Here is a 144,179-nt window from a genome sequence, read left to right on the forward strand (position 1 = left end):
CTCCTCTTACCAAGGTTGTTTTTCTCCATTGTAGGAAAACTGCCAGTCCTACGATGGAAACCTCGTATCTGTATTTGAAAACAAACACTTTAATGGCATTCAAGAACTGATGCAGAAGGCTGGTCACAAGTCTGGACAAATATGGGTTGGAGGATCTAAAGCAACAGAGGTATATCACTTACCATTACACCAGTTCTGACAGTATTTAACAGTATTTTTATTAATAATAATAATTTCAACAAATGCTCTATTTTGCCTCACAGGATTCTTCTTGGTCCTGGAGTGATGGTATGTCTCCCAGCACATTTCCCAACTGGTGCTCTGGAGAGCCTTCCAAGGAAAACTGCCTGAAATCAAACTTTGAAGGTAAATCAATCAACCTGAACATGATGTATGAGTGGTGTCATTTTCCCTGGAATATTTACTTTATTTATTTTATCAGAGAGAGGATGACATGCAGCAAAGGGCCACAGGTTGTTATCAAACTCGACATTAGTCAGGTTTCCATCCACCTAGTTTTTATTCGCATTTTCAACAATTGTGAAAAAAAAAACTTGAATGGAAACGCCAGAAATTCAAAAAAAAGGGCCGAAATATCGCAATAAAGTTTTTACGCTTGGAAGGGGGTGGAAAAGTCAGCGTATCGACATTAGGAAAATGCGACTTTTGGCAATATAAACAGATTTAGCGAATAAATAATGATGTAGGCTACCGAATCCTACTTCTACTTCACACACACACCTGTGTGAACTTAGAGAGAGGTAATTACTCCAGTCATGGATGTGCCGGTAATCTTTTACATCAGTTGTGGACATGAGATGCTCTCACTGACGTCATCTCGTGGCGCCCTCTTCTTCTACGGGTGTTCTTTTGCATTTTTATTTTTCATGAGAAGCGCCACCTTCTGCTCGACCTGCTGACTCCCAATACTCGCAAAACAACAATGAATGGAAACGTGCATAAATTCACATTTTCTTTTGCGCATTTTTGGATGGACCCAGTTATTGCCTTCTTTATCTGCTAAGCTAATGGACACCTCAGAATAAATATTTTAAAGAAAATTATATTCCATTGTATGTTTTTAGTTTGAATTGTTACCTGGTGCCTGAAAAAGACATTCCTGCCACAAACATGTGCATTAAATTCATCAGAATGCAGGAAGTGAAGTGTTTGACACTCAACGCCCACTTCATATGTGTATAGAATGGCCTGCATATCCTTCTGGTTTTCTTCCAGTAGTCTCAAACCTTTACCTTGGTAGACTGCTCTTGTTTTTCATTGGAATAATTCATAAGAAGGTTTCATATTTAGCATCAACACAAAATAACTGCTTACAGATTGTCTGCTGTGTGTCATTGATAATGAGACCTAATTTAAGTTTAGATGTCAAATTTCTAACTGTTGCAACTGTTGAACACTCATAACTATTATTTCTGATCATAATTTTTTCTTGTTGAGAAGTAATGATAATAATGTTGACATCAACCAGTTTAATTTAATCTGTTATTTACCATTCAGTGACGAAATTATATAGCACACAAAACAATACTCAGGGCAGACAAGCTGCCAACCTTTTAACTGACTGGGGATAGTATGGGACCTGTATAATAGACAGGGGGGCACTGGCCCAAAAAAGGTTGAGAACCACTGTTTACATTGTGATGCATCATTAGACAGGTGACGTGCTCTGACTCCTGTGTGTTTGGTACTTACAGAGGATGCGTCAGGATGCTTGGAAGGCTCGGTGTGTGATGCTGAGCTCCCATCTGTCTGCAGCAAGATCATGTGATTCCTGAGCTGACAGAGTCACAATCCATCTGTAAAAAGTACAAACAGTCTCATATATAACCCGTAGGATCTGTGTCTCATGTTACGTCATGTTTATTTCTTCTCTATCACTGTAACGCTTCTTAACAAATGAAATGACGAGTGACGTAAACAAGAGCTGGATTGTCTCTTAGGTCTAAATGCTTTTAGCACATCTATTCTGCAGAGTTAACTGTTCTTTCCTGGCAAATTAAAAGCGTGAGCTGTGAAAATCTCTGATGGTCTGTGAGCCTTAATTTGATACTTAATGTGATAATGATACTTGATGTTTAAACTGGTAAACTCTATTGATTTTGGTAAATATACACTAATTTTGAATTTGATGCCTGTAACATATTTCAAAAAAGTTGGGACAGGAGCAACAAAAGACTGGGAAAGTTGTTAAATGCTCAAAAAAACACCTGTTCAAAACATTCCACAGGTGAACTGGTGAATTAGTAGATTAGTGTCATTACTGGGTATGAAAGGAGCATCCTCAAAAGGCCCAGTCGTTCACAAGCAAGAATGGTCACTTGATTAAATCTGCATGGGCAAATAGGCCATTAAGAAAAACTTGATGCATACATACATACATACATACATACATACATACATATATATATATATGTATGTATGTATATACACACACACACACACACACACACACATATATATATATATATATATATATATATACACATACATACACACACACACACACACACATATACACACAGTACTGTGTAAAAGTTTAAGGCAGGCATGAAGAAATGCTCTAAAGTAAGAATGCTTTCAAAAATATAAGGTTAAATTGTTTATTTTTTGATCAATTTACAAGATGTAAAGTGAGCGAACAGTGGGAAAATCTAAATAAAATCAATATTTGATGTGACCACCTTTTGCCTTCAAAACAACATCAATTCTAGGTACACTTGCACACAGTCAGAGATTTTGTAGGATCATAGTCTGGTGTATGATTAATCAATTATACCAAAGAGGTGCTAATGATCATCATTTTCATGTGTAGGCTGAAACGCAGTCATTAATTGAAACAGAAACAGCTGTGTCAGAGGCTTAAAACTTGGTGAGGAACAACCAAGGTCTGCTACCAAGGTGAGGTTGTGGATGACAGTTTCATGTCACAGGTCATACACCATGACAAGACTGAGCACAGTAACAAGACACAACGTAGTTATACTGCATCAGCAAGGTCTCTCCCAGGCAAAGATTTCAAAACAGACTGGGGTTTCAACATGTGCTGTTCAAGCTCTTTTGAAAAAGCACAAAGAAACAGACAATGTTGAGGAGCATTGACGCAGCGGTCAGCCGAGGAAACTTTGTGCAGTAGATGAAAGACACACTATGCTTACTTCCTTTCGAAGTTGGAGGATGTCCAGCAGTGCCAGTGGTCTTCATGGAAGAATTGTGGCCAAAAAGCAAAACCTCCGATGTGGATACAATGCTAAGTGACTCAACTATGCACGAACACCCAGGAGCAGAGGTGCAGTGAAACATCTGGCTGTAGCAGAAGGCAGTTTGTGCACCGAAAGGCTGGAGAACGTCATAATAATGTCAGTCTGGAGGCAACAGTGAAGCATGCTGGAGGTTCCATGCGAGTTTGGGGCTGCATTACTGCAAATGGCGTTGGGGGTTTGGTCAGGATTAATGGTGTCCTCAGGGCTGAGAAATACAGGCACATATTTATCCATCATGCAGTACCATCAGGGAGGCGCCTGATTGGCCCCAAATTTATTCTGTAAGAGGACAATGACCCCAAACATACAGTCAATGTCTTGAGGAAATATCCTCAGCGTAAAGAGAAACAAGAAGTCCTGGAAGTGATGGTATGGCCCCCAGAGAGCCCTGATCTCAACATCATGAAGTGTGCCTGGGATAACATGAGGGGACAGAATTATTTGAGGCAGCCTACATCCACAGAAGATCTGTGGTTAGTTCTCCAAGATGTTTGGAACAGCCTACCTGCCAAGTTCCTTCAAAAAACTGTGTGTAAGTGTTCCTAGAAGAACTGATGCCATTTTGAAGGCAAAGGGTCGTCACACCAACTACTGATGTGACTTGTGACTTGATGTGCGATCAGCTCTTGTGGATGTCATAGCAGGTGTTATGGTCTTTCTCACACTTCTACAGAAAGGATTTATGATCTTATATTTGTACAGCACTGAGCAAATGTTTTCGAGGCATTCAAGCTTGATCTGACTGTGTTTGTATTGAGCAACTGTCAGATGAGCCTTTGGGCATCAGGTGACATTAACTTTGACATCATCAAAGATAAGTACTGGCAAACATAATAAATGTGTAATTTTTTCTGACCTTATCAAAAGAGTATATCAAAGACAGATCCAGAAAGGTTGACTTATTACAGTATGAGTAGTAATAAAAATCACGATTCCCAGCAATGAGATCTATAACAGATTACTAATTAAGTTTGCCTTCATAATGTCACGTCATATCTCAGGAACAGAAGGGGAGACATTTGGTCAGATACTGAATTGGTGACTCTAATCTTGAAACTGTGCCGATTGTATAGATCTTCTGTGTGTGAAGCATCCATGTTTTCACTGACATGGATGGAAATTGACGGACAAACTTAACAGGTTAACGGAGGTATACAACCATGAGGCGATAATTCTACTTAGTTTCTCTTTTAGCCCTATGGGCCCTAGGCGTTTTTGTGGTATTTTTACTGCCTTTACTTTTAAGCTCATATCACAGTCATTATAAAGGCTACATACACATGCTATATCTTGGGTTTTTTTTTTCAGGACAATGTGGGCTAACCAGATTTGCATGTATGTGCATTTCATGTCCTTCTATGTGCCTGTATTTTATATTCATTTTTATATCAAGGGGCGGCTGTGGCGGCTGTGAGGTAGAGCGGGTCGTCCACCAATCGAAAGATCAGTGGTTCGATCCCCGGCTCCTCCAGGCTGCATGTTAAAGTATCCTTGAGCAAGATACTGAACCCCAAATTGCTCCCAATGGCTGTTCCATCGGTGTGTGAGTGTGTTAAAACTGAGTAGCAGGTGGCACCTTGTATGGTAGCCTCGGCCACCAGTGTATGAATGTGTGTGTGAATGGGTGAACGTGACTCGTTGTGTAAAAAAAGCGCTTTGAGTGGTCACTAGATGACTAGAAAGGCGCTATACAAATGCAGGTCCATTTACCATATCAATGAAAAAAACAAATCTGTGTGACTAAATTCTTACAGTTTTACATGTATCTCAGCATAGCAAGTTGGAAGAATACATATTCTGCCATATATGAAGAGGGGAGAGTCTCTGGAGTCTGGCAATATAAGAACCATGATGCTGGGACATTCTGTCACTTCACAGTTGTCCAAAACATGTGGTTTGTGCCAGGCGGACATGATTGCCAGTATTTTTTCATTATTGCAAGAAATTCCATTGACTCATTCACAAGTCAAAAATGTGTTTTATCTGAAAGAAACGTGCAATATTTACATCTAAGATCATAGAAAAATAGTCAACCAAGTGCAATGATGTCCTCCAAGATAATATTTGCCACGTTATTTGGGGGGCTGTTACAGTCCATAGATGAGTGTTTATTTATTGTATGTGAGTGTTCAATAGTCTTACAGCCAGGGGAAAGAAACTGTTTCTGAATCTGGACGTCCTGCTACGGATGCTGCAGAACCTCCTGCCAGAGGTCAGCATGGAGAACAGTCCATAGTGGGGGTGGGTAGGGTCAGAGGAGATGCGTTGGGCTCTGGTCAGGCAGCGCTTATGCCCAATGTGCCGGATAGAGGGGAGCGGGAACCCAATGATTTTCTCCGCTGTCCTCACCACCTGAGGGACCAGGTTAGTTTGTTGGTGATTTGCACTACCCGGAACTTTGTGCTACTGACGACCTCCACTGCAGTGTCATTGATGAGGAGTGGTGTATGACTGGGCCGCGATTTCCTAAAGTCAACAATGATCTCCTTTGTCTTGTCAACACTGAGGATCAGGTTGTTGACTTTACACCAGTTCACCAGGTGTTTCACCTCTTCCCTGTAGGCCAGTTCGTTGTTCCCCTGGATGAGGCCCACAGCGGTTGTGTCGTCGGCAAACTTCAGGAAGTGGTTGGTACTGAATCTGGGACGACAGTCGTGTGTCATCAGGGTGAACAGCAGGGGACTGAGAACACAGCCCTGGGGGGATCCGGTGTTGAGGGAGATGACGCTGGAGATGTCATTGTTCACACGTACAGACTGGGTTCTGCTGGTGAGGAAGTCCAGTAGCCAGTTGCATAGGGGGGTGCCGAGCCCCAAGTGACCCAGTTTGCACACCAGGTGCTGAGGGATGACTGTATTGAACGCTGAGCTGAAATCCAGAAACAGCATCCGCACATGGGTGTTTTTATCCTCCAGGTGTTCCAGGCTCAGATGGAAGGCAGAGGAGATGGCATCCTCCGTGGAACGGTTCGGGTGGTACGCAAACTGGAATGGGTCAAGTGATGGTGGGAGTTTGGAGATGATGTGGTCCTTCAGTACCCTCTCGAAGCACTTCATAATGATGGGGTCAGTGCTACAGGGCAGAGGTCGTTCAGGTTGGTGATGTTGGATTTCTTAGGCACTGGAATGATGGTGGCAGCCTTGAAACATGATGGTACAACAGCCTGCATCAACGAGGTGTTAAAGATGTCAGTGAGGATGTAGGCCAGCTGGACGGCACATTCTCTGATGACCCGTCCTGGAATGTTATCAGGGCCTGCTGCCTTCCTTGCATTGACTTTTCTCAGGGTCCTCCGCACATCCACTGTTTCAAGTCTGAGTGCCTGCTCATCGGGGTGAGGGACAGCTTTCCTTGCGGGGGTGGTATTTAATTCCTCAAACCGTCCGAAGAACTGATTCAGTTCGTTGAGGAAGCTGATGTTGTCCTGACAGGGGGAGGGGGTGGCCTTGTAACCTGTGATGGACTGTATGCCCTGCCACAAATGTCTGGTGTTACCTGAGTCCTGGAAAAAACCATGGATCCGCTGGCCTTGGGTGCGCTTTGCTGCCTTGATGGAGCGGTTCAGGTTGGCTCTTGTTTCACTGAGAGCCCCCGCGTCGCCAGATCTAAAGGCGACATCTCGCTCCCTCAGCGCTGCTCTTACCTCCTTGGTCATCTATGGTTTGTCATTGGCTCTGGTTATGACAGTCTTGGTGACAGCAACATCTTCTACGGACTTCAGGATGTATGCACACACAGCTGACACATACTCCTCCACGTCTATATGATCACTGTCAGTTGCTGGCTCTTTGAACATGTCCCAGTCAGTACTTTCAAAGCAGTCCTGCAGCGCCGACATAGCTCCTTCAGGCCACACTTTCACTTGCTTCAGGGTGGGCTTACTACTGGTGAGCAGGGGCTTGTATGCTGGTATCAACATAACAGAGAGGTGGTCTGAGGAGCCAAGGTGGGGGCGGGGGGCTGCTCTGAAAGCCTTCTTTATGTTGGCGTATACCAAGTCCAATGTGTTCGCCCCCCTGGTAGCAAAGTCCACATGCTGGTAGAAATTAGGGAGGACAGTCTTCATGTTGGCCTGATTGAAGTCTCCTGCCACGACAAAAACACCCTCCAGGTGAGTAGTTTGCAGGTTGCTGATGGCATTGTAGAGAACACACAGGGACTCCTTGGTATTTGCACTGGGAGGTATGTACACTGCTGTGATGATTAATGTTGAGAATTCCCGGGGGAGGTGGAATGGTCTGCATTTAATAATCATAAACTCAATGTCTGATGTCAGTGTATGGTGACTACGGCCCTGTCAGCATGCATAATTAGGCTGCAGTTGTCTGGGTGCGCAAAGGTGAAGTGGCTGGTCTTGTCATACAAAGTTTGATGGAGTGTCAACTGGACAATATGGAGATATTTGCATCTTGAAAGCCGGACTACAAATGTGGATAGACAGGGAGAAAGACACGCAAGATGTGGTAAGATACGATATTCCTCACTATATGAAGTGACTGATAACAAGATCTGTATAATGGATTGTAAAGAAATTCATCAGGTTTTTATTTTGTAGACAATTGATCTGCATTTACAGCGTGATGGGATGACAGCACAATGATGTGTGTAGTATCACTGGAAAGCTCTGCTCCTGCGCTTTCATGTGATATACGTATAAGTAATCCATCCAAGAGTAATGTATGTGCAGAGCTGCATGAAAGCTCTGTTATTCATGATTTTAGTGTAACTTTATCAATTTTTTTCGCTATGAAAACACTGGACTACCGACAAGTGCTTGGCCTTGTCGGAAAGCTACAATTTCGCTGTTTCACGTGATATGCGTGGCTTCTCGCTATGACGCACGGTTGCGGAAAAAAAATCAATAGAGAAAACAGGTGTGAATTTGGACGCACTATGCGTCGTTCGGGCCCATAGGGTTAACTACATATATGAAGCCATCATGGATGTCATGGCTGGTTTGGTGTTCTGTGTCAACACTTCCACAGCAATGTGTGGATAACGTTTTGTTTTTATAACACTGAGCAGCTGCTTCACTTCACTTCACTTCACTTCAACTTTATTATGTCCCAATATGGGCAAATTGGGTTGCAGCAGGCACAGGCATTATAAACAAATTGCAGAAAGTACCTTTGCAAAAAGTACATTTGCATGAGAAACAAAACACACAGATAAATAAAAATAAAAACCTAAGAGCATACGTCAGTCAGACAAGTATTTTTGCATGGGGGTGGGGATGGGGGACAGAGTTCATAAAGTGCGATTTAAAGTGCTTCTGTGCCTTCTGTGGTGGTGGTGGTGGCGGCTCTCAGAAATCATCTCTGTCCTTTTAGGGGAGTTTGTCATAGCTACACATGATGGGAGGCTACTGTGGCAAGACATCACACAGCCCGCTACAGCAGCGCTTTGAGTCAGATAATTAAATGCTTTGTGTCGCTGGACGTTATGGCTCACCTATGTTTGTATTAGGCCACTGTCTAAACTGGTGAGCCAGGGCGTTCTTGGCCCAGCATCATCACTAGATAAATTCAAGTGAGTCAGTTCTTCCTGAGCTAAGTAAATTGTTGTCATTGCGAGTGGCCTCTGTTCCTGGTTTTATAAGCGTGTGTTTATGAGGTCTTTATCCTGTTCAACACTTCCACACAGGAAGGCTGAAGGTACACACCAACACTGGGAAGGACAAAGATAAGATCATCCTGCAGCAGGTTTGCTATAAACTATATTATCGTTTGCTGTCCTTTATTTGATTTATTAAATATTTATTTATTTATCTGAAAGGATGCCAGATAGCTGATGCCAGTGTCACCAGACAGTCTTGCTGGCATCCAAAATTTAGTATCATACTGTATACAACCTCGCATTTGTGTTGCTCTGTGTTATCACATGTGCACCTCTAATTGTGTTCTTTAAAAAAGTGGTTGTTCAGATTTTTTCAAGAATCGATTCTGATGTACTTTTAATTACAATGTCTTGAATTCATTTGCCTCAGAATTAGTCTATAAATTAGCCTCAGGAAACAAAAACAAGACAGTACATGACCAACACTGGACTATTGATGAGTTGCTTCAGTAATGCATTTTTCAGTTCTATCTGAATGAGGATTGCTGTAGGATTGACGTATATAATGGGGGATGGTATTCTAATAATCCATATGATCATTCAACAATTAACTGCTAAAGGCGGTCATAAAACCAAGGAAAACAACTGCCTGTGGGTATAATCAAAAGAGGACTCTTAAAAATACGAATAACAAGTAATCTTATCGAAATAAAACCAAAATGGAGCTAAAACCTCACCAACTGACCTTACTTGCTGAAAAACAAAAACAGTGAAAACAGCACGCCTGTTCGTAGTATTTCACACAAAGAAAATGCCTCTCACTTCCACTGAAACGATCTATGATCTTATATTTGTACAGCACTGAGCAAATAATTTTGAGGCATTCAAGCTTGATTTGACTGTGTTTGTACAAAGCAACTGTCAGATGAGCCTTTGGGCATCAGGTGGCATTGACTTTGAACGTAGTTGGCCCAACACCATCAAAGATAAGCACTTAATAAATGTGTAATTTTTCCTGACCACAAGGCATATCAAAGACAGGACTGGATAGGCTGACTGATTAACATATAAGGCAGTAATAATATTACTTTTCCCAGTAACGAGCGGTATAACAAATCACTATTAAAGTTCAAGTAATAATATCATAGTCACCCCAAAAACAAATAACTTGTTGCAGCCTTACTTTTGTTGTCAGCTCCCCATTCGGATTTGAAATCCAACAATATCCGGATGAATCAGTGAGCGTGCACAAAACAAAGCAGGAAGCTAGTTTGGAAAATGGAAACACTTCCATTCGCCAGCTGGAAATATTCCCATTACTTTGATTTCATTGAGAGAAAAGATGAAAAAGAACATCATTGTTCCACAAAGTTACACTAAGACTCTTTCTACTGTGGAAAACACAACCTCAGACCTCCTGAAACACTAACCATGACCTACAGCACAATGATGTGAGGCTCGTGGAAATATACCCCTCCAGATCTGAGCCCTCCTCGGCTGTGGAGGAAGGCTGTAGCACTACACTGGCTAAACCAAAACTAGATTTGACTTTTGGACAGCTGCAGGCTACAAGCCACCAGGAGGTTTGAGGCTGGATATGTGATGGATGAACTGTTGCACTTACACTTAGTTTTTCAGACACATCCTTCGAAAAATACCAGGCAAGCAACAGAAGAGCCTCAGGTAGGAGGCACACATGCAAAGTCTGAATTTTGAGGAGAAAGGATTCAATAACCGATTTTGTGTGCTATAAAAGTGATACAACAACTAGTGTGATGAATTACTGTTGACAGAGGTATAACTTTTTAAAAGCGTGAAAGTAATTAGTAATAAATTGTATTTTTGAGCAACAAGCCCAACACTGGCCTTCCATCACACATCTTTCATCCTGTGTGTTTTTTATTTGATTAAAATGTTGACTTATGAAAGTTAAAGCCTCCATGGAACTGCCCATTCTACAGTTGTAATGCAGATCAAATTTTTATTTGCGTTTCCATCAGTGTGCATGGCCTCAGGTCCTGGCTTTGTAAATGCAAGTGTATAAAACAGCTGGTTCTTCTCTTGTTCAGTTCACAGGAAGGCTGAAGCTGCTGCCATTCAGAGGGTCAGAGGGAAATTAATTCTGCAGCAGGTTTGCTACAAACTCTATTATCATCCTTTTGTTTAAGAACCAATCTAAGTCGTCTTTACCCTGCTGAAGTATTATTACTTATTAACAAGCCTGTCTCTCTTTATGAAAGATTATCACCTTTAACATCATCACCACCATGAAGATGCTGACTGTGTCTGCACTTCTTTGTGCATTGCTGGTTCTGACCAGAGCTACTTGTGAGTATTTCCTGGCAGCGGTGGAGCATAATTTAGTCCTGTACATGAGAACAGTTCTTGAGGTAAATGTATTTTACTGGAGTATATCCATTTTCTGCTACTTGACTACATTTCAGAGTGGAATACTGTACTTGTGACTGCACTTATCTGATAGACACCCAGCTACAAGATTAAACTATTGCTTACACATGAATGCATCAATAATTATTCATCTATTCATAAAAATACTATATAGAGGACAATTCTGGATTTTAACACTACCTTTGGTACTTTATGTTTATTTTGCCAATAATTCTTATCTACTTTTACTTAAATAAAAATTCAAATGCATTATTTTTACTTGTCACAAAGTCTAGATTTTGTGACTTTTACTTAATGTTTCCTCGTTGATGAGAGGACTGAATTCATTCATTCCATGACTGTATGCTAAATGAGAAGCTACAGCCAGACACTAACAGCTTCAAAGTTAACAAAAATTGTGTTTTAGTAAAGAATCAGACTACTTCCTTCACCCCTGCTCACTGATGTGTCAAACTGTCCATCCAGCTCCTGCAGAAGGAGAGAATGTCGCTGAGACAGAGGAGCCTACTGAATCAGATCCAGCACCATCAGGTTGGTAGACGTATACACACACACACACACACACACACACAGTGTTGGTAAGGGTCAATACATTGTCATTCCAACTCAGCAATAACCACTGCTTTGTCAGTGGACCTACATGGCAAAGTGTGATGCACTGGGTACCTTCCTGCTTCTGTTTTTTAAGGTCTGGAACGGAGTGTTCTTTTACACTTCTTACATGTTTTGTGTCTTTTCAAAGTAATCTTACGACGTACCTAAAAGCCCTCATTTTTACTTTTTGTAAGTTAAGGGAACAACAGCACATGGTTATGTTTAGAAAAAAACGAAAACATCAAGGCTTGTTGTAAAATCAGTATGTTTGTTACTAACGTGATGCAATGTCATGTGACAGGTATGTCCCTAGTATGACAAAAGTTGTTAGCATCGTTACAATCTGCCGCCTTGCCGCCAAACTTGATGTAGTACTTTAATTTGAAACTGAGTATTTATTGATCGTTACTTTTACTAAAAGGAATGGTTCAACATTTGCATGAATAAGCTCATATTTGCTCCCTTGCTGTGACTGATGAGAAGATTGATATGTGTCAGTAAAAGATCACAGTACATCTTCCACAACTGCTTACTGATGAGTTAAACCGTCTGTCTTGCTCTTTCAAAAGCAGAGGAGGGACCTAGGGCAGAGGACCTGCATGTAGGTACGATACCTCCAACTGCAGTTCCAACAGCAATATACGGTTGGTAGAAGTACACACACGCACACACACACACACACACACATTACAGTGTTGGGAAGAATCAATGCGTTCTCATCCCAACTTGTCAAATAGCACTGCTTTGTCAGTGAACCTCAAAAGCAAAGTATCATTCACTAGGTTCCCTTTCTGTTTCTGTTTTTGTCAATTTACAGTAGTCACAAGCATTATAACTTTTCAAAAATATTTTTTCAATATTTTAATAATATAATAGCACATCACCACTGTAGCATGAGACACATCTGAGTACACTACGTTAGTATTAAGATAACTTCATTGACTTTTGGTTTCACACAGGAAACATTCCACTCTTTGTTTGACCCATCATAAATAAGCTTGTATTTGCTTCCTTCAGTTTAAATCAGTCTCATGTTTGTATGAAGCTACAATATATAAATATATATATAAATATATATATACACACGTATGACATTAACACACACTTTGACATAGCTGATTACTACCTTCTCTTCTGTTTGTCTTTAGATGACTTTGGCTTTCATCACTTTGGCTTCAGCTGTCCTGATGGTTGGACAATGTTCGATACTCGTTGTCTCCTCTACGTTCCAGAAAACATGACTTGGGCTGAGGCTGAGGTAATAAGGAGAATTTCTTATTTAGTGTCAGAAGAAGTATTCATGTCTATTACTGAAGTAAAAGTATTAATATCATACTGTGATAATGCTCCACTACGAATAAAAGTCCTGAGTTCAAAATCTTACTAAAGTAAAAATTTATAGTTTTAGTTTTAAAGAGGAAAACCACCCAAATTTAGAATTCTGATAAGTTATTCCCATGGCCTGAGAGAGTTCACTCAGTGTTAGTGAACATGAGCTACTCTCTCTTAAAGCCAGAAACCAGAGAGGAAAGTCTCAAACTTTTGACATCATAAAGTATAATGTCTGGAGCTGCTTATTTTGGGCCCACAACATGTTTGTTTTTCTTTTTACACCCAAATGAGCTTTATGCTGTTGCAGTATTCTCAGTTCCGAATCAGAAAATGTCCCCATAAACTCAGAGCTTTCCCCTGCCTGCCCTCAACATCATTTACAAGATCACCATTCATTGTCTGCAGAGCAGTTCCAGACTTCATACGTGATGACATCACACGTTTGAGTTAAAGCACTCCAGCTTTTGGATTTAGGAGAAAGGGACTCATGTTTACTGATATTTTTGATTTTAGCAATCATATAAGTTTAGTGCAGCTACACTGTGCGACACTGATGTAATAAACTTGGGTACAACATCAAGTTTGATGTCTGCAGACTGTACAATGACAGCGCCTACTGAATCACAGGCTACAACATAGTGAATTTTTAGTGGAATCAGCCAGTCAACACCTCACTGGTACAGTCTGGGTTTATCACTGTCAGTCAACAGATAGTAAAGTAGAAAAATCAGAAATGTACACAATATAAATAGAAATAGACTACTGTCGTAAAGTGTACGTATCTGGGATTTGTACTTATGTATAGTAAATGTATTTAGTAACATTCCACCACTGCTGTTACTCAGAGTACAAAGTATCTGCACTTCATAAAATCTACTTACACAGTTAGTTAACTGGCATCTTGCAGAAGGAGTTGCTATTTGTTCTTGTGAATTATTTAACCTCTAGAAACATGTTTTATATAGCCATATTATGTTGTGTTATTTATTGTGGTGTCTTTTGTGCTGTACTGACCAGAGCAGAATAATGCTGAGGACAGTAAAGGACATCTAATCTAAAATCTAATCTGGTCTTCTTTCAGCGCTCTCTTACTAAGGTTGTTTTTCTTCACTGTAGAAAAACTGCCAGTCAGGCAATGGAGACTTCAATGTCTACGGAAACCTCGCATCTGTATTTCAAGAGTATTACTTTGATGAGATTCAAGAGGTGATGCAGAAGGCTGGTCACAAGTCTGGACAAGTGTGGGTTGGAGGCTCCAAAGCATCAGGGGTATATCACTTACCATTACACAAGTTCTGACAGTACATTTTAACAGTATTTTATTAATAATAATAATTCCAACAAATGTTCTGTTCTATTTTGCCTCACAGGATTCTTCTTGGTCCTGGAGTGATTATGTGTCTCCCAACATATTTCGCAACTGGTGCTCTGGAGAACCTTCCAAGGAAAACTGCCTGAAATCAAACTTTGAAGGTAAATCGATTAACCTGAACATGATGTATGAGTGGTGTCATTTTCCCTGGAATATTTACGTAGTGTCTGTCTACAGTAACACAGGGGTAGCACAGAGAATGCTGAGGGTGCTGGAAGCAGTATTTTCCTAAGGGGTTTCCTATAGTTGGGGTGTTCTTTGGGGTTGTTTGTGTGCGTTTGCTTTTAAATAGCAGTCTAGTCCTACATGCACATCTTCCCAATTTTATCATTCGACTTGTTTTCACCACCATCATCTGAAGCTTTTTTTGACAAGGCTGTAGGTTTCAAATCAGTGAAGCCTTAGCCTGACGCTCTAATAATTCCCTTTGTCATGATCCACTGGACCACAGATTACAGTTTACAGTTTAATTCAATATACAAAAAAATGGTACAGAAACAATTTTCCAGTTCCAAAATCCAAAATTATATAACTTGTCTGACTGCAATTAACTCTCCCAAATCTCCCCCGACTGGCGAGAATGTAAAAATGGCAATTTAAGGTATGCAGCACCAATAATAGTTCCTAATTTTAAAGGTTGCAAATGTAAATACACATGAGATTTTATGCATTTTAAATAATCTTCACATATTTTAAGTGCAAGAAATGAGATTATGAACTCATTGCATTACTGTGAATATGAATTGCATCTACCTACACCTGCAGATACTGTAAATATTGTTGTTCTGCATATGATTTTGATTATTGCACATCAGTTGGAACTGGCCCTCAAAAAGTTGAAAACCACTGGTCTACAGAGTGATGCATCATTCGACAGGTGACGTACTCTGACTCTTGTGTGTTTGGTACAGAGAATGCGTCTGGATGCTTGGAGGGCTCGCCATGTGATGCTGAGCTCCCATCTGTCTGCAGCATAATCCTCATGTGATTCCTGAGCTGACAGAGAGCCACAATCCATCTGTGAAAGCACAAACATGTGTCACTGTGTCATCAGTGTCCTATTTAACTTGTGGGATATACTGTATCTATCTAATGTTACATCTTTATTTCTTCTCTATCGCTGTAACGCTACTAAGTAACAAGTGAAATAAACAGGGGCTGGATTGTCTCTTAGGTCTTAATGCTTTTAACACAGCTGTATTCTGCAGAGTGAACTGTTCTTTCCTGGCAAATTAAAAAGCATTGGAAATCTGTGATGGTCTGTGAGTCTGTGTTTAACCTCCTGTTGTATGTGTAAATGTTTGTTGAATCTCAAAAAATCCCAACTATAATAATAAGTAACACTGAACACCATCATTCTGCAGCACTAAATCTGAATCCCACAAAATATGACAGAACTGGTGATGCACACTTCTCAGGTCAAACTGTATTTCATTTTGACAGACTTGCAATTATTCAAGTGGAAATAAGTCAGGCACTATTTCACCTGTAGTTACAGTTCTGGGACAGAAGTGTTCTGCAGTTAAAAACAAAAATATCCTGAATTTTATACAAGACAAAAACAAGAAGGCTTTTCCAAAAGGCAAAATTTCACATTTGATTTGAAAGAGTGAACTCTCATAAAAGCATGGATGGATTAATGAATGGGCCAATCAGGCAGAGGCTCCAGGGCCCAAAGCGTCACTTGAAAAATTGCAGATGTCATATTAACACATACAGTACCAGCCAGGGAGAGACTCAAAATGACCACAAAGAGACACAAAAAAGATCACAAAGAGATGCAAAGGAACTGGAAAGGGAAACAAAATACCTAGAAAAACAGGCAAAACAACCACAAAGAGACACAAACAACTACTGAGAGACAATACATCCAAAAAAAGACATAAAATTACCTTGAAGAGCTACAAAATTGCCTCAAAGAGACCCAAATGACTACAAAGAGACAAAAAAGACACTAAATTACCTTAAAGAGATGCAAAATTACCTCAGAGAGACCCAAACAATTACAAAAACACACAAAACAATCTCAAAGAGACCCAGATGACTACAGAGACATAAAACCACAAAAGGGGACCCAATACTCTGGGCAAACTTTGAAGCTTTACCATCTGAAGCAATCTTAAGAACGTCCTTCTTTTCTACATTTAATTGTAAAAAGCGGTTGGACATTTGCTCCTTGACGGCTATCAAAGAGTTGCGCAGAGCAGAAAGTTTGTCATTGTTATCAGGCTTAAATGAGACATACAGCTGAATGTCATCAGCAGCATAACCATTACTACGGTATCAGCTAATGGGGATCCTTAATAGATTAAATGAAAAAAAAACAAAAAACAACGTGACCTAGTAGACGTGTAAATATATAAAGCAAATAATATAGGACCCAAGACAGAGCCCTGAGGTACACCACAGGAAAGAGCAGCAGTAACGGACATGACACAAAGTAATTGGATTAATTGTTAATGTAAAAATCTTGATTCATGAAAACTAAAACTAATTCTGTGTCATACTGGTGTGCCTGGAGGTCTCGACAACTGGAGCAGTTATTAATCATTGTTTGGAAATATAGATCAGACCCATGCTTGGTACACTTTACTTGGCAAACACCATCACCATCAGGAAAGTGGATGTCATGGCTGATGTTGTGGTCTCTCTCACACCGCTACAGAAACATAAATTATGTTTTTATTTGTGCAGCCTGAGCAAATGTTTGACTGCGTTTGTAATGACATTGTCAGGTGAGCCTTAGAGCAACATGTGACCCTGAACTTGCACGTTGTTATAGTGTTGGACAGTAATAAAATTACTTTTCACAGCATGAGTAGTGTAACAAATTGCTAACAAAATGTAAGTAATAATATTGCAGTTACCCTAAAATCAAATAAGTCGTTACAACCTTACTTACATTGTCAACCCTTAATGATTTGAAATCTAACATAAATCACATCCCCAGATTAAATTTTCTTAATCAGCTTGTAAAATGGAAACGCTTACATTCACCAGCTGAAAATATTCCCATTACTTCATAACCACAGTCGTTCCAGTTTGCCTCCTTCAAACAATCCGTCTGGATAGTTTGAAAGAGGCCTGAAACGACCATCGTAAACAGTGGAGGTAACCTATTACATCACTTATCACCCACCTACAACGCAGTCTTGAGATCTCTCCCCAGGCGACCTAACACTCATTCACACCTGGACCTATCTAACGTTAATAACCCCCACGATGACCTCAACGACTCTATGAGGGTTCACATCCACAGTGTTGAAAGCCTGTGACTCTGCACCAGTCTCTTAGAATGGAAGACACCTTTTAGATGAGAGGTGACATGTCTTCAAGAAACTTAAGTTAGTCCAGTTGTCTCTCATATAGCACTTTGGCTCTAAAAAAGAGGATTAGCATACCGTTACGTACCATTACCATTGGAAAAAGCCAGATCTGGTTTGGCCCCAGAAGATACCCCCATAATTCATGTAAGGTATCATGGGGACTGGGAATAAGATGGATGATTAAATGTTAACATATGAAGCTAAAGCTGCCCTGGAACGGCCTCTGTGACATTTAGAGGGCAGATTGAAAGTTTTATTTGCATGTCCATCAGCGTGCATGGCCTCAGGTCCTGGTTTTGCAAATTTACGTGTATATAACAGCTGGTTTTTCTCTTGTTCAGCACTCAAAGGCTGAAGCTGCACGCTATCACTGAGAGGGTTGAAGACAAATTAATTCTGCTGCAGGTTTGTGACAAACTATTTTCATCCCTTTTTTTTTTTTTAAGCACCAGTCTGAGTTTCTTCTCTCTGGCGAAACATCATTAACATGTCTGTCTCTCTTTATGAAAGATTATCACCTTTAACATCATCACCACCATGAAGATGCTGGCTGTGTCTGCACTTCTTTGTGCAATACTGGCTCTGACCAGAGCTTTCCGTGAGTATTTCCTGGCAGTGGTGGAGCGAAATTTATTAAAATACTGTACATGAGAACAGGTCTTGAAGATGATGTATTTTACTGGAGTATTTCAGTTTTCTGCTCTTTTCTACTTGACTACATTTCAGAGTGGAATACTCTACTTTTGACTGCACTTATCTGCCAGACACCCAGCTACACGATTAAACTATTGCTTACACATGAACGCATCGTGATTATCCATCTATCTACACTCTAAAAAGTTATTTGTTGGGTCAGTGGATAATGGTCAAAATAAAGAAGTTATTCAGCATAAAAAAAAATTAACATTTGTCAGCTGGCAACCAGTTATAAGAAGTTGGTCAAAATCTGGACCATTTTTTTTTACATTTTTTAGTAGGATGGAATTAAAATAAATAAGTTAGAATATGCTTAATAAACAATTTGACTGCTAAATATCAAAAAAACTTTTTGATAAATATTTAGTTGGTTCAGCTTAATTATGTTTTTCAAGGTCAAAGCAAATCAGGTCGGTTGTACAAAAGTGAGTTTGTCAGATTATAAAAGACTGATAGGACTGTCTTAATAATGCCAGAATTGGAAGTACTCAAAAAGATGCATGCAATTTTTTACCTTATTTTTTTTTTATTTAAACCAGTGGATTATTTTTTAGAGTGTATAATGACGCTGTGTCGAGGGCCATTCTGGGTTTTTACACTACAGTTGATACTTGATGTGAATTTTGCCAATAATACTTTACTTTCATTTAACCACAAATTTGATGCAGGACTTGACCTTGTTAACAAGTGAGATGGAGACGGCCATAATGCTAAACTTGAGAATGGGTGACATCACAGTAATTGTGACACTGTCGCCTCACAGCAAGAGGGTTCCAGGTGCGAACCTCCCAGTCGGCTGGAGTCCTTCTGTGTGCAGTTTGCATGTTGCGTGATTGAATGAACTTAATTACTTGTATTCTGTTACTCCCCAACCCTGTATGTATAGACACACATATACAGTACATCACACTTCCTGAAAAAGAAAATCTCCCCTCAAACACACAAAAAACTGCACATCCATATTCCTTGCAGCTCATCATTATCTCCTCCTCTGTATTTGTCTTTAGCTGCGTACGGCTGGTGGGAACCATCTTGTCCTGATGGTTGGACTAATGTTGGATATCGTTGTCTCCTCTACATTCCAGAAAAGATGACCTGGGCTGAAGCTGAGGTAATGCGAATGATTTCTCAGTCAGTGGTGGAAGAAGTATTCAGATCCTTTACTCAAGTAAAAGTTCTACTAGAGGAAACTGGAGATAGTTGTAACATCACCACTTTCACAAAGAAGGGATGACTTATGATGATATCATGATACATTTTATAGGATGATCACTTCTTTCTTGACCATGTTTGGAAATGTCATAGTTGTGTGCGGATTTTACAGCCAAAACACTGAAGTCTATATTTTGATTTATGCTGATGGTGCCATCTTATAGTTATGTAACTTGTATTAGATCACAAAGTAGTTTCTTGTACACTGATGTAGTTGAATAAACCAACTTCAGGGCTACAGTTCGCTTCAAGTCTGCGGTGCGGTTCACTTAACCTGTGCCTTGGGAACACAAAGCGCTCCAGGTTCGCTTTGCTTTTTGCTGCTGTGTTTAGCCCTCTAGATCACATGCTGTTGACCTGGGATGCTTGAAAAAACAGACCAAACAAGGTGGACCTGTAACGTTTGCAAGGATTTAAGACAAGGGGGAGTTTACTCCACAGAAGATACTGCACGTCTCTAGATGTCGAATGTAGAATACATCTAATGGCAACAGTCTACAGCACAGAGACACACTGTGATGCTGCATTTGGCGTTGTTGGCCCTCTGCTCTGAAACAGCCTTCCAAAAATCTTTTTTAGACTTGCATTTAAATAGTTTTTATTTAATTAATTGGTACCAAACCTAAGTATTATTTTTATGTGTGTGTCTGTGTGAGTGTGTGGTTGTGTATTTGTATCTTTGAGTTGCACTTGCTGTATGAACTATGCTACACAAATAAAGTTATTGGTAACACTTTATATTAAGGTACTGTAATAAGCGTTAATTAATGCTTAATAAGCAACAATTAACAGTTAATGAGCACTTACAAGACGTATAAGATGCTTATTAACATTAATAAGACTATATAAATAATTTATTACAGCATTGTGCTAAAATTAACATTTATATAGTCTTATTAATGGTAATAAACATCTTATTATGTCTTATAAGTCCTCATTACCTGTTAATTGGTGCTTATTAAGCATTAATTAACGTTTATTACAGTACCTTTATATAAAGTGTTACCTTCACTTATTAATATTATTTTTACATACCACCTCTATTTTTATTCAGAGCAGAATGTATCTGCAATAAGTTAAATCTGTATTTACTTGCACATTTGATTCATCTTCTGTCAGTGTTGTGTTACTAAGGTTGTTTTTCTCCACTGTAGGAAAACTGCCGGTTGGACGGTGGAAGCCTTGCAGCTGTATTTGAATTTGAACAATTTGCTGAGATGCGAGAACTGATACAGAAGGCTGGTCACAAGTCAGGACAAGTGTGGGTTGGAGGCCATAAAGCACCAGAGGTATATCATTTACCATTACACAAAGTCCTACAGTATTTTTTAAACCATATTTTATAATTATATAAATCACAAAATTCTGTTTTCCTCACAGGATTCTTCTTGGTCTTGGAGTGATCATATGTCTCCCGTCATGTTTCCCAACAAGTGTCCTGGAGGACCTACTAAGGAAAACTGTCTGAAAATAGTCATTAAAGGTAAATAAATCAACCTGAACATGCTGTATGAGTGGTGTCATTTTCCCTGGAATATTCACACACTGACTCCTGTGTGTTTGGTACTTACAGATGATGCAACTGGATGTTGGAAAGACATGCGGTGTGATGCTAAGCTCCCATCTGTCTGCAGCATGTTCATCATGTGATTCCTGAGCTGGTAGAGAGCCACAATCCACCTGTAAAAAGCCCATATGTCATTGTGCCACCAGTCTCGTATATAACCTGTGGGATCTCTATCTTATGTTACTGTAATGATACTTAACCAATGAAGAGATGAATGACATAAACAGGGGCTGGATTGTCTCTTAGGTCGTAATGCTTTTAGCACAGCTGTATTCTGCAGAGTGAACTGTTCTTTCATGGCAAATTAAAAAGCATTGGAAATCTGTGATGGTCTGTGAGTCTGTGTTTAACCTCCTGTTGTATGTGTAAAAGTTTGTTGAATCTCAAAAAATCCCAACTATAATAATAAGTAACACTGTACACCATCATTCTGCAGCACGAAATATGATTCAGGCACTATTTCACCTGTAGTTACAGTTGTGGGACAGAAACGTCCTGCAGCTCAAAACAAATAATAATTCTCACAGAGACCTCGTCACATGTCCACGTTTGGTCATGGACTTTCCACGTCCACATATGATGTCCAAGGTACCCTGGGTGTGTTGGTTGTTGACGTCCTGGGACGCAGTGTCAACTTCAGCCTGTTACATGCATTGTCTGTTTTCAAAATACACTTCGGTTTTCACAGGAAATGTACAGTTTCTTTCAAAATAAAAGCACTATGTCAGTACAACACTGCAAATTGACATTTTTTTTCCTTCAACAACAAACACACCTGATTGGGTTCAGGAAAAAAGAACAGGGTTGTGTGCAGAAACACAACAAATCAGAGTCAGTGTGTAAAGTTTCAGTGTGTGACTTTGTTCTTTTGGATGACAGATTTAAAAAAAGCATACGAAAAAATACAGTTTTGGTGCAAAGGCCTTTACTACTGTGGTTTCTGACTTTGTTTGAGAGAGGAGCCCATGTTCACAAGTATTGATTGAACTTTCCAAGCCCATTAAAATAACATAGGAATTCTTAATTGAGGTGGTGTCCCTATATGAAGTCCTGAGGTCTATACATTCATTAAAATTGATTAACTTATTGTTATGTGAATATGTGCCACATGGAGACACAAACGAGGACTGAAAAATAAACACGTGGTTTCACCCATTTACTTGTGACTTCTGCCACATTACCAGCACTCTCTCTTGAGTGCAGTTTCTATTTTGCATCTCTTTTGCATCTCTCTCTCTGTCGACAAACTGCAGCTGATGAAAAAAAATAACTAATTAAGCGTTCGGCCTGCAGTGTGTTCACTGACCTGCAAAAACCTCTGAACTCAGAGAGGGGACACAGAATAATCAATAATCACAAAGGGACGGACACACACACAAAAGAAAACTTGTCCGTCTGCAGCAAACACCGTTGGCCAAAACTCAACTGAACTGGCAGGTGGGTTGCAAATTCTGTCCACTATTCAGGCACAAAAAAATGACCTCACTGACCTCAAGGTGGCGCTGTAACAATCAAGTTATGTTTTCACAGTTATCTCAGAAACGACCATATTAATCTCTCAGTTCATCTGCGTCTTTGCTCTGGTGGTCCTGGTCTTCTTGGTTTCTACAAATGTCAAATTTAGCCTCTTTTCTACATTTCCTCTGCATCCTAATTTCGCAGACTGTTGGTCCAATCTTCCTACAAGTGTGGCAGGTCTGTCTATCACTGATCTTATGTTATCATGGCAATATTGATATGGCCGTCTGCTTTGAAATTATACATTTTTAAACAAGTTCATTTTACATAAATACTGATAAACTGAAATTGGCTTCACCAATTGTGAGCAAACTTGGCGCACATGTTCAGATTCTAGGTCCAAGCTTCGCTATGCTGTCTAATCTGCCACCAGGGGGCGCCACAAATGCAAAAAGTCTGTACTTTGGAATCAGCTACAGGCATTTGTGTAAAATGTAGATGCATTTAGCATCATGACTCAGTCAATGAATGGAATCGGTAATGACTTGTTAAAGTGGGCGTGGTTTATTACAATAAATCTAAATTTGTAGGCATTACACATTGCAAACTTAAAGGGAGGCTAAAAACAGAGTTCATATGACGTTTTTTGAAACAACGTTTTATGTCGCGGCTGCAGCACACTTGGATCACTATGAGCAGTATGGAGATGCTTTGTGGATTCAATTTTGTGTTCTTGGACGTGAGTCTGGGGCGCTGTCTGCCATTAGGTGTGCTAGCCGCTCCCCCCGCCGATCTCCGCAAGTGATGTGAGGACTCTAAAACTTCACCAGGGCCTCCATCGGCATATGGGTGAAGAGATAATGTCTGAATTTTCATTTTTGGTGCACTATCCCTTTAAAGAAAACCAGGACATCCGACAGAGCTGACTTTTTCTTTGACATCCACTGAATTTTGCAACCCATTCTCAATCTGAAGGTGCAAAATACCTCCTCTTGGTCAGTGATTTCCCCCTCAGACAATGATGAGAAAAGCCATCCTGAGTCCTGTGTCCTGAGGCGAGGTGGATGGGTCCAACAAACATCTCACTCAATGTTAAGCCAGACTATGATGTTTTTTCTAAACCTAAACACGTGCTTTTGTTGCACAAGGAAATGAACGAAAATACGGGGTGTTGTACCTACATTGTAAGTTTATTTTGAAAAGACTGTATGCACCTAACAAGCAGAGACTGTACATTTCCTGTGAAAACAGAAGTGTATTTTGAAAAGACAAAACGCAGGATACCTGGCATGTCATATGTAGACATCCAAAGTGAACTGAATACGTGGCCATATGTGACGAGTTGGGAGTGAGAATAAGTTATGATATGACAAAATATTGCCTCACTGCAACCTGTGGTCAGTTCTAAAGTCTGTCACTCTATTTTTCTTTTAAAGTATGCAAAAACAATTATCATCCATTTCTTCAACTCTCCAAATGCGTAAACGCTACCAAACTCAACAGGGTCTTTGGATACCACATCTTGGGTGTTCAGCACCTAGCCATGCTACAACTGCTACTGACTTAGCAGCTACAGGCAAACCCAAACAGTAGAAGACCAAAACATATCCAGAGAGTAATCTCAAGTGCAACTCAGTTTTATATGATATATGTAGCAGGGTGTCCCTGCTCTGTTTCTGTTTGGGCTAAGGGGTCTTTGGCCTGAAAACTGTTGAAGACCCCTGTACTAGATATCACATGTTTCAAATGGTGTTCACAACGGTGAGCACACAGTGATGTTTGGTATCTTGTTGTAATTTGTACAGTATGCACATTTTCTATCTCATCTCATTTTCAACCAAATGTCACCAAAATATTTGACAGTACACCAGAAACCAGCAGAAAGATCCCCAACACTTTGACTGTTGTAAGAGTGTGAAGTTTGAACACACAAAAATACTTCTCACATGTGATATTATTGTGCCAGGTTGTAAGAAGGTGTGTAAGAAGCCAGGCCTCACCGGTGGTGCAGTGAGTAAATCACCTTCTCTGAGCAGACACGCGTCCAGGGTCTTGAATCCTGTGATAGTGGAGTGAACAGATTTCACCAACATCTTTGACAGCACATCAGAGAAAAGCAGCTGGATGTGTGATATTTTTTTTCAGAATTGTATCCTGAACAGTTTCATTGAGTGATTTGCGACATCTCTCTTTCTGCCCTCTGCTTGTGAAGCTGGTTTGGCTTCCTGGTTCAGGAGCTGGTGGGCGGGGTTAGAAAGGTCACTGAGAAATCACCTGCACCTGGGTAGATGCACACAAGGTGTGTGCTTCCTCCTGTTTCTGTGAACTCTGGTGGTTAAAAGTTGAAATGCCATATCCTGTGCTATTTCATCAGTTCCCAAACTGAACATGGTCTAACTTGTTTTTGCATGCCTCATTTTCCTTTACTCTGAAGTGAATGAACTTTGCCAGTTTGTCAGATTCAGTTTCTTTATGTTCAGAGTGAGGCAGGTGTCATGTAGAAAATAATTTGTGCACACAAAATAATAAATTGTGCTGTCAAATGATGAAAGCATGCTTTGAGCCAGTGCTGATAACATTTTAAAGAAAATCTGACATTGTTTGCAGGAAGAATCTGATCCAAAGATCTCTGTCCAGCATAAAACAAATCTACATTAAACCCTCGACTTTTATGTTTCACTGTATTTTGCATTTATATTGTCTTTTGACTGTTGCTTTTCATGTTGATTCAACTATGCAAGGCACTTTATTTTATTTTAAGCCCAGTCACAAGAAGAACATGTTGGTATGATACATTCCTGCAAAGCACAAATACATTACATTTATACGTTTCATACATATCGTATCAATGTTTCTAAAGTGACGTAGTGCCTGAGCTGACTATGTCACCCAAGGTGGAGGAGATGGTGGATCACTGAGGTGAGATGCCTGCCAAGCTGCAGACCAGGGCCATATGGGAGGGGGCCCCTGGCCAAGCCTGGAATGGAAGGTTTGGTTGTTTTGTTTGTAGTATTTTATCTCTAAGTCATTAGCGCCATAACTGAATTCAAAGTGACAGAATATATTTGTTAAAAGACTGAACTTTGGACAAGAAAACAAGGCACAAAATGTTTTAGTCCACCCCTGCACCAGGAGTCTTCTCTGAACGTAACTTAAGCCGAGTTCAATGTTGATGCTGCTGGAGCACAAAAGTACACTGTCATGTCTTTCCCAAAGAAAGGGAAATCCGGGTTACAAAACAGAAAAGAGAGAAGGAAATTGAAGGGAAGGAAAACAAACTAACTTTAAAAACTAAATTCAAAAGGTGTGTGAGAGAGACATGGATCAAGAGAGGAAGGATGTTAGGACCAAAGAGACTGCTAATGCACAGGCCCCAGAATTTGGTGCTGTGCCCCTGCTGCAGACCAACAAAGAACAAAATTCACTGCTGAGACATCATCATCAGCCACCAAACGTGTTTTTTAGTGACCCACTGATGTTTTTTCAGCCGGGATTGTGCCCCCAAAGGCGGGTACTTTTTTTAAAAAAAAATTTGGTTTTAATCTTTTTATTTACTTTTCTTTAGACAGTTGAATACAGCAGTATTGAGCATCTTTGGCAGAAAAAAGAAGAAACAGATATTGAAGAATGGGAAAAGAACCACCCTCTGCCACCCTGCCATGTTGAATATGGTCTCTCTCTCTCTCTCTCTCTCTCTCTCTCACACACACACACACACACACACACATATAAAATAATGCCCTCTGAGTCCGGCCTGTAATGGCACGTGGCAGCAGAACATGAACACTGTGTCTAAAGGTGAAGAAATGTTTTTAGTTTACATTTCTGTCACCATCAGAATTTTTCTCTGTCATTTGCATACTTTTACAAAAACAATTTTTGGGTGTGTGTAAATATCAGGTGGTTTTTTTTTTGTTTGTTTCAAATATTGAGTTTCTGCTCAGGTGAAACTCAATATTTGTGTGGACAAACTGAAAATCTCCATATGGTCAGGTGTATGGAAATATAATGAGGGTAAACACATTCAGAGTCAACACTGTTCACATTCAAGCAAGCTTTATTAATGTGATATAAGGCAGTAATGCAGGTTGATAACATGAGACGTGAGCTCGCCTATATACAGCTCTGCAGCTACGTGTGGACACAGGTCGTCGAGTACAAGTACAAATGCTGTGTACTCCGTATACACACATTCTATACAGCTTCACCAACAGAAAGGCACATATTACATTGTAGGATCTCCACCAGCAGCTCATTTTGTCTCCCTCTGATGCGTGTTCTGGGTTAGATCAGTTTAGGGACACAAAATGGTACAAAGTGAAAACAACCTTTAGCACCAAATATTGAAGATCTACAGCACCAATAATTAACAAGAAAAACACCATGAGCGTGATAATAAAGGAAAGTTTAGAACAGAAGTAGTGGAAATTCTCAAATTTCAAAATATCAAATTAACATTAAAATGTCATTAAAACTATATTAAATCACATATTGTATTAAAGGAGAAGCCAGAAGTCCAGAGAGAACATGCACATAAGTAACTGTTTCTATGTGTGATGATTATTCTGTGATCATGAGGAAGTGGTTTTAGTGGAGATTCAGATTAGAAAATAATAAAGACATCTGTTTTCTCAAAGTGCGTTCTCTACATCCTGAAAAAAAAAATGTTTTCTTGGCATTAAAACATTAATTTGTGATCTCAAGAAACTTGTTACATCAAAAATAAACTTTATCCTGATTGTGAGAAAACTAAATTAAAAGAAAAAAAAAACTGAATGTAAATATGTGTGATTGATTCTCATGTTTTTAGATCTATACAATCAGCATAGTTTCAAGATTAGAGCCACCAATTCAGTATCTGCCCAAATGTCTCCCCTTCTGTTCCTGAGATATGACGTTAAAACATGATGATGTAACAGTGAAGCTGACTGGATATAAAATTAAAAATCGTCATCACTTCATTATTTCATCCTATCAGACATTTGGGTGAAATTTTGTCATAATTAGCTTATGAATTCCTGGGTTGTAGCCAAAAACATGTTTTGTGAGATCACAGTGACCTTTGACCTTCGACTATCAACATCTAATCAGCTCATTCTTGAGTCCAAGCGGACATTTGTGTGGAAATTTCCTCAAGGACTTATTGAGATATCGCGGTCACGAAATGAGATGGACGCAAGGTCACAGTGAACCTGACTCAAAGTGGATGTTTGCGGCAAATTTAAAAGAAATTCTTCCAAGGTGTTCTTGAGACATCACGGTCACAAGAATGACAAGGATGCATGGTCACAGTGACCTTGACTTTTGCCCTTTGACCACTAAAATGTTGAGAGTTCATCCCTAAGTTTGGGGAAACACTTGTGCCAAATTTGAAAAAATTCCCTCAAGGCATTCTTGATATCGCATTCACAAAAATGGCATAGATAAGGTCACAACAACCTTGGCCTTTCACCTATGAACCCCAATCTCTAAACACTCCCTTAAGGCATTCTTGAGCTATTGTGTTCATGAGAATGGGACAGACTGACAGACAACCTGACAACTTGGCGCTTCCAGCCACAGCTATCACTGGTGTGGAGGCATAAAAAAGTCAGTGGCCAAAGCAAAATGTGAGTAACCAGTAAATAGTAGAAATTCTCCCTGGAAAGAAATACTCGAGTAAAGTACCAGGTTGCACCGCCTCTTCGTAGGTTAAGTCTTTAACATCAGTTATAAGTGTTTTAGAAGTGGAGATTTATACATCACTAAATTAAAACAGGTATTGCACCACAGAAACGTCTTTTTGGTTGTTGATCTGCGATCACATGGGAGAATTTGTCTGTGCTACTACTGTATTCCTCGACAGTATAATGTTTGCTTGATTATGGACGTGTTGTGAGTTTTGGTGTGTATTTATTTTACTGCAGGCTGTGCAACAAATCGCCCCCCTAGGCAAAATAAAGTTTGACCATGACCTGACTTGCAAAACTAATGTTTGCTTGTCTACACATGACCTGTTTGCAGTGTGAGAGTAAACATGGACATGGCTGACCTGACACGCGATCCAAAAGCTGTTATTTATTGACATACACTGTTCAGCCAAAACATGAAAACCACTGACAGATAAAGTGAATAACATTGATCATCTTGTTCTGCTGGGAAACCTTTGGTCCTGGCAGTTATGTAGATACCAGTTGACACACTACACCCACTCAAACAGTTGGTGCTTATCACAGTCGAGAAAAGGTTCTTCAACAACTGAATTCAAGACTACATCATCAAATCCCACCTAAGGACTGTTTCAGTGTCAAGGATCCTTTGAATTCTACCAAGGAAGGTGTCCTTTTTCAAGGACGCCCTTGTGAATCCTCAATGGGCATGAAGTACCCACAAGTCTTTGCACATATTTTGCCAGAATTTAAGGCGGGGCCTCTTTAGTGACGCACACCTGTGCAGTCACTAGCCTGTTCCAATGTGTGCTCAGCAAATGCTAGGTAGAAGTCTTGCATCTTGTCCTGCAGGACCCAACTTGGAAGGACCTGTCCTGCCAAGGAAGCATTCTTGACTTTGAGAAGCACCATCTGTTGCAGTTCAACGGTCTGTGTTCCTTGGGAATTGCTCAAGAATTGTGCCAATGAGCTCAAGGCATAGGCCTGGCCTCCAAATTAGCCAGGTCCCAATCTGATGGAGCATCTGTGGGACCTGCCGATACCCCAGAGGTACCCCCGATCCACAGTTGGGTCTCTGTGGATTGGACTTGGCTCTGACTTGTCGAGACATGGACACAGGACCTCTGGGGTGTCCTGTGGTGTCTGGCACCAGGAGGTTGGCAACAGATCCTTTGGGTCCTGTGAATTGCAAGGAAGCATACTGACACATCCTATGGATGCTTGATTAGATTGTGTTCTGGCTAATTTGGAGGCCAGGTCAAATTGCATTGCCCGGGGGCCACTTTTTGTAAAATGACAGGAGGTCAGGGGCCAGTCAGCAGCCCCGCACATGTATGCAGGGGCATTTCTAGGATTTAAGTACATTTGTGGTTTAGCACAGACATCTGTCACAGGATCCAGCGGATTGCCTCCTGGCACTCTGACAAACAAGCTCTACTTTGATGGGTTTTTTATGCCTTCTGGTTCCTTGAGCTGCTTTGACACCATCTGCATTAACTCACATCCTCCAGTCATTTCAGTGTGAGGAAAGTGGCAGAGAGGAAGTGGTTTTCGACCAAAGCAGTAGTGGTATGGAGCTGTGCCTCTTCAACACGCAAAGATTTTGCTGTGCTTAGCTGATAATGCTGGTGTCTGAATACCTGGGGTTGTACGTCACACTGCGAACAACAACTAACGACAACCAGAAGAAAAAGTGGGCCGCGATAACATTTACTCCAAACATCAGACTGTTAAATTGTCAAAATATGGAAATTTCAATGATCTCTGTTGTCTTGCTACAGTATGCTGTTATTTACATGGCACTTCTGTCAGTGACGTTCACCAAGGCACCTGCTGTCACTGGACTGTCGCTGCAGCAGCTGCTTTTGAGAACAGTTACCGCACGGCAGTGAAAAGGCAGCTTAATGTATATTAAAAGTAAAAACAAACTGGGCCAGATTTTGCCCGCAGGCTGTAAGTTGAGTATTTCCGATTTAGAGCTCTTTGTCACGTTCCTCAGGCCATTCCTGAACAGGTTTTTGCAGTGTGGCACGGTGCATCAGTGTACTTGATCTACAGCAGTGGTTGGATGGACGGAGTGTGTCAAGTGACACCTGTTAGTGGTTTTAAAGTTTTGGTTGATGGATGTAAACAAACTGGTAAGATTCTACATTCTAACAAACAAAACAATACAAATTCGTTAACGTTATGCCGATGATGTCTAACTTTGTAAGGCTGTGCAACCAGATATTTCACACTCATCCTAAACTTGATAAATGAACTCTGACAGAAATGCACTTCTCTGTGTATACAGACATAAATAAAGCAAAGATATTCCTACATGAACAAAATGATAGGCAGGTGAGTTTATTACTCTTGAACCTCTAAAACTTATTTAGTTTATTCAAGTTACAGCTGCGGATGCTACAGTTATATTCTGTAGTTGCATAGATTGCCTTTGATAAAAACATTTCTTGCATATGATGTGCTAAAAACATTAATTTGAAGCTAGTTAGTAGTTTTTAAGATCTTACAAAGAACTTTACACAAAAACTTGAAGAGGGATTTACAAATAGCTGCAGAACAGATCCTCTGAGTTTACTAAAGTACATTAATCCTGGTGCATAAAGTAAATTATTTTTCATTCATTCTCTCAGACACATAAACTGTCCTCAGTAATTAGTGAGTAATCCAGCTATGTTGATCAGTCAGTGTTGTTTCTGACTTCAGATTTCATTTGGACTAAAATAATCTGGTTCAGGTGTTTTATGTCACTTTTAATGATCAGTTTTTAATCTGGTTATTAGTCACGTGTAACTTTAAGCTTCATTCTTCTGTAACGTTTCCCATTTCCTCCGTTTGTGTTCGTCTTTAAGCTCATACTGCAGGATTCCTCTCAGTAGCTGCAAGAAATGAAAGAACAACACAATCAACCACTGATCATTTAAAGTACTGATCATTAAAAAATTGCACAAAATATCAGACCCTAGATAAAAATCTTATTTCTCTTTCATATTAAAAGAAACCACAAGTTTTGAGAAACTGCACATATTCTGTTCTCATCCAAGTGTTTTCTGGGGAAAAGACCTCAGAATTTGTGACATTAGTGGAACGCATAATAGACGGTAAATGACTTGTAGGATTAATGTGTTTGATATGAAGGCTTATTTGGGGTCCCATGTATTGTCAGAGGAGCAGCCAATAAAATCACAGATTAAAGAGTTTATTTCTCTTTTTCCTCTTTTGTAAAGAGTCACAAATTGAGAAACCTCATTGAATTTTTACACAAGTTAATCCTTCAAGCTCCAGTGTGCAGGATTTAGGGGGATATACTGGAAGAAATTGAGTATAATATAATAATTATGTTTTTTTTTTAGTGTATAATCAGCTGGAAAAAAGAATTGTTGTGTTTTCGTTACCTCAAAATGTGACCTTTATATCTACACAGGGAGCAGGTCCTTATCTATGGAGATGGCCATGTTGCACCACCATGTTTCTACAGTAGCCCAGAATGGGCAAACCAAACACTGACTTCAGATAGGGACGTTCATGAACCCCTTCTGCCACAGTAGTTTGCAGCCCCTTGGCGAGGCACAGCATCGCAAAAACACAGATTATTTGATGTGAAGCTGCTCTATTCAGAGTTTTTACCAGTTGAAATCAGATGGTCGGGAGGAGACCTCTGTGGTAGTTTTGACTCCTGGTTAAAACCTTCTGAACAATGGACACTGAAGAAATTCTAACCAGGAGAAGTTTCAGCTTGTTGCAGTCCGCAGTCCTCACCACTAGATGTCAGTAAATCCCCCTAAATGTTGAACACTGAACCTTTAACAGGGGAAGTATTTCACTTTGAAGGTTTAAGGTGAATTTGATCCATTCTTGAAACATCACCATTAAATTAGGCCACGTTTTAATCTCATTAGTTGTGAAGTGTTAAGACAAAATCTGTGTTTTAAACGAGCTGGGACTGGGTGATGTCACAAACCTGAATTATAAGCATGTTAAAAAACTGTATAAATTACGAAGAAAACAATTTTTAGAAAGCTGTATTGATTGTTTACATCTGTTATTGCAAAAATAGTAATACTACAATAAAGCTCAAATTAATAGCTGGAGAAGAAGAAAGTGTTTCTTACGATGTCATGGTGCATCCAGACACGTGAGCAGCGGTGCCGGTGTACTGGACATCACATCGAACTACGTTGTTGTTAAAGTTGGACTCTGGAACCTGCTGCCGAGGGTTAACCGTCACCTGCCGAGATGACACATGAGGTCACCTTCACTCGCTCCACAAAACTTCACAAATACATAGTTTCATTTGAAAGGCTAAGTAATTTCCTGAAACAGCTAGTCACTGTAGTTTTTATCAAACAAAGAGAAGGTAATGATACATTCGTTGGGGACTATTTTCAGCGGTGGATTAATCCACACTGGGTGCTCTAGTGAGATTTCACAGCTTATCTCAAAAACACAGAGCCAGCAGTTTGTCCATAGATGAACAGACCTTGAGGATGTATTTTCCAGGAGAGACGTCTGTGATGTCAATCCACTGACAGTCGATGTCAGCGTTGTAGGTGTCGTAACAACCCGGACTCAAACCCTGCAGCACACAAAAAAAGGCAACATCAGGTGACGCCAGGGAGGCCTTTGTCCCTGCTAGTGCTCTGAAGTCACTTTGGTGTGTCTGGGCCTTTTGTCAAAGTGTGACAGAGCAGATATCCTGATGTGTGTTCATACCTGAGTGTGTGAGGTGCAGGCAAAGCGGCGGTAGTATCCCGGGTCACAGGAAGTGTCCTCCAGACAGAAGCTGGCCTTGTGACCCTCAGCTACCTGCCTCTGAGAGTGGACGTCCAGCAGCTCATACAGGCTGAACTCGTCCATGCTGTGGAAGTGACTGAACAACAACAACAACAACAACAACAACAACAACAATAATAAATAAAAATGGTTCATTTAACAGGGACGCTCGTATTAAACAGCTGTGTGAACGACCTACTGATGACAGCTGTGCCACTCCCACGCATATCGAGGTTTACTGGGCAGGAAGTCTGCTGTGCCCTGGTTCTTCACCCTCTGAGGAAACCGCAACAAAACTCTGGTGTCATAATCCTGAGAGTAACTGGAGGAGCTGGAGGAGGAGAGGAGACAAGGAGAGGAGAGGAGATGAGACAAGGAAGGGAGAGGAGACAAAGCAAGTGAACTGCTTTTATTTCAAAACTTAACATGTTAAAATCAGTCAAACTCTCTGATGCTCCCATCACTAAAATCTAAACGCTTCTGATAAACGCTGCAGTCCAGTGTGTCTCGTCTCAGCCTGATGATCAGATTAACTGAAACGTTACTGTGACAACCAGGCTGGTGCTTTCTTACGAGGCGAGGCAGTTCTCCTCGGCAGCACAGCGCAGGTTGTACATGGGCATCCTCTGGACGTAGGTGCCGATCTGGATGTAGTATGGATCAGGAACCAGATCAGGGAGACCTAAAAACAGGAGCACACAGCACATTCTGAGTACAGCAACTACAGAGCCAATCACAGAGAGAGAGCTTTGTGCTCTGATTGGCTGTTCAGACGAGTGAAACCTCTATGAGAGATGATTAAAAATGGCATGCCGGGTTGTTTTTGTTGGTCTCTCTGCCATACTGGATCTTCTGTTGTCTTTGCTGGGTTAGGAAGACAAAGTGCTGCCCCCTGCTGGTCTGGAGACTTATCTCCTCTCACACAAAGTACTGTAACATTAAAAAATGAATAACAGCTGTTTCAGAGTTCAAAAATTGTTTAGTTTTGTGCAGGATGGGCAAAGGTAATAGTCAGGGGGTGTGAAAAAGTTTGCAGCAGTGCAAATGTGTGCAATGTACAGAGATAAGACTTCAACATGTGCGTCAGTGTTAAACATATGGACATTAACTCCTTTTACACTGCCTGTATAAGATGGGAACATCACACCGTTACATCCTGTCATCCTTGTTTTCTTGGAGACAGGATGATGGTGGAGATTTGCAGCAGGCTGAAACGAAGCATGTCTCCAGTGAGGTGTTAAAGATGTCTGTGAACACTGCAGACAGCTGATCAGCTCAGTGCTTCAGAGTGAAAGAGTCCGGTCCCTTTTTCTGATTCCACAGTGAGAAGTTGTGGATGGTACCAACAGCAGCGTTCCTTAGCGTCCCCATGTTTGGTCCCCCCTCTGTTGGGGTACCTAGCACACAGATCTGGTACTAAAAGGTGGAGCTGTGAACATTGCAGTCTGATTGGTCAGTAGAGGACGCTCACTCTGCTCAGGGCTGAGTTGTGTCTGGTTTTGAGGCTCATGTAACCACTGTTCATACTGTGGAGAGTTTTATTAGTAAACTGTAACTATAAAATGAAAGGATGTTTTGCTGCCTCTCACAGCAGCTGGAGTCTGAAGAAAAATAACTTCATTCACTGGGCCGACTGCCGGTGACTTCTCCTGCATACTCACCACAGACTGGTGTTGATGGATGAAGGGAAAGATATCCATCGGCTGTGATCGGTTGTTCCTCGTCACATGACATGCGATGTACACTGCTGTGTTTCAAAAGTTCGGAAGTCCCTGTTTTCCAGCTGTGTCCAGACAAACAGGCACCCCTCTGTGTCTAGTGTGCACGACGATCCATGGCAATGTGGTGTAAATGATGATCACAGCTCTTTGCTGCATGTTATACAACTCCTCCACTGCTGGGGGAGCCTGCTGTCACTCCAAAGATGTCATAATCTGACATTTGGGCAGTGACTTGCCGCGTCTGAAGCCAACAAAAAAAGTGCCCTCTAATGTCAACATGATACATGGCCGGTTGCCGTTATAGTTTAATGGCACCTGGCAGCATCATGGGAAAACGTGGTAGGACAAGGACAAAAGTAAAGGTGGCTAAAGTCCGAGTGAGGCAGGTGGGGGAGTGGTGTTTGTGTGTCTGTAAGTTTGTAAAACCAAACCCTGTTCTTTTTGTTGCAGGAAAAAAAACATCAGTTAGCAGTGTTGTACCAACGTAGTGCTTTTATTTTGAAAGAGACTGTATGCAAACTGTACATTTCCTGTGAAAACAGAAGTGTATTTTGAAAACAGACAATGCATGTAACAGGCTGAAGTTGACACGGCGTCCCAGAACGTCAACAACCAACACACCCAGGGTACCTTGGACGCCATATGTGGACGTGGAAAGTCCATGACCAAACGTGGACATGTGACGAGGTCACAGTGAGGATGAGTTGTCTGGGGAGGCAGCAGGAAACACTGCCAGCCAACAAAGTCGCCTTGCAGCCCCCTCTTTCTTTCTCCATTTTCCATCCCACTCTCTCGTGCTCTCTCTTTCTCCCTGCACCCCTCAGTTGCTCTATCACTTACTCTCTCTCAGTCACAGATCCCCCCCCCCCCCCCCCTTCCTCTCTCTTTCCCTCTTGACTGCTAAATTGGCCAGAACCCGACCCGATTCAAGGGGGGGGGGTGATGAGAAATTACAGCCTAACCCCAGCAGATCAGGTCGGGCCCAACCGATACATGACCAGTCTCTTTTTTTCTAACTTTTTTTCTTCACCAATTTCAATTTGGTGGCACCACTTAGAAATTACACATTGCAAACGAAACCAAACGTTCCATTCCAGGCCTTTTATGGCCCCCCTCCCCCCTGGAGCCCTGAGTATTCAGCTCTACTTTACCCCCACCATGAGCTGACATGACTGACAGTGCTTGATCATATAGTGAAAGAGTTTCTAAATGAAATGAGCCAATCATCAGAATCCATCTGAAATTCACCCTGAATTTAATGAAAGAAGTAAAAACTGAAAAATCGGTCTTATGTGAAAGAGATTATGAACTCCTGCACAGAAATAATGAGCCAATAAAAACTGGCAATAACTCCTTTCATGAACTTTTACAGTTGAATGGAGGCTGAACTCTAAACTCAGTTTTTACGCATGAAGAGAAATAAACATGAACCGAACATTTCCTATTGTAACGATTACAACACTTACCTTGGTTTGGGATATTTTCAGAAAAATTAAGAACGAATCCTTCAGTTTTATTATCTTGGAAAGACGAAAGACTGATGGGATTAAAGGTGTGTTCTCACCGTTCTGGTGGTAGCTGGTTCCGTATCCGTGCCGGGGCTGAGTCCTGGGTCTGGGTCTGTAGTACGAGTTGTAGTAGTTATAATAAGGATAATAGTTAGAGGGTTTGTACGGGTTGTACGGATCATCTCCGACCATCATGTCCTCCCGTCGGACCGGGGCAGAGTCCCCTTCGCTGCCGGACGTTGTCTCCTGAGGCCGCGGCTGGCGCATCATTGCGCGCAATTGCGCAGTGCCGCTGGTGGCGGGGACCCGTGGGGAGCTCCGGGACGCGGCGGAGACCGTGTCGTTGCTGCTGCTGAGGACGACCACAGGGTTACCGCGGCGGGGCGACCCGCTTTGCCTCCTGCTGGACGGCCGGTACTGAGAGCCGCGGCTCAGGATGCTAAAAACCTGCCCGTTATGTTGCCATGTCAACCCCCGCCGGAGCGCATCACCATCACCATCACCTGCAGCCTCCTGAGCGCGAGCCCCGTCCAGAAAACTACAGAGGAAACATAAATGTGCAAAGGACAGCAGCAAGGCCTCAGAGCACAGTTCCTTCATTATTCACTATAAGTTTATATGTTTTTAATAAAGAAGAAACGGTTTTCTTCTTCCCCGCGCGCACAGCCGCGGATCTCAAGAGTTTCTCCCAAGTGTTACAGCTCAGCAGCTCCACTGCTGAGAGACAGAGACACAGAGAGGGGGAGACACAGAGAAGGAGGGAGACAGAGAGTCAGAGAAAGAGGGGGAGCTGATTTTTTTTTTTTTTAGCTTCAGGTTTTGGATGTGGCCTTGGACTCATCTTGAACCTTTTAAATCAGGATCAACAACCAGATGAAACCTTTTTTTGGTCTCATCACATGGACATAGATTTTGAGGGGGACACATCCCCCTGGACACAGTAAAAGCATTATGGGAGCAGAGGACTTTTATGTCAGTGGATCACTAAAATGCAACTCATAGTTGCAGCAATGTCTTCAGCAAAGTGGCTGCATGCAACCTCAGAAGCAACATCTGCAATGAGCCATGAAACAGAGAGAAGATGAAGCAACTGTGAGCAGCAGGGACTACCGTGACATTTGCATCAGAGACTGGTGCATAGAAATGAACCAGAATGCAGGAAATGCCCAGATTGCCTTCGGGGAGGACCCCAGACGCCCTGCTTACTATGTGTCCCCTGAGATGCTGGGGGAAAAAACAAAAAAACTTCATGAGTGATACTCAAATTGCGGCCCATGGGCTAAATCTGGTGATAGGGTGCCGGGTGGCCCCCTCACCACTTTCTAATCAGGCTGTCCTATAAAAACCAGTGCACACAAATTCGTACACATCCCTGTATTTTGAAAGGCTGTGATCACATGACCAATGTGCTGAGAGCAGTAAACAAGGAAGCAGTCCGAGGCTTGTAAGGAGGCAGGTTGGGGTGATGGAAGGGTCACAAAAAAAGGACTTTCCGCTGGAGACGTGTGCATTCCGCGTGAGTGCTCCTCACTTTCACACTGCTCTTTGGTGCATCTGCCCGAGGAGGCGAGGCTCAGCACCGTAAGGCTCCAAAATAACGTTACTGTACCTTCTGCCTTCTGCTGAGAAGCGGTGAATTTACAGTTCACAGCAACTTAACGGGACACAGTCTCTGGCTTTTCTTTGATATTTATTTATCAGCAAAAAATGTTGTTGCACACTTCCAATGCGTTGTTGGTGCAGTTAGCTCATTTGCTACATGACGTGAATGTCACTGTCACACTGAACGTCCCGCTGAGCCCCGTCCAAACTTTAAAACTCTATATGGAAAACAAGGAAAGAATAACTGAATATTTGTCAAATCTGATTCGACTGACATCATTCTGAGTCGACTAAAATCGTCTTTTTTTTTTTTTTTAATTTAAAAAATGTGCCAGGAGAGGATCTCCGTGCCCCCTGACAGAGGTCTGGGCTCCGAACATCCTAAAATCCTAGAAACGCCCTGCCTGCATTTGACCTGTGCAGGGCTGCTGCGACTGGGTAAAAACTAATGAATAAAAGTTTACAATACTATGAACAAATTGTGAACTGATTTGGCCCCTGAGATTTTAAAAAGGATGTTTCAAAGACAAGAAGACAAAAAAGATAAAAACTGGATTCACTGTCTTCAAGCTTTCAATAAATGCACAACTGTACTGGCAGTTTCACACACTGTCCTGGGAACTGAGATGAAACTGATATTTTTTTTTCAGTAAAGCTTTTATTTTGTATTTTTCAGGCCCCACACAATTACAGTTTACACTTGAGCCAAACCCAGACAGCATCAACAGCTGAGAACACCAGCTTTGTTACAGCCACATTTGGAAGCTTTAGACCAAGAGACAGAAAGAGGTGACGGTGTGGAAAGAAAATGTGTGAGAGGATTCCTTCATTTAGAAATCCTGATGTCAGGGTGTCCTTAAATGCACCAGCACAGAGAGGCTTTTGCTAAATGTTTACTGTGGTGGATCATCAGAAAGCTTCATCTCTCTGCAGACTGACATTCTTACAAAAGAAGTGAAACTGAATCAGTTGGACAAAGATTTTTTGTTAATGCTAAAACAGCTGTCTGGTCCCTTAGAGTCGCATCAGGCTGCTCCAGAGCAGTCTGCAGCTAAAGCAGCATTTTTCTTCATAAAATCTAACTTCTCTTTGTTTTCTCTCCACAGGATGAGGTGTAATTACAGCGATGCTCTGGCTTCATAACTGTCCTGTCTCAGTCTAATTACCTCTGTGGTCAGAGCTGCTCTCTCATTTTACATCCAGCACTGAAGAACTGAGAGAAAACGACATCCCGAGGGTCCACTGGATAAAAAACTGGCTTCTCAGGGTGTCAGAAGGTTCAGCCTGTTCAGTGTGTTCCAGATCTGTCAGGTTACACAACTGATCCATTATGTTCATGTTATATTTGCTGTAGAGACACGTCTCAGTTTTCATGAGTCAGGTTTTTAAAGCTGTGTACCTGTGAGCCTCTGCTGCTACTGTACGTGTACATGAAACCTAGTTGCTATAGTAACGGTACAATCCATTCAAGATGCTTCAGCCTGGTTTTACAGGAGAAACGACCCCTCGCCCCGCTGAGCGCTCAGGATGCTTTAAAAACACTGAAATTGAAATGCTTACCAACTGAGAAGTTTCCTCCTCTCACACACAACCTGCCACCCACATGCTGCACGACCAGACACACACACACACACACCTTCAACACTTTCCCTTGAAACTAATGAGTAACTTCACACAGGCTATAATCATATGTCACTTGAAATGAGTCACCAGTAGGTGTGAGGAGCAGCATAAGGACAAACTGCAGCAGCATCAAAAAACTGAATGAAATATTAACAAAGCATTTAAATCACAAAGAATACAGATAGAAACTATGAGACTCCACAGAGCAGCTGTTGCACTTTAGTTATCTAACGATGTTATCAGTGTGACTGATCCAGTCTAAAAAATCTCAACAAAACTCAACTGATCAAAATTCAGTGCAAACAGCCATGTTCCCCTCAGGGATGAGTCGTGCTGACGTTGGTCACTTTTCATTTTGTTGTGTGCAATACTTTGGTTTATGACCAAATACCTACACAACTAATAACATTGCAGGACACATCAGCAGCTCACTGGCTGAGGAGCGTAACATTGAGCCAGGTCTCACTCCAAAGTCGTTGAAACCCGGCGCTTGGCCAGTAACATAAAAAGGCATCGTTTAACATTGGCTTGATGTGCGGCTGGTTGCTATTGTAGTTTAATGGCACCGGCAGCGTCAGGGGGAAACATGGAGGGACAAGGATAAAAATTAAGGTGGCGAAAGTCAGAGTGGGGCAGGCGGGAGTGGTGGTGGATTGGTTTAACAAACACAGATGCAAACTGTACATTTCCTGTGAAAACAGAAGTGTATTTTGAAAACAGACAATGCATGTAACAGGCTGAAGTTGACACTCCAGAACGTCAACAACCAACACACCCAGGGTACCTTGGACGTCCATGACCAAATGTCAATATGTGATGAGAGCGAAGTGAGAATGTGTTGTGACAATAAGGCTGAGTCCTCACTGAGTTCGAGTCTGACACGAGCCCTTTGATGCAGTTCATCCACTCTCTCTCCCCTGCCTCTCCTGTCTCTCTCTGTCAGTGTCATAGTGTGGCTGTAGAGGTTTTGGGTTTTTAAGAGTTTGAAGGAATACTTCACCCAAATGACCATTTGTATATTCACTCACTCTGTGTCACACTCAGTATGTTTCCAGTCACAGTCAAGTGGAACTACAGTCCCAGCTGGATGAGGACATCTAACTGGCCTACTGTCCTTGTCCCAGTATACAAGCACGGGAGGGGAATCCATTTATTGAGCCAAGTATGTGCGACTCCTCTACGATAGGTGGAGATATGCCCCCTTTCAGCTTGTTAGTATTGGACCTTTTTCCTGTTGACCTATTACGTCACAGACCAAACAAAGGACAAACAAGTTAGCTACGGTTAGCTAGCAGCTAACTGCTACCATGGTGGACAACTTTACAGCTCTGTACATTTGGTGCGTCCAAAAAGTCACGGCTCTGGATGTAGATTTCTCCATGTTGTTACCGGCTTCTTCTTCTCTTACACATTTAATGCTATTGGACTTCCGGGTCAAAGCCCGGGGCGGAAACTGTGGAGCATGCTCAGAGCGCCTCGGCCAGTTTGGGTCTGATTGACTGTATACATGCAGGAGGAATTCAACTCCCAGTTGATAAAAAAAAAAAGAAATGCTGTATAAATGCTGTGTAAACTCAAACATCTGAGCAGCATGATGTCGCAGTTGTTTGATTCTGGGTCAAAATGCAAAGGCAGCATAAAGAAAGGACTTTGTAGCAGCTCTATAGTGCCACCTCTGTGTATAAAGGGCTCCAGAGCTTATTTTGCAATGATCCAAAGAAAAAAATCTGTCCAGGGTGACGCTAACTTCCACATCGGCCTACAAAAACCATCATCCCTGCAGCACTTGATTTCAGCTTCCTGTTGCAGTAGTTTTCTGACGTCTTCTTACGAGTCTTTTCAATGCTGAGTTTATTTATTCTTTGTTCATGTTTCTTTCAGGTTGTTTAACGATGCAATGCTGCTGACTCCTTTAAGTTGAATTCATTTTAAGATCACACCAGGTTACACCAGTAGCTGGAGTAGCAGCCACGCAGCAGCTAGCAGCGATGTCGCTCGCAGCAGCAACACGTGTGTGTAGTTAAACCTGATTCCCTCACGTAAAAGGAAAAAGTGATCAAGCTGAACAACAGCTCCTTTTTTGTGTAAAGATCAAAGGCAGGCCGACTTTATCGCAGCGCTGTGCACTTCCCTTTCAGGAATACAAGGCAGCAGCTGCTGCTGGTTCCAATGAGAAGCAGGTGTCGGGCTGATCTGAACACTTTCAACAGCTTCATAATGAGGACTGGCTGCCTGCAGGGGCCTCCTGCACACAGGACACATAAAGAGCCATGGAAACAGCAGAAACAATAGCACTGCCTTCATCACCACCAACATCATCATCACATTTACCGTGTGTTTGTGTGTGTCAGAAGACATCAAAAGAAAGAAGACATTAGAAATCTCCTACAACACATCAACTGCATGTCAGTTTCCAGAGAGTCAGTGTCAGTGAGAGTGAATGTATGTTAGTGCTGAGTCCCACTAAGGACCCCTCCACAGCCTGGCTTATAAAAGGTGTTTAAGACTGATGTTGGTGAGCGTCACACCTGCATTCTGCAAATTGGACACGTGAGGTACGTGACTTAGATCCAACATGTGTTAAACTGCAGAGTGCACTGTTAAAGAGGTTAAAAGCCGTCTGAAATAAATCTGAAATGAGTCTGTCAGTAGGGCGGCACGGTGGTGTGGTGGTTAGCACCCTCGCCTCACAAGAGGGTTGCAGGTTCGATCCCGGATGTGGGAGCCCTTCTGTGTGGAGTTTGCATGTTCTCCCCGTGTCAGCGTGGGTTTCCTCCAGGTGCTCCAGCTTCCTCCCACAGTCCAAAGACATGCAGGTTAATTGGTGACTCTAAATTGTCCATAGGTGTGAATGGTTGTTTGTCTCTATGTGTCAGCCCTGTGATAGTCTGGTGACCTGTCCAGGGTGAACCCTGCCTCTCACCCAGTGTCAGCTGGGATAGGCTCCAGCCCCCCCGCGACCCTCAAGAGGATGAAGCGGTTAGAAGATGAATGAATGAGTGAATGAGTCTGTCAGTAAGACCTTGTTCTTATTTTCAAGTTCAAAATCAAGTTGCACTTCCATCAGCTTATTCAAATATGAAGACTGGTCTGTGAAGCTAAAGCTCACAAACGAAACAAGATGTAAATGTGTCAGATTTGAAGTTGCAGATTTTCACCTCTGATGGAGCTTAAGGCCAAAAAAGTTTACTTTATTTCAAAGTACAGTAAATTTCGGCACAGAACTTTTACTTTGAAGTTCTGTTTCCTGCTGAAGAGTAAGTGACTTCCGGACAGTGACTTAACAGAGACAGCAAATTAGCTTGATGACATGGTCAAAAGCGAGTATGAAGCTGAAGATATCAAACTGTGTGGACCCTGACTGAGGAGACTAAGGCCCAATCCCAATACCCGTCCATTGCCCACTTCCCCTTGGCCCTCGAAATGAAGCAAGGAGGGGTAGGGGTAGAAATCCTTCACAAGGAATTGGGACACCACTCACTACGTCACCGCATCGGTTACGTTCACGCATACGTAACTATTTTAAACAGGAAGCTGTGAGCCATCTACATTTCCAACCAGCATCTACAATGGAGTCTCATTCATCCTACCGATCGCGTTTGCCGCATTCATCATGCTTCGTTTGATGAACGACAGACAACAGGGGACTTCTGCTAGCTAGCTAACCAGCTAGCATTACGAGGCAGCATAGTTATATTAGCTGGCGTGTTATCGTAATGTGAAAAGTCCGACAACTTTGCAGAACAGGACAGATGACAGACACTACATAGTGCGAGCTAGCTAACAAGCAACCTGATGATGGAAACGTTAGCTATGTATGAACTTTTTTCCCCGTCTCTTGCTCGGTGGTAGCCATGGCGACGTCTACCCCTCACTGGCAAGTCAGCATCTGAAATTTAAACAGCTCTAAAAGGTGTGCACCATTTTGCTACAGTTTCTGGGTCGAACAACATGTTGGAAGTGCGTTTTCTTTTGTTTGGTGGGTGTGTCAGAGGTGTTATCCAATCAGCAGTGACGTGTGTATGAAAATCAAATTTCAACTATTGCACTATCAATTTTTGTTATCATTACACCCTATCTTTGGCAATGTAAACCTATGTTTCCCATGCCAGTAGAGCCCGAACTGTATGAAACCCTGCTGTATTAAAAGGCAGCGCATCAGAGAGACCAAAAAATAAAGAGTAAAAAGAGGATGGGGTTCTGGGATGCATGTCTGTGGTCCGAGTAAAGACGGCAGCTATTTTACCATGTCACTCTTCCTCTGCATCACTTGCTTGCTTTTTAATGGGTACATGAGTAGTCACCCAGTCCATCCATCAGTCAGTCAGGTGGTCGGTCAGTCAGTCAGTCAGTCAGCCAATCAGTGAAAGCGGCTCTTCACTCTTCCTGCTGTAAAGCAGCTGTAACAGAAGCTAACAGAATCCAGACTCAATAAAAACACTGTAAACCACAACAGAACCTGATTCCACATCAGCCAGCTGACCTCTGACCTCCACACCTCCCATTAAACATCACAGAGGTGGCTCATGTTTCTCCAACTCACCTGCCAATCACAGTGTAGAGGCGGGGCTGTGAGGTCTTCCTCCACCAAGGAGTTTTGTTTGCTTGTTTGCTTTTTGTTTGTCTGTTTGTCAGCAGGATTATGGAGAAACTAGCGGCCCAGTTTTTCATGAAACTTGGTGAAATGGTGAAACATGTGCCAAGAAGAACCTCTATAGATTTTGGAGCGAATCTGAATCACAGAGCAGATACACAAATTATATTTGACTTTTGTTAACACTGTGAGATAAAACGTTTGGCCACGGTGGAATAAATGCCACACATCTTAAAGGGACAGTTCACCCCATAAGTTAGAAACACATATTCTTCTTTATTTTTGCTGTAATGTTTGAGACATCCTCACCTGCCACCTGCTCACCTGATTGGTCTGTGTGTGATCACATGTTGCTGTGGTGACAAAGACCAGCTTCCTCTTCCATCGGCTGCCTGATGGCTGAGACTCTGTGCTGCTGTTATAGTTTAAACACAACAGATGCAGGCTGTAAAGCTCCTGATTAACTGTCAGATGTACAAGCGCCAGACACAGCAAACATCCCACTAACATCCTGGTAACATCACTGTTAAAGGACTTTTTGGGGGAGTTGTTCCTGATCAGCTGTGAGGGTCCAAAGGACAGAGGGATGCCATACGCTGTGAAGCCTCTGAGGCAAATTGTAATTTGTGATATTGGTCAAAACATGTGTAAACTGTGTGTTATGTGTCACGTGCTAACTCACCACCTCAAACTGTCTGCACTCCATTTAACCAGGCTTCACCCTCACTGCTACCTCACCAATTCATCAACAGTTAACAGCTGGAATGATACGGCACAGCAAATCTTTCAACGCTGCAAAACACAAGTTAATAGTACATAACATTATCTGAAAATATACTGACTTATGATGCTTCATATCCTGTCACATCAAAAGGACAAATTAAATTACATTAATTTTTCAATTAAAGTGCAAATTCAGGGTTGCTTCACATTTGTGGGGTTTCACATTGATTTCAGGTTCATTCAAGGATAAACAAATGGATGAACATATATCAGAGGGTTTAAAATGAAACCTGATTAATATGATTGGTGTGAAACCCCTTAAAATGTACAAAACAATATCACAGGTAACTGCATCTTAATATTTTTTTTACCTTAAATGAACTGAATTATTCGATTAAGATGCAAATTTGTGGTAAATCAGTGTACTGATGAGCAATTGTTTTCCTCCACAGTTTAAAGGCGTTTTAGAACCTTCAAAGGCTTTAATTTCTTCTCTTCTATTTTGAGCTGATCTTACTTTCCCTTAATCATGATCTGAAAGATCTGAGAGGTTTTAAACAGAAACAATCCCATAAAATGAACCACATAATACCAAAGCCACCTCATAACCTGCAGGAACAATCTCAGAAATTGTGCAAAATAAAGTTGGAGGTTCCCAAAGTTAGTGCAGCAAACACTGTGTGGCTTCAGAATGAGACAAAGTGCAGCGAGATTATTTAGATTTATAGTTTGTTAAATTGTGGATTTCAATGAAGTGTCAGCCCAAAAATGCAGATGATTAAATGATTTTAAAAATGCATGAGAACTTACAGGTGGCTGAAAAGCAAGGCACAAACAACACTGACAATCAGGGAGTGGTGAGAGGACGTGAGACACAGGTGAGCAGGAGGATGTGGGAGTCAGGTGATCAGGACAGGTGGGAAAGTCTGAGGGCATCTGGTGGACAGGTGGAGAATTGCAATATCCTATAACAGCAGCTGTTTTCATATGGAGCAGGTTTCCATCTCTCTATCATACTGATGACAGACGACATGTTGATTTTCATTTTTGTTAGTATTGGAGAGTCACACTCAGGCACAGAATATGTCAGGTGATGGAGTTGATGAGATTTTATCTGCTATAAATTTTTACTAAACTAAATTACAGAGCATGCCCTCAGCCAATTCACACCCAATCAAAGCACTGCCGCTGTAGCCACTGTCACTATGGTCCTGTCCTTGTATGCTCTGAAAACTAAACTCACATCATCAGTCCCTTCATGGACTCAAATTCAGACTCTCCTCAGTTCCTCAGAATTCTTTGCGGACGTGACAGTTCTCAGCTAAGAGACAAAAATAGTCCTCATCTTGCAGCACGTTCAGGAGGACAACAGCGAGCAACAATTACAGCCAGGTCAGGTTTGGCTGGGCCTACTCTAGCATCACGCTACTGAAAAAACACTTTTAGAAAAGCTGTTGTCACCTTGCCCGGTGTTGTGTAAACCTTCACACATCTGAGGAATCTGTCCAACACTCACTGTGCTGCTTATTTTTTAGATTTTCCATCAAACCAAGGAAAGAGTATTCTTCATACCTGAAGCTGCATTTACCTGCCAACATTAACCAGTGTTTCCACTTGTATCAGAATGAAACCTGGACCGTTGTTTATGTCCCCGTGTCTTTCCTTTTGGCCCCGAGCCATGGTTGAACCACCCTTATGAAAGCTGCGGTCACTGAGCCCACGTCTGCAAACAAACCTCTGCTTATGGTTTCTGTCTCTGTCAAATTTAGCCGTGCTTCCACCGAGGACAATTATAGTGAGAGCAGCACTGTCCTGCAAACGTTTTATAACACCTGACGCATCTATCAACATCGATATCCAATTCATACAGTCACTGATACGTTCTTTTTAAAAGAGAAAAATGATCCTGGAGCCACACCAAGAAAGTCGGGCTTAAAGGGCTGTGCAGAAATGGAATATAATACAATAAGTGTTGGTGAAGATTCTCAGTCATCCAGGTCATGGTAAGTGCTGTATCGTTGGCAACTGGACTTGCTTGCGTTTCTTGAAGATGTTTCATTCTGAAGAACTGAAGAAGCTTCTTGGCTGAGAGGCGAAAGGTCTTCAAGAAACAGAAGCAAGTCCAGTTGCCTACGATACAGCACTTATGATAATACAATAAGTATATTTCCTTTAGTGTATAATCACCTTAAAAAAAGAAGCATTGTGTTTTTGTTACCTTAGAATGAGACATTTCTATCTACACAGGGAGCAGGTCCTCGTCACAGATGCATAATAATACCTAGATACTGGATGCCAAGATGGCGCATATTCGTCCCAATGGAGTTGCTCACCTGATATCTGATTTATAAATATTGCGTACCCACAAAACGAGGCCTGAAAGAGGCGTAAGCACTTCCAACACATAAGTCTTCAACCTTACATAAATACCACCCCAGGACCGGCAGGACTACAGATACATATTAGTCACAAAGGTTCAACAGTGCACATTATGATTAAATTAAAGTTGGATGCACAAAGGTTTTTACTGCTTCTGCTGCTGTGAACCACATGTTCAGTTTGTCCTCTTCAGCCATGTTTCCATGTGAGTAACATTCAGAAAAGTTTGTATGTATTCCCTTGGACGAAGGTGGTTAAATGCATTTCTCTGTCACTGTTGTTTTTAGTTACGTTGTTTTGTTGTTGGTAACCTCTATCATTATTTTGTTCAGTCAAACACTTCATTTTCCTGTTACTACTTTTTGTCTACGGTCATCCGTCACTTGGATGCAGTGTGACCTACTGCACCATGAGCTGTCAAGTTGTCATCTGTTTGTTCAGTGTGCCTCTCGGCTTGTTCTAGAGCTCTTCTGCCCTCTAGTGGCAGAAAAAGATGACTCATTGCAATGTATTAATTGTATCCCTGTTTATTGGCTGTAAAACTTTATCACCAGTGTCATGGCTAACAATAACATTCCTACCCACCACGAACTCTGCTGTTAAACTGGAACACATAAGCCATTGTTTAACCTGGAGGAAAGGGGGAGGAAATCCACCCTAAAACTGAACTCACAGTGTTTTGTCTCCTGGCACCGTAAGAGCCCATACTGCTGACAGCTTCACTTTGAATCCCCAAAGACCTGTTTCAAATATGTGAAAAGCTGCGGTATAAAGTAGAAAATGGGTCTGGTGTCTCTTCAAAGCAACTTCATCCATTGGTGGTACTTTTGTTTTAAGCTGTTCCACGTGTCATTTGTTTCATCATCTCATATAAATTGTGCTTTAGGGTGGAAGTTCTCTGCAGAAGTCAGGGTTTGGAAAAATGTTTGGGTGTCTCTGCTGCCCCCTGCTGATATCCAGCATGTGAACACTCACCAGGAGCACCGACTCTTTGATCTCCACTGACATCAAGTGAGCTGCAACAGTTTAAACAGCTGTAATAAAAACGTCACTCTTCATGTGGGGATTAAACTCACAATGTAACTCCAACAAATTCATTTTGAGGTAATATTAAGGATTATTTGTGCCCAGATACATAGAAACTTTAACAATGCTGTGGTTAACATGTGGTTCTGTTGAGGCACAAAACCCCACTCAGTTATGGTTAGGAAAATACACTACTCAGAAAAATTAAAAACACTTAAATCCCACATCAGATCTTGATGAACAAATTATTCAAGTGGAAAATCTTTACTGATGGACATTGTATAATTTGTTGAGAACAAAATGACGCAACAACCATCAGGGGAAACCAAAATCATCAACCCAGTTGGATTTAGGTCAGGGGAACAAGAGGGCCAGTCAATGGCATCAGTGCCTTCATCATCCAGGAACTGCCTACACACTCTGGCCACACGAGGCCGGGCATTGTCCTGCACCAGGAGGAACCCAGGGAAAGTAGCGATGTCTTGGTAAAAGAACAACCTCTTTTCATGGAGCTAATGCTGCAGAAAACACAACGACAGGTTTCTAAGAAACACCCACGTCCGGTGACTAAAAAAACGCTGGAAAAAAACACAACCGGTTTTGATGTTTGTTGGTCTTGAACGATGGTCTGCAGCTTGGCAGGCGTCTCGCCGAGATGTCACGCCATCCCCTCAACTTCTTGATGAAGTCGGCTCGTATGGTATCTTACTATATAATGACGAAAACTCTGTGTGTGTGTGTGTGTGTGTGTGTGTTCCAGGTTTTTCTCCTCACTGACTTGGTCAATCCATGTGAAATTTGGCACAGTGGTAGAGGGTCATGGGAGGATGCCAATGAAGCAATATTACATCAATTGGCCAAAGGGGGGCGCTATAGCAACCCATTGAAATGTCAAACTTTGAATGGGCATATCTCATGCCCCGTATGTGGTAGAGACATGAAACTTTGCACAGAGATGCCTCTCCTCATGAGGAACACATTTGCCTCAAGAACCCATAACTTCCGCTTATATAGATTTTCCGCCATTTTGAATTGTTTGAAAAACACTTCAAATGGATCTCTTCCTAGGAAGTTTGAGCGATCTGCATGAAACTGGGTGAACATAATCTAGGGAGCAATATCTAAAGTTCCCTCTTGGCAAAAGTTGGAAAACTTCCTAAAACTGAGCTTCTATAAGGCAATGAATATTGCGGAGGGCGTGGCTCATCACATAAAGGTGTAGAACATCTCAAGGGTTTCACCCATCACCACGCAACTTTGTAGGCATATGACCACACATAATCTGAGGGGACCCCTCCATTATTGACCCCATCAAACAAAATGGGGGCGCTAGAGAGCTCATTTCTTATCTAGGCCTAACCGCCATATGGATTTTTACTAAACTTGGTAGATATGTAGAACAGGACGCCTCAAGGTGACTGGAGAAATTTAACTCTAATTGGCAACTGGGTGGCGCTATAACAACAGAAAAATGCTTCAAAATGGCTAAAATGCGACCGATCGCTGTGGCTCCCCCTGTGGACCAATGTTGGTGTTGTTTCTAATGTTTGGTATGACTAAGTCATGGTATGGTATGCTGTACATAATCACGGAAACTGTCAGTGTGTCATTCTGTCAGTCAGTCATTCTGTCTGTCCCACGTTTTTCTACTCACTGACGTGGTCAATCTATGTGAAACTGCACATAGGCATTGAGGACTGGCATAGGTAGAAGGTGACAAAGCTACCAATGGCTATGGACTAGTACTATGTAACTTTGGAAACGTTGATATGATACATACAGACATACATAACGTACCTGTGGTTTGCAGAAATATACACTGCCAACATTTTCTTCTGGTGACTGGATTTCTCCTGTTAGTATAAAATAAGTCACAATCTCTCTGCGTCTGTTTGACAAATTTTACTGTTTATTATAAGAAAACAAACTGAGACTTGAGAGGGTACAGAGTGAAAATGACTTGGGAGGACAGAACACAAAGTTTCTAACTCCCAATATATTAATATACACAGCTACTAGCCTATGTACAATACATGTCTGAAGCAGGACATCTCTGTTTGAAATGTTCAAAAATCCTGTTGGAAAAAAAAGACAGAAAAAAGCCAACACCTTCCCAGAACAGAAATAATCAAAGAAACAGCTACAACTATAAATTCTGATAGATAATCAATTATCAATAATAATAATTAACACACCTAATCTGCATTCACACACTGAGATATTATAGATCACTTACACTGTACACTGACTCGTCTATCTCTCTAAAGGAACCACAACAAAATACACAGGCTCACTGTAGCAAAGGACTCTGGGAGATTGAGTTTAGTGGTTTCCTCACTTTCTGTCCTCTTGCTTTAAAACAAAAATCCCTCCCCCTCATTTAATTACATCGTTTGGCACAACGGAGCAACTCCGGTTAACCACTTCAATCCCAACTAGCTCCCAGTGCTCAAAGGAATGTCAAATACACTCGATCACAACACTCATTTTCTCTTAAACACACACATGTACACACTCGTAGAAGTGTTAAGATACAGTACAGATAAAATAAACACTACTGTAACAACAGAAACACTGAAAGATGCACTCAGACTGAACATATTTGGTCTTCCTCCCTCTCTTTGGTGAAGATGATGTTGATTTGCACCTTTTACACTTTTAAAAATTTGATCTGAGAGGATTGAAAATACTGCACACACGTTACACACTGAGACTAAGAGAGCGACTAAAACATTAAAAGAATGGGACATAAAATTATCAAATTTCAAAACCACTTTTACACATTAGATAATGATGCTGACGACAAAGATTAGCCTTAAAACAGATCACGCATCCGTTAGTCCAGTTGCAGTGTTGACCAATAACCTTTACTTTTCCATGGCTGACGCTCGATCCCTCAGTTATCCGGACATTATGGCGAAATGCTTCAGTACATGTTTGGAAAACTCATCATCATCAGTTCTGTAAACAAAACTCTTAAATGCTATGCTGTAAAAAATCAGTATGGAGTTCAAGACAGGCCTTGACTCGCGCCCTCTTACGGCAGAAAACAGAGGGCAGTAGGACTGGCTGCAGTGATTGGCTGGTTAAAGCAGTGAGAGGCGGGACTTGTCTGATGGCTCCATCTGTCCAAGGTGTATCTGTTCATCCCCCTCAGTCTCTAGTGGCTCATTGGCCCTCAGCTCAGAGGGTCCCTTTCTTACACAGTAGTTCTGCTACGTTCGGCCCAAAATGTACATGTCGTGTCTCGTCTCCACTCGCCGAGATTTTACCTTGATTGGCTGCTGTAGCATGTCTTTAAAATCAGACCAGAGCTAGTCTCATCTTAGTGCTCTCAAAAACAAGACAGGTGAGGAGAATATCTGTCTCACTCCCAATTTGTGAAATAGCGAAGCTTGGTCAGCGGCCCGTCAACGTTAGACACGCACGGAGGCAAACTTTTGCTGCTGTATGAAACGACCTGCACAGCACTGTAATGACGCTCCGGCAACTACTAAGGTGTAAACTGTGAGAAAGTCTCCGGGCAGGAGGGGAGGTGGATGGGACAAACAAACTCCAGAATTTTACACGGGAGCACACTGTTTTTAGTCTTTTGGGAAACCAAAGTCAATCGAGTTGTTTCAATAATGACGTAGTGTGTTAGCATGTGTTGCAAGCTGTGCAAGTGACGTACATTAGAATCACTTGTTTTAAGCTTAACTATGATGTTTTTTCTAAACCTGACCATGTTCTTTTGTTGCCTGAACTTAACGAAGTAAACCTAAAAACAGTTTTTTTTTTTTACCTACGCTGTAAGTTTATTTTGAAAAGAGACGATGCGTGTAACAAGCTTAACGTGCACGTCATCTCTGAACGTCCAAAACTGATGCAGAAGCAGTTTTGTTCCCTCAATCTAATCACGAGTTTTACCCAGGACGCAACAGTGCATCACATACACACGCTAAAAGGTGAGTCTTACAACGAGAAAGTGATGGCATTTGACAACCTGGGATGAGAACGTGTTGGATATATCTACAACACAAGAACTTGCTAGCTCTTTAGACAGCTAACGTGTTGGTTAATTATTGTCCTACATGCTGCGACGTCCTCGACTTTGCATGGTGAATAATCTTAATTTGAACAGTTCGTCATTTGTTTCAAAGTTCTTTGATTCTAATGATGAAACTACTGAGTACGGGATTTCAACCTGTAATACTTTACGGCTAGCTGGCTAATGTTTGGGGGCGCAAGCCAAACGCAGCTCCATCAAGGCAGAACCGGGCTGATGGAGACAAAGAACACGCACCTACAGGTCTCTGGGCTCCAACATAGACATAGACACACTTAACATACATTTTACAGGCCCCAGCACAAACACAGACACAGGTAAATAAAACCTTGACATTAGATCTTTGCATTAGATACTCCTCTGTGTACCCGTGTTGTTAACGTTGGCTTATTCCCACTGGTACCACTCATGCTACAAATGTAAGGCACTTTGAATAAAAAGATCCACCAACTGGCAGATGTTGAAGGTTCAGTCCATTTACAAAGGATTTCTTTTTTTTTATTTTACAAATTTAATAAAATAACATAACTGTTTATCACTTAAATTCTTTATTTCTCTATGGCAACAAAAAAGGCACAACACTTTTTTACTTATTTGGTTTCAATGTGCCGTCACTCGAGATTTTCTCCTTAAATTACCCACCGACTGATTTTCAGTCCGTGAACCACACAGGTTTCATCGCAGCCTGTCGGCACCGTGATGTGACCCTCAGCTGACCAACATTCATATCCACAAAAAAGACCAACAAAAGTGAAATACCGTAAAACAAGAAAAATAAAATAGAATAAAAATCTAAAAATAAAACTACACTACACTTTGACCCTAACCCTAGCTCCAGTGTGGGTTAATATATGAACATGAATAACTGAGAGACACAGACAGTGCTTTACAATATTAATAATAACCACAGGGACAGGAGAAACTACCAAGGCTGAAGTGTCTGTCCAGTTTTTGGCGTCTTAAAAAGCCAAAGAGAAGAAGAAAATAAAGTTTACGGCACCTTTGGCACCATAACAACATGAAGAAAAGATATGTCAAAAGGTCCGACGAGACGTTTTGGTCAAAGGAGCATTAAAGATATGGACGAAACTGTGAAATCAGTAATGATAGAAATCTGTAAAAAGCTTAGAAATCTTCGTTCACCAATGACTGAAAGGTTTGGATCTCCTCTGAGCTGACCCGCCTTGTCTCCTTCCTCCATGCTGTCTCTCAGAGCAGAGCGCTGCTGTGACCACAAAGCAAACCCACCTCCTGACCACAGTTCTGCCATTCCCTCTGACAGAGGCTTTCTCTTGCACACAATCCCAGTCCTCTGTCCTGTCGTGTCAGTCTGTCGTCTTAAAGGAGTCCAGAGATGGAGAAACTCGCCGAGTGGTACTTCCCAGCAGCCTCGGCTCACTGGTTGACATGGGGCCTCAGGGCTTGGTAAAGTCCCTCGAAGGTGGGTCGGTCGGGTATGTCGCGACTCCAACAACGCATCATCAGCTCGAAGAGAGAAGGTGGGCAGAGCGGAGGGCCGTAGAGGAAGATCTGGTGGGGAAATACAGATTAAGAGATCAAAAAGCAAAGAACTGGAGAAAGCATTCCTCAGGTGTACCAACAGAGTCAAAAGAAAACACTAGGGCAAAGGATTGCAGACACTGACAAATAAGACACAAAAGAATTCTCAAAGCCAGTGAAAAAATCACACCCAGACTTCCCAGTGATCATTGCAGCAGTGGTTGTAGCCAGGCGAAGGCATCGTCAGGCCAGGCGTGCTCATGAGCCAATATCTTGATAGAGAAATTCACTTTTTGATTGAACAGCTCTGCATGTTCTGCATGCAAAAAAGCGCAAGATGCACTCAGCTGCAAAATGTTATGGCCGTGTTTGCATTGTGATATCATTACATAACATCTTCTGTGAATCGGACTTTGAGACTTGAGAGGTAGAGGTTGCAAGTAACGCACAAATTTTCAGTTCTATCCGCGGCTGCAATCCATTCCTTGTGAATTCACCTGACAGTGTATTCTCAAGCACTAGTAGTATGGCTTGTGTTTCTAAGTACATGTGTCTGTGACCAGGAGGCGCGTTCATGTGCTTCAGATGGGAAAAGATTGTTTTCAACATAGGTCAACATGTCAAAGGATCGGGTCCAGTGATTGGCTGCGGGTATTCTCTCGCCACAAGTCGCGGCTTAAAGTAAAAGTATCCCAGTTTGACCGCACCGCAGCAGAATCAAGAAGCTGCAGCTCGGAGAGAGACGTGAGGACATTTTTCAGTTGTTGCATCAACAATAACTTGACAAATACTTTGCAAGACAGCTCAGCTGCTTCAAACAGTTTTCAGGTGATTTGCCAAGCTGGTTGTAGATTTGTGATACACCAGTTGCCTTTGGCATATCTGGCACTCGACTTTTTGGGGGTCATCTTTGTAAAACTGTTCCACACACTGACTTTTTCAGCTCCTTGCTAACATATCTATAAAGTGTTGGAGTCATAAAACTAGATCACTCAGTTTAAATGTCCTTGTCTGAGAATAACTAATAGTTAATGTTGGTGCATGATGAATCATGGTGTATTACTATTTCTGAATTTATGGGCTATTTGGGATTTTTGGGGTACTGGTATAGAAAAATGGAGCGTTCCAACACTGGTTTAATAGCTGGTGTAAATGTGTAAAACCCAATAGCTCCCTCTTGTGGTGGAAGTGTGACCTGTGATATGTGAGCTGTAAGCAAACCTAACAAAGTTTAGGAAACTTTGGCGCAACAGTGGCCTAAATACAGCACACCTGGATATGAATGTCATGTCAGATTATACTGAGCTCGGCCCTTTGTGGGTGCGTTTGATTCGTCTCACCTGTCTGCCCTGGTTCCTGAAGAACTCGCCAGTGTTCTCTATGACCTGTTCGTCAGACAGCAGGCTGTAGGGCTGCTCCTTACACAGAGTGAAGATCTCCCACAGGGTGACACCAAACGCCCACACGTCACTGGCCGTGGTGAACTTCCCCTGCAGAAGAGAAGCCGTATTCTATGTTAGGATAAAGCTTTTCATGTTTTAGAATGCAACCCCAATGACCTAGTGTTAAGAGTGTGTTACAATCAGACTGTAGATCATTGTGAGCCCAAAAAGTTGCATTCATCTATGAACACGTGTAAATAAAGTTATTCCAAGCTTTGGTTTCACTTTAAAATCATCCTAACGAGCAGGAAGAGGTGTCAGAGGCCAACAGCTCACAAACACCAGGTGTAAATTATCTTCTCTTCTTTCTCTAGTCCTCTCTGATCTGAACTCTTCCCCTCCCTCACCAGCAGGATGCTCTCCCAGGCCATCCATCGTATGGGCAGCACCGCCCGGCCCTGGATGCGGTAGTAGTCGCTGCTGTACAGGTTCCGGCTCATCCCAAAGTCGGCTATCTTGATGGTGAGGCGGCGGTCCAGCAGGCAGTTCCTGGTGGCCAGGTCGCGGTGCACAAAGTTCAGAGACGCCAGGTACTTCATCCCTGACGAGATCTGCACTGACATGTGGAGGAGGTCGGATAGACTGAGGGAGGGAGAAAAGGACGGAGGAGGGAGAGGGAAGACAAGAGAAAATTTTGAATTCATGATGTTGATCACAGTCTGCAGCTTTTATCACGTGTAACTCCAGCTGTTTGCATCAGACACTACCTGAACTGGATGGACTGGAAAGTTCAGACGTGCTCCTGATGGTGTTAGCATGTTAAAACAGTGTGTACCTGACTGAAGGGATGTTGTTGGCGTGCGTCAGCGTGCTCTCGATCTCCCGCTGCGACAGGAACATGTTGAGGTCTCCGTTCTCCATGTATTCGGTCACCATGCACAGCGGGTCGGACGACACACACACACACAGCAGACGGATGATGTTGGGGTCGTTCAGACGAGACATGATCTTTATTTCCTTCAGGAAGTCGTTCCTGATGGATCGACAGAGGAGACATTTTCAGGTTTCATTTCAGATCCTTTCAGTTTTGGATCGTCTTGATTTCTCTCACACAGGTGATCAAAATGTTAAAAAGAGTTGCAGATTTTCAGGTGCAATCTGTGGAGGGTCTCCCAGATCAATGTATGAGAGGAGCAGCTGCTCCAGAGGCACAGACACACACAACACACAACACTTTGACTGCACCTGGCACTCTGCTGCTCCATCTGCGCCTGGAATACACTGAGGAGGACTGCCAGGAAACTTACTGAGCATATTCATGCAGGGCCAGTGCGAACCAAGATGACAACAAACTGTTATCAAAGTTTCAACTCATGCAAAACACAAATAGGCAGAATTTTGCATCACTGGATCGCAGGGCATGAATTCAGGTGTATTCACGTTGTTGCAGTGACTATGTTACTGCGCCATGCTCCTAATGACTCAACTCCTAACGAGCACTAGAGACACTTTTAAAGAAACAAATAAAGTCACAGATCAATGAAAATAAAATCACTGACACACAGACACATGGCGTACCTGGCTTGGCTGGTGGCGTCAGCCCTCAGCTGTTTAACAGCCACCAGCACCGCACGGCCGTCTCTGTCAGGGAGAGGAGACCCCTCGCCGAGGAACTCTGGAAGCCCCTCGGCCTCACACAGGTGGACCTGCAGCAGACAAGTGGGCATAAATACAACACAGAAAGGAAGCAGACTGAGACGGACACTGTTTGCTGAGAAGAATCAATACTATCAATACATTTTCAAAAACCTGTCAGACTAAACTTTAAAGTATATCCAGCACTTCCTGATTGGCTGTGGCCCCGCCCCTGCTCACCTCTCCAAACTGCCCCTCCCCCAGCTTCTCCCTGAAGATCAGCTGTTGCCGTGGGAACTCGGCAGCAGAGATGTCCTTCCTGGTGAGTGAGTCCACGGTGAGGGCGGGGACGGCGTACATGTTGCTGCCGGTGACGCCCTGCAGCCGCACAATGTCTGTCTCGGCATAGTGCGGCGCGTTGCTGTGGAAACACTGGTGTGGCGTGCACTGGGTGACGTCAGGCTCGGCGTAGCCTCCTCCACACGCTGATGGAGAGAGAATGAAGAGGTGTTTGATTAGACACCTTTTCTCCTGGTCTTCCTTACCCTGAGATAATGACTTCAATAACGTGACTCTTGCTGTGAAATAAACGTCCAAACGTTGTTGAAAACTGTTCAGTTTTATTGGTGAAATTATATTTTTGTCATTTTAGTCCTCAAAAATACTTGAACTTCAAGACTTTACAAATGCCAGAAGAAAACTTTTCAGTATGCATCCACAGGAATGAGAAAGCCAAACGTCCTGTCTGAGTCTAATCTACTGTATCTGACGGATGTTTAAATGTCTGAAGTCACACCTTTCAGCTCTTACCACGCAGCCAGCCTGGCGTCATGTGACAGGAAGTCAGCAGGAGGAGGTCATAGAGAGGATTACCGAGGAGGAGAGCTGGAGGAAGAGGAGGAGGAAACATGGACAGAGACAGAGAGGGCTGGGAGGTAAAGGAGAGAGAAACTGCAGAGTGAATGAGCATGCACATTCAGCATCATCAGGAAAATAAAAGAATCAGAGAACAGGAGAGAGGAAGAGAACTCGTGTAATGTTTTCTGAAGGAAAGACAGGAAGTTAAAGGCAGAGAAACATTCAAAGGCATGCAGGGTGTTTGTGAAGGTGCCAGCAGGGGGCAGACTGCAGTACTTTGATGCATTTACTGCATCTGGAGACTTTTTACAGCATCGCTGATTCAGATTTACTTCCACTCAAGTTTATGTTGCCTTAGATGAGGAAGGTTCTGGATAATTATCACCACATGGTCAATAAGAGGTCGATAAAACATGGACGAGAGAAAGAAGTAAGAAAAACTGGGAGTTTTAAAGGAAAATTCTCAAGTTATTCTCATATTTCTGCTACAGCTACTGTGAGGTCAGACAGTGTGTTTACCTGAGGCCTCTGCACTCTGAGACAGCTCGGGCAGCTTGTTTCTCAGCACCGCCGGGTTCTGGTACTGCGGGTCCAGCAGGAAAACTCTCTCATAGTGAGGGTCAGTGTTAGCGGGGCCTGAGGGGAACAAGACACATGAATCAGTCAAGCACACGAAGTCCAAACCAGAGTCCTGATGGTCAGAAGCTGTGTGACAGGTCAAAATACGTACAGTTTATACATATAAATTCACAGGTACGGGTAAAACTGAACTACACACGGGCAGCAGGTAAGAACAAAACTGTATATTTTATTTTTCAGAATAAAATACAGTAAAAAGCTGTGCAGTATATGTGTAATATTCTAACATCTAAATCACTATTGTCAAGCTGCATTTCCTTTTATTTTGAAAGTCAGTGACACCAGTGTAACCTTTGACCCAGTGGTCACATTGGTCACCGACGTGGAGGACTCCAGCCATGAAACTCTGCAGCCCGAGGATGAGGTGGCAGCCTGCATGGAGTTGGGATCCTTTGGAGGTTTGATGGTGGTGGAAGGAGCATGCTAACATGTTTCCTAACCTGGCAGTGATTGAATGTTTTCACCATCCAGTCAAAGAGACGTCCAATTTAGGAACGGAGAACCAGCTTCATGTGAGGCACTGGAGCCTGGGTGTGGTGCAGCTTTGACTTAGACGGGTAACAGGTCTGTTCTGGTACTGAGCTTTACAGATATGGGGGTGCGGGTTTCAAAAATGGACCCGTGCAGGACTCTGGTCCAAACAACCCTGCAGAAGTTTCTCTAAGCAAACTATCTTCTCTCATGTGGTTCAGATATTTGATCATCAAACTTTGTTTCCTCTGTCGTTTAGAAACCCAACCATGGATCAATTCTGCACCAAATCACCCACTGTGTATCACACTGGTGAGCAGTTCTCTAAATAACTTAACGTTGCCTCTTTGGACATGACAACCAGGGAAAGACGGTGCATGAAAATGGCATATTGTGCAGTACTACCAAGCATTTTGTTTCGACATGGGGGGGCGTATATGAAGCAAAGGTTGTGGGGTTCCTCTCCAAGGAAATTCAGAGCATCAAACAAGAAATTTTTATAAACCACTTTATGAAGGAACTGCCTTTATTTATGTAAAGGAAAACACAAATTTCGATGGAAGGTGATGATTCAAAACATATCAGAATATCCGCCTCGTGGTTATATGCCTCCACAAACCTGTCATTTACCAAGAACATAGATGCTTCAAACACATCTCCCCCTGACAGCACAGGAGATCTGTACAGTCAGCATATTTTCAAGATGATTTCTAATCTTGGATTTTCATGACCCAAGGTTAGCGTCAAGAATTTAGTGAAAAGTGAAAAGTGTTTCTGCAGAACATTATGATGTCACAGTGACTTTCTGGATACCTTCTGGATATAAAATGTCATCACTTCATGATGATGAAAGTTATGTGTGGTCATAGTGACCTTTGACCACCAAATACTAATCACGTCATTCTTGAGTTCATGTGGACGTTTGTGCCAAATATAGAGAATTTCCCTAAGGTAAGAACAGGGGGGATGAACAGATGGACGCACACCTCGAAAACATCATACGTCCAGCTGCAGCTGCTGCCGGTGCTGATACATGAAGAAAAGCAGCTCTGATCTTAATGTAATAAAAAAGTTAATATTTTCTGTGGTTACATTCTGTTTAGTCTGCTGAGGAAAACAAGCAATATATATACGTGAAGGTAGAGCTGCTGTAAAAGTAAGATCATCTACCTGTGGAGGCGTGGCCAGAGCGGGGGGGCACAGGGGGGGTCTGGAGGATGATGGTGTCGCTGCAGGACGACAGCCGAACCGTCACCTCCTCGTCGAGGATCCGACGTGGAGCCTGCAGGAGGAGACAGGGACAGGAGGACATGTCTAACAGCTGTAAGGAAAATAATAATCTGTCCCCTACGACAGTGATCCACTTTTGCATAAAAAGATCTTCATTATCATTAAAAATTAAAGTGCAGAAGTTGATAAAGACAAGGTTGGAAAAATAGTTTCCAGTCAGAGGTGAATGATTTCAAACTGCTGCCTCTCTCCAGTTTTTAATCATTAACACTTTTGTTTCCCGTGTAATAAACACTGCAGCTGAACAAAGCCGCACACTTTATTTACTGAAGAGGAAAATATTGGTCAGTGATCAGGCCGACTGGTCCACAGCTGCTCTGCTGCTTTATGAAGCTCTCACATAATCAAAACAGTCTCAGACTCCACAGGCAGAGAGGCAGACGCTGAGAACTGAAAACAGAAGACGTGTTCACACCCCCGCCTCGCTGACAACAACTGTGCAAACTCTGTGTGAGTCCGTGTGTCTTTATGAGCGGCTCCTCTGCTCACCTTCTCCAGCACCTTGCAGACGTACTGGCACCAGAGGATGAGGAAGATGATGATGACCAACAGCAGGATGATGGTCACCAGGCAGCCAATCAGAATGGGCGTGTTCCCGTCATCAGGCGGGTCACTGGCTGATGGATTGGCTGCTGCAGAGAGGAAAAAGACGTTAGAGATGTTTAATACTGATGTCGCAGTTTAAATGTGGTGGTGTTTAACTGCAGACTTCTCAGCAGCAGAATCTGAGTATTCTAAAATCCTGAACTGTGTAATGCTCTATTTAAAAAAAACACCTTGTGCATTAAAGAAAAGTGTGCAAAAGAAGCAGGAAGTAGGCTTCCTCCAGAAGACTGGGGGGGGATATCTGCAGTTTTCAGCGGTCCTCTACTACCTCCATGAAGTGAAGAGCACACTGTTTCAAAAATATGTTTAGTTATTTTAAGACCAGCAAACCGTTTTCATATATTTTGGGACTGTCCCAAAGTGTTTCATAATGGAGGGGCATTCACAAAACATGAAGCACATTGTTTCAGACCCAGTTACCCCGGAGCTGAGGCACTTTCATGTCATGAGTCATGAGTTTAAACAAAGGAGGGATACAAAGCTGCTGCAGGACCTCTTGGCAGCAGGTAAAAAAAAATCAATCACCCGAAAATGACTGATCTCAGCACTACATACTTTGAAAGTAATAATAAAAATGCATTTAATTTATAGGCGCCTTCAAAGCGCTCAAGGACGCCTTACAAGACACAGCTGAAAAAAAAACCAAGCAGCAATGTGTCCATAGATCATAAAGTCAAACAATTCCGTAATATACAATCAAAGTTAATAAAATGACTACACAAAAACTGTGATTATAAACATTAGGTATAAAATCATCATCACACATTTAAAATGGACAAGCTGACCTTCTCTATGACGATCCAAAAGATCAAAGTCTATTGAATCCGGAATAAATGGATTGAATTTATAACCTCGTTACGAGCAGACGTTTTACGACTCTACTATTGTTTCACCTTCCTCTCCTTCTCAGTGAAACCTGTAGGAAGTTTACTTGCAGAGTTTGGGATGGACAGACATGATGCTTGTGTGTACACATGTAAATTTATATGGACGTATTGGAATATTTTTTCTATTAACAAAAAACAATGAGAAAAACAAACGAAAATATGGGACAAAAAGAAATAAAATGATCCTGTAAACTGAGCCTGCATCACACAGGTGATTGTTACTGTGAGTATTTGAATTATTTTGTTCTGGATTTTTAATATTAAGAAAAATTGTTTTAATGTTGGTGATTATTTTAAGTGAGGTGAGAAAGGTCAAAGGTCATACCTGTCACAGGCATGGTTGTCGTGGAACTGTCCTCCTTGACTACAGGGGAGGTCGACCCCAGGGGCATCAGGGTCGGGAGTACGGTGTCCTCTGAGGGACAAATAAAGAGAAGTCATTTTATTTGTCTGTTTTGAAAGAAATGGGAATGTGTGTGTATTTTTGTGCGTGTGTGTGCGTGTGTGTATTACCCGACTGAAAGGAGATCTCGCTGAACATCATCCAGACGTCAGCAAAGTAAAAGCGGCAGCGCAGGGACTTTGCTGTGCGGCGGTTCAGCGGCACGGTGACGTAGCGGGCGCTGGGGTTCCTGTCGTCCAGCACCGTTTTGAACGCCACGGGCTCTGGCTCCCAGCCAGCAATGAGGCGGGGCTTAAACCAACAGCTAACAGTGGAGAAGATCTTCACGCCACGGGCGAACATGTTGTTACTGTGAACCTGGACGGAGGACAGGGTATGTTTTTATGAGTAAAACATTCATTCATCATCTGTGACGACTGTCATTGGATGAGAGGCGGGGTTCACCCTGGACAGGTCACCAGACTATCACAGGGCTGACACATAGAGACATGACACATGAAATCCACATAACACAGATACAGGAAATGAATCTAAAGTGGGTCTCTGATGTCAGTCATGAATCAGAATAAAAAAAATTTTTATCTCTAAAAGTAAAACTCAAGTAAAACACATGAGGAAAACATGAATCGGAAAAGGTTGTGTGGGATCACCTGCACTAGTTAAAGTTATAAAACAATTATCCCGTCATTGTTTCACTAGACCTGCTCTGCTCTACAGACGTGTTCATAAATGTCTTAAGTACGAGGTCAGAACCTTCATGGAGGTGAAGTTCCTCTGCCGGTCGAACACAAACTCCATCTCCACGAATCCCTGAGTTCCCAGCGAGTCGTTCCTCCAGCCCAGGTAGTCGTAGCCGGGCCACACATGGTACTGACGCGTCAGCAGGAAGTCGTCCAGGCCGATCACACCGTCCGTCAGCTGACCCAGCCCGCCTAACAGCCTCCTATTGGACGAGACAGCCGTCAGTCACAGAGAGCAGGAGACAGGAAAGCAAGATGTGTGAGGAGTAAGTGTGTGTGCGTGTGTGTGTGTGTGCGTGACTCACCTCCTCTCGTGTGCTCCGTCATACGTGGAGTCGTTGAGGCTGGCGATGGGATAACCAGGCGGCATCATGAGCTGACCCTCCGGAGCGTTGTAGGAGATCAGACCGTCTGCAGGGGGAGGAGGAGGAGGAGGAGGAGGAGGACAGGTCGAAGTTTTAGAGTCTTACAGTACGTTTCATTTCCACGCTTCCCATTCATTGTCTATGTAAGCAGCTATGCAATGCATTCTGGTAGCTGAGGTCAGACTACTTTGAGCAAATCTGGGACGTCCAGTGCAACTTGCTGCATCTAGAAACCACTGAAAAAATGTGAAGCTAACTGTCCGATCTGAACTGAAGACAGATTCAGCAGCTGTGTGGCTCGTTTTCACCTCAAATGTTTTCAGGAACACATTTTGGTGAATTTTCGGTATTATAGTTTCTAATATAGTTTCTAAACGAGCCGCCATGTTTGCATGACTGTGTGTCTGTGTGTCCTACCCTCCCACAGACAGCCGTACAGCTCCACTCTCATGCAGACGGTGGTGGACAGTTTGGTGACCGGGATCAGCCGGACGTAGCGGGTGATGATCGGAGGGTGGAGGTCGTTGATGACAGAGGTGTAGGCGTTTTTGTTGCCCTCCATCACCTGGAGACAAATATCACACGAGAAACATCAGTCATGTGTAACCCTGGAGGAGATCGTGCATCTGGTCATGACTGAGTGTGTGTATCTCTGTCTGCAGCTATTTGTGCAAACTACTGGACCTATGAGCCTAATCACCGCCATCTTGACTATCATAGCCTGTGTCATAGAAACAAAACCGACACATAACATCATTTTAAAAACTATTTTCTATGAGGCGCTGAGATGAAGCGTTCCCCAGCGCCCTGTTACCGCTTTTCTGCTGCAGAATGTGGACACCCGCCCCGAGGGAGCTGGCAGGGAAAACTCCACCAGGCGCAGCTGCACCGTGTGCATTGTCTGCAGTGGCTGCGATTAGCGCCGATGGCCACATCTGCAGGCAGAACACAGCAGCTCTGCACTCTACTGAGAGCACTGTCCTAGTTCTCCTGTGGCAGAATAATCTGGTGACTGTAACAGATTAATTTAACGCTGCTGTGAAATGATTAAAATGATTAAAGATCTTTGTTTTTAATGTCACAGATCAGAGATCACATTTGATTGTAAATCAAAATACTTTATCATCTAAACTGCCGCCATCATGTGCTGATTCACTGAGCGACCAGCAGCAGGATTCAGCCCCTCCTCATTTCTAACTTCACATATTCAAATAAAGACGTATCTTGATGTGTTTGTGTGTCAGAGTGTGACAGCAGAGCTCTGTGGAGGTTCTGGAAAGTTTCCTGTGTGAATGTGAGGGAGGAAACTGTTGAGATAAAAACATGACCGGCTGTTTGAACTGTGTCCTGATGGTGCTGCCGTAGCTGTCAGGGACCTCGAAGGCCAACAGGAAGCTGGTGTGTAAATGTCATTTCCTGTGATTCCAGTGTGAATGCCCAGAAGCATTTTCATTTCTTTCTCCCATTCTTCTCTCCATCGCTCGGCTCTATCACTCCCTCACACGTTTCCGCTCCACATTTTCTTCTATTCTTTCCCTCTTCCTGCCCCACTTTTATTCACCATCTCCGTCCAGCCAGTCCCGACTTACAGCGCCCTGCGAAACATTCCTGTCACTCACCGTGTTCCCCAGCCGGTTCCTCCAGGACTTCCACAGCAGGCCATCCCGGCTGTAGTTGAGGCGGTAAGCTCGGGCGAACTCGTTCCCGGAGTACCTGGCGTATCGTCCCTGAGTCCCGACCACCGTCAGGAAAGTCAACCTGCCCAGGTCCACCTGAACAACACAGCAGCAGAGTTCTGTCCAATCAGGTGACACGAAGAGAACTCAGAGACTCAAATGTTCTTCTACAGATACTATTCAGTCCATCTGAAGTCAGAAGTATCTTTGGGTGTCGCCCCAACCTTCAACTCACCAAGCTCATTTTGTGAAAACATATTTTGTGTTTGTAGCTTTTTTTCCCCGTTAAAGGTTTTTTGGGGAGTTTCTCCTTATTCGCTGTGACAATATATAGTAACTTAACCCCCGAGTCCAGAGCTTAGTCACACAGACACTGGACTTGCTTGCGATAATCTGCACAACTCTAATATCCATGTAAGAAGAACGGGCCGTGGATGACTAACAAACTCTGTAACCTCGTCAAACCCCTCCAGGTAAAAAAACAGAGCTGAATATGTTTCTGTCTTTAGCGGACACAGACCTGCAGGAACTGACTGTCTGAAGGCTCCAGCTGTCCCTCAGGACACCAGGCGCCGTCCCCCTCCTCACGATTCAACCTGCAAACACACACACACACACACACACACACACACAGTTCATACAGTTAATACAGGGCGTCCGCAGGTCCTGGCAGTGTTTGATCAATAGCTGAGCCCTCAGAGCTGTTAGCCACTTCCTGTTCATTTCAGGAGTGAAAGTGGCATCACAGAGACTAAAGAGTTGAGCCGAACACAGTGCTGCACACATCCAGACTTCACCAGTGTTTTGACTGCGACTGTGTGCATCAACTGTGTTTTAGTTTTCTACTTTCTTTCATTTTATTTCTTGCATTAAACCTCTGAGTGCTACATAACTAAAAGTATCACGATTATTAGGGATGTACGATAATATTGGCACATCATCTGTATCGGCCAACATGTTTTTTCTTATTTCGCACAATGAATGAATATTACATACATTAAAAATCATCGTATTTCATGTCTCCATCTGCTGGTGGGCCGTCACCTTAAAAGTATGCATGAACAATATGATGTTAATTCCACTATAGAAGAGAAGTGATGGTCACTAAATTAGCTTATTGGCCAAATGAGTAGCTGTACGTCTGCGTATCTGAGACATCTATCTTGGCAAAAAAAATCCAGTATCACACGACCCTAACTATTATTCATTATGACACTGAGAAATCTGTTTAGAAACATTCATTACTGAGTACAGTTTCTCTACAAAATAGATTTTATTTTACTCTTTCACAAATCTTATTAAACACATAATAACTTTCAGCAGCTAAAAAATGTTCTACATGACATGTTGTCACTTCCTACATGTGTAACTATGAACAGTGGGATCAAATCATATTTTTCCATTTGAGTCAGAATTAAAATTTAGTTTTAAGTTTTGTTGTAAAAACTATAGAAGTGTTTACGACAATTAGAGTTGCAGCAATATCCCAGTTTCAAGGTGTACTGTGGTATAAAAGTTGACAGTTATCATACTGCGTACATTTGCTTGTCAAGGATATTGAAGAAAAAAAAACGCAACTGGATGTTGAATCTCGCCTTTATTTTACTTATTTACAGAGGGGAGACTTTTAACACAAACGTCCATAAACAAAATGGTTTCAAGTGTTTATTCAGCCAACATTAACCCTTCTGTTTTCACTCCTTTAACGGTACCTCTGACTGATAATAAAATAAATAATTTAAAATCGTGATACTGTGAAACCACGATATTTTCTGAGACAGTTATCGTACTGTGAAAATCTCAGACTATTGCACCCCCTGTCCCGATCAACAGTTTAAATAAACAGATATGATTAAAGGTACAAAGGCTTGAAACAACATGTGAATGACCAGTTATTTATATCTTATGGACCAATCACAGCCCTCCTTCAGTCTCACCCACCTGGCGTACTGTGGTCCTGTGGTCTCGTACCATTGGCTGGATGCTGTGATGTCATCATCTTTAATCCGTCCATCCTCCATGCCCAAGGCATAGCGACAGTGTGCTGAACACACACACACACACACACACACACACACACACACACACACACACACACATATATAAACTATCAATCACTAACTAACTATCAATCATTCAAAAACACCAGTTTTACACTGTGTAAACTGTGTGTGTGTGTGTGTGTGTGTACCAGGGTCGATCTGTCCGAAGGCTGCTGTGGCTTGAAGGATCAGCAGCAGGAAGAGGTGCATGATGGTCCGCAGATCACACCAACACACATGCTACATCTCTGAGACACAGAAACAGAGATTCAGGAAACTTAAATCATAAATTATATTTTACAGGATTATTTATCATCTCTGACACTCTGCTCACAGCTGCTAAAACAATACATCTGAGTAATTCTGTGTGCTTATCATCCAGGCAGCAGTGAGGAGGAGGAGGAGGAGGAGGAGGAGGAGGAGCTAAAGTCTGATGACACAAAACTAAGACACAACACACTTACTCAGGATTAACCCTTTAAAGACCGGGTGCTGGATCCTTGATGTGAGTTATATTAAAGTAAACAACAGAGCAGCACTTCAGTTTGAATTTTTAATATTGCCTCACAGATGTTTCAGGCAAGAAGCCGTTCTTCATCAGTGTGTAATCTGGCAACGTCACAAACAACAGGTGGGGTTAATTACAGGTGACCACAACCAACACAACAGGTGGCCTACCTGCCAGCAGGGGGAGCCAAAACTTTTCTGGGTCAGAGCACTGAAACATGCAACAACACAAAGATGTTCACTTTATAAAAAACAAGCAAATAAAATCTCTTCACTGGTGATGAGTCACTGTGTTGGTGGTGGTCACCAATGATTAACCCCACCTGTTGGTTGTGATGTTGCCAGAATACACACTGCAGAGGGGCCTCTGTGTGGCAATATCAGAAATTCAAATTTAAGTCCTGATCTTTAGTTCATTTTCAGTAGCAGGACACCTCAGACTGAATTAATCCACCCCCCAAAGGAAACAATTAAAGCTGCGTTCAAATCATCGTTCACAGTTTGTTTCTCATCACGTCAGCACGTGTTCACAGTTACGATGTGGAAACATTTTTGGTTTCCTGCAGTTTATTTGAGCTCAAACAGTGATTTTAAAGGAGCTTTAACAAATGTTTAAATGTTGTCATTTTTTTGTCCATATTTCTCATGTTAATTCTTTTAATCCTACTGATATACGCACTGTAGTGACCATTAGAGCATAATATATAGTTTACATTTCTGAATATAACACTAGTTTATACAGTGTAATGTGACATACTGTAAGTAAGTAAGTAAATTTATTATATAGCACTTCTCACAGAGAGGACTCACAAAGTGCTTCACAAGATAAAATACAAAAAATACAATAACAGAAACAATGCAAAATACACAAAAACAAATAAAAGACATAATGCACATATTTGTATATTTCTACACACTTTCAGACTCATTTTATTTATTTATTTATTTGTTTTTATTCGCAGCCAGAGGATTTATGAAACAAAAAAGACAAATACTTCCACTACACGTCTGTTTTGGCAGTTACATACCACAAAGAAGCAAAAGTGCTAAGAGGAAATTCATAAATAAACAAGCCAAGAATGAAACAAGCAGATCAACAGATCCTAAAAATGAATTTAAAATGAATTGTCAGCATGTAGAGCTACAGTATTATTGGATTAGGTTTGAGCAGGTGTCTTGTGTCGTGTTTGTTTGTGAGTATGAATGTAAATGTATTTTATGTTAGCTGCATTTTTGGTTGATGAACTTGGTGAGACCACAGGAAGAGTAGCTGCTGTTAAGTTCCAGCAGCTAATGGGATCTAATAAATAAAAAATAAAAACAGCATACAGAGATAAATAAAATTGGGGGAAGAAAAATAAAACAAAACACACAATATCAAGGTTTAAGTCACATATCATTGGATTCGTGATTACAGCCACCTCTATTATCTGAAGGAGTGTTTTACATTTATCTTCTTTATTGGTCTAGAAATTCCACTTTGAGCAGTTTGGTCCCAAATAAAGGGAAAATAAATCAATCAATTGATTAAATAAATGACACTGGACAGGTGTTACTTATAACAAACATAGGGAAATTTCCAAATGGTAATTTATTGAGTTCCTTCTCCAGTGGCCATATTTCACAGGCATTAATTGCTGGTACCAAAAAATACATAAATAAAAACTATGTACATTAGTGAATAAATGGAAGGAATGGCAGTATTCACAGTATGCACAGACGTCTCACACAAAGTCTGGTCTTTGGGGTTTAATAGAGTCGAGCCACCCTGACCGTATATTGGTCAATTTACTTTGTTGTGTTCTGAGGAAATATGTTTATTTCTTCATTGTATATATTTGATAAACTTTGTCTATCCAGTCTTAAACTGAGAGAGCCCGGGCACGACATGCAGCAAGCAGAGTTATCAAAAGAGCTTTAACAGGAGGTCAGTGCAAATTTTAAAATTCAGTCCAGGTTTATGAAACATCTACACTTCATCAACATGAAGAACTTCAGTCCTCTTCACAAGATCCTTATTTGACCAAGTTTCTACTGCAGGAGGTCAACTGTGCACGATGGATGAACCAGGATCTGTGTGTGTGTGTGTGTGTGTGTGCGTGAGGGAGTGATTTCACAATGTTGTTGCTGTTGGAGCACAGCAGTTTATAAATACTGGACACAAACAGCGGCCCACTCACACAGGTTACGCAACACTGACACACACACACACACACACACACACACACACGTACACTACCTCTTCTCTGCATCAAAACATTTAAGAGAAGTATACTTGTTTGGACGTATAAGCGACGTCTTGTTTTTTCGTCTCTGTGGGTTTTTCGTGTGTGATGTCGAGTTTCTGTTTCAAAACCATCAGGTCGGAGGAGGAAACAGCTGGACGGAGACAAAGAGACACAAAGAGAAGAAGACCTGAACCCAGACTGCAGAGAGGCAGCAGGGTGAGGCTGAGGAGAGAAAACACAAAGAAGAAGGAGGAGGAGGAGGAAGAGGGAGATAGAGTAGAGGCAGGAGGGGGGGAGACAATGGACGGAAGAGGAAAGCAGAGAGAGACAAACAGAGCTGAGACAGAAACTGAACGGCAGGCTGAACATCAGTGTTTTAATCCAAAGTTTCTCCTCTGACCACACCTATCAGTGATGTCATAAGGTCACCTGTACACCGCTGTAACAAGGTGAAGAGTTAAACCACTGGAGGATAACAAAGACAATAACGGGCAAATCAGATCCAGACACACAGAACGACCAAAAGATGTAAAGAATTAACAAAAGAGCAAAACCGCCACTAACCTATGAGTCTCTCTCCAGTGTAGGAAAGGTGTAGGGGCCTTTACATATCTGAGCCCAGGGGGCTGTGGTAGTTTATAAGGTGGGTGTACAGAAGGAGGAGGTGGTTATACCACCCTATATATTCTAAGTGGGTAAACTGTAAACAGCCATGAAAAGAGGTAGTTATCCCCTCCACTGTACCACTGCCAGCGCAACCCAGTCTCATTCTGAAGTCGTCCAGTACCAGTGCTTGGGCAGTGACTTCTAGTGTCAGACGCAGTCGAAAAAGCCGTCTGTTCTGGTCGGCACAATGCGTGGCCGAAAAAAAGCCAAACCCTGCTCTTTTGCCCTAAACCCAACCATGTGCATTTTAGCTAAACGTTACCACATATGTAGTGCTTTTATTTTGAAAGAGACTGTATGCAAACTGTACATTTCCTGTGAAAACAGAAGTGTATTTTGAAAACAGACAATGCATGTAACAGGCTGAAGTTGACACGGCGTCCCAGAACATCAACAACCAACACACCCAGGGTTAGGGTTGGGTCGGTTCTCGGTAATACCAATTCGGTCCGGTACTCCGTCTTGGACCGGGTTTTATTTTTCGAGACTGACCGGACCGCATACTCGGGCAGAACGTACGCGGAGCGGACGCCGCGGAGGTCCGCCCGGTAAAAGTGGACGTCCGCAAGCCCTGTGTGCGCAAAGCACGACCGCGCGGACCCCGCTCCGCGCACCAGTGTCACACAAAAGACTGTTCGGCATGCATTTTTCACATCGCCGGGATTTTTCACAGACATTTTTTTTGCTTTGAGCCAGACGAAGGAGGCAACCCTTGTTTGCACTGATTGAGTAAGCTGCAAAATTTATTTGTAAGGAATAAAAGAAAACTTGTTACTGTCACTCTGTTGTCCTAAGGTCGTTTTTTATTTTGAATGAGTCAATTGCGCCCCCAAGTGGCGAAAATCCGCTATTAGCGACTTGACACCTCTGCTGATCAACATCACAACAAACTACGTGCCTCATTCATCAAACGCAGCAGTTTGATGAATGAGGCTTTTCTTTCAAGCATCATCTTGTAACTAACGCCGGATTTAGACAGTTGAATATTTGTGTCTTTTGAGACTGTCACTGTCAGATTAACTCCAAGAGACGTGGCAGAGTAGATATTGGACACCGACCAATCAGAGCACAATTTGCACAACGTTGTCAGTCCAGTTGCCAAAAAAAAAAAAAAAAATGTTGGCATTGTGCGTTTCTGCAAAACACAGATATGTTTCATTTGTACATGTCATATGTGTCACATCAACGTTTCTAAAGTGGCGTAGTATGTGAGCTGAATTTGTCATCAGGAGGTGGACAAACAGGGGACAGCGGTTGTATTTAAGTGAGTCATCGCTGAGTTTTTGGCAGTTATCTATCCATCAAGTGTTGGTGTTTTGTAGCGACCGTTCGCTTTACCAGTGAGGATAATGCCACAAAAAATGGGCAATTTAAGCCAGAACATGATCTTTTCCTAACCATCACCAACCTAACCACACGCTGACCACAGCACTGTCGGAACGTAAAGTTTAAATGTATCAGCCACATAATGACGTGCAAACGTAACATATCTGTGGTTTGCGGAAACTAATGCCAACGTTTTTCCTGGTGATTGGGTTGAAGGTACAGAGGTGTTCTCACTTCACCATTCCACCTCCATCATCCCTTCTTCTTCTTCTCCATGTTTACAGCTGTAGAGCGCTCTGTGCTTGTGACACATCAGTGTTTCTGTCTTTACACGCTGTGTCACACTTTGTGTGATAAAACACAGTAACTGTCAACATTCGTTTTAATTCCCGACACCCAACGTCTGTCGGGAGTCTGATCACGTCATAATGTGACCAACAGACGAAATCTGATCTGGATGATTCAGCTCAGGAGACGACAGCATATGAAGCATTCACACTGACGTGTGCAGGGCTGAAGTTAGACTGAAGTTTGAAGTCAGTCAGTGTTTTTGAATGTGCCTGGAGGTCACATACAGACTGTATGGAGCAGCCTGAGAAACTCAAACCTGCCAGCTGTGAATAAAACCGTCAGTTGTCGAAACAATCTTTGTGTTCTGACGTCGGATGTGCCCTCAGGAAGTGAGTTCATTCACTTCAGCCGAGCTGCAGCCGCTCACTTTTTATTTTCTGGCAGAGACCGGGAGAGAGAGAGAGCTTTATGTAATGTGTTGGCTGCAGCTCAGATTCCTGCACTGTTGCTCATCTCTACAGCAAAATCACATGACCAGGGAGAAAACACAGAGAGAGGGAGGGAGACAGTAAAAGCCATCAAGAGACACAAAGACAGACAAAGAGGACGACCTACTCAAGAGCAACACCAAGCATCTGTTTCTGGAACCAAACTACATCACAAACTGTTTCCTGTTGGAAGATTTCAGGACATGAAAACAGTTTTTTTATGTATTTGAAGTTGTAACAGATTTCTGGACACGAAATGTCTCGGAAGCGTATTTAGCTTAGACAGTACTTTTTCACAAGTTCTCTGCAGAGCTACCTCTGAGGTTAACGTGTGGTTAAGCAGAACTGCTCAGTAAATGTCAGGGAAGTCTCCCAGGTCAAAGTCAGACAACTTGACCTCCATTACAGAGTTATGATACTCTTGCTTTCCACCAAGCATCCCTGTCTGCATGTTGTCCACCTCATGTATCCTGCAGAGCCAACTGCCAATTGTTTTTCACACCTTGTCTTGTCGTCTCCCGGTTTATTGTCATTACTGTTAGGTTATTATTATTATTAATATCATAACAAAATAAAATATTACTACTAGTTTTTGAAATTTATTTTGGGGAAAATTAATTAAATTAAATTAATTATATTTTTCAAGTAATGAAAAATAACCTTCAGATTAATCCATAAATTAGCTGTTAGATTAACTGATTAATCGAAAAAATATTCATTAGATGCAGCACTAACACGGTGTGACCTTTGCCTGCTGATGTAAAGCAGCCGTGGACAGAAAGATACAGTCTCGTCTTTGTTTTTATGGATCTGAATATGAATAATCACTTGATTATAAACGACAGTAATAACAGCAGTGAAACCTGGATAAAAGTTTTTACTTAAAAAAAAAACTGCTTTGCATTTCCTCCATCTTTGCTTCCTCTCCTTTGTCTTCTCCTTCTTTATCTCCGTCTCCTTCCTCCCTCCTTATCTCCTCCCTCGTCCCTCCCTTGACCCTCCTCTTCCTCTCAGTCCGTCCCTCCTCATCTCTCCTCCTCCTCCTCCTCCTCCTCCTCCCTCCGTCAGAACAAACCTGAGCCAAAAGCCTCAACATTCCTAACATTCAACGCAACCCAGAGCTCCCTCTCTGCCTGTCTGTGTCCGTGTCTCTCGCTCTCACAAACACACAGGAATCCACATGCCTTCCTCCTGCTCTCGCTCTCTCTCTCGCTCTCTCTCTCGCTCTGACTGTTACACACAGGAATCTGCATGTCTCTCTCCCTCTTGCTGGTCGAGGGGTGAATGAGACAGAGTTCACTGAGAACAAAACAGAACAGAACAACACACAGTGGAACCCTCGGAGCTGAAGGACGATCTGTCTGTGACACACAAACATAGTAACTCACAACCTCAGACCTGCTCAGCGTGTCCCCAGGTTTTATTACACATCCAAAAGTTTATAAAGAAACTACATACTGTGATGAAACCAGCGACGCTTTGTGTCGGCCAATCACACACATGCAAGCTCACTCTGTGGGTACGTTACAACATGAATGGTACAGATCTACAGTTCAGCTCACTGTTGTTGAGACGACTGTTTCTGCTTCATCCTTCCACAGATTATGAACCACAGCTCTGTGTTTTGGTGTCTCACAAATCTTTAAAGTGGAGCCCAGTTATCTGATATCATAAAAGTATAAGTGCAACAAAGGATCATCAGAGACACAGCCTTTATTCCTGTCTCCATCGACAAACCTTGCAATGACTACAGATTCAGAACTCAGCCGCTCAGCTTTTCACCCAAACCAAGACCTACGATCACATCTCACTGATTTCAGCCTCTTTACATCGGCTCGCTGTTTGTTTTAGGATCGACTTTAAAATCGTATCGATTACTTTTAAGGCTCTTCATGGCTCCAGATTACATTACAGAGCTGTTAGTCCCCGTATGAACCTTTACGTGGTTTGACATTAGGGCTGCATCTAACGATTATTTTCATTGTTGACTAATCTGTCGATTATTTCTTCGATTAGTCAACTGATCATTTTATCAAAAAATGTGTTAAAATGTTGAAAAATGTCGGTCTGTCTCTCCCAAACCCCAAAATTATGTCATCTATTGTCTTGTTTCGTGCTCACGCCAAAGGGTTTTAGTTCCGTCATGGGAGAGTGTGTAAAGCTGCCAATATCTGAACGTAAGAAGCTGCAGTAAGAGTATTTTGGGTACTTTATAGTACTTTTCTATGAAAAATGACTCAAACTGATTAGTCGACGACTAAAATAGTCACTGATTATTTTAATAGTTGATTAGTCATTGATTATTCGACTAATTGTTGCAGCGCTATTTGAGATCCTCGGGCAGAGGTCTTCTGCCTGTCCCAGAGTCCAGACTGAAGACTAAAGGGGACAGAGCTTTTGAAATGAAGGCCTGGGGTATGAGGCTGTCTGAGTCACTGTCTTTGTTAAAGTCTCCTTAAAATGTACATGTATCAGAAAGCATATCCTGAGTTTATTTGGGCTGTCTGTCTCTTTATTGATATCTTATTGATGATATTTCTCATTAATTATCTCAATTTTAGTTTCCTTTATTTCATTTTTTACTTCAGCGACATTTTATGACATTTTAGTTTGTTTAATTCTGCTAGTGTTTTAATGCTTTTAGTGTTTTGAAAGGTTCATAAATAAAGTTTATTATTATTTTAATATAATTCAATTAAGCCTGCAAAGTATAAGGAAAATCTGTGATGTATGATAACATTGTTTAATATTCCAATAAAGATGATAATATGATTTGTCAGTTTCAGATTCATTCTAGCTCGATTTCCCTTTAACGTTCTGCTCAATGTTTGGTCGAACACATCTTGAGTCACTGTATCTTAATGAAAAATGTGTTGAACTTAAGGTTGCAGCAGTATACCGGTTTAATGTACACAGTCATATAAACGTTGATGGTTATCAAACCATACACATTTACTTACCTACAAAATTGAAAAAAAAATGCAACCAGACAGAAAATCTCAACTTTATTTTAGTTATTTTAAAGAGAGACACTTTTCACACAGTGTTTGAATTATAGTAATAAAACATCCGTTCATCCAACAATAACCTTTCTGTCCTCATTCCTATCAGGCTCATTCTGACTGATATAATAATAATTCTGTAATACCATGATTCTGTGATATTTTCTGAGATGGTCATTGAACAGTGGTTTAGGCTTCTTATGCTAAAAAACATCACCTAGATGTCTCTGTGTCTTAAAAAAATCTTAAAATAAAATCCATTTGACCAAAAGAAATCTTCTTAGTGTTCCTCCTATACAGGACGTTAAAAAAAGTGACTCCAGGCATCTCTGTGTGGTGAGACTTTCAAAGGTAGATCGTAGACAACACGCACCTCCTGCTTATTGAGTGGCACAGGGAATCGGGTCGCCGAGAAAAGTTAACCCAATAAAAAACAGTGACTCCTGCTCACGCTTCTTTACGTTTGCATTAATTTAAAAATCAGGTCGACATGTCAGTCTAAAGACGTTTCTCGAGACATGATGTCCTGAAACACATCGATGTTTCAATCTCAAAGAGGAAGGCCTTGAGACCAAAACGCTGACCTTTGCTTGGGAATTACTATTTTTTATAATGAGATCTTCAAAAGTCGGTATATGTTTTCCACGTTTAAGGACATGGCACGCACGTTTCCTTTGCAGGGATTTCAGTTTTTTTATGCCAGTGCTTGTCTGCCCTCCTGAAAATGTTCAACCAAATCAGGTTCTTCCCTGGCGTTATTATGCCTGGGCACCGTCACTGCATCCTGAGCTTAGCACTGCCCAGGACAACTGTGATTGATTAAAGAGTGTTTTCTTTCTCTTGGTTCAGCGAGACCTTTCTCCAGCGCTGGCACAACACTAAAACCAAGTGTGGAAATAGGTGTGGCTGGAGTATGGCTAACTGTAACCCAGGGACAGACTGGACACAGTAGGATTATAACACCTCATCAGCAAACACAAACAGAGAGCACAGATCAGTCTTTTTGCAGCTCTGACTGTTGAATCACTACAAGATGCCTGCCCACCTGGACTCACAACAGTCCAGTAAATCCTGTTTGTACCACCAACCTTACGTACGGTCATAAATGTTACGCTGCATGTGAACAGTCTGCGCAGACTCTCGTGAGAATTAGTACAGTAGATTTACATCAGGCAGACCTTCACAGCTGTGCAAGTTATTTTTTTGTGTTAATACCAGTAAGTGATTAAGTGTTTTTCTCTGTTAGCTGCAGCTCAAGTAAAATTAGTCATCATTCTGAGAGGAGAGTCGATCCAGCAACATTCAGTCAAACTGAAAACACAACATGCTGCTCAGTCACATTTTATCCACACAGGAGACACTGGACCACAAATCTTTTCATTTCACCTGTACCTGCAGCAACACACACACACACACACACACACACACACATGCACAGACCCTGTGTGTTTTAACACTGCTCTGTTTTCAGGCTGAACAAAGTGTCTCTGTAGCTGCAGCACTGCTGGCTGATTATGCAACACCATAAACAATGAAAAACACACTGCGAGCAGAGCCTACTAACACACACACACACACACACACACACACACACACACACACACACACACACACACACACACACACACACACACTCAGAGCTCAGTTGGGTCCAGATGCCTGTAACGACACAGACTGTCAGACTAAAGACTCCCAGCTGCTTCACTGCAAACTGTAACAGATAAAACGCCAACATTTTGAATATTTTTGAATGGGAATGTCACCTACAGGAGGTGAGACGCCTGCAAAGCTGCAGACCACTGTTCAACACCAACAAACAACAAGCTAGTTTTAGCGAGTCCTCCCTTTCGAGCAGCTTCTTAGCCACCAAACATGGATGTTTTTTTTAAGAGACCAATCGTAGGAAAGACCTGCCCTAGTCTCCCTATGAATGGCAAGAACCCTTTGCCTTTGTTGGATGGATTGGTTAGGATTGGTTAGGTTTAGGATATGAATGTCAGGGTGAGCCAATCAGAGGCAAAGTAAGGCAGGCCATTCCTTCACCATCCAAGGATTCGTAAATTCGCAAACAGTAGGGGTGGAGGAAATAATCAATTGGTAAATGCATCACAAAGCAGACATGGACAATTTGCCATTGATATCAATAATCAGCTAACTAAATGTTTATTAATAATGTGAGGTTGACAGAACGAAAGAGGCAGAACTCAACCGCAAGGGCAGTGCAGCACCCGAACAGTCTGCAGCCAGGAGACGCTAGAGTTAACAAAAGCCCTTTTTAAACAGGAGTTGTGCAAATTTGCAGGAAAGCCCAATCAGTCTTTTTTCAGCATTGGCAGTATAAAAACAAAATCGGGGAGTGCAGCAAAATGCCGCCTACCTACTTTTGTTTATACAGAATGTGCCTTTTTCGGGGCAATGGGGGGCGCGCAATTCCTTGTCTCCCCAGTTGCTCATCTTTACAGTGTCTGTCAGGTTTGTGTTTCCCTCTTGCTACTAGCTGCTCCCTAATTCCTGCTATCAGCTGTTTCCTGTTTATCCACCACCAGTGGCTCGCACGTGCAGCGTCATCAACAGCTCCTCCCACAAGTCATCAACAGCTCCTCTCGTTGCAGAAGGCCACCTCGGTCTGTTTAAACTAAAAGGGTTCCACCAATATGTCTACCCTACGAGGGGGAAAATTGGGCACCTCGGATCAACTCGCCAATCCGCCTCTGTGTGTCTAAACGCTCGCAGCTTGCCGGCAAAACGGCCCAACATTTGCGGAAAATCTGGCAGTGTAAAAGAGGCCAAAGATACTCCTATACAACAGAAGATACCCCATTACAAGCTGCGGCAATGGTATGAAATAGTACAGAGTTCCAGTCTCCTCCCCCTTGTTTGAAATTGTAGTACACTCAAAACAATACAACATTATGTACAGTACAAATGTAATGTTTGTTCCCTATTTTGCTTCTCATTTTATCTGCTAGCTTAATGTCTGATATCAACCGAGTGTAAGATCATGGCGGTTGTCAACAGACCTGGCAAGAGTGTGTTGCAAAAACAGACACATGTCTCTAACCAAGCTTATTCTCTGTCTGAAAATATAACATTTCAGTGTCAGAGTGTTAGAAGGGTGAGAGATGGGTCAAATACAGTATGCTGTGTTTTAACTGTATCAAGTAGTCACACAGTGAGATAAAAAATAACATTTTAATGCATCGAGATGCATCAATAATCATTGTATCATCGAATCGTTGCCCTCTGAATTGTAATCGAATCAAATTCCCACTCCTAATGACTAGCGGTTGTTTTTTACTGAGACACTGGCAGCTTCTCCAGAAGTGACTCTGCCGCCAAAACCAGGTATTTTAAGCCCAAACATGATCTTTGCCCCACCATAATCAAGTGGTTTCTGTGCCTAAACAGAACCACACACTGACTACAGTGATGTTGGAACATAAAGTTTCAACATATACCTCACAGTGCATAAACACTGTTTGCAGAAACGTCCTTTTTCAGGAGACTGGATGTTAACCAGAGTAGTGTTCAATGTGACCACGTTTTGCATCAGTTTGTATCATCCTTACAACTGAAAGTTAAGTTTCATCCCAAATTTCTGGTCACCTGATTAAGCAGTTAGTACATTAACACAACAAAGCTACAGCTCCAGCTGGACGAGGACATCTAACTGGCCTACTGTCCTTGTCCCAGTATACAAGCACGGGAGGGGAATCCATTTATTGAGCCAAGTATGTGCGACTCCTCTACGATAGGTGGAGATATGCCCCCTTTCAGCTTGTTAGTATTGGACCTTTTTCCTGTTGACCTATTACGTCACAGACCAAACAATGGACAAACAAGTTAGCTACGGTTAGCTAGCAGCTAACTGCTACCATGGTGGACAACTTTACAGCTCTGTACATTTGGTCCGTCCAAAAAGTCACAGCTCTGGATGTAGATTTCTCCATGTTGTTACCGGCTTCTTCTTCTCTTACACATTTAATGCTATTGGACTTCCGGGTCAAAGCCCTGATGTCATGTAAACGTACCGACTGACACCCATCAGAACAACATGAAACCTCAACATGATGCTCACCTCACCACAGTCAGTGGGTTTACCAGCTGTGCCGATGCATTTTGGGCAGGAAGCACTGATTTGGTGACACACAGGTCACAAGATGTCAAGACATCCATGTTCACACTGAGCTGAAGAGCAACACAATGTCTGACACAACTGTTTTTACAGCATGAGTTACTCTAACATGTAAACTCATTTCAACATGTGGAGTCAGTGGAGGTTTAAATCTCTGTTAGCGCAGATCTTTCAGGTGCAGGTTTCAGCTTTCACTCCTGCAGCACTTGGTGTAAAATGTCACATGTGCATCAGCCAAATGCCCAAAATGTAAATGTAACCTGAGCAGGTGATGGTTAGGAGGTCTGAACCGGAGCAGAGCGGCAGATGGTTTAAAAAGAGCTGCCGCTGGTATCTGAAGAATGTGAGGAGCGCTTGATTTAACACATAGAGCTTTGAACTGACAGCCAAGGTGAGCGCTATCAAACACACCTGAAAACCTGAATGTGGAATCATTTAGCCCACTTTCATGGTTTACAGGGAGGATGTGGACGTTGTGTTAGAGAAGAATTTGACCTGGATATTGAGAGATTATAAACCTTTTCATGCAGAGTTCTACTGAGCTGGTCAGCATCAGCTACAGTAAGTACACTGTGTTAATGTAAGGGTGAAAAAAAGCTGTCAAATATTTTTGATTTTAAACGTCAGAACAAGACTTTAAATCTTTCCAGTAACTCTGATGTCAAACACTTCAAGACTGAACTGCTTGACTCGAAATAAGAGCCCCAAAGACATGTCTCAGTACACACACACACACACACACACAGGTATGCAGGGTATCATAACTCTGTCAGCAGTGGGTGGAGGGAGCCGAGGCGCTCGTCTGTCTCTGGATTCTCTATAAGGCCCAGTTATGAATCACTGAGCAGAACTAACATTTGTTTGATTGACGACTTCTGTGACTTTAAAAACGTCCCTCAAATTTCTACCAACACATGTAGACTTTAAAGGAACAGTTCACCCAAAACAATATAAACTGTATATAGTGCTCACTTCCTGAGGCTCTCATTGGTCCCAGAAAGAGTTTTCTATCGGATGACTTTAAGGAGAGCAGATCAGTGCAAACAGACTTTGACGGTGTGTCAAATAAACAAAAGTTATAAACGTCTACATAACTTTCTATGCAGCAACTTTCAAGTGTCTTCTATCCCTTCATAGGAGCATAACAATCAAAACAAAACTTTTGTCCCTCAATTATTGCGAAACAAATCATTTCCTGTGAAGGAATGTGTTGTGTGCTGCGTTCGGACTATGTCCAAGTCTGTATGCACTGATCTGCTTTCATTTCCTCAGGTGCTTATACAGTTTTTGGGTAAACTACCCCTTTAACACGACACTTCAGGGTTATGAGATCACTGCGTATATGGTTCAGATTGAGCTGGGTTTTCAGGATCCATTGATCCAGGAACCACAGTTCATCCCAACATGCACTGGGTTAGAGGTAGTGGATGCCCAGTCTGTAACAGAACTGACACATATACACTTGAGTTCTGCACTCGACTCAATCAGACTGAGACAAGTTTTGAGACTCAAAGCTGTGCCTTGGTTTTATTTCCTCCATTGCTGACCACACAGTAAGCTCACCAGGCTCTGACTACACTCTGTCTCTTTAAGGCTTGGGCGATATCACAGTATTACAGTATACCAGGGGATTTAGAAATCCTGACGGTATGATTTTTTCATCAAAATACAGACGCTCCGCTTTCTATAAAACTGATACGGAGATGCTGTAATGAGGCGATGTGATGTAGTGCGCAGCATGTGCCACCAGAGGTCAGTCTCTACTGGTGGAACAGGCAGCTGAACTTAAAAAATATTAGGGCTGTAGTCTCCTGGTCGACTAGTCGATCATTTGGTCGCTATGCTCTCGTCCGACCAAATTCTCATTGGTCCAATAATCGCCGTGTTACTTTCATAAGGAGAAAAGTGCTACATCAACAGCTTTCCAGGATTAATCCATTATTTCCTGCGGCGGGGGGACAGGCTAAGTTACCTGTGAAAATGGGGGTGTTTTCAAAACACCCTCGTTGTTGACAGGAAGTTGGACTCACCCATCCTCACGCTCAGCGTCGCGGTGACGCAGACCTCTTGTCTGTCTCTGTGAGCTGACACCAGTATTTCACAGATAAGAAACAATAAATTGTGAAGACAGTAAAGCCTCCACTAAAATAGCATTTTAAGGTTTGTGTGTGATTTATCCTGGCTGAAATATGAGCAGAGGAAATCTCTGCTCATTGCTAGGCTAATGTATACAATGTAAAATGCCATAGGCTGGCGCTAATAACATTAGCATGTTGTATTTGTTTATCAAACGTGTTTAGTATCAGACAGTTGTTTTGTCGGTGAATCTTGTGAGTTGTAATGGAGCCAAATTAGTTACCGTTACCTTTGTTACATGTTGCTGTTGTCCCTGGTTTTATATGAGAAGAGGAAAAGATCGCGAGATGCTAGGCTAATTAATACAATGTTAAACGCCATAGACTTGTGCTAATAATGTTAGCATGTGTTTGTCTGTCAGTTCTACGAGTTATAGTGAAGCCAGTTTGTGTACTTGTGTTTGAAGTTGTCTCTATTAAGCCATGTTTAATGTGTGTTTAATGTGTGTTTTGAATCAACTATATAAATAAAGTTTGATTTGAACTTTACAGCACTTAACACAGTCCTCCACTGCCGACTAGTGTTTTGGAGGTGTAACTGCAAAGTGACACAGACACACCACCGCACAAGTAAAAATAACGTGCAGATTTTTTTTCCCACCTTGACTAATCGATTAGTTGAAGATTATGTGCGACTTAAGTCGACCAAGATTTTCTTTGGTTGACTACAGCCCTAAAATATATGGTGACTGTGAGTGGTGGGGATAATGTTACAGGACTACAAGCCCGCCAGCAACAGCAGATGAAAAACATTTTATAACATAGCAGACTTGCTGCTTGGAGCTGATGGGGTGCTGCCATTGAAGCCAGTTGGTTTATTTGTTTACTGTTAGATAAATACTGTCATGTAGGCTGATGTACACTCCGGTGAAATGTCAAAAGGTATGAAGATATAAAGAATTCATTGCCTCTTCCCACTGGGCTCTGTTGCAAACATTTTTTAGTCAAACCAGATTTAGCTGTTCAATACAAATAATTTTGAGAGTTTGAGAGTTTTGACGGGATTCAGCAGGATATTCACTCTGACAGCTAACTGGGCTAACGATGGCCTGAGAGAAGAAAGCAGAAGATAACATTATTTCAAAGAGTCTCTTCTTCTGGGCAGCTGCCTCTGTGTCTGCAGCTTCCTGTACCAAAGAGCAGCGTGAAAGTGAAGAGTGTTCACTCTGAAGCAAAATCTGGGGACAAAAACGTCCCCAGAAGGAAAATGCACAGCACACTGACTGCCAAAAAATAAAACCAGAGAGGGAGAAAACAACTCGACTTGTAGAATCTCAGCACAACATTTTATGCGACAAAACAACAGTGGGGTCACGTAACAAACAACACAGGAGGAACACAGGAGGAAGATGGTGGATCCAAATCCACGACCCTCTTTCTAACCAAGGAGCTAAATCCACTCAGCAAACTGACAAACGTACTTTTCAATTCTGCTGACAGATCCCTGACAGCGATGTTTGTTGAATGTTTACAGGATGTGCAGAAGTGCGGTAAAGCTTCACAAAGATAATCGCAGTGATTCAGATAATTGTGACCGCTGCATGCAAACAATTTAATGCGACACGCTGAAGCACTTTCTGCAGCGTTTCTGACTGGAAGTCACAGAGCGCCATCGGAGCCAGCTGATCCGGGGACGTCCGACTCAGGGGAAAAAACATGTGAGACACAGACATCATGCACTGTGTACTAGACAATATGATCACATGTGCCTCCTCATTTATGATTACAGCAGCGTAAATACAGAAATTGATAAGAGAAACTAGAATTAGAATTTAATCTGAATTACAACAAAACCAAACACCACTTTCAGCTGCCTGATCAAAAATAAAACTTAATATGGCAGCGCAGATGTTTCCATATGATCGTACAGTAGACTTTCAGCACAGGTGAGTGACCTTCAGCCTGACGTCTCTGCTGCCATCAAACCCAGGAAGGTTTTCCTGATTCAGTTTGATGTTTAGCTCCTCATTACGCCTGATTTAAATACAGTTCTCCCTGATAAAAACACACTTCCCTCAGCTCCCCTCAGCAGCAGCAGCAGCAGCAGCAGAGGCAGCCATGTTCAGTGTTCCCTCTCTGCCTCACGTGCCTCTAACAGATCCTCCGTGTGGTTTCTTAATGGTTTAATGAGCTGCTGGCTGCAGCTCCGCAGATGGAAACTCGACACACACTCGCTCATTTACACTCATCTGTAATCTGCTGCTTCCACTCGAACCACAGCTACTATCTGCACACACACAAACACACACACACACACACACACACACACACACACACACACGTCTCCAGAGGCCATTTTGATTGTTTCCTGTAAGTGTTTGAGTTTGTGGCTTAAGTGGTGTTTATATAAAAAGGCATGATGAGAGCATCATCAGTCAGATCAGAGTGTGATAAGAGGATCAAAGACTTTATATTTTGACTCCATGAGATGAGCTTAAATGTCTCTGGAGACATTTATCTAAACTAGCGAAGGACTTCTCTGGAAGGAGGTCGTGTTTTCACGTTTTCCTGCTGTTAACTTGTAAAATACGATCTGTTAAATAGTTCCATGTCTGGCAGAAGTCTCTCACACACACATCAGTCTGTTGGCTGCAGGTGGAGCTGGACAGATTTTAAAGAAGATCTGGATCTAATGTCGCAGAGATCAGGATGGGATGAATTATCTTTTATTGGAGAGCAAGAGCGCTCGCTCCCACTGAGGCTCAGTCTGACGTCATCTTGTTAAGTTTGAGTCCTCAGAGTTCACTGAGGGCACAGCAGCGGCACATCCAGAGTTTCTCACTGTGATGGCCGAGGTGGGCACTGACTTATGCAGAGGTGGCACAAAGTGTGCACACAGACACGGTCAGAAAAGCATTTATTCGCCATCAGTCGACTCTAGTTTAATCTACTTTAATTACCGACATTACAAGATCTTAGTTTCTTACTTTGCTGTGTTTGAGGTTTTAAAGATTAATAGACCAATTACAGCACATCAAAGTTGCACCACGCGTCATATGAAGCCCCGTACTTGATTCCTTAAGTCCTCAAAAAGACGTTGTTGCTCCAGAAGTCGGCACAAACAAAAGACAACAATGCACATTCAAAAAACAGTCGCAGTCTCATTAATCAGCTGGTGCACACTAACTGAGCAGACAGCCAATCATAATTGAGTTTTGATAATGGCCTCTGCCTCTGCTGTCTATCAGCAAACTCACCGTGCAGGTTAACATGCCAGAGTTTACAGGATCATGACCGATGCATACCCAGACAAACAATCATCAGTATTAAAGCTAAAAATACATACGGCACTTTAACTTTAGATTGTGGTGTATAAAAGCTAGGGCTGTCAAAATGACGTAGTCATTTCCAACACTGATTAATCGCACTCCATGGTGCCCTGTTACACGCAAGCCACAGTGTCATTGTCACATGATGGAGGCAGACGAGACGACCACGTTCCGCCCCTGCACCGGAACATTTACATTTACAAAACGCCCAGAGGGAACTGTTGATAGGAGCACCGCTCTCTGCAGGAAGGAATTTTCATACCATCAGAGAACTTCAAGCCTGAAATATCACCTCAATGCAAAACAGGTCCGAGCTAGCACAGCCTCTGACGCTAACGCTAGCAGCCAGCCTCGTCAAACCACACTTGACCAGGCGTTCAGATGCAAACTGAATAAGCCTACATGTGACCGACTCACTAACTCTCTAACAAAGTGGACTGCACACCAGTTTGGTTAGTAGAGGACAGGGGGACAACTGTGTCCTAAATCCAGCAGCTTTACTACAACACATTTGCCAAAATTCGTTTGAGTTAAACAATCCTGAATACAGCAACAGTTACTGTATGCAATTAATTAAGATTCATTAATCACAAAGCATGTAATTAATTAGATTACTTTTATTAATTGCTTGACAGCCCTAATAAAACCCTGTGGATTAAACATTCTGTAAGAACTCTGACAGCCCTCCACAGTTTTGAAGACATTCTTGCTGTTATTGTACAGACGCAGTTTGAGGAGAATAAACATGAGTTTTAGATTTTGCAGCAATATAAACTCTGCTGGTGCCGGTGATGTTCGGGAAGTGAAGCAGAGCTGAGTTTTAAATTACAGATTTTCTCTCCAGAGGACGAACCTGCTGCGGTTCACCTCAGATATCTGAGGCTCAGAGACAAACACAGGCTGAACAACAGTCATCATGTGAGTTAGTGGGAATATAAAGCTGACAGCAGCAGCAGGACCGGGTCACATGCTGTTTGTTACAGGATAAATACACTCCTACACTTCCACTGGGAACACGCTGCTCTGTTGGTGGATACACCCTGAAACCCAAACGACCTGCAGACGGAGTGATGAAAAGAAAAGTGGCAGCAGTGAGAAAGAGAGAAGACGTCTCTATTGTTGTGTTGTTGGTTTGTTCAGTGAGCTGAGCTGTCGGCTCTCACAGTCGGAGCCAAACACTGAGCTGCTGTTGTGAAATCACTCTGAGACTGTGAAGCTTCGGGCTGCGCTCACTCTGTACGAGACATGATCAATCACACACGGCGCTGTGAAGGATCCCTGCAGGGGGCTGATACCATCGGTCCACACTGACTTTGATTATTATCACAACTCAGATTTTATTTGATTTGGAGCAAAAACACTCAAGTTCAATGTCTTTTATTTTCCCAAATAATCACAGTGCACTCAAGCCAGGCTCACGGCTACAGGGTGCAGGGTGGGCCGCAGATCAGTTTCTAAATCAAAGTTAAAATAAACTGATAATCAAATAAAATAAATATTATAAATGTAATATATAAAAAGTAGATATCTGAATGTAAATAAGGCCACAGTGCATTTAAAGAGCTTCACAATAGAGCCTCTTCATTAAAAACGTGAGTTAAGACAGTAAACGTCAAAAGATTGAACACAGCTGATCCTTAATTATAAATTATATATACTATCATATATACATTTATTATATATTATTAATGTAAATTTATTAACTAGCGTCCTGTCATTCTGCAAATGCAGCACCCGTGCAAAGAAAGTTGAGTCTCCCTGATCACACTCAGTTTATTCATATGGTGATTACTGTGCACCTGTACGCCACTAACACGTGTTATTCAATCTTTTATAAATGTTATATTTTATTCTTATCCCACAACTTATTTTATATTTTGTAAATGTTATATTTCATGTCTACAGTTTAACTTCTGCACTGTTTTTTCTCAGATTTTACTTGTGTCATTTTTTTTATTCACATTTAATGAGCATCGTTAGACATTTAGATAACTGTGATCAGGGTTGCAGCTGCACACTTTTGAAACTATATGTCTTGGTATTAAAATTGACAGTTATCACACCATTTATATTTGTTATCTATGGTCTTTTTTTTTAAAAAAAAAAAAAAAAAAAAGTGCAAACACTCCTCTCTTCTTCAACTGCCTGTCGGACTTTTTGTGCTTCGATCAACACAAATAGTTTTTAGTTTCAGATATCATAACACATTTGTTCAACCAAAAAGTTTGTTTGCACTCCTTTAAAGTTCATTATAGTTGATGATAATTATAATAATAATAATTTTCTACTGTGATCACACGATATTTTCGGAGATGAGTTATCGTACCGGACAATCTCACACTGTTGAAGCTCTGACTCTGTAAGAGCACAGCAGCAAAATCTGAAACCAGTGACTTTGGGGTTGAGAAGTGATGTACATGATTCATCAATTTCTATTGAATAACTGGTTAATATAATTTTAGCATTATTACTAACAGTGGCCTATTTCCCACAGAATGAGATTCTATGTGTGGCGGTAACTGCTTTGAGTCGCAGGCTGGATAACTGATCAGTCAGTAGGCTGCGCCTGACGTTGTGCTTCTCTGTTTCTGCCCAAAGTAGGCCTACGCTCTGCACTGCAAGAGTCTGTTCATTTACATGACATTAGGAGAAAATGGATTTAGGCCTACTGTGTCAGTCAGACTAAAACCGGACTTTTAAAATCCATCAATCAAACCCAAACTTTCCGAGGCGCTCTGAGCATGCTCCACATTTTCCACAGTGGGAGCCAAAGTTGTCCACCATGATAGCAGTTAGCTGCTAGCTAACCGTAGCTAACTTGTTTGTCCATTGTTTGGTCTGTGACGTAATAGGTCAACAGGAAAAAGGTCCAATACTAACAAGCTGAAAGGGGGCATATCTCCACCTATCGTAGAGGAGTCGCACATACTTGGCTCAATAAATGGATTCCCCTCCCGTGCTTGTATACTGGGACAAGGACAGTAGGCCAGTTAGATGGCCTAGTCGAGCTCTAAGCTTCACTGTGCATGGAAACATGCTGAGTGTGGTGCACTGAATAACCAAATGGTATATATTCCAACAGCGCTCCGAATGAACCGTCCAGGTCCAAAAATAGAAAATCAAAATGTGGCGGGCTGCCTTGATTAAATGAACGTGTGGGAAACCCTGACTTAGTCGGTAATAAATATCCAAAGTCTAAAGTGAACTCTGGTGCTTAACCTTTAAGCCAACATGAGCGAGAAGTCATGGCAGCTATTGAGCTTTAAAGTCAACATATCTGTCGCCATGACAACGGAGTAAACTCCATCTGCTGATGAAGACCATGTGGTGAAAGCTCTGGAAACAGCCAGCGACCCTGACCTTGAGTGGGGACTGGGATTTCAAATTTCAGCACTGGTTTTAACAGAAGTGTGACAAATGAGGGGATTTTATTCACTGAGAGTATTCAACACACACACACACACACACACACACGCGCGCGCGCACACACACACACACAGTTTCACTTTAGCTTTTATAAATGAGTCTGTTCACTTCTGTCTGTCCTGACAGTCCCTCTGCAGAATGATCACACTCACAGAGACGAGACACAGACACAGGGATTTACTCAGTGTTTGTGTTTGAAGGATTCAAACTCTCACCGTCGTCTGTCCCTGTAACCTGAGCTGACCGACTGTGAGCATGAAAATAACCCAAACATGAGCCTGAGCACACCTGACAGGAGGTCGACAGGTCGGCAACACACACACACACACACACGCACACAGAGACACACATGATGACACTGCAGACTGTTTGTTTTAACTAACCCAACACCTCAGCCCTAAACTTAAACTGCAGCTCTACATGAATCAAACCGTGGGTAACCATAGCAACGGTGCTGATGTTGACAATAAACTGGCAGATAAAACCAACCTGATCAGGGTGAAGAAACACACGTTACAACATGGAGTAAGAAGAAAACTTGACCCTGACCCTGTCACTATCTGACACTGCAAACTGTCTCTGAACTACAAAATCATCTTTAATATAAACTGACGTATCATGTAGTAATAAAACTAAAGAGGAAACTTTATTGATACATAAGGAATATTAGACTAGATTAGATTAGATTAGATTAGACTTCATTGGCTCCCTTAGGAGAAATTAATCGTGGACATTTGAGAGGTCATTAAGGTCATATGCAAAATTACTGCACAGATTATTATTATTATTACTCTTCTTGCATTTATGTTTAATACACAATTTACATATCTGTACATATTTCTTCTACAACATATCTCTTCTTTCTGTATATATTGTGCAACATATTATGTCATAACGCACTTCTTTCTTCCTCTACGCCTACAAACAGCACCAGAACAATGTGTCCCAGTTTGTCCTCGGGATCAAAGTGCTCTGAGTTGACTGGAAAACTGTAAAAATATAAAAACCATCAACTTTACATTTGACTAAATAGACTAAATAATTAATCACTGACACTGACTGTTAATATGTACAGTGTATTACTGGGTGCCATGTGGTATGATATGTATTTAATATAGCGGGACGGTCTGGTCCTGGTTTTATTCACAGTTTGTTGTATCGACAATATTGTGCTTTATATATGTTTGTGTGTTCGAGGGCTGCAGCTAGATTAGTTTCATCATAATATAATCTATCGATTATCTCAAGGCAATTGAATCAAAGGCAACTGGACTTAGTTTTGTCTTAGAAGACGTTTCACCTCTTATCCAAGAGGCTTCATCAGTTCACGCTTGTCTGACTAGGCTGGAACTAGTCTCCCTTCTGTGTTGGGCCATGCGTTTGTTTAGTGGTTGTTTTGTTTCACCAGTGTACAAGTCTGGGCATTCCTCGCTGCATTGGACAGCGTACACCAGGCTGCTCTTCTGGGTGTGTGGTGTATGTACACTCTATGACTCCAACGACCACCGTTGCAGCAGGAGTTTCAACGACCGTTGTTGACACACCATTGGAGCAATAACAAACCAGTGACATCATTGGCCTTGTGAAGCCCTCCTCAGAGGTTAAATACCTGGGTGCTTCCACACCAGTTTGTCAGACTAGTTCCAGCCTAGTCAGACACTGATGAAGCCTCTTGGATAAGAGGTGAAACGTCTTCTAAGACAAAACAAAGTCCACTTGTGTTCGATTCAACTGCCTTGAGATAACGATGACCTGGATAAATGAGAATATCCACAGGCAATCTATTGATTAGTTACTTGATTTATTATGTAATCAGAACATTTCCTGACGCTGGTGGTGACGTTCTGTTGTCCGCTGAATGTCCTGTTCTGCCCGACCAACAGTCCAGGCCTCCCTAAAATATTTTATTTACGATAAAAACCAGCAGATTCACAGATGTTAGAACGTGGACGCATCAAATATTTGGCTTTTTTTTTAGCATGAAAAAAAAATATTTAAAGCTCCAGTGTGTAGGAATTAAGGTGATACTGTCAGAAATGGAATATAATATAAGTCTGTTTTCTTTAGTGTTTAATCACCTGAAAATAAGAATCGTTGTGTTTCTGTTACTTTAGAATGAGCTGTTTATATCTCCACAGGGAGCAGGTCCTCGTCTACAGAGATCGCCATGTTGCACCGCCATGTTTCTACAGTAGCCCAGAAAGGACAAACCAAACGCTGACTCTAGATAGACATTCATGTTTTTGTGTTGGACGGCCCTCCAAGACAAGAGGGTTGCAAAAACACTATTTTTTACACCAGGAAACTGCTTTACTCAATGTTTTCACTGATTTAAAACGGCCTCCAGTTATTCTGCCTCTAACCTCCTGAACGTCTGGATCAGAAAAGAAGGTGAGCATACATTAGCAGGTGCTATAGGCTACCGGCCCATGACTGACATGCCAAACAGCGTCAGCAAAATGACATGAAACCAATTAATTCAGTTTAAATCAGCTGATCTGTTTGTTTTAGAGAGGAAGAGAGATAATTCAGCTCCTGAACAATGAACTCTGAAGGAATTCTAACCAGGAGAAGTTTCAGCTGGTTACAATCTGCAATTGTCAACGCTACAAGCCACTACATTTTTTTCGATCTATTAGCCTGTGGTTCTTTGGGTGTCTGATTGTACGTGCGCATATATGATCAAATAAAATACTACTAATAAAATTCCCTGACACACTGGACTTTTAATATTCTGCTAATCAACTGATTAACCGTCTGGTAACCGCAGCTGTGCCCTGACCTGTGGATATTCCAGAGTTACTCCATCATGATTCAGTGTATTTATATCTTCTTTAATGGCACCATGCAATATACTCACATTAGTAAATACCAGTGTGTTCCTGTTGTGGCTTTAAAGCACCTGATCTGCATCATATTTTACTTTATCAGTTCTATAAGTGTCTCATATTATAATTAATATTTAGTTATTTACCACTATGATCTTACAGCCATAAAAATATTCTTACAGTGCATCTGTGACTCTCTGCAGTGAGTTTATGACAGATGGTTTGTATCTTATCACCGGGGCGACACTGTAAACTTTTTCATCTGTTTTATAAAGACAAGAACTTTATCATCTGTGTTTCTATGGTGAGTGTATCCCATAATATCCTCTACAGTGGCACTGTAATATCCCGACAGTGACCCACATGCACCCTCTCACTGTCCTGCAGTGCTTATATAACAGGATTACAGCTTTACCGTGCAGGTCTGTGACGTGTCTGCAGATGTGATGCTGCATTAAATGTTTGTCAGTGCGCTCAGTCGCATCTGTGGACTGAGAGTCCTTCGTTTAGAAGCCAGATGTGAGATGTGACATTAGGCCTCAGCAGCAGCAGCAGCAGCAGCAGGACTGATCCCAGACCTGTGGTCCCAGGTCCCAGCAGCCTGATCCGGATCGCACTCTCACACTCAGTAAAGCTGTCAGCTGATTACCTGTCCGCGGGTTCCCTCCGGATCCACACCAGCAGCGAGCTTCTCTCCGGTTTGATCCGTCTGTGTCGGAGCGCAGTCCGGCGGGTCGGTGGGTTCACTGTCGGTGGAGTTTACAGGATCATGGTGGAGCAAAGTAACGGTGACCGAATCCGTCCGACGCGTCACGGTCCGCCTCTGAGGTCCTCTTCGGAGAGTTTTCCTTCAACAAAGTGTTGGAACAAGAAGAAGGAGAAGAAGAAGAAGAAGAAGAAGAAGAGGAGGAGCTGCACACTCCACAGAGACGGGGACGAAAAAAACTTTCTGTGTATTTACATCACATCCCGTTTCCGAGGAGGAGGAGGAGGAGGAGGAGGAAGGCAACATGAGCCCCCTGAGTGTCTGACATCTGAGAACTTGTAGGAAATCCGCAGTAGGGCCCTACGAAGGGACCTACGGAGGGCAGGAGGGCCCTTGCCTCCGCTTCCTGCAGTTCCCTGAGCTGTGCCCTGTGCAGAGTCTGTGCTGCAGCTGTCTGAGTGTTTCAGGTGTTTGTGTCTCACTGTGAAACATGTGCACACACAGCAGAGATCACTGCGTTTAAAAAGCTGAGGCTAAACCCCTGAAACATCCCGTCAGTCAAAACCTTCATCAACAAATGACTTTAAAATATTAAATTACACCAAATAGATGAGAGGGTGTTCATGATTTTTCCGTGTATATTTATTCATTTATTTTTGGTCAACTTATTGAACATGTAAGATAAAACAAACCAGAGGCATAAATACAGACAGTGCAGGCGGTGTGGTTGCACTGGGGCCCATAGACAGAGTGGGCCCTTTAGAGTAACTGCCTGTGATCAAAGAACTCTCATTAAATTAAAAACATCAGCTCTATATTCCCTTAAAAAAAAGCCAAATGTTGATGTTTAGTTTTTCTGTTTGTAAAATTCCCATTAGCATCTACAACAAAATGATTCTGCTTATTATATTACTGTAAGTCAAATATTCTAAAAATACTTTATGTTGTGTTTTTAATTTGGTATTTTCTGTTATATACAGATATGCAGTGATGATTGCTGGGTAATATGTTCATGTGACGAGACGACATGTGCACGATAGCGTGCATGAGGGCCCGTCACTGATGCAAACACAAAATAAAACATATAAGAAATAAAAACAGAAACAAACAGGATCCTCAGCAACAGGTGAGCAACTCAAATAATATTGTTCATGTTCAAAAGGGTGAGAAGTGAGAAGCTTTTCTGGTCCTGCCCTCTAATTTATTACAGCCTAAATTAATCATAGAAAATAAAAGTTTAATTTACAGCCTCAGTGTTTGTGATATTTATTCCTGTCGGCTTAAATAACTCAACCCTTTTTGACACAACCAGCACATGGGAGAAGTTTTCCTGGGAGGCTTTATCCAAGAAATCTATTCATTTTAACTCAAACTACTTCTTTTCTGATGCTAACTTCTGGTAGAAAGCCCTCAAGGACGATGCCTGTGCCTTAACTGAACCTCTGACATGAATGTCAGTCAGTCATTATTTAGACTGTGATATATTAAGGATTATTAAGGGTTGTAAATCTCTACAATTTACTATCTTTGATTTTCCATCTATAGGTATTAAGGCACAGCTTTAATCTTGTGTTGTAACCCTTAAGACTGGATCTTTTTTAAAAGAAAAACAATAACAAATTACATAAATATTTTACATACAACACACAACATACAGATGAACAGAAAGTGTAAAAAAAGAGAAGAAATGTACTTTACAAATGAATCAGTTAGATATTATACTGTGCACAGAGTAATGCACTTAAAATACTGTGTTTTATATGTTTTGTGTGTTTCCTCTTTCAGTTTTAACTTCTTTAATGTGTCTCTGAGTACTTTGAAAAGTGTTCTAAAAATAAAATGTATAATTATTATTATTATTATATACCTAATATTTGAAAAGATGTTTTTTGAAAGAGACATAATGTGACAATATAACATTTAAAATAACTCTGTATCGTTGTTAGCCACAACCCACAGCTGTGTGTGTGTGTGTGTGTGTGTGTGTGTGTGTGTGTGTGTGTGTGTGTGTGTGTTAGACAGCAGGGGGCAGCAGAGTTTCACAGTAAAACAAAGTTTCAAAGCTGCAGAAACTCAAACTCTTCCTCTGCATAACCCTCGTCCCTCAGCTGAGTCCAGTGAAGTGTCTACGTTTCATATCAGGTGTTTAATGTGATCACTGTGTTCGTCCTCTGAGGAGAGATCAGGTTAATGAACTTATGATGGATATGAACCGTGCCTTGCTAGTGGTCTGACTACTCAAAGCTTTTTTTTTACACACCATACAATATGCAGGGAAACATTCACACACACTCAGGAGCAATTTGGGGTTCATTGTCTTGCCTATGGAAACTTCATCATGCTGACTGGAGAGACCAGGGTCAAGCTGCTGATGTTCATGTTAGTGGCTGACCCACTCTGTCTCCAGAGCCACAGCAGATTGCTCTCTCTCCTTTTATGATTGAATCGTATCTTTTAAACTTCCCTCCATCTCTTTCTGTTGTACACCAGATGATGAAAGACAAAACTGGACTTCTTTGCTCTGCTTTTATTTCCCCATCGACAGATTGAGTCCCCCAGCAGAGGGAGCTGTTTCTCTATTGTCTCTCATCCCTCACCCTCATACCAGTTTCATCATCCCACATGACATCACTTCCCCCTGCAGTTCCTCACATTCAACTGGCATGGACAGGGTCCCCCTCATGACGCAACAGCCCTCTGAACTGTGTACACTAATACAAAGATCACACACACACACACACACACACACACAGAGTGTCATAACACCAGTGTTAAGTTTCTGGAAAATAACTGACCAGCAGTTCAGCTCTAGAGAGCCTCCCTCACCCACAGATTGATCCAGATATCCAGGACACACAAGGATACACGTGCAGTAAATGTATAGCCTACATTTATAACTGAGCAGCTTTTTTTATTTTATATTTTTACTGTCACACTATTTATTTTGAAATTAAAACTTTTGTCAGAATTTTGTACTGTTGTTTATTTAACAGCAACAACAAAAAAAGTCAGACTCTCTAAAACATTTTTTTCCAGCTTAAAAATGCCCAGCTGGGAGCATTAGAGGGTGCCTTGGCGGTGCCACCAATTTCAGCTCAAACGCTTCGGTTGCTATGATACGAAATATCCAAGGAAGTAAACCTGAGTTTCCATCACAATCCATCAGACAGTTGTGAACCTCATGATGGTGCCAGAGGAAATCAGAGGATCACCAGTCAGTAGGATTCACAGCACTTGTTGACACATACCAACGAAGCTAAAACGTAAATGTTCATATTGCAGTCACATACATGTCTTTGCCAGGTCAACAGGAATTTTTGCCCCTCTGACCTTTTCCACATACAGTGTGGTGGAGCGTAGCAGTCATGTGGAGGAAGTGATGCTACTGCTTAAAGCCCCATGTTACTTCATAAAGTCATCCTGCTGACACGCAGAGGGGCATTCACTGACCTCTGGACCTCTCAGTGTCACAACACTGTGTCCACATGATGGAGTGAAACCCCAGAAAAAGTGCTGACATCATGTTCAATTCTCAGCCTGAACACGTTGGTATCTGTGGGGAAACATTTACTGTACGTTTAAACAACTTTTATAGCATTGATACACAAAATAACAAAACACTGACCAGGCACACTGTGGCAAAGGTGTGTGACTGTTACACACCTGTTGGTTTTCACATCTGTCAGCTCACTTTCTGCTCTCAGCTTTTTTTTTAACAGATGTTCCGTTTCCCACTGAGCAAGCAACGTCTGTGGACGTCCAAGACTAGTTGATATCATGTCCACAGACGTGATATCAACTAGACTTGGACGTCCACAGACGTTGCTTGTGGCAATGATGAAAATCAGAGGTTATAAATAGACGCAGAGGAACAAAATGCAATCGACACAGCAGCAGCAGCAGAGGGAATTCAGCAGAATTGTGTGAAACGTGGAAGACTCAGATTACAACATGGATTCAGCCGCTGAAATATTTGCATGTTGGTACAAAACACATGTGGCTGTCTGTGTTTGAATGAGCTCGTATCTTTTACTTTGTTCAGTTCTGACTTTACATGATTTTTAGATTTGTCTTTATTGATGAACTCAACAAAACAAGAGAAAGATCTAAATCCAGCAAGTCCAAATTATTACATCTATAGATATCCACCAACTGCCGTTTCATTGATTTAAATGTTCTCCACAGAATGACTCTGTCCTGCATGTGAACAAACTGACTGCACAGGACCTAAAATGGAGGCAAGCTCCTGGCCTTCCCATTGACACCTCACTTGAGCCAAAAGGAGCTTCTCGTGCTGTCGCTATGACATCGACAGCCAACCAGGGCCTGAGCTTAATGGGGAACTAATGTTTTTTTCAACCTGGGCCCTATTTTCTGATCTACTTTTGTCTAAATGAGTGATAGGATGTTCAATATGTGACATTTCTCCAGTATGAAGCTAGGGCTGACCTGCCTGCAGCCCGTGAGCGTGCGCTATATTAAATAATAGGGCACTCAGACAGCGTCAAACAACGTCAAAATACGTCCACTAAAAGTGCATTTTTTTCACACAGATAGGCTCGGACTGTTAGTATAATTATCTGACAACATAACGGAAAGGAGAAATGAACGTGTGTGTTTACCTTTAGCTGGATTCAGACATGTTCCGAAATGAAATCTTCTTTTTCTTTGGTGTTTTATGGCAGTTGGTCTGCAGGAAGTTACCGCTGGAGTGACCTTACAAACGTGAGGAGTTACTGTGTTTGGAGTAGTCATGGCTGAATTTTTACCTGATTTTGACCAACTGTAAGGTCACTCCAGCCGTCACTTCCTGCAACAACTCAAATCTCGCGAGACCAACTGCTGTAGAACACCAAAGAAGAAGGAGAATCTTGTGAGACGTGAGATTTCAGAGGCAGACTTTCACTCTCTGAGTGAGTGTTTTGACTTGCCACAACAAACATGTCCGAATTTTTACCCGATTTTGACCAACTGGATCTGGATGAGCCATTTGAATTTGATTAGTGCCTGTATTTATTTGAACACGGAGTACACGGACGCACACGGACGCAGAGCTCATTGAAACTGAAGAGCGGACGAGGAGAGAGAGGGAGCAGCAACAGGCAGAGGAACATGTCTGAATCCAGCTAAAGGTAAACACACATGTTCATTTCTCCTTTCCGTTATGTTGTCAGATAGGGCCCAGGTTGAAAAAACATTAGTTCCCCTTTAAGGACGGTATGTCGCCGAGGTTTATGGATCTTGTAGTCAATGACTCTCCAAAAGTCCACAGCAGATGTGAACTCCGCCGGGCCCCACAGGCTGTTATACATGTACAGAAATGGTAAACAAATGTCTGCTCTGCTATCTTGAGGGAAAAGAACAGTCCTTGGAATCAATTCAGGTTTTCTACAAGTGTTTTATATCCAATAAGCTCCTAAACAGACCCACAATCACACATTTGGTGTTCAGCACCTGGACAAATCCTCAGAAACATTTGTTAAATGTTTATTTCCTGTGATATTGTTATCTACTGTGGATGTGGACCATGTGAGGCTTCTTGATGTGGTCTCATTGTGTTTTCCAGTTAATACCTCAGTCATCTGCTGCACGAGCATCAGGAAAATACTCAGCCAAAGAAAGACAAACAACTTTTATTTCAGTGTGTTGAATCCTCTGTAACTCAATGACAGAGGCATTTACAGTGATTCTGACTGTCGGGGAACAACCAGCGGTACCTTTCAGATGACACCATGCATGTCCATGTACTAAAAATGGAACAAGGACAGCTCTCAGTTCACTTTGGGTGTGCCTTGGGTAGGCGCTTCAGGTGAATTTTACAAGATTTCATTCACAAGATAATACACACAAGAATTTTGTTTTAAAAATAGTGTGCAGACATATATGTTTCCTGGCTGCCACAGAGGAAATCAATGCTGAAAAATATCTCCTGTTTATAGATGGTGAGTTAAAGGAAGAAACTCTTCCAGGAACTGGAGAGGAGGGTCAGTATGTGACTGTGCAGAATGGAGCAATGACTAGAATTAGCTGAACATGAAAGCTCCCTTGTCACGTTTCAATATGCAAAACATGTCTGCGAAGAAGGAGGAAGTTATTCCTTCCTGGAATATGTAAAGTTTGAAAATAAAATATAAGGCCAAGACAAATTGTATTTAGAGACGCCTCGGGCCAAGAACATAAAACAAAGGGACAGAAGAAAGACAGAGACTGGTGCAGGTCGTCCACAGAGAGACAGTCAGTCTGCTGATAACAACGAACCTCAGCAGGAACCAGAGCAGCTTCATCTCACCGTCCAAGCATTCATCCAAACTTTCCCAAACGTGGCTGTGAGATCAGCTCCGACCGCCGCAGACTGTAAACATCAGCGTCATCGCTCCTCCTCACATCCACCCTCTTCACGAAACTCCTCACATCAATCACTGAGATCCTCCACAGATAGGACTGCTGGGGAAATTCTTCTACATAATGCAGTTTCATGCTGACTGCATCCAGCTCTGCAGCTCATCAGCAACTAATGAAACAGGTTTTAATCATTAAATTCTGCAACTTATTTCTAAATAAAGCTTTTTTTCCTGTACTGTCATCTATTGGACTCCAAGTGCCCAGTGATCCCAGCTGGCATTGGGTAAACCCTGGACCATCACACTCTCACTCCGACCTCGCCACATATTGACGTTTTGCTCATGGACTTTCCACGTCCACATGCGATGTGCAAGGTACCCTGGGTGTGTTGGTTGTTGACGTTCTGGGACGCAATGTCAACTTCAGCCTGTTACATGCATTGTCTGTTTTCAAAATACACTTCTGTTTTCACAGGAAATAAAAATACTACGTCGGCACAACACTGCAAATTGACGTTTTTTTTTTCTTCAACAACAAACACACATGGTTGGGTTTAGGTAAAAAGACCAGGGTTTGGGTTTAGAATCTTACAGGACACAAACACTGCTCTCTGGTGTGAAAGTCATGAGTTGGACCCATCCACCTCCCCTCCTGCCCTCCTAACTCGGACTTTCACCACCTTAACTTTCGTCCTTGTCCCGCTGTGTTTCCCCTTGATGCCGCCAGGCGCTGTTACTATAATGGCAACTGGCCGCGTATCATGCCTACATGAAAGGATGCCTTCTTACATTGGTTGCTGACGCCGGATTTCGACGACTTCGGAGTGAGACCAGGCTCCCTGGACAGGTCACCAGACTATCACAGGGCTGACACATAGAGACAGACAACCATTCACACTCACATTCACACCTACGGACAATTTAGAGTCACCAATTAACCTGCATGTCTTTGGACTGTGGGAGGAAGCCGGAGCACCTGGAGGAAACCCACGCTGACACAGGGAGAACATGCAAACTCTGCAGAGAGTTAAGTTATAATTGTCATAATTAAAAGAATTATTGAAAAAACAGAGTTCAGGAGGAAAACGTCAACTTCCCTGCAGACAGAAAAAACTCTAACAGTAAAAGCTGCCGTCGTGTTGTGTTTGGAGCAGCTCCTGCAGACTCTTAGGTTTGGACATCAGATTATTTAACAGTTGGACAGAGTCCAGCTGGCTGCAGTCTGACCCAGTTCATGTCCTCGTTTCTGTTCCTCTCACAAAGAAACAATTCATGTAGGACAGGCACAAACATTCTTCATAAGACACAGACAAAACGCTTCCTTAAATAAAACTATTAGATGTTCTATCGGCACACAGAAGAGATGATCTGGCAGAAAATAGTTCAGATAGAATATTTTTTACAGTGAAGTCTGTGGATTAATTCAGAGTACCCAGGACAGTGTTCCAGGAAAGACATGTGAAGCTGTTTTTCAAATGTCAGGTGGGCAGAAACCCTGACAAATAAAACCCAAACTATCTGCACGCAGCGTGGACACTGTCCACAGAGGTTTTAATGGGTAAACCAAACCGAAACTGTAAAATCTGGGGGACAGAGGATGGATTTCAGAAAGTGAGTGAGACAGTAGAAATTATGCTTTTGGGTTTTCCATAATAAAAATTATCAGCACTCAGGACTCATCTCTGGTTTTCCAGGTTCATCTAAATTTTATCTTGGTCTACCTTTGCTCCAAAAACCCGGATTTCTACAGCGTCTGTGTTTAAAATAGCTCTCTAGTCATCATCATGTGTCCAGATAACATGCGCCCATTATTCAGCGTAAAGGAGGAGGCGTAGAGTTTAATTAGGGGTCACCAGGTGGGAGGAACTCGGAGCGATGGTCGTCACAGTGTGATGCCGCAGTGTTTCCTCGCTGAGCAGCAGCTCGCTGTTATCAACATTAATGCAAACACATTCTTTGTGATTCACTGAGACAAACAGGAGCAGAGCGGAGGAGGACTGGAGGTCAGAGGGACATTTATGTGGACGCATTCCAGCTGGCTGCTGTCATACACGCTCATTCATCCAGTTTGACTGAATCAGCTCAACAAATATGATGACCGAAACATGTGCAACATGAAAAATAGAGCGTGAGGAGTTGATCAGGACGTCTAGACGATGTCAGGTGACCAACAGTCGGAGCTGTTCGAGTTTTGGATGGCGGCCTGCGAGTCCAAATTAACAGCAGAAATAAACACGCTCGCAGCCTGGTACAAAAAACAGTTATGGGCTCTATAGATAATTTTAACATCCATGACAACTGTACGGAGGTGAATTTTCAAATAACTCACCTGGCTACATTTTATTAAGGCATAGATTTACACCAATTTAAGGGCATGGCCTCTTTTACAGTGACAGGCTGTGTCACTCCACCACAGCTCCACCCTCTCGCCAAATATCGCTTCTGGCTCCAAAAAACCAAGATGGTGACAGCTGAAATGCCAAACTTGAGGCTTCAAAACGGGAGTCCACAAACGAATGAGTGATGTCACGATGGCTACATCCATCATTCATACAGTGGACAGGATGGACATGAAACTTTGAATCAGACCTGTATCCAGAGGAATTATATCTACACTAGAAGAGAGACTTGTCATTTCAGTTGTATGTGTATAAACTGTTTGATTTATAACTAAACATAACATTCTATAAACTCTGCCCATGTTTTGTGTGTCAGAATCTAAATTTGTAAGGTAACTAGAGCTGTCAGATAAATGTAGAGGAGTAGTAGAAAGACTGGAGATTGCTTCCTATCACACACCAACTATTACATTATTTTAATTTGAATCTTTATTCATTTTTTTATTTTTAATTGATTTTCTTTCTCAGTCAAAAAGTTGCACATGAACACACCGCAAAGGCTTAACCTGACGACCAACCAGCACGTACATTCTGTGCCTGAGTGACAGGAAATGACTGTAATTGTCTTTGAAAAAAGGGATACTGTAAGACCGTCTTGATGCTAGTTAGCCAGTTAGCGCATTAATAGCACAATCCAATGTTGAAAGAACAGACCATAATTACTGTGTGCCAGTGAACGATAACACAAACCATCAGGAAATGTTTCTGCTAAAGAGAAAAATAATCTGACCTTATGGAACAACTTTGTTTTCGTCTCACTCCCTCTGGACTTTAGCTTTTGTTTACTTTCCTCACTTTCATTTCTCTTCTTGTTCGCTGAGCTGAACTGCAAATCGGAATGATTTTATTCACCAACAGGCTCCACTGTGCCGACGCAGATTCAGTGTGCTGAATTGGTGGAAAAAAAGCTGACTGGGGCCGATGCCGGTGCAGGACACACCACACCAGCGAGGGCAGCAGACGCTCACTGATGGCTCAACATTGACCAACAGCTGACTGTCGGCTCAGTGTGTCAGGGCCTTTATACTGTGACATAATTCAAACAGTATAAAGAATTATTTGTCTCTCAGCGTTAACTACTGTACATTTGTTTTTTGGAAATCAGGTCCCATGGTTGCCCACCAGGGGGGGAGGGTCTTTGCCTCTTTATTGCCCCATTTATTCAAATATTAGAACAAATGCATCATGGGACACTGAGGCCCAAAGGACCTGTGGAACAGAACCGGACTTTCTGACACATAACATTTTTAACTCTTTAGGTTTTTTAATATGGAGGATCCAGAAGCTGAACTGGGATCTTGACTTCAGGGTTTCAATTCTGTAGCTGACCTCTGACCCCTGACCTCAGATTCCATATAGGTGAGATTATAATTATCATTATTATTAATATTATTCTGACCAGTATGAATGAAACAAATGAGGAGATGAATTTTACACCTGGTGATAAAACACTTCCCACTTTTGTGTCCAAGAATCTCTTCAGACAGGTTCTGTGAACCGGACCGATGGGCTGAGCTTCAGATGTGTCTCAGCTTGTGTTCGTTTCACGTTTCAACACTTTACTGACGTTGAGTTATTGATCTGCTGCCAACCGTCTGGGCCACATCACAAAATCCTGTTTCTCCTGCTCTGTGAGACTTTTTTATTAACCATGTAAATGTATTTATGGATTTAAAGTCATGTTGACGTTGTGCTAATTATTTTTATTAAATAAAATAACTTTTGATTTGTCCATTTAATGCTGTGATGTTGAATGTTTGAACTTCCTGTTGTCTTCCTGTAGTTTTCCACCACTCTCTCTGTCACTGCAGGCTGATGAGTGAAATCACCTCCAGTTTCTCTCCACATGTCTCAACACCTCTCAGACTCTCAGCTCACATTCCTGTGTGTGATTTAATAAGACGTCTGCTTGTTGACCGGGAAGTGAAAATATTCAGCCTTTTTACAGAAGGAAGCAGCTGAAGGAGCTTGTCCCACTGCAGACATGTAAATCAGATCCCAGTGCCGCTGAAGCGTGTCATTGTCATGTCTCTGTGCTAATTACATCATAACAACAGCAACACTTCCTCCTATTGAAAGCCTATTGAATAATAATGATAATAATGATATATATCTGTATGAGTGAAGTGTAATATTCACAATTACTATTTCATCAATGCAATTTAAATGTAATTATTTCATAATAGCCTAAAAGTATGCTACTTCTACTACAATAACAATAACAATAATAATAAAAGTATTGCTTTTATTAAAACAACTACCCATCACAATCATCTTCATGAGTTCAGGAAATTCCCCTGAACAGAAGAATGATAATGACTATTAAGCTTACACAAACAGTCAGGAGACTCAGAGTTTGTGTTTGAAGAAACTTTAATTCTGCCCTGTGACCCAAAAAAAGAAGAAAGTTTGGGGATTTTACCTGATTTTTCAAATCAGAGCTGTTTCTCTGGATTCACGCTGAGTAAACGGATGTTGAATTGAAGAAAGATGAGGAAGTTTTACAGTCATCTTTGTTACAAAACGGTGTTTCATCACAGCAGAAAAAGCTCATTTCATAATACCAGATTCCTCCAGAGTATGAGCAGGGTGTGTCTGAATGCTGCACTTACTGCATAAAGAGATTAAGAAACTGAGTAATGTCTAATCTGTGTGACCAACTGTAACCTTAACCTGAAGGTGTGCACTTCTTTTTTCTTTTTCTCAGAGAAGTGTGACGCTCTCATGCTGCTGAGAAACAGCAGAGAGGTGGTCCAGTTAGGTGGGTGGAAGATGAAGGCTCCTATTGACTGTTTCCATTAATTAACAATGAGGCAGGTTACATTTGAAATATTAACTGTGACGTAATATTATTACATCACAATCTAACAAATGTATAGTGAACCTTAAAGGAGCTATATGTAAGAAATCTAAAACAAATAGTTGTAAAATCCTCCTAATATGTCACAGAGACTAAGGAATAATGTTCATATAACATACTGATCTCACCGACAACAATAGAAAATTCACATTTAAATTTTTTTTTATGGTCCACAAATCATGTTTATGTTTTGAATTTGTGTTTTGGCCTGTTTTGGACACGACTCGTGGCAGTATTTTGAATTTGAGTGCAGTAACCGTTTTGGCCACATTCTTACATACAGCACCTTTAAAGTTAAATCAACACGTTTCTAAAACGCTTCACATCAAACCTTCATGAAGGGAGGATTTACTGCAGGACTGCTGTACAAGGCTACATTAGTTTTACCTAGGTGTTCAGTCATCATGTAAAATGTGAATGTAGCAGAGATCTGAGCAGAGCTGCAGAGCTCCTGTCTGACTCCACATTAGGAGAAACACTGTGTGTATTTACACACAAGGCACAGCGTAACTTCTGTTCTGTTCTGTTTCCTCTGTCAAGTTTACTACTGTAGTTTTTAGTTTTGATATTTGCTGCAGTGACATTCTGTAAAATGTGAATGTAGCAGAGATCTGAGCAGAGCTGCAGAGCTCCTGTCTGACTCCACATTAAAAGAAATGCTGTGTGTATTCACCCATGAGGAGCAGCGTAACTTCTTTGATTAATTTAAAAGCTAAAGGTTCAGTCCTGTTTTCTCTGTCTAGATTACAACTACAGTTTTTAGTTTTCATATTTGCTGCAGTGCTATTGTGTAAAATGTGAATGTAGCAGAGATCAGAGCAGAGTTGCAGAGCTGCTGTCTGACTCCACATTAAGAGAGACGCTGTGCACATTTACACACAAGAAGCAGTGTACTTTTATTGATTATTTCAGAGGTTAGAAAGTTTAGCTCTATTTCCTCGGACAAGTTTATGACAGTTTGGTTTTGATATTTGCTGCAGTGACATTCTGTAAAATGTGAACGTAGCAGAGCTGCAGATCTGTTTCCTCTGTCAAGTTTATAACTACAGTTTTCAGTTTTGCTGCTTAGATGTCCAACGATATTTGCTGCAGTGACATTACTGCTCTTGCTGTGTTACTCTCAGCAGGAAACCACTCACTTCTCCAATTTGCTGAATGCGCCATGTAAATAGCAGTGCGCCAGTATGTTTGAACCTGCCTTCAAAAGAGAATGCTCGATGACACTCTGATCGGTTGAATTTATGTTAAGCCCAGAACACGTCTCCCTTTGCCACTTGCAACTTACTTTGTGCAAAGATCATGCACCATTGAACACGCAGAGGAGGAGTTGGACTCACAATAAATGCACTTGCACCATGCACTTAAGATCATGAGCTATAGATAGTTTATATAGAGCTTTCTGTCTTCTGCCTCCAAAGCAACTGTAAAATAGGAATCTGTCGACTATGTGTTGGATGTGCTGACCTGATTTTTTTTTGGCAGCAAACAGGTCAAAATAAACTGAAAGTATGAATCCACATTCCTTAACACTTTCACGGAGATATTTTATGACCACGTGTGAGCGCAGCATCAAAAGGAAAGTCACACCTCTATACCTGACTCTCAGTTCTGCCTAAAAGAAGCTTCTGCGGTTGTGAGCAGCAGGTGAAGTGTTCAGGTGTGTCGGCATCACGCTGCACCTTCTTTTGTTATCTCAGAGATGCTGCATGGTCGCACAGCGTTCCAGCGTTGGTGACTCGTCCGGTATGTGCGGCATGTTTAACGGTTGAGTGAACTGACAGATGGCGGCACATAGGTGATAGTATTGTTGAGAAAGTGGGAGGAGTGGGAAAGAGTTCACATTTGTAACAGGAATAGACTGGCTTTAAAGGTGTTAGATGTGTGACTGTAACGCTCCACCCGGCCGGGCCCCTGGGTGTTTCCCACCACATAAATACTTCAAATACTTTTCTAATTCTGTAATCCTGATTTCTGTAGCTCTGAGGAATTTTTAAGGGATGGGGATTTTAAAATAGCTTAATAAATGATTAATTGATAAAGAACTGATTAGTCACGAATCAAACATGATGAGGAACTGCTGTGAACATTTATCTATATATCTCACAGCATATAGTATAGGAGATATTTTGCAGAGGGGGCTGCCCCTTTGCCCCTTGATGTCCATCCAAAGCCAATATATTGCATATTATATGAAATCTAACTGTAACAAAATTTAAAGTTATACGACTGTACAGTTCTTTTTTTCAACTTTTAAAAAAGGGAGCTCAGAGGTTAAAATGTCATCACATAATCATCTCTGACATGCCATAAAAACCTTTCTCTGAGAAGATAACTGGAATTTCCATTGGATCCCTGCTGTGGATCACCCTGACTGTGATAAAACAAAGGTTCATGTGATTTTACGGAACAGTTTTTGAGAGAGAGAAAATTAATATCCCCTCAAATTACATTATAACACATTCATATTTTTTTGTAAATAGAAATTTAATTTAAAAAATCCTTAATACAGGGGTGTCCAAACTTTTTTGAATGGGGGCCAGATAGAATAATGTGAAAATACCTGGGAGCCAACTGATTCTCACATCAAATGGGTTTTTTAAAAAAGTGAGACAAATACAACCATTTTTATCTTTTAATGATTTATTACTACTTGATGCCTGTCTACAAACCGTACACAATTAAAATTGGCCCCCGGGCCGGACTTTGGACATGCCTGCCTTAATTGGTTATATGAAATTTTGAAAGAATTCCTTCTCAGGATGATCCGACTGACCACGACCATTTTCATGAAATGTTACTGTACCGTTTTTGAGAAAGTTATCATTTCTTCATATTTATTTATTATAGCCCCCCTCTGATTTCGTCAGCTGGGGACAACCATATAGTACGATGCAATTTGTTGTAAGGTTCCATGTTGCATTCTGTTTGAGTAAGTGTTGGTAATGCTGTAAATGTATGTTTTTAAAGTACTGATCCATGTGCCCCTTTTTAACTTTGAGCATGTGCCCCTCTAAACTCCGCACAGCCAAAAACATCACAAAGTATACGTGACATGTTCAGTAACATTTTGGCTCAGGGGTCAGGGGTCAGCACAGGTGAGGTTGGACTCACTTTTAACTCTGGGTTAAGTTGAGTGTGTCTCTGATGTAGTGGAGAAATAACTGAGCTTTTAAGACAACTAAGTAACTAACTTCAAATTATAAATAGCGTCTGAAGTCACAGAGTTTGGCCTCAAGCCAAACAGATCTGCTATTTAAGTGGCTGAGTTTTAAATAGAAGTCAGTCACACGTTGTCTCCACAGGGTGATATATCACTCCATCACTGTCCAGGTATGTATGCAATGCTGCTCTCATTCATTTCACACAGAGCAACGGCCCAGCGTGAAGAAAAGCCTTTACTGGAAGTCAGATCTGGACAGTTAATTTCCTCCATACACTAAAAGACTGAAGAAAGAAAACTGAAAGGCCGAAGTTTGACACATCCTCTCACATGTACACACAGTGTGAGTTTTAAATCAGTGAGATTTTACAAAGACTGGCGAACTTGCAGTGTCACTACTTACACACTACGACTACATTCTTTTGATTATTTCCTGTCCTGCTCCTGCTGGAAGATATGACACACTTTTAAACTTCCTCAAATGTCTGCAAAAACACATCATTCTAGAAACACCAGATAAAAGGCATCATATGTCGACAGTATTCTTGTCAATGCGGCACCAGTATAATCGATACAGATAAATGTATTTGCGTACTTACTTTACATGTTGGATTTTGTTCCCTTAACGTTGGTTCGCTGCGTTATTTCAGGGGGGAGGAGACTGTGGGACTGAGAGGCGAGCTGTTTCAAAAATTAAAATTACTCAGTAAAATAAGTGCTGGTTGGTGGATCAGACACAACCTTTTGTTCACTCCACAACTCCACCAGTTTCTCGTCCTTTTCCGAAGTCCAAGAGAACCGAGACTTCACTTTCCCATATACTGACATGACCCACGATGTGTTACGGTGTGTTAATCAGAGTCTGCACAGCTGCATGTGAACAGATACATAGCTGGAATATTCATTTCATTAGCCATGTGAACTTCGTAGTAATTAGGGATGAGCGAGTAGATCGTTGTCTCTGTCTGTGTTTGTGTCTGTTCAGCCAACTAAATTATCTGCGCTGTGCTTGGAATGGGTGGGCTTTGTGCGAAAAGTGGGTGGGATTTAAATCGAAAGTGGGTTGGGCCTATAATCAGAAATTGCCATTGATCGGAAATTGCAATATTTATTTCCTATTTTACAAAAGAGCCTCAGAATTGAGCTTTAGATCATTTTTCATCAGAAGAGTAAAAGATCAAACACAGCCACCAAAATGGGGATTTTCATCTATAACGAGGATAGCTAATGACACATTTTACTCATATGATACTTGTACTCGTAAAAAGTACATTATCTGTAGCGGATACTTGTTTCATTGCAATATTTGGCCCAGCTCTAGCAGTTATAGGGTCTTTTTTGGGTTAAGGACAAAAACAGAATATTCATTTTCATCTCACACACTATATGTGAACTTATCCATGTAGTTTTTCTACAACGTCACGACACTTTCGCATGATGATGATTTTGATGTACAAAAGAGCTACGAGCTACGAGCTACGAGCTACAAGAGCTACGATTCAAGCAGCTGCAAGAGGTGCTTGTCAGGGAAACATTGATAGCAGTCGCCAAACAAACAAAAAATCATTTTGTTCTTCTCACTGCAATATCTTCAAAATGCGGCGCTCGGTCAGTGACTTACAGCGTAAGGAAAAAGCTGTCCTTTCACATAGGCCTGTCGCTGTTATTGTTTAACGGTGATCAGCGGCGTCAGGAGGAAACACAGTGGGACGGCAATGCAAGTTAAGGGGGTGGATGTTCAGGTAGGGCAGGTGGGAGGGGTAGTGGATGGGTCCAGCAACCACCGACTTTCACCCGGGAGGCCACTGTTTGATTTGTTTTCCCTAAACCCAATCACGTGTGTGTGTTGGCTAAACGTAGCCACATGAAAACAAAATGAATTCACAGTGTTGTACTGATGTAGTGCTTTTATTTTGAAAGACACTGTATCAAACTGTACATTTCCTGTGAAAACAGAAGTGTATTTTGAAAACAGACAATGCATGTAACAGGCTGAAGTTGACACGGCGTCCCAGAACGTCAACAACCAACACACCCAGGGTACCTTGGACGTCATATGTGGATGTGGAAAGCAAACACTGATATCTGCCAAGGTTGGAATGACAATGTGTTGTGTGAGGACAATTAGCAGAGACCACTGGACCATTGTGAACACACTTATACTAATATCAGACACACACGCACACACACGCACACACACACACACACACACACACACACACACACACACACACACACACACACACACACACTGTCTCTCTGAAGCTCTCCTCATGGATTCTGGTGTCTTTGGATTATGTTGAGATTTTCTTGGAAGACAATCTGTGTGAGTTGTCAGATTTCTTCAGGGCTTTCTAAGAACGTGGGACTTCCCAGTCAAATAGTTTCGACCTCAAAGAATCTGTGACAGATGAACAGTATTGTTTTCATACTGCTGGTGTTGTGAAAGTCTTTTGCAACACTCAGGACTTTCTGAAGCCTTACTGCTGAATTATGATTGATTTTCTGCTCCAGTGAGGATGCTGTAGATTTATCTTTATTTTTTTTCAGATTCAAACGTCACTGATTTCTTGGGAAATCCTCACTGACTGTTTTTCTGCTTCCTGTCAGATCTGGGAATCTCCCAATGAATATCCTCCTTCCTTCCTCTATTTCCTCACCCCACCCACCCTCTTTTTATTCTACTTCTTCTTCTTCTCTCATATTTCAGCACAGGCCCTCCAGCGTCCCTCCCTTCCTCTCTCTCTGGTTTGAGCTGGATGCTTACTGCCAGAGATGATTCACTGTGTTGGTATGTAGAGAGAAAAAGGGGGGAGGAGGAGGAGAGATGGAGGAGGTGTGGGGAAAGGAAAACCTTCTCTTTGTCCTCTTTACCCCTGATCATTTCCCTCTCGACTCTAAAAAACACAAAACGCTATTCACTCCGTTCTTTTTCCCTTCGTCAGTCTAAGTCTGTTACTCTTTATTTTGCCTGCAACAGATTCAAATGTTTACTGTTACAGATTTCAGAGTCAGCGACGTGGCACAAACTGCAGCAGCAAAATGAGGTTTGTTGCAGCAACAAACAGGAAAATGAACCATTCATGATTTAGCGACCCATCGCTGTTTGTCCTGCCTAGACAGTGGCATGAAAAGAGGCACATCACTGTGTTTCCAGCAGGGACTGTGCCACTGAACCAGGCATTTTACGCCAACACATCATCTTTTCTAAATCATGACCATAACCATGAGCGCTTGCATGTGTTGGTGAAGAGCTCTATCCTGACCTGGCCCTGTCTTACCATGATATTCTTTCCCAAACCTTAACCAAACATGAAGTCTCAACCACAGACTGTAAAACTAATGAATATAGCTGCTGTAGTATCAAGTGCTGATGGGCAAAACAGTTCTTTAGATGATAGTGAATCACTAGAATCAGTTCATTAAAAAGATTCGTTCAAAAGATTTGTTGACCCAATTGTTCAGCCCTGACTGTGTGCTGCGTAGTCCGACTCACTGCCCTGCACTGGTGAGTCTCATTACTGGCCAGCCTAACGTTTTAAGTTAGTTTATCTGGAAACTAAGTCTGTTAAAACAACGGGGAGGTGTGTGATTGTGTTCATGTGGCTTGACTCCTGGCTACATTAGCCGTTAGCTTGGAGAAAACAGTCCCTATGAAAGTGTATCGCTGAGAAGAAATGATTTGAATCACCGAGTGATTCGTTCACCAAGTGAACGCGGTATGCAGTCCCTCCCTGCACCCTGGCTGCCTCGCGACTTGCAAGCGATTCATCGAATCAGCAGCTCCAGGCCTGCACACTCGCTGCCGAACTCAACTGAACTGAGAAATGAACGAATCAGTTCTGGAAGTGATTCAGTTCAGTACGTTCACTCAACAGATTTGTTCTTTTGAACGATTCATTTGTGAACGACACAACACTAGTATCAAGCCTTGAGTCTGGCATTTGGGCCATCTCTATCTTGATTTTTGGAGCCAGAAGTGACCATATTTGGGCAAGAAGGTGGAGCTGTGGAGGAGCAGGAGGTGGATCTGACTGAGAAGCCAATGACACTATCAGCCGACGACCTGTCACTCAAAGTGGCGGTGACCTTAATAGGTCTGTGACTGTGCAGTCGTGTCTGTTGACTTTGAATGAAGTGTGTAGTCTGGAGGGTTTGGTGATGGTGATATCTGTTTCTAACTCAACAAAGGGATCTTACTCTTTCATAATAAGCTCTATCTCTGTCTGGATCCTTTCCATAATGTTGTCAGACACTTGAATAACATGTCAGTGACAAAAACAAACACCGTTAGTGGACGTTATGATGGCGCTAACATGCCCGCAGTGGTTACACTGCACCAGGGCTCGCTCAGCACCAGAGCAGTTTCAATCATCAGTAACTTTGACACAAAAACATGTGGAAGGGTCCAGTCAGTTATCTTTTAATCCACAGATATAGTTAATAAGTTCTCATCAACGGCTGCTGGTCTTCTTTTTACAACGCTCCAGAGACAAACAGAAACATGTCTGATTCCACATCTGTCCTGACTTTACTCCAACTTCATTACTGGAAACACAACAGGCCACAACCTGCAACATTCATACTGACTTCTGCTCTGTGTGTGTGTGTGTGTGTGTGTGTGTGTGTGTGTGTGTGTGTCCATGTGAGTGTGTTTACCGGTGATGGATGAAGTGTGTTTGGAGGATCTGCTTGTTGTGTACAAAGAGCTGTCACGCGAGGGAGCTGAGCAGAGAGTTTCCACTTACGTTTGTCGTCTGTGTGTGTGTGTGCGTGTGGGCAGCCGGTGACCACAACTTCCGACAGCCTCAGCTGGTCGGTGACGTCACCTCTCTGTTTAATGTTGCTCTCACACACAAACATTAATGAAAGTTTTCCTTTAATTCAAACACATTTAAATCACTTCAGCTGTGTCTGTTTGTTGTACATTTATTACACGTGTGCTGTGGGCAGGAGTGTGTGTGTGTGTGTGTGTTATCACAGTGTGGTTGGACCTCAGCCTGTTAGTCACACAGTCTTTGGAACAACATGAAGAAGCACAACAACAGGTCGCAGTGATAACACACCAGCGGGAGTCACAAACAACACACACACACACACACGCACGCACGCACGCACGCACGCACGCACGCACGCACGCACGCACGCACGCACGCACACACACACACACACACACACACACACTCACTCTGCTGCTTGTTGTGATGTTTAAAAGACCAAAGCAGCAGTTTGTAACTTCTTTCATATCACTGACAGTTTGCATCAGGGTGCAAACGATGCTGAATTATCTGGATCAAAGTTTTCTCTCAAAACATTTCAAGGCATTTGTTTATTTCCATTTATTTCAACGTGGTGTGAACATCAATTGGCAACTCAAAAAAATCTGTTGTGTAATTCATATCTGTGAGCATCGAGTCTGTATTTAGACTGAAAGATTTTTAAGCTCTTAAACATTCATACAGAAGTCTCCTGTCAACCTTCATCAGAGATGAAAAAAGCACACTGTTAAGTAAAGTAATAAATGTCTTCTTTTGCTTCAGCTCTCAGTCCTCGTCCTCTCTATTTTATGCTAATTCAAATACTTGCATCACAAGAAGTGAGGCAGCCTACATATCCAGCCGTGGTGATGCAGGTGGGGCAGGTCAGAGTCCTGCACAGGTACCCGACAGGTAACCTGCAAAAAAGCTGTGTAACAGGTAACAGAATAACAGACCGGGTGCGTACCAAGGCAACATGAAAGAACATCGTCGTTGGTGTCTGACGCCAGAAGTAACTGCCCAAGCGCCGATATTCAACGACTTCGGAGTGAGACCGGGTTGAATGATCACAGCTTTCCAAGATACGTGGGATATGTGGACATTTCGCTGCTCTACTTTTTGTGGGGAAACAAAAACAGTGCATGAGAGCAAACTGTGAATACATACTGTATTGTAGGATTGCCTATTTTGTACATTGCATGTTGCTGATATGTTTTGTAGCAACATTCCCTCATTATGTTCATAGAAAACCTCATTCTGCAGGGCATTGTGTATGTGCTGTTTCAAATTAGTTCTATATAAACATGATTTCTGGACAGGGAGGCTAAGTGGAGAGAAGGTTTCATCAGATGATTCTCAACCTGCAAAATCATCTCAAGGTCTCATTTCTGATGTCAGGAGTTCTCACTGATCCAGATGATGCTGAGCAGGATGTGCAGGGTGACAGACGCACAGCTGAACTACACTTAAGTTGGATTTGTCCAACTTGTCGTATTTTTTCCCACAAAAAGCAGTGCACCAATATTTGAACATGTCCTACGTATTTTGAAAGGCTGCAATCACGTGACCAGTGTGCTGACGGCAGAAAACAAGGACGCGGTCCCGAGTGCTTGCAAGGAGGCAGGTTGGATGGGTCACAAAAAAACAGACTTTCACCTGCAGTCCAGTATTGAGTCATTTTAAGGTAAGTCCTCACCATTTTTCTTTTTCTGAACCTGAAGGATGTAACTCTATATTAATTATGCATCTGTACTTTAAGGATGTAACGTCACTCGTGGGGCGCAAATTTGTAGGGTCTCATACAAACTGTCCTATGAGAATACGTTGATTTGTCAGATTCTAAATAATGCAGAAATCTGACAACTGTCAATCTATTTAATGTCAGAGTTTAAAAAACAATAACAGAAGAAAAATGAGATTGTATTCATATTTAAATTTCAGTACAGTAACAGAATAATTAAGGGTCGATGCTCCATCACAAAGCTCCAGATGGATTTCGTCCCCGTCGCTGCCTCACACAATCAAACAGTCACTGCAGCTCCAAACTGTAAATAACAGGCTGAGTAATAAGTCAGTGTGTTATCAGAGCGGTCGGTGGTTCAGATAAAAACGCTCATGTAAATAATAGTTTGGTGAGTAAACTCTGTTTGTCTGACCTTGGCTGGACAGACTCACAATCCTTTGGCTGCTGTCCAACACAAACACATAGCGTTGAATTCCACAAGTGTTTCAGTGCTTTGGTTCGATTATCTAACGTACTGCTGTTGGTAGAGGATTTAAAGCAACAACTCAAGCTGAGAGGAAACTAAGAACAGAGAGTACTCAGACTCTGACTTTAGTTGGAGGTTGGATACGTTTCTCTTCACAAACAGCAGCAACAGACAAACTCTCAGCTGTGCTCCTGCTCACATGATGAAGCCAGAGAGGGGATGGTGAGGTAGATGAAACAAACTCAAGAGTCAAGAACCCACACTGGATGTGTCTCATTAATGCCGTCCTCAGATGACACCAGGGTAAATCCAGTTCTCAACAAAAGTCTTTTGCAGGTTCTCAACATACCAACAGTTCACTGTATCTCATATAAACCCCAGCGCGGTTGCTGGGAGGAAATGTTGGCATGTCACGTCTCTCCAACTGACAAATATGTTACCTTTGTATCATATCAGCATTTCTGAAGTGATGTAGCCTTCCAGCTGACTTTGTTATCTGCAGGTGGAGGGGATGGTGGATGGTGTGTCACCTAGGCAAGGCGCCTGCCAAGCTGCAGACCACTGTGCAACACCAACAAACAACAACAGTGAGTCATTGCTATTTTTCCAGCAGCTTCTTAGCCCCCAGAACGTGGGTGGTAAAACAGTCAGTTTATAACACATTATATGTTTATTCTACATAAAGTTTACAAACTATCAATAACTACTTAAAAATCTGTTCAGTTACATCATTTCTTGTGGTCTTTGATACTCTTGTCACATACAGGTCTGCAGTGATGCCTGTTGGTGACATGTATGTTGATGCTGTCTAATGTCAAGCCTCTATTTGATCATGTGACAAGATGATACGAGACAGTCTGTCAAGACTGAGGAGCTGAGCACATCTACCAGTCCAGTGAGCAGTCAGGCCTTTTAAACAAAAGCAGCAGTAAGAAGAACTAGAGAGAAACAAACAGGAGGAAAATCAGGAATTAGATTCATTTAGCTTTCTTTGAAAGTGTTTGTTTTATAGCTAGTAACTGGCGTTCACTAGGGCCCATGATAACTACCTTACGCCACTGAAAATGACGAATACCGACTCATCAAACATTTTAGAGGCCGTATCTAAAATGGACTGCCAGACACGACACAAAGTCTTGGACGTGTCCAAAGCTCAAGAAACATTTTAGAGAAACTATAACAGGCTCCAGACTGATGTTCATGTTCTCCTCATGACAAGTTAACAAACATCTTTTCAGTTCTGTTTTAAGCTGTGGTTTCCTGTGATATAACAGTGTCACTGACTGAACTCTAAACTGAAGGGGGTGGCTGGAGGTACTTTTCCACCGCGGTGGTGCCCAAAAGACAAAGACTGTCCGACAGGTTCAGACTCATCTGATCTTTTTATGTATCATCCATTAAAAAAAAAAACTTCATTTCCCTGCTCCCAGTGAAATGTTTCCACTGGTACCAATGCACTGGGAACCCAAACTGTTTGAACCTTTGAACGTATCCTGATTTATCCAAAGTCCAAAATGGTTTCCTACAGAGTCTTAAAAAGTCTTGAAAATAATCCAGCGTGTCTCTGTTCTCTCTCCCTCAGTCAGTCATGAATATCTATACAGTCACATCTTTAAAAACATTAACAGAGTGCGGTACGGAGCACCAGACGAACACACGAGCATCAGATTTAATAAAGAAACTAACACTTTAAATGTTACAGTGAATGACCACACACCATCATGCAGGCAAGGATCAACAGGAGGCCACAGCTACAGTTATCAACAAGATTCAATATTAAAAATCTGCTATTCTGTATTTTATTCAGGTTACATTTTATCCCTATATATTACGTCTTTGATGCTCACTGTTAATCATGCCCTTTTCTCTTTTTACACACTGTCAGAAGGAGATCTACGGTTCCTATTCCTCACAACTGCGTCTCTGTAACTGCTGTGCCAATGACAATAAAGAATATGAAACATGAAAATGCTGATCTGTAATAAAATCCCGACTCTCTGTAGATGACACAAAAATAAAGAGGATGCGTCTCTATTTTTTTTATTTGGTTGATAACCTTTTTGATCTATGTCGGGGAGATGCTGTGAGGACGCTGAAATAATAACAGCTGTGTAAAAAAGTTCTGTGAGGACGTATTGATCCAGCTGATCAATATAAAAGCTTCTCGTCGTCACTCCTGCAGGACTCCAGGTTCTGGTTCTCAGTTCACAACACTTTCACAGGGACACACTGAACCTGCTGCTGTATCCTCCACCCCATAGCCGTCATACCTGTCACATTACCTGCCTGCGTATGTGAGCGACACACAATGATACTGGCATGGCAACCTCCAATATAAACATCAACAGGTCTTCCCCAGAACCCCCGAGGCAACAGTAAACTTCTCGTCATGACCTCATCGAAACACAGCACCTCAACATGTCAAGTCATGCCTCAGCATGAGAAGAACAGTCAGTTACATGCAAATCAAACATGAAACACTGCACATTAATGGTTAGATCATTAGAATAACAGTTCAGTCTGCGGGTCCAACACGGTTACTCATCATGTGATGTAACATGAAGCTGCAGCAGCTCCACACTGACAGGCTCGTGACTCAACAGCACGTTTCATGGCCTCATCAGAAGATGAAGAGTGAAAGTTAGTCTGAATGCACTCATATAAAGTTGTAGGAAACAGCATGAGGAGTAAAAGGAGAGTGTGGAAAGAGTGCCTGGTTTAAACACTGTAAGAGGAGATTAGAGAGTTACTGCCCCAAGCATCTCAGAGTCTAGTTCACAACTGAGGGTAGAATGGAGCGTGAGATGGATCAGTGGTTTGCTGCAGCGTCTGCAGTGATGCGGGTGCTGCGCCGGACCATTGTGGTGAAGAAGGAGCTGAGCCAGAAGGCAAAGCTTTTGATTCACTGGTCCATCTCCGTCCCAACCCTCACCTATGGGTCTGGGCTCAGCCTTAGAGATAGGGGGAGGAGTCAGACATCTAGAAGGAGCTCGAAGTAGAGCCGGGCATCTGATCAGGATCCTCCTGGGCGCCTCCTGTTAGAGGTGTTCTGGGCACGTCCCACTGGTAGGAGGCCCCGGGGCAGATCCAGAACACACTGGAGGGATCATGGATCTCATCTGACCTGAGAACACCCTGGGGTCCCCCATGAGGAGCTGGAAAGCGTTGCTGCAGAGAGGGACGTCTGGGATGCTTTGCTTGGCCCGCTGCCCCGTGACCCGGCCCCGGATAAGTGGATGAAAATGGATTAACTGAAAACCTGTTTGTGTCACTGTATGTTGTTCATTAACATGAAAAAAAGCATCTCACTCCATACTCTACACATCCTGCTGTACTGCACCACCTTTATTATTTCTGTGCTGACGTACCATCCTACATTTCCTGAATTAAAAGTTCCTGTCTTTTTAAAAAGGTGTCTGTGACATGTCTTTGACAGCTTTGTATTTAGACGCCTCTTTAGGTTCTGGTTTTATAATAAATGCATACTTTGATTTTCATATTGCTTTGAGGTGTGGGGCAGATGTCAGGACGCTGTTAGTGCACATTTGGACTAAATCCAAGCAGTAGATGAAAAGTTAAACGAGATTTCATGGAACATTAATAAAGGGGTCAAATCAAAACGACTGGCGATTTTGTTTTCCCTTCAATATCTGATAAACTAAAGCAACTTTGAGGATTTGTGCCTGTACCGACTGTGCCCATCTGTAAAGTCAGATTTCTCCCCCTGCTTTGATATATGAATGTGTGTATTTTGAGATGCAGGATTATTCTGACACCACGTTTCATTCATGTGCTGCTGTAGCAGGACTTTCTCCACCTGTAAGCTGTGCACGAGCCTTTATATTCAAAGATGAATCTTCTTTAAAGTGTTGTAAAACTTTGTAAAACCAAACTAGCTTTGACACATTTAAATGCTGTTTTTTAGCTTCATGTGCCTTTTCTGGATTCTAAGGGTGGAATTAAGTCTTGCAAGTAATGCGGACGTCCTGATGATGATGCAGTGCAGTCTGCAGGACACATCTAATGAACACAATACTCATTAAATAATTAAAACACTCAGTTTGTGCATTAAAGAGTCAGGATACAATAACTTCATTTTGACATGTTTTATTATTAAAATTATTATTAATAAATAGCAAATACAATAAATAACTAAATAAGACATGTAGACAACAGACAGTGTCAGTTTCAGCTCGGTGGCCTACAGGAGTGACAGTTTGCAATGACATTATTCAACATGTAAAACATCCAGTTGGCCCTCAGGTCTGTTAAGTGCAGTTAGAGTTGGTGTGGAGATATCACACAGTTCAAGTGTTTAGAGTTCAAGTTTCAGTTCTTAGAAGTGTTCACAGTTCTTTCTCCTTCTCTGTCTTTCTGTGTCCCATTCCAGACTGTGTCCTCCTCTCAGGGGGACTGCTGGCGGGGAGGAGACGGCGTTTGGAGCTCTCTGCCCGGCTGCGCCGCGCGGGGCGCACCGCTGTTCTCCGGCAGCTGCTCAGGATCATCTCCAGCTCGGTTCAGTTTGGATCCCAGACTCTGGCGGTCTTCGGGTGAACTCGTGCCTGGAGCTTCAGTTGTCGCTGCCCAGTCTGTGGTACACCAGCAGGGCCACCACGTAGCTTTTCCCTGCGCTCTGCTCAAAGCCGCTGCTCTCTGTCTCCTGGCCGGACTCGGGGCAGGTGTTGGAGATGATCTGTTCACTGAACGAGCCGTCGTCCTCACAGCTGCTCGGTGTGGAGGTCAGGAGCTCGGAGCCGGAGCTGAGCTGCAGCGCCTGCTCCTCCGCGGACTGGAAGGGGAAACCCTGGTAGTCGCTGACCGAGCTGTCTGCGCTGGTCAGCGGCGTCTCTGCGCAGGGCTCCTCGGTGTAGATCTGCCACAGCACCACCAGACACAGGATGATCAGCCAGCGCTTGGCCTGGTTCTTCTCTGGTGGTGGAAGGTGCATGCGGACTTTAGCAGGATACATCACCCGGGTGCAGCGCTTCTTCGGCCGCAGTGGCACGTAGGAGCTGACGGCGGTGGCCTGAGCCGGTATCCGCTCGAAGGTGAAGACCTCGGGCTCCGTGCTGCGGGTCGCCATCCTGGAGAAGGCGAAGCTCTCCCGCTGGACCGTCATGGTCACACTGTTTGATCGTGAGTACATGTTCTCTGTGTTCTGTGTGGTTTGCTCTGGAAGCTTTTCTGTTAGTCTCTCAGCGAGTCTCAGAAATGTGTCGGCACACAGCGCAGCTCCACTTTATATATTCTAAGATAGGTTGTGTTTTTTTTTTTAGAAACGCCCATATCAGGCTGCAGGCCACTCCCTGCTCTGTCAGCTCACCTTATTGCTCAAGTGGGAAAAGAACCGAAATAAACGCATACTTATAGTTTGTGGTTTGTGGCTCCGGATCTGGAGAATCCGGTTGCGGCGGAGCTGAATCATCAGCAGGGCTCGGTGCAGTAATTACACTCAGCTATGTCTCACATCAAAGAAAAAAGCCTGATGGTGTTAACGTGAGGAAATCAGTTATTATTAATATAATGCACACAATGAAAATGTATCAGGTCATTATGAAGTATTATAAATGTGTTTTATAGAAGTATTCAGATCATTTATTTAAATAAAGGTACGGACACCACTGTGACAGAGCATTAACAGCCCAGTGTGCTTAAACAGTTCAAATACACGTCAGTATGTTGCATTTAAAATTTTCCCTCTCCTATCTGATGATGAATATTCCTGCTGCATTAATGTGTCTGTGTCATTTTCCTGCTGCAGATGTTTCAGACTGAGCTCATTTAAACTCCTTCATGTCCTGTTGGATGGTTTAATCTACAGAAATGCATCATATTCTATAAGAGCATCATATTCTCCTGAGACTCGTACTTTTGTTTGGTGTGCATTTTTAATTTCTCCTGGCTGTTTGGGATCAGTAGGACCTGATAAGTGCAAAAAATGAACTACTGTCAGTTATACTTCAGTCCCAGTGTCCTCAAACAAATGCTGTGTAATTAACAGCTTGTTACTGTTGCTAAAATGATCATAAATGTTGTTGTCATATCAAACTATAAACATTATTAATCATAAATAAACAAGTTTTTATCATTAAATCTGATCAGGTTTTGGACCTTGTCCACTCTTGTGTCAGGACCGGCTGCAGACTGACTCAGCAGAGATGGCTGCCAACTTGTTTTTCCATGGATCAGTGCATTGGGGTCTTACTGCCAGCAGATGGCACAGAAAGTGTCCACAATCGAGGACAACAGGTCAAAGTTAGGAAGAATGAAGTATAAGGTGCAGTGAACCCAAAATGTGACATCCTCATATGAGGTCACAGGGTGTCAGGAGGTCCTGTGACGACCAGAGTCAGATTAACAGCCTGTCTCCAGCTTTGTGACTTCTCCAGCTGCTCCAAACGAGACAATTCAAAATGAAAGGACATCTGAAGCTGTTTGACACAAGGATTAACTGATTTGACAATTTTTATTTAAACGTGGTGGTGATTTGAGATCCTCTTCATCATAATCCCACACAGTATTTCCTCGTGTCACCATTGAGGCCTCCGACATCATTAACAGTGAGAGGCTGGAATTCCCAGCAGGCACAGACTCGCCAGCAAACAGTGATTTACCGAAATAAGCTTCTACCAGATAACTCCGTAACGACTTCTCAAGAGTTAACCTCACTGTAGGTATTATCTGTGCCAAGTACGGCCCACGGCTGGCCCAGAATCCACCACCAAGCTGGATTAAACAGAACTCACCACAGTCCTTATCTCGTTAAGTCCTCCACCCACTGATCATAAAAAAAGCCCTTAAAAGCATAAATGAATCCTAAAAAGTCATAAAACCACAGAATTATAAAACAATCAAGTAAGACACAACATTATGAAAGAGCTGCAGCAGCATGAAGTGTAAACTCAAAGAGTTTCAAACCTGTGTCAGAGAGCTGGCCTCCCTGTGCGCCCCATAGCTTTGGCCATAATTGAACTTAAATGGACAGTTTGGATTTTTTGAAGTGCTGCTGTACGGGGTGCTTATCCACCGTCAGTGTGTTACATACAGTAGATGTCTTTATGCCACCAGTCTGGACACGCAGGCTGGGGTCTGACACAGAAACTAAGCAATGTGCTGCTGTGGAGGGGTCAGCAACAAAATATATTTTAGCCACCTAAAAAAATCAAAATCAGTTTACGTGTACACTATATTGAGAATATTTTTTAACACTTTACATTTCTGTCAGACAGCCTGTCTGGGTGGGGAGGCCGTTAACGATCTCAGTTCCCCATCTACATGTATGTTCCCGTCAAAGCCACCAGACTCCATTGATAAAAACAGTAATTTTGGCTCAGTGATCACAGGAGCTGCTGGTCGCCTGCTGCTTCAATCAGCGAGTTAGTTTCTGTTACTGTGTGACTTTGGTGAATCCAAACTAACCCTTTCATATGCCGAAGTCACACAATAAGACAAACACACTAACTGCTGGAGGCAGCAGTCGACCAGCAGCTCCTGTGCTCAGCAACACTAAATCACTGTTTTTCTCAATGGAGTCTGGCTTTGGAGAGAACAATGGAAGGGCTTCACTGTCTGACATGAAGGCAAAGCTGCCAAAAAAATTTAAATGTAGTGAACACTTGAATTGATGTTGATTTTTTTACGTGGCTAAAATGCATTTGTTTCTGACCCGTCCACAGCAGTTAGCTTTCATGTTGGACTCCAGCCTGCTTCTCCAAACCAGGGCCAAATGACATCGACTGTATGTAGTATACTATCTTTAAATAAATGCTCAATACAACCCCACTTTTAATATCCCAAACTATCCCTTTAAGAAGTAGGAGAATCTTCTGATAGGTGGTTTTCACTGTCATCTGAAAAGGAGCAGTAAAACCCCTTGGTTTTACGTTGTTGCACACATGGTTGGACCAGTATCACCTTCACATGATATTCACATGGTACTGAGAGGTGTCGGTCACTCAGCTGTCAGGTCTCAGTTGACTGTAAACACCATCAACAGAACAACAGTCACATGTGAGTGGAACTCTGCTGGAAACTTCCCTCAAATGATCCTCAGTGTTTTTACTGGATACACCGAGTTCACACGTAAAACATGAAATGAAACCTGAACAGGAAGAATGAATGAATGAATGAATGAGTCAGTCAGTGAATGAATGAACGGCCATCAGCTGGATGTCCGGTGTGTCATATAGATGACAACAAAAATTAGAGATACACTGTGAAGATACACGTTGAACAGTGTAATGTGGGAATTTCATGATGACACTTCCTTCCCATAGCTGGACTCACACACACACACACACACACACACACACACACACACACACAGAAAGAGAGAGAGAGAGAGATTTTATGCCAGCAAATCAAAAACTGGTTGGATTAGATATTAATGCAAAATAAAATCATTAATTGTCACCTTTTCAGCATTTATAAAAATCCCTCAGTCTTGTCAAATCACTTCATCACGAGTCATTTGTGGATTTGGAGAGCGCTGCAGCAAAACCACTTCATCTATTCTTAATTAACCAGAATGACTTCACTGAGTGCTGACCCTGACACACTGAGATAAACCTCACTGAATCAGTCGTGGTGGAGGCGAAGACGAAGAGAATAAATGTAGAAATCACTTGTCTCAAGATGTGAAAATGTGACCAGTTGCACAAAACACCTGAAGTTTTCTGCTGAAGTATGACACTGAACCTTAGCTGAGGGACTTACCCACTGTAAGTGTGTTGCACAAAATCCCTGAAAAAGTTTCCTTAGTTAAGGACAAATATTAAGGCATTTAAGAAGGTTTTACAGCTGTAAAATTCTGCAGTTTCCATGGAGACGGTTTGTTTGCTCGTTACACTGGTTGTTGTCTGGCACAGTCAACCTGTAGATGGTGAAAAAAGTGCAGAAAAGAAGACAAGAAAATCAAGATTATTCTTCTTGAGGAATACAATAAAAGACAGCACAAACTAAGAAGTAAATCTGACCCGCAGCACACAGAGAATAATTAATGTAGGAGGGTGCTGCAACAATGGGCTGGAGGAGCACGGCTGCTGAGAGCAGAGGGATCCAACTTAAGATGGTTGCACAAATCATTAAGTGACTGCGGGTCAAATTTAAAGTGTCAAATCAGTTGTTCGTGGTGACGTGTATTCGTTGGCTTGTCCTGGTTACAGAACACTCCTCCTCTATACATTCATTTTCTTTACTTAACACCATAAATGCAGCCATGCTGTGGTTAACATAGACTTAGCGGTACCTTGTGTTTTTTTCCTTACTTTGGTTGCTAAGGTCTTTTGTACAACTGTTTAACCACATTTAAGGGAATCATTAGGTATAGGACCAAGATAAGGAGGAAACCTAAAATACTTACCAGTAGTGAACAATTTAAGAAGAGGACTAAGGGGTGTTTTGTGCAGCCGAATTTAAGGAAAATCTTAAGTTATGATTAGTGTGAGTGTGGCCCCTCAGAGCAGCTATGAACACTTTTGCTTTCAGACATGGTCAGACTTTTTAAGCTTGACTCACAGTTACCGTTCCAGCCACACATGGTTTACTGAACAGGTCTACGTGGCACAGACACAGGTGCCCAAAGTGTCAGTGGCCCCCTGGCCTTCACTTGCAAAATGTCTCAGAGTTACGGCAAAAACACCACAAAGAGAGCTGCAAAGATACGCAGAAGCAGGCAAAACAACCACAGAGTGACACAGAATGGCCAAAAAGACACAAAATGACCCTGGCGAGACCCAAAAGACTAAAAAAAACATGCTATAAAAACCAACAAGGAGATCGAAAATGACCTTAACGTAGTGGACAATTTAAGATGAAGACTTGAGGATGTTTTGTGCAACCAATTTTATTTTAAGGAAAATGTTAAGGTGTTTTGTGCAACTGGCCACTGGAGACAAAAGTCTTTTGTTTTTCTACATTAAATCTAAATTTGATGAAAGTTTAATGTGGAAAAAAAGACATTTCCAGTTTGTGATCACTGTAACACAAAACTAAAATCATAAATCTGAAAATTTAGAAAAAACGAATAAAGAAGACAATGTAGAAAAAGTCCGAAGCAGTGGTCTGTGTTCACATTTAAAAATATTATTACAAAATACAAATACAATACAAACCTCTCACAATCCAGTCTACAGAACTTCAATATCTACAACCCAAAACACTGATTATATAACACTGGAGAGATCAGAATAAATCCCAGTTAAATATGAATATTTTCTTATTTTCCAGGAACTTGAACACAGCAGACCATGAAAGAATCAGAATCTGAATCAGAATCAAAGATCATCTTTATTGAACTCCTGATCCTAGAAAGCTTCATCCGTTTGATGACAAATTGATTTGATTCTAAAAATATCTTCTTGCCTGAAAATGTACTGTGAGCGGAGTTTTGGTGATTTTCCAACATGTGATTTTTGTCACCCTGCGCCGTGCGGTCACTGTCATGGTGACATCACAGGAAGATGTTGTGAAAGTCCAAATTCAAAGAAGGAAGCTTTATTTTCATCAACAGTACAAACTGTGTGTGTGTGTGTGTGTGTGTGTGTAGCTGCTCATACTGCTGCTATTCAGGATATATTTTTTGGATTTAATGTCTTCATAAAAAAAGATTTTTAAATGAATTTTACAGCAAGTTTGTTGTTCAGAAAGATTTTCTCTTTCGGTTTTTCTTAAAATTTCTTCTCGCTTGTAAGTTTATTTCTTTAAAAAATGTTCTGATGAGCAGGAAATGATACAAATATGAATATATATGTCAGTAACAGGAGTCATTAAAGACGCTGCTTCTTCCAGTGAACCAACAACATCGTTAGACAATAATATTTGGTTGAATTTAGGTTGTGATGTTGGGTGAAGTCAGTTTGACATACAAGGACAGAAGATGTTGATATTTTGATTGTTTTGGGTTGTTAAGTAACCAAAATCCAACGTCTTCCAAAGGCTTCCAACATCACCTTAACGTAGAATCACAACAACAACAGATTTTCATTCCAGCTCAAATTGCCAATGTAAGGGTCCAACGTATTTCTGACGTCATATTGGAGCCCAGTATCACTCTGAAGTCAATGAAATCAGGCGCTTGGGCAGTGACTTGCAGTGTCAGACACCAACAAAAAAAGACGCCCTTTAATGTTATCATGATACGCAGCCAGTTGCTGTTATAGTTTAACAGCGCCTGACGGCATCAGGGGGAAACTCAGAGGGACAAGGATGAAAGTTAAGGCAGAAAATGTCCCAGTGGGGTGAGCAGGAGGGGAGGTGGATGGGTCCAACAAACACCGACTTTCACTCAAGACAGAGCGGTGGTTGTGTCCCATAAGATTCATCATATGTGGACGTGGGAAGTCCATGACCATGCACGTCAATATGTGACGTTAGAATGTGTTGCACACTGATGTCTGATGGCAGCGGGGCTGTTTTAGCCTAGATGTCCAGAGGGACACAGGAGACGCTTCCATCTCAGTATCCAGAGCATGTGCACCCCCACACCACCTCGTTAAAAACCTGACAGCAGCAGAGCACTTCTGTTTGACCACATAAGAGACAGGTTCACTATGAATCGATGAAGAGGAGGCACAAATGGGTGCATAAAAGTTCACAACAGTGATGCAACTTTTTCTTTCTGAGGAAAACAGGACCACTCTCTCCTTTCTGTAAACAAGTGTAAATGATAAAAGTCATTAGATTCCCTGGAATGTGCAGATTCTGCACAGGCCTGTTGAGTTCCACCTCTCCACATCGCTGCCAGATGAAGTTGTGACATATCTGATCCCATCATGCCCTGCGATGAAAAGAGTTCCCTTTGATTCTATAAGTCACCTTTTCTCAGAACGACTCAGTTACATCAGATGATCCCAGTGAAAACAGCCTTACTGTACGTAGGTATCTCATGTAATGCTCAGGTCCTCTTCTTGTATCATTTCTGAGACCATTCAAGGTCCAAGTTTGTCATCCTCTCATATACCATGTTCAGTATACAGGGGAGTGGATTCACTGTGTGCATAGCTGATGCATTCAAGTAAAACCCGAATTAATCAAAAATGTTTGCATTGATCCTAAATACAAATGTTGGCCTCTTCAGGGGAGCTGTGTCCAACGTTTGTTTCACATTCACTTCACACAGCGACCAGCCACATGTGTGGAGGCGTGAAAATAATCTTTCTTCACTCAGCCACATCTGTCACTTTTTCTGAGAACACCATGACTACCTTTGAGGAGAGTGTGCGCCCGTATCCCCTCTTGTCGGAGTCATTGTGTCTCATTTTTCCAGGCGAGTGTGGCCCCCCAGAGCAGCTATGAACACTTTTGCCTTCAGACGTGGTCAGAGGTTTTAGGCTTGAGTCACAGTTCACGTTCCAGCCACACATGGTTTACTGAACAGGTCTACGTGGCACAGACCCAGGCGCCCAAAGTGTCAGTAGCCCCCTGGCCTTCACTTGCAAAATGTCATTCATATACACATGTACCGGCCAGGAAGAGACTCTGAATGACCACAGAAACACCACACAGATGTGCAACAGGACCTACAGTTTAGTTTATTAAGGATCCCCATTAGCTGGTACCATAGTAACCAGCTAGTCTTCCTGGGGTCCTCATAAAAAATACAAAACAATCAGTCATATCATATCATCAACAAAAGACCACATTCATTTTACATTTAGATACAATTATAATATACCTAATGATAAAACTTAATTAAAACATGCAACATTTAATAATTTTCATAAATCTAACAATTCATTTTCTCTGAAACACTGAACACACAGTCAAGTCAACATTTACAGTCTTAAATGAGATTTAAGTTTCTTTTTGAATACCTGTTTATTTTCTGTACAACAGAGACGATGAGGCAGATTATTCCAGAGAGTTAGTGCTCTATAAATAAAAGGTCGTGATAAAGCATTTGTTCTTGGGCGAGGCGTGAGGCAGCACCAGCTGACCATTGCTGGACCCTCTAGTGTTGTGATCGTGCACAGTATTTCGAAAATCAATTTGTTCAAATATAAAATCAGGTGTTCTACTGATCAGGACTGATTCAAACAATCCAGCTGTGTTTACTGCTAACCTGTTTTCTACCGTCAGCCCTGAGAGGGAGTTATGCATGCGGCTAATGTTTGATCTGGATGAGCAACCAACCGTGCAGCCTTATTCTGGGCAATCTGCAGCTTTCTGAGCTCACCTTTAGCGGCAGATGCCCAGACCACAGAACAATAGTCAAGGTGACATAATACTAAACTTTGCACAATCTGACACAAGAGCGGGCGAGCAACAAAAGAGGCACATTTCCTGGAGATACCTACAGCTCTTCCCATCTTTAAGATAATGTGATTAATATGATGACTAAAGGAAAGCCCGGAGTCCAACATTACACCAAGACGTTTGACACTCTCCACTTGTTCAACAGACAAATTATATCTTTAAATCCAGCTTTGGGCTACAAGATAATTCATGTTTTGAACGTAATAAAATGCTTTTTGTTTTGGGAATATTAAGAACTAACTTATTACAAAGAACCCAGTCGTGCACTACTTGCAGTTCCATATTAAGCACGTCATTAAGTTCCTTGCATGAAGGGGCAGCATCATACAAAGTTGGATCATCAGCGTAAAAAAACATTTTTGCACTTTTAGTACCCCAAGCAAGATCATTAATAAATACAGTGAACAGTAATGGTCCAAGGCAACTGCCCTGAGGCACACCACACACTAGATCTCTGCTGTTCGATATGCCACCATTCAAATACACCTGTTGTGATCTAGAAGACAGATAATTATGGATCCATTTTAGCGCCAGTGATCCAAAACCAAAACATTCTAGTTTCTTTACCAAGAAAGAATGGTCGAGTCAATCAAAGGCAGCAGTGAAATCTAACAACACAGCCCCCACCATCAGAGAATAACGACACTGGTCTTTTTTGTGTCACTGTGGTTGTTTTGCCTGCTTCTCTGTATCTCCAATTGTTCCTATGTAGGAGAGGTGGTGGGGTCCTTTGCATATCAGTCAAGGGCCTCAAAATCTGCCCATGGTTCCAGTTCATCCCAAAGGTGTTGGATAGGGTTGAGGTCAGGGCTCAGACCAGTCAAGTTCCTCCACACCAAACTGGGGAAACCATTTCTTCGTGGATCTGCTTTGTGCACGGGAACATTGTCATGCCAGCACGGCACCATTCAGTGGCGCAAGGTAGTTATAATGGGCCCCAGTGCACGCTATTATGACGGGCCTCAAGACACGCTAGTTACTTGTTATGTGCCTAAACTAGCTCCAGTATCATCTTATTGTAACGTGATCAAATAGAGACTTGACACTGGATAACACCGACATACATATCACCCAGAAATCATCACTACATGTGTGTAAAGGACAAAAATACCAAAGAAAACCAGAAATTATTTGTTCAATTAAACAGTTTCTTTTACCTTAATCACAGTTTATGTAGAGTACACATATATGTTATATTTTACATGTGACTGCTACTGGCTATTTTACAAAAAGAAAGACAGATAACCAATCATCTCAGATGTCAATAAAACATTTGGTCTCTGAATTATACTGTTTACATTTCCTTTTACAATAGTTATTATTAAAGGAAAGAAGAACATCAATAGTTCTGAATGTTGTTTACATCACAGATAATGACGTCATCAGGTAGTATTTGTCACTAAAGCCATGACATATTGTCTGAACGTCTGTTTGTCACTGTGACTGAGGTATGACTCTGAGATGAGTGAGTTTAAAGTTCATTACAGTTTGGTAATGTCCGGTCTCAGGTATCATCGTATGCTGAAGCATTAAGGTTTTGCAGGTTTGTCCTGACAGGAGCCCTATAGACGAACATGTCGCGACCATCTGTCTGATATGTCACAGCTGCTAACAGCTGGTCAGCTGGTTGAGTGTAAACACTGCAGTGGGAGTCCCTGTTTCCACCCACTGACTCAGTCCAGTGAGGTACAGCAGTGGTTTCACTCTGCTACGTGACCTGACACAATGCTCAGCTGTTAAATGTCAGTGGGTTTTTCACAAGAACTCAGGAAGAAAATCAAATGAGGTGATGAAATGAATCACCAAGTGGTTCTCTGTATTACAGCTGGTATTTCCTCTTTGATTAAATCTTCAGTCTTGCTCTGTTTAGCCTGCAGGTTCATGCAGCATGTAGGGCTGATGTTAGAGGACACCTTGGCAGGATCGACCAAAGACTGGCTCCAACTCTTGATTTTATTCATTTCAACTATAAAAAAACATTCAAAGCCACCAGTTGCAGATCTTTTTTCTATCATTGTATCATCTTCAAAATTATGCATTTTATTTTAAAGAAACAACTCTGTCTCACCCTGAAGTCATCGAAAACCAGTGCTTGGTTGGTGACTTTTGGCGTCAGACACCCACAAAAAAAGCCGTCCTTTCACTTTGGCATGATATGCAGCCAGTTGCTGCTATTGTTTAACAGCGCCCAGCGACATCAGGGGAAAACTCAGTGGGACAACAACGAAAGTTAAAGGGATAGTGCACCCAAAAATGAAAATTCAGCCATTATCTACTCACCCATATGCCGAGGGAGGCTCAGGTGAAGTTTTAGAGTCTTAGAGTTTTAGAGGAGTTGTGTTGCTACTCACTCTCCCCTTGGATCTCTGCAAGTGTTGTGAGGACTCTAAAACTTCACCTGAGCCTCCCTCAGCATATGGGTGAGTAGATAATGGCTGAATTTTCATTTTTGGATGCACTATCCCTTTAAGGCGGTGGAAGTCTGAGTAGAGTGGGTGGGAGGAGTCGAAGAGTCCAGCAACCACCGACTTGCACCTGGGAGGTCAGTGCTTCCCATCGGATTGTAAAACCAAAGCCTGTTCTTTTTTCCTAAACCCAGATGCATTTGTTGTTGAAGGAAAAAATGTCAATTCACAGTGTTGTACCAACGTAGTGCTTTTATTTTGAAAGAGACTCTATGTAAACTGTACATTTCCTGTGAAAACAGAAGTGTATTTTGAAAACAGACAATGCATGTAACAGGCTGAAGTTGACACGGCGTCCCAGAACGTCAACAACCAACACATCCAGGGTACCTTGGACGTCATATGTGGACGTGGAAAGTCCATGACCAAACGTGGACATGTGACGAGGTCTCTGTGAGAATGTGTTAGAATTTCACTTGAATTCAAAAACAGGAGAATTTACATTTTTTTCCTTCAACAACAAACACACATGGTTACGCTTAGCCACCATTTCTTAGGAAGAGTTTGGCTTCACAATCGTACAGGAAGCAAACACCGGCCCTTCTGAGTAAAAGTCAGTGGACATTTGTGCTCTTACACAATAACAGGGATCGGCAGCTTATCATGCCGATGTGAAAGCATGGCTTTTTTTGTTGGAAGTCACTGACCAGTGCCGGCATTCACAACTTTGAAGTGAGACTGGGACGGCAAGTTCATTGATACAGTAGTGTTTAGTGTATATTTCAGTCACTCAGGCTTTACATAAATAAACACATCAGATGTAAAGGACTTAAGAAGCTAAGAAGGGTATGAAAGTAACATCTTTAAATGACCTCAGAGGAGGCAAACAGAAAAGTGTGAACACATGAACAGGCAGTTTGTTTCAGATGCAGATATCTGCAGATACTGAGGCCTTCATGTTTCTGATTGAGGCTGCAAATTCTCTCCAGGGAGGGACTGTTTGTGGGATGGCATGCTCCATGCCGCAGTGTCTCTGTCATGGTTTTATTTGTTTCGATCCCTGCAAAGACTTCTGAAGTGAAACCTGCTGCGCTCACCTCCTGCATGTCTGAAATACCTGGAACATATTTCTGTTCCTTTTGTTTCACTGTGAGCTTCAGCAGAAAGAATCAGAAGCATCTGAAGCTGCTGCAGGAGGATGCAATTAATATGACATCAAAGGTGTGCACACACACACACACACACACACACACACCCTGCAGTGGGAACCCTCACTGAGTGTCTGGGTGGCCAGAGAGTGGCTGAGCGTGGCTGGAAGATGTGTCACAAACACTCTAACATTTTTCTCTCAGCAGGATGTGAGATTCCTGAGATTACATATTAATCTACACACTAATACACTCACACCCACACACACACACACACAGTCTACTGTACCACTATTACCAAATATGGCAAGCAGTGAGACGAGCCATTGTTACCAACGACAAACACGACTGAAATGAGAGATGATCACTCGCTAAAAATATGTTGGCGCTGTACATTTGTACATGGATACATTTGTACATTATTATGTAGCAGATATGTTGGTTAACGTGTATAAATCCACTTGTTATGGTTTGGAAAAGATCATGTTTTGCAGGAAACACAGAAATGTTTTTTTGTGGGACTATCGCCGCTGGAAATGCAGCAAAGTCTCGGTAAAAAACAATCGCTTGACAATCTCGTGACCCTATCCCAGCAGGAAAGACAGCAATGTCTCAATAATTAACAGTCATTTTTTGTTGCACTATCCTTGCTGGAAATGTAGTGATGCCTCAGTAAAAAACAACCACTTTTTTGGTGCTGTCCCAGTAAGAAACACAGTGATGTGTGCTCTGTGATGGGGGGTTTCACTAGAATGGTGAGGTGTGGAAACGATGACTTAGAAAGTGTTTCATGAAGACAAATCAGGAATACTTCAGAAAAGTCAGTCATAGATTATCCTGACCATTTCACAGTAACCCTGGAAACTGGAGCCAGAGCGTTCGAGGAACATGTCTTTGTCACAACACCTTTAAATACTGAGTCAAAGTCCATTGAAATGGATCTTACGTCAACTTAAATTTTAGGCAGCTGGACTCATCACGCCTAAAAAACGCGTGGCGTGATGAATACTTGTGTTGCATCATCGGCTCAGTGAAGAGTTAGATCTATCTTAAACCACATATATGACCTCATGTTATATATTTATATAAAGTTCAGTTTCTTGTGTGTTTGTTGGACTCAGTAACTTCACTCATGGTTCTTTGATTATATGTGAATTGTGATGTAATGTAAAAGGATCGGGTGTTCCTCACGTATTACCTTTCGTGTAATCATCCCACTGTTGTGTTGAATTTCAGTGTAAAGCTTTGATGATGGAAAAGATTAAACTGCGTCATAGTTGAATGAAGCTGTCAGTCAAAGCTTCTCTGTGAGCTCTTCATGTCTTTGAGTATTCATGAACTCGTTTAGCAAATTAAACGCTCTGTTTTCCTCATTCAAATGCTTCCATCCTTTCTTCCTTGTGACCAATGCAATAATGCCAAATTCTACAAAGTTATTACCTGCTTGTTTTGTTGCCTTTTCAAAAAACAATATTTAAGTGTACTGTTGGCCTTGCCCCAGATATACTGTAACACAAACAGAATCTTTACTGCACAAAGTCAACAACAACAAACACAAAGACACAAACACTAAATGAGCTCTGGACACACATGTACATACTTAAACTCAAATGCTCACACACTCTTTTACTTGCGTGTCAATGCACACACAGTCATGTGCAATACATACAGTGTACAAAGTGGACACAGTCTGTTCTGTTGTCTTTATCCTGAATCTGACGTCTCAGTTTGTTGGTTTAGTTGATTTAACCAAGATTTTAAAGTAGCGTATAAACACTCTCATTCCAAGGTGGCCGCCTTGTCACGCCCCCTCAGCATCTCATACCAACTCGTTCTCTTTCCAAAGTTGTCAAATATCGCCGCTTTGTCAGTGGCATCAGACATCAACACCCAATGCCACCTTTTGTGGCAGTATGATACACCACTGGATGGTGTCAGTTTGAAACACTGCTGGTCAAAAGGCAATGTAAGGAGCTGGAAAGTCCCCAGGGTGGGTGGGGACTTTCACCCAGGAGCTGATGTTTTTTTCTAAACATGTAATTTTGTTGACGTCCCAGCATTGGTGCAACGTCCCAGAACGCCAACAGCAGATGCAGGAGGACGTAACATGTAGACGTGAATGCCGACTGACAAAGCGATGATATGTGACGGCTTGGGATGAGAACATGTCGTACATGCTGATCCACAGGGCATCCTTTAGCGTCTGCATGTGACGTGCCCTGGTCGTAACATGTTGTGACACGTGGTTAATGTTGGGTGTAGGCAAAAAAGCTACGAGGTTAGATTCAGAAAAGAGATCATGTTTGGGGTTAGAATAAGTGCATTTGCCATGTGCTCACAATTAGACGTAACATAATGTATTTATTTGATGGCAGTGCATATGGTTATGTAACTTTTTTTTAAACAGATTTGACTTTTGGTTTTGTCACAGGATGAACAGCTGTCTCATGGTCATGGAACAATATCAACCCTTACATGGACTTCCTCACTCTTTATACCCCGTCACTTGCAGTCGGCATCGGAGTTAGTACTCATATAAACGCTAAAGGGTGTCTTCAGCCAACGATGCAGCGTTTTGTACCCACAATCCTAATCACCATGCCGCTCTGTGTTCAGTGCTGAGCCGATGTTACCCTCCAGTCTGATGTCCCAGCGATATAGAAGACACACATCTACATGTTTCCTGAGGCTCTCTGCTGCTACAGAAACACGAACGCACATAAATAATCATAAATAATGTTATGCTTTTATAAAGTGTTTCCAATTCTCTTAACAGTTCTGCTTCACCTTCAGTCATTAATTATTCCCTCGTGAAATACACTGGATTATCCAGCAACCAGTAATTATGTATAAATTATTAAACCAAAAGACGACATCACTCAGCTCCAGACTTTTACTTCTTTCAGAAAGGTGGCAGACAGCTGCCTTCATTTTTTTTCTCCTGTTGATCTGATTCAAGTGAATGCGGAAGTTTTGTTTCATTAGTCTACAACATGTTCACACAGGTCTAAAAGCAGTGAGAGCCTGAGCGTTGTGAAATATTACACGCAGACATCAATCAGTGAAACCAGCTGTGTCAGCAAAGGTATGATTCTCAGGAATCAGACAGTTATGCAAACTGCGTCCTAAAACTATGAATTTACATATTATTGTTTTGCATGAATGTGTCCTGTGTGCACACTTTTGTTTTCTGGCATTCTTATTAATGTGCTGTTTAGAGACTGCAGATGAAAATTAGCTGTTGTTGAAAACTGAAGAAAGTCTGGGTGAAATCCAGCCGTGGATATTACAGAGTTATGAAACTGTTTGCCTCCAGCTCAGCATCTCTGGTCTGAAAACTGTTTTCCACTCTGACAGTAAGCTGCAGCGAGACTCCTGTCATAATAAAGCATACGTCTGTAAAAGCTGCTGCGTGTTATTTTAACGGCACTAATCTTCCCTTTGTGCATGTGTTTCCTACAGACAGAGCAGTGACCTCACTCCTCTGTCTGCTGGTATTCAAAACTTCCACACAGTTCACGCTCTGATGCAACTCTGCCCGCTTTTTTCCATTTTTACTGTAAAGGATGAAGAGACTTCCAGCAGAGTGAGTTTGTGCTGAGTCATGTTTATAATGCTGACCACATGGTTTGTTGAATGTGTGTTCACTTTTTCTTTTTACTGTAACTGTTTCTGCTGCTTCAGACTGCCGAGGTGTATGGGACGGTTTCAGACAGAAAACACACACTGGTCGCTTTCACTGCTCGCACGGCTCTCAGGTCGTTATGACGACCATGTGATGTGGGTCACTGTTGTGTGGTAATTCTGATGAAAGACACTGCTGATTGGCCATGTCTGCTCATCACTGGATCGCTGCCATGTGAACAGGCCTACGTGCAGAACGAGGCAGCAGGAGATGACCGGCTGCAGAGGGAGGATGGGGGGGTTACACGACCACACAGCTCCCTTTATACCGCAGATCTGCTCACACTGACGCCACTCCCCAAAACAAGGTCACATGTTTATTTATTGACAGTTTGTTGCTGTTGCTCATAATGCTTGTGTTTGTTGTTGTGTTTACCTGCATCTAAACAGGAGGTACACAACTCAAAGTCTACAGCACAATAAGGAGAAAGAACTTCACCTGTATCTCATCAACACAGCATATCATACTAAGTTAGTAAGATGAGTTTCTCAGAGTCAGACGAAATGTATACAGTCAATCAGACCCAAACTGGCCGAGCTGCTCTGAGCATGCTCCACAGTTTCAGGAAGTCTTGGTAGTCGAACAGCATTAAATGTGTAAGAGAAGAAGAAGCCGGTAACAACATGGAGAAATCTACATCCAGAGCCGTGACTTTTTGGACGGACCAAATGTACAGAGCTGTAAAGTTGTCCACCATGGTAGCAGTTAGCTGCTAGCTAACCGTAGCTAACTTGTTTGTCCATTGTTTGGTCTGTGACGTAATAGGTCAACAGGAAAAAGGTCCAATACTAACAAGCTGAAAGGGGGCATATCTCCACCTATCGTAGAGGAGTCGCACATACTTGGCTCAATAAATGGATTCCCCTCCCGTGCTTGTATACTGGGACAAGGACAGTAGGCCAGTCAGATGGCCTAGTCGAGCTCTAAGCTTCACTGTGCATGGAACCATACTGACTGTCACATGTGTCACCTGCTGGGAGGTCCTCGGCAGAGGCCTCCATTCGCCCCTGTTCTCTGCTGGAAGTTTCAACGATATCGGCGGTTACATTATTTTTAAATAAATGTGAAACCTTAGAGCACCTTACAGCATCTGCCTCAAATGTTTGGTTTTTTTTGTTGGGTTCACTGGTTGGGGCGAAGGTGACAATGGCCGGTACTGCTGCACCTACCTTACAGCGTAGGTAGGCTACTGACAATCTGCGGATTGTGTAATACCAAAATCAAATGGTCTGTTCCAACATCGAGTGTACCGCAGCCGGCAGGTCTTTCTTTTTTCACTACAGTCTTTTTTTCCAGCATTGCTTGTGGCGGCCTTGCAGCCCACACGGTGGACCAGCTCATCTGGCATTTGCTACAGTTTCCCCATGGACAGTCTGAGCCTGGGTCAGAGGGTGCACAGATAATAAAAGCCTCTGAGGAAAACATTTGTATAAATATGATTTGTCTCTTGTTGTTTAATTAAAGCAGGATTGGAAGAAATTTAAGAATAAGTGAACAATCTAAAGGTTTCCATGTGGAGATTCTTCTTTTGAAACAACTAGCTTTTCTTGAACTGTCAGCCATCTTCATCAGCAGATGGATCTGTCAACGTGCCAACTCAGTGGGTCAGACTTGTCATACTCACCCCGGTTTCCAGAAGAAATATTGTTGCCATGTTTATTTCTGTAAACTACAGATACGTTACATTTTTACATTATTATGTAGCAGATATGTTGAAACTTTGCATTTTACACAACACTGTGGTTAACATGTGGTTATGTTTATGTTTTGCACAAAACCCACCTGGTTATGTTTGGGGAAAGATCATGTTTTGGCCTAAAATACGACTCTTAGTGGAGCAATCCTGACTGGAAACACAGTGATGGCTCAGTATAAAAGAAATCACATTTCATGGCACTATCCCTGGTGGAGAAACAGCTGCAGGTCACAAAAACACACTCATGTTTGGTGGTAGAAAGGCCGCTGGAAACACGGTAATGATTCGCTAAAAACAACCATTTCTGTTGTTTGATGGTGTCGACAGTGATCTTCACCTCGTGTCTTGTTTCAGTGTCAGCTTATATTCTACATCACTTTGGAAACATTCATATGATATGTACGGAAACTACAAATGTAACGTTTCTCTGGTCTGCAGAAATTTACCATGCCCACATTTTCTTCCGGCGACTGGGCCGTCATGCAGATAAAGACCATGCAGTATGCTTGAAGCTTCAGGAAAGGATGACTTTACAACAACCTTGACGACTGCTTCAGGCTGCAGGAATATCAGTAACTCTGCCTATATATAAAGTAAGTCCACACAGTGCTTTGATGCTGATCTGATGTATATTAAGGATAAATTGTTCCCCTCTTTTTAATCAGCCTTACATTGGGACTTTTACTGGAACTACAGAAAGAAGCCGTGCAAACATCACATTAAGGTTCAAGGTTGCTGGAAAAAACATGTCAGCCAGAGCGTGCACTTTGAGTCTGAAGCACACTGGCTCTTTGTTTCAGTGAAGCTCTCATCAAACCTTTGTTAAAGCTTCAGTGTTTTCCATGATGTATTTAAAACACACACAGCCTCTGTTCATGAATGTGTTAAATCTGGAAAGCACATAGTTCTGGTCTCTCTCCTCCCCTTTGGCTGCACAGGAGAAAGTCTTCTCAGATGTTTCGTCATTTTCCCTCTCGATCTGATTGGACCAGCAGGTCTGAGACGGGGGAGGGGCCGCGGGGGACCCTCCTGACCAATCCCAGCTGTGTCTGGTTTGAGCAGGGCTGGACTGGTTCATAGAGAGCATCCAGAAACGTGTTGCTTTTCACAACTAACCTTGACCTCTGTAATCTAAACAGACCACTTCCTGCCTCTGAGTAACTCCTGACCGCTGCTCGACGTCAGCAGCAGCAACAGGCCTGATCTCCACGGCCCACCTCAGATAGGAAAACACACACAGGAGATTTGAAGGCATGTTGCTGTGTCATTGGTTGACTTTCTCTCTCTTACTGTAAACCACTGAACTCAAATTCACAGCCGGAAAATCCCAGAGGCATCTTGTTGAGTTTGAGGAAGTTTGAGCATTTGATCATCTGCTCTGACAAAAAAATTCCTATCATGAAAATAAAAAGACTTCCAGATGCTGATGTAGATGCTCCCTTCATACGTACATGACTCAGGACATGACGGTGTCAGAGAGAAACTTTAGTATTGAGATAATTTTGTAACCCACGTTCATACGTTGTTTTGTTGTAAACTTCTTTACAGAGAAACAGCGAGTCAGTTTCCACTCATTTCCTCAGGGAAAAATGCAACACCATTCTGCGACAGATCGAATCTAAACCACACAAGGCCAATGGAAATCTGCTCTGTCAGTAACAAAATGGTGGTGCTGGCCAGTTTTAGAAAATTAACAAAATAAAAGATGTGATTAAAAGAAATGATGCTTTTCTTTCTGAAGCAATGGAAGTTTTCTCCCCAAAAACTTTGTGAGCTTTAAACAAGGGCACAAGACCTTACAAGCTCAGCATTAGTCAGGTGTGTGTGATTATATGAATATTTGTGTGTATGTTGTAGTCCTTCTATCATTGTGGGGACCACGCACTACACCTTCAAAGTGAGGACGTGTTTGTCGAGCCTTTTTAATCCTTTGAACTGTGCAATAGAAATAGTCCACCAGTGCCTACATTGGTCATTTTGCTTATTGTGATGTCAGTTTTTGGAGTATCTAAAATATGTACAACCTAAGCTAGAAGGTCATGTAAGGCAATAAATCATACTAAATGATAAAAGTATCAAAATTGTGTGATAAAAGAAAAGAAAAAATACAAAATGTAGACGTTTCCTCATCAGATTTTACAAACTTACAAATACATACTATATTCTTAAATGCAAAAACATTAAAAATATTTCTCTTAACACTGCATACATGATCTAAACTATTGGTATGTACATTATTTAGTCTTTGAGATATGTTCATATTTATAAGCAGAGTGCAAGGCATTATGATGACCACATGTAAGGTAGTGCGATGACGTCATTATAAGCATACATTGTTAAGACATGGAAGATAGAAGCTTTAGCTTTCTGCTTCAAAGACAATGAATGTTGTCTCTATTCTCTGTCTCTGTTTTTTATTTTACACTGATATATATACAAGATTATGCAAACAAAGATCTCCTGCATATCTCATGCCCCGTGTGTCGTAGAGACATGAAACTTTGCACAGAGATGCCTCTCCTCATGAGGAACACATTTGCCTCAAGAACCCATAACTTCCGCTTATATAGATTTTCTGCCATTTTGAATTTTTTGAAAAACACTTCAAATGGATCTCTTCCTAGGAAGTTTGAGCGATCTGCATGAAACTGGGTGAACATAATCTAGGGAGCAATATCTAAAGTTCCCTCTTGGCAAAAGTTGGAAAACTTCCTAAAACTGAGCTTCTATAAGGCAATGAATATTGCGGAGGGCGTGGCTCATCACATAAAGGTGTAGAACATCTCAAGGGTTTCACCCATCACCACGCAACTTTGTAGGCATATGAGCACACATAATCTGAGGGGACCCCTCCATTATTGAGCCCATCAAACAAAATGGGGGCGCTAGAGAGCTCATTTCTTATCTAGGCCTAACCGCCATATGGATTTTTACTAAACTTGGTAGATATGTAGAACAGGACGCCTCAAGGTGACTGGAGAAATTTAACTCTAATTGGCAACTGGGTGGCGCTATAACAACAGAAAAATGCTTCAAAATGGCTAAAATGCGACCGATCGCTGTGGCTCCCCCTGTGGACCAATGTTGGTGTTGTTTCTAATGTTTGGTATGACTAAGTCATGGTATGGTATGCTGTACTACCATAATCACGGAAACTGTCAGTGTGTCATTCTGTCAGTCAGTCATTCTGTCTGTCCCACGTTTTTCTACTCACTGACGTGGTCAATCTATGTGAAACTGCACATAGGCATTGAGGACTGGCATAGGTAGAAGGTGACAAAGCTACCAATGGCTATGGACTAGTATACAGAATCATGCAAACAACAATCTCCAGTGGCCATTCCGGGGAAATACCATGTAATTATGGCAAAATACCACATTTACACGGCACATATGGTCAGGTAACATAAGGGTATGACATGATGACAGGGGAGACAGGAGCCTTAGCTCTCTGCTGCAAAAAGAATGAATGCTGTAGCTATAATGGTTTTTATATTAGATCAATTCAAAGAAGATCATGCAAACAACGATCTGTTGGATGTCCGTTTTTGAAGGATTAACAATACACCACTCTTGGCTGTAAAGAGCCTCACTAAAAACAAACATGTAACAAGTGCAGTGAAACTTTAGTTCAACCCTGACAAAATAACAAACATGAGCTAAGTTTTTTTGCGTCACCTTGTTTTTTTTATTTTTATTTAATCTTTATTTAACCAGGTTTGTCCCATTGAGATCAAAGATCTTTTTTTACAAGAGAGACCCAGCCAAGACTGGCAGCACATATAGTTTCAACACATTGTCACATTAAACATAGACATGAAAGATACAAATAACAAACAACTGAATTTACACAATCAGATTGAGATCAAATAAAACATTTGCACCCATAAAGCCTGGATACAATAGGATTTATCATGGACTTAAATACATTCAGAGATACCAGGCTTTGGAGTTTGAGCTCTGACTGCAAATTGTTCCATGAAGTTGGAGCAGAAAACCTAAAAGCCTTCTTCCCCAATTCTGTTCTGACCTTAGGAACAGTAAAATGTAAGAAGTCCTGAGAACGGAGACTGTGGCCTCTATTATTCAGGATTAAAAGACATGATAAATAAAATGGAATCATCTCAAGAATAGCCTTGTAAATCAAGACATACCAAAGGCCGAACCGGCGCGCATATAAAGATGGCCAATTTACTTTAGTGTATAAGACACAATGATGAGTCAGAGCACCACAGTTTGTGAGAAACCTCAGAGCGCCATGATACACACTATCCAGCATGTGGAGGTGGTGAGCACCAAAATCAATAATCGGAAGAAAGGTCGATTCCACCAGTTTCAGTTTCACCGCTAAAGAAAAGCAAGGCTTATTTCAGAAATAAAATCCAAGTAAAAGCTTCAGCTTCTTAGCAGTATGCAGAATATGTGCCTTAAAGTGGTCATCAATCAAGAACCCCAGATATTTAAAAGTAGATACAAGTTCAATTTGTTGACCATCACTGGTGACAATGACAGACCTTTTGACCTTGCTGATTTAGAGATAGTGAAAAACATAAGTTTTGTTTTATCAGCATTTAGAACAAGTTGCAGCTGGCAGAGCTGTTCTTGCACTCTATTAAACGCATTCTGCAGATATGCAAACGCTTCTGTAGGCGTGGGTGCAAAGCAATATATGACTGTGTCATACATGTTGAAATTAAGATGACTAAAGCTGACAGTAAAAACTTTCTCTGAACTCTTGATCCAATTCTCCACGTCACATAAAGCGTGTTTGTGCACCTGCTTTTACTTTCCACATCATATCCAGTACATGCTGGGTCTTTTCTTGTGAATCGCTTTGTTAAGGATTATGCAATTTCAGCGCTGAGTAAGAAAGGTGGAGTCCATCATTAAGCATGGAAACTAATATTTACAGCAGTAATTACAAAAGAATACACACAATAGTTGTAAACAGAAAGTCAACAGGGGCTTATAAAGTTAAAATTTTAAAGAATATCAGTTTAAAGGAGTTTTTTTGAGCTGTAAACTGATGTGATTGTACTGTGATAAAACACATCAGTGCTGGTCCAGATTTTAAGATTAGCATTTAACGGGTTGGACTTGGCTCAACACACCATCTACTGTTAAAAAATCATCCCTGTACCTAGCAAGGCCAATGCTGACAAAGTGTCGACTTATCTGTGCCATGAAATCTGAAAGTGTTAAAGCCCTCAACAAGCTCAACAAGCTTAATCAATAATAAATATTGTTAGGGGAATTTTCAAACCATGATTTTTTTAAAACTTCCCCAGGGTCTAAAAACAAAACTGTTTATGGGATCGGCCGGAGGGTTCGGGGAAAGACACATACATGCACAATCCAGGAAACAAAACAGAAAGAAGACAAACTCTCGTGAGGTATGTAGACAGGGTGGAAATAATGTGCACGTGTGCACTGACAGTCTGAGATTTTTGAAGTAGAAATGTTGACAGTCAATGATGCTTCAGGGTTAAAGAGGCCCTCATCTACAAACATCCCCAAAAAACAAATCAACTGATCTCATCTGACAAGAAAACCTGTTTATAAAGAGCCCTTTTGTTTCCTGTGTTCAAGACATTTAACCACATAGTGCTGGAGGGAAAATGAGATTCACGTTGAGAAAGGTTCCATAAACTGGATCCAAACCATGCTTCAAGCCAACGATTGTTAAATCAGAAATATAACCCAATCAGCTCAGAGAAGATCTACCTTGTTTGGCCCAGGTGAATGGAGGAAACCCCTGAGGTGACCTTATTACCCTAAAGTCTTCAAAGAGCTCTTCTGTTCACCTGTTTACTTCCTGAACAGCAGCACAGGAATGTTTCCCTCCTCCAGTTGCAGGTTTTAATGCTGACCTTTTACAAACAGTGTCAGCTGTCAGTGACCTACTGCTGGAATTTTCAATGAAAAGCAGGTAGAAGTTTCCACGTGGTGACGTGCAACAAAGACAGGATTTAGCTAAAAATAACCTGCACAGGTTCAACTTTCTGTCGGTTAAAAAGGAAAAAAGTGACACACACAGTTCAGCTGAGGCAGGTGAATGAAGGATAACATACAGGTTACAGGTGTACAGATACACAGATGATGTGAGGTTTAAGATTTGACAGAAAGTCTCTGTATTCGGGGGTCATCTGAACAGCAGCAAGATAAATCCACCATGGAGTCGATACGCTTCAGGTGGTGGCGGATGACTCTGAGGTCGATGGCTGATGAAGATGATAAATCTGTGAAGACTGATCGGCAGGTGGAAGGTGCACACAACTAAGAACTACAGGTAGAAAGAAAACCATGTTAAAACAAGAGACAGTAAGATGATAGGCTAACAGAGAAGGTGTGTCGCTGTGCTCATGGTTAACCGTGATCAGCTGACTGAACAGCTGATGTCTCAGCTGGCAGCCCCTGGCAGTGACAGCAAGAATTTATGAGTGATCATGTGTGCAAGGAGTGGTGTAAGAAGTAAATTACCGACCTGTGCGTGCACCACTGTAGTCTTCCTGACTGAACTGAAGCTAGAGCTTCATTAAATTCTATATCAATAAGTTTCAGCTTTCTAACAACAAATATACACAACTGACTTCAAACCACTGTCGCTGCAAAAGACATATATCTGCACACCTGTCCACATGATGCAGTCTTCCTGGTTCAGGCCTCTTAGTTCCAAGGAAGAGAATTCAATACAACAGCGTGACATTTAAGACAATACTGTTCATCCAACTTTGTGTCAACAGTTTGTGTTTGTCTCTTTCCTGTTTCCGCATGACAGTGTACCCATTCAAAAACACAGCTCCATGATAAACTGTTTTTCCGATAGACGTTGCCCATTTTTTGGAGCTGAAAATAACCACATTTGATGGTGGAGCTGTGGAGGAGTGAGGGGTGGATCAGGCTGTCACTCAAAGTGGCCTGCCATGAACTGTGCATAACTTTAAAGGTATAATATGTAGTTTTTCCACATAAAACTGTCTAAAAACGACTAAACCAATATTATATATTTTGTTTAGTTGTGCACTTTGATTATCAGAAATGTTTCCAACAATTTTTCAAACCCAGATAAATATGAAACATTAATAAAAGTTACGGACTGTGTCATTGGGTCACATGTCAATGGCAACGTAATTCCAGTTACCATAGCCATTAAATGAAGGAGAAGAAGAAGAAGCAGACCGGATGAGACGTCAGAGAATGAACTTCACTTCACTTCACTTCACTTCAACTTTATTATGTCCCAATATGGGCAAATTGGGTTGCAGCAGGCACAGGCATTATAAACAAATTGCAGAAAGTACCTTTGCAAAAAGTACATTTGCATGAGAAACAAAACACACAGATAAATAAAAATAAAAACCTAAGAGCATACGTCAGTCAGACAAGTATTTTAAAGTTGAACGTTACTGTTGCTAGGCTAAGCTAACTCGTCATGGATCATGGTTATGCAGTGACGGTTGCTGCACCTTCTGACACTGAAGCTGTCCCGGTAAACAAGCCGGTAAAACGGAAACGTACGGGTCAACCAAACGATCCCATGGATGTTGGAATTAGCTATAGAGTTGTAACACACCTGCATATCCGAAAACCTGTTGATATCAAGTCTTTCATAATGTTTACAAGTGTGTTTTTCCTTCAGACAGATATGAGGGCTTTTCTCTGGGGCATGCATCTCTACACCAGCCTTGCAAACTGCTGGCGAGTTGGTTTGTGTACAGGGTAACCATGACAACACAGAGCTGACTGTAAATGGACAGTAAAACCCCAAGTTGAGATTCATATTCTGAAAACACTATATACATGTCCAAACAATGGTATTAAAACCCAGATAATGTAGTGTGTCAGGAGATGAAGGCTAAAAACAGTTCACAGTGGGTGCGGTTACATGATGGCTTCTCATTCAGAATGAAATAAATCTGAATGAAATCATTCAGAATTAAAGTTTTTCCAGGTAGTTTACATGAGAAATATTCATTCTGAATGAGGGTTTACACGGAGATCAGTTTAATCGCCTGTATTCGGGTCCGCACAAGGTTTGGGATAGGGAAGGTTTCTGATTGGATAAGGGGCGGGGTGAATGTTACGTGTTTACGTTTACTGGAAGAAAACACTGTAGTCCTCGCTCCGGATAACAAGATGCTTGACGACGCCGTTCTTAGTGCCTTTTTGGGGCTTGTTTTGCTGATATTCTTGAAGCAGCAGTACGACAACAACCTTGTTCTGTTAATGCTTCGTCTGTTGAGGAGGAGAAGGGAGGCAGAAGGTCGAAGAAGGGAGATAAAAGACCGTGCTGTGGAGAATGGAAACCAGTG

The 144,179-nt window shown here is 42.0% G+C and overlaps 5 protein-coding genes across 10 annotated transcripts in view; 2 read left to right on the forward strand and 3 right to left on the reverse strand.

The window, feature by feature from the left end:
- Positions 1 to 15,797, forward strand: part of LOC125890824 (cell surface glycoprotein 1-like) — a 26,370-nt gene extending 10,573 nt beyond the window's left edge. The window contains exons 6-8 of one of the 2 annotated variants that reach the window (XM_049579640.1): positions 35 to 169; positions 264 to 366; positions 15,456 to 15,797. In XM_049579640.1, the coding sequence (XP_049435597.1) occupies positions 35 to 169; positions 264 to 366; positions 15,456 to 15,532 (315 nt within the window). In that variant the 3' untranslated portion in view covers positions 15,533 to 15,797. Of the gene's footprint in view, positions 1 to 34; positions 170 to 263; positions 367 to 1,715; positions 2,040 to 15,455 lie in introns of those variants that run through there. The other variant, XM_049579641.1, reaches the window with a different exon arrangement.
- Positions 15,798 to 19,615: 3,818 nt separating this feature from the next.
- On the forward strand, positions 19,616 to 21,470 carry LOC125890837 (type-2 ice-structuring protein-like). The gene is made up of 4 exons (XM_049579662.1): positions 19,616 to 19,677; positions 20,933 to 21,067; positions 21,159 to 21,261; positions 21,352 to 21,470. The coding sequence occupies exons 1-4, from the start codon at positions 19,657 to 19,659 to the stop codon at positions 21,426 to 21,428; spliced, it is 336 nt and encodes a 111-aa protein (XP_049435619.1). The 5' UTR covers positions 19,616 to 19,656; the 3' UTR covers positions 21,429 to 21,470.
- Positions 21,471 to 28,023: 6,553 nt separating this feature from the next.
- Positions 28,024 to 44,336, reverse strand: LOC125890830 (protein-lysine 6-oxidase). 4 transcript variants are annotated; one of them, XM_049579653.1, is made up of 7 exons: positions 44,225 to 44,336; positions 33,801 to 33,909; positions 33,427 to 33,558; positions 33,168 to 33,324; positions 32,935 to 33,030; positions 32,567 to 32,682; positions 28,024 to 31,333 (listed from the first exon to the last, which is right to left on the reverse strand). In XM_049579653.1, exons 2-7 carry the CDS (start codon positions 33,848 to 33,850, stop codon positions 31,327 to 31,329), a joined length of 558 nt encoding a protein of 185 aa, XP_049435610.1. In that variant the 5' UTR covers positions 33,851 to 33,909; positions 44,225 to 44,336; the 3' UTR covers positions 28,024 to 31,326. The 4 variants fall into 4 exon arrangements, with proteins under 4 accessions (XP_049435610.1, XP_049435608.1, XP_049435609.1 ...); XM_049579651.1 differs by lacking the exon at positions 44,225 to 44,336 and adding an exon at positions 36,513 to 36,864; XM_049579652.1 differs by lacking the exon at positions 44,225 to 44,336 and adding an exon at positions 34,011 to 34,082.
- A 5,954-nt stretch (positions 44,337 to 50,290) lies between these two features.
- Positions 50,291 to 92,572, reverse strand: ddr2l (discoidin domain receptor family, member 2, like). Of its 2 annotated transcripts, XM_049579637.1 has the most exons (20): positions 91,896 to 92,572; positions 67,095 to 67,193; positions 66,845 to 66,947; positions 65,424 to 65,499; positions 64,847 to 64,999; positions 63,645 to 63,792; positions 63,168 to 63,273; positions 62,876 to 63,065; positions 62,233 to 62,479; positions 62,045 to 62,134; positions 60,716 to 60,858; positions 60,107 to 60,218; positions 58,346 to 58,462; positions 57,779 to 57,853; positions 57,209 to 57,453; positions 56,912 to 57,039; positions 56,169 to 56,366; positions 55,741 to 55,975; positions 55,292 to 55,441; positions 50,291 to 53,981 (listed from the first exon to the last, which is right to left on the reverse strand). In XM_049579637.1, the coding sequence occupies exons 2-20, from the start codon at positions 67,153 to 67,155 to the stop codon at positions 53,847 to 53,849; spliced, it is 2,712 nt and encodes a 903-aa protein (XP_049435594.1). In that variant the 5' UTR covers positions 67,156 to 67,193; positions 91,896 to 92,572; the 3' UTR covers positions 50,291 to 53,846. The 2 variants fall into 2 exon arrangements, with proteins under 2 accessions (XP_049435594.1, XP_049435595.1); XM_049579638.1 differs by lacking the exon at positions 57,779 to 57,853 and having other exon boundaries at positions 91,896 to 92,566.
- A 25,198-nt stretch (positions 92,573 to 117,770) lies between these two features.
- ier3 (immediate early response 3) lies at positions 117,771 to 118,903 on the reverse strand. Its single transcript, XM_049579660.1, has one exon. The coding sequence runs from the start codon at positions 118,823 to 118,825 to the stop codon at positions 118,250 to 118,252; it is 576 nt and encodes a 191-aa protein (XP_049435617.1). The 5' UTR covers positions 118,826 to 118,903; the 3' UTR covers positions 117,771 to 118,249.
- Between the last annotated feature and the right edge of the window lie 25,276 nt (positions 118,904 to 144,179).

Source organism: Epinephelus fuscoguttatus, linkage group LG6, assembly GCF_011397635.1.
Source record: "Epinephelus fuscoguttatus linkage group LG6, E.fuscoguttatus.final_Chr_v1".
Lineage (NCBI taxonomy): Eukaryota > Metazoa > Chordata > Actinopteri > Perciformes > Serranidae > Epinephelus > Epinephelus fuscoguttatus.

What these genes read in the sequence shown, in the direction of transcription:
- LOC125890837 (XM_049579662.1), top strand. Translation starts at nt 19,657, where the DNA reads ATGACCTGGGCTGAAGCTGAG. An exon ending in GAGGCCATAAAGCACCAGAG is followed by an intron (nt 21,068 to 21,158) that starts GTATATCATTTA and finishes TTTTCCTCACAG; the next exon opens with GATTCTTCTTGGTCTTGGAG. An exon ending in TCTGAAAATAGTCATTAAAG is followed by an intron (nt 21,262 to 21,351) that starts GTAAATAAATCA and finishes TGGTACTTACAG; the next exon opens with ATGATGCAACTGGATGTTGG.
- ier3 (XM_049579660.1), bottom strand. Translation starts at nt 118,825, where the DNA reads ATGTACTCACGATCAAACAGTGTGACCATGACGGTCCAGCGGGAGAGC.
- LOC125890830 (XM_049579649.1), bottom strand. Translation starts at nt 37,056, where the DNA reads ATGAAGGAACTGTGCTCTGAGGCCTTGCTGCTGTCCTTTGCACATTTA. An exon ending in GAGGAGAACTGCCTCGCCTC is followed by an intron (nt 33,559 to 33,800) that starts GTAAGAAAGCAC and finishes CTCCTCCTCCAG; the next exon opens with CTCCTCCAGTTACTCTCAGG. An exon ending in CTGGAAAATACATCCTCAAG is followed by an intron (nt 32,683 to 32,934) that starts GTCTGTTCATCT and finishes TCATCTCGGCAG; the next exon opens with GTGACGGTTAACCCTCGGCA.
- ddr2l (XM_049579637.1), bottom strand. Translation starts at nt 67,155, where the DNA reads ATGCACCTCTTCCTGCTGCTGATCCTTCAAGCCACAGCAGCCTTCGGA. An exon ending in GGGAGGGGCAGTTTGGAGAG is followed by an intron (nt 57,040 to 57,208) that starts GTGAGCAGGGGC and finishes TGTCTGCTGCAG; the next exon opens with GTCCACCTGTGTGAGGCCGA. An exon ending in GACGCCACCAGCCAAGCCAG is followed by an intron (nt 56,367 to 56,911) that starts GTACGCCATGTG and finishes TCGATCCATCAG; the next exon opens with GAACGACTTCCTGAAGGAAA.